This window comes from Salvia miltiorrhiza, chromosome 6 (assembly GCF_028751815.1).
Source record: "Salvia miltiorrhiza cultivar Shanhuang (shh) chromosome 6, IMPLAD_Smil_shh, whole genome shotgun sequence".
Lineage (NCBI taxonomy): Eukaryota > Viridiplantae > Streptophyta > Magnoliopsida > Lamiales > Lamiaceae > Salvia > Salvia miltiorrhiza.
The window spans coordinates 6,658,250-6,789,910 of record NC_080392.1 but is presented as its reverse complement, the minus strand read 5'-3'; the positions used below and the strand labels follow the sequence as shown (position 1 = coordinate 6,789,910).

General features: G+C 35.9%; 10 protein-coding genes and 3 long non-coding RNA genes across 19 annotated transcripts in view; 5 read left to right on the top strand and 8 right to left on the bottom strand.

Moving 5' to 3' along the window:
* LOC130988288 (CBL-interacting serine/threonine-protein kinase 24) overlaps positions 1 to 4,385 on the bottom strand; it is a 7,239-nt gene extending 2,854 nt beyond the window's left edge. The window contains exons 1-9 of one of the 7 annotated variants that reach the window (XM_057912092.1): positions 4,209 to 4,385; positions 3,565 to 3,736; positions 3,049 to 3,111; positions 2,873 to 2,944; positions 2,375 to 2,482; positions 2,221 to 2,295; positions 2,042 to 2,095; positions 722 to 847; positions 68 to 157 (exon numbers count right to left, since the gene is read on the bottom strand). In XM_057912092.1, coding sequence (XP_057768075.1) covers positions 68 to 157; positions 722 to 847; positions 2,042 to 2,095; positions 2,221 to 2,295; positions 2,375 to 2,482; positions 2,873 to 2,944; positions 3,049 to 3,111; positions 3,565 to 3,729 — 753 coding nt within the window. In that variant the 5' untranslated portion in view covers positions 3,730 to 3,736; positions 4,209 to 4,385. Of the gene's footprint in view, positions 1 to 67; positions 158 to 721; positions 848 to 2,041; positions 2,096 to 2,220; positions 2,296 to 2,374; positions 2,483 to 2,872; positions 2,945 to 3,048; positions 3,112 to 3,564 lie in introns of all 7 variants that reach the window. The other 6 variants (XM_057912091.1, XM_057912094.1, XM_057912095.1 and 3 more) reach the window with 6 other exon arrangements.
* Positions 4,386 to 6,911: 2,526 nt separating this feature from the next.
* Positions 6,912 to 10,086, bottom strand: LOC130988286 (uncharacterized). Its single transcript, XR_009090040.1, has 2 exons — positions 9,825 to 10,086; positions 6,912 to 9,465 (listed from the first exon to the last, which is right to left on the bottom strand). It is a non-coding gene; the product is annotated as an uncharacterized LOC130988286 (long non-coding RNA).
* Positions 9,116 to 10,829, top strand: LOC130988287 (uncharacterized). Its single transcript, XR_009090041.1, has 2 exons — positions 9,116 to 9,529; positions 10,515 to 10,829. It is a non-coding gene; the product is annotated as an uncharacterized LOC130988287 (long non-coding RNA).
* Positions 10,830 to 29,192: 18,363 nt separating this feature from the next.
* LOC130988285 (uncharacterized) lies at positions 29,193 to 31,387 on the top strand. Its single transcript, XM_057912088.1, has 3 exons — positions 29,193 to 30,503; positions 30,713 to 30,885; positions 30,981 to 31,387. Exons 1-3 carry the CDS (start codon positions 30,081 to 30,083, stop codon positions 31,045 to 31,047), a joined length of 663 nt encoding a protein of 220 aa, XP_057768071.1. The 5' UTR covers positions 29,193 to 30,080; the 3' UTR covers positions 31,048 to 31,387.
* A 3,047-nt stretch (positions 31,388 to 34,434) lies between these two features.
* Positions 34,435 to 36,515, bottom strand: LOC130988284 (equilibrative nucleotide transporter 8). Its single transcript, XM_057912087.1, has 2 exons — positions 35,657 to 36,515; positions 34,435 to 35,305 (listed from the first exon to the last, which is right to left on the bottom strand). Exons 1-2 carry the CDS (start codon positions 36,117 to 36,119, stop codon positions 34,602 to 34,604), a joined length of 1,167 nt encoding a protein of 388 aa, XP_057768070.1. The 5' UTR covers positions 36,120 to 36,515; the 3' UTR covers positions 34,435 to 34,601.
* Positions 36,516 to 60,085: 23,570 nt separating this feature from the next.
* On the top strand, positions 60,086 to 64,435 carry LOC130988282 (uncharacterized). Its single transcript, XM_057912086.1, has 7 exons — positions 60,086 to 60,293; positions 60,423 to 60,520; positions 61,655 to 61,847; positions 62,058 to 62,366; positions 62,440 to 62,511; positions 62,708 to 63,403; positions 63,728 to 64,435. Exons 1-7 carry the CDS (start codon positions 60,255 to 60,257, stop codon positions 64,208 to 64,210), a joined length of 1,890 nt encoding a protein of 629 aa, XP_057768069.1. The 5' UTR covers positions 60,086 to 60,254; the 3' UTR covers positions 64,211 to 64,435.
* Positions 64,436 to 77,591: 13,156 nt separating this feature from the next.
* LOC130988281 (uncharacterized) lies at positions 77,592 to 80,522 on the bottom strand. The gene is made up of 3 exons (XR_009090039.1): positions 80,392 to 80,522; positions 78,472 to 78,538; positions 77,592 to 77,868 (listed from the first exon to the last, which is right to left on the bottom strand). It is a non-coding gene; the product is annotated as an uncharacterized LOC130988281 (long non-coding RNA).
* Positions 80,523 to 83,982: 3,460 nt separating this feature from the next.
* LOC130988279 (axial regulator YABBY 5-like) lies at positions 83,983 to 107,373 on the bottom strand. Its single transcript, XM_057912084.1, has 7 exons — positions 107,066 to 107,373; positions 106,244 to 106,369; positions 85,457 to 85,586; positions 85,264 to 85,312; positions 85,081 to 85,156; positions 84,911 to 84,982; positions 83,983 to 84,216 (listed from the first exon to the last, which is right to left on the bottom strand). Exons 1-7 carry the CDS (start codon positions 107,126 to 107,128, stop codon positions 84,169 to 84,171), a joined length of 564 nt encoding a protein of 187 aa, XP_057768067.1. The 5' UTR covers positions 107,129 to 107,373; the 3' UTR covers positions 83,983 to 84,168.
* On the top strand, positions 86,404 to 90,028 carry LOC130988276 (protein FAR1-RELATED SEQUENCE 5-like). Its single transcript, XM_057912080.1, has 3 exons — positions 86,404 to 86,966; positions 87,277 to 89,721; positions 89,797 to 90,028. Exons 2-3 carry the CDS (start codon positions 87,303 to 87,305, stop codon positions 89,892 to 89,894), a joined length of 2,517 nt encoding a protein of 838 aa, XP_057768063.1. The 5' UTR covers positions 86,404 to 86,966; positions 87,277 to 87,302; the 3' UTR covers positions 89,895 to 90,028.
* Positions 91,436 to 92,937, bottom strand: LOC130988278 (uncharacterized). The gene is made up of 6 exons (XM_057912083.1): positions 92,521 to 92,937; positions 92,320 to 92,392; positions 92,168 to 92,242; positions 91,976 to 92,077; positions 91,760 to 91,861; positions 91,436 to 91,659 (listed from the first exon to the last, which is right to left on the bottom strand). The coding sequence occupies exons 1-5, from the start codon at positions 92,898 to 92,900 to the stop codon at positions 91,781 to 91,783; spliced, it is 711 nt and encodes a 236-aa protein (XP_057768066.1). The 5' UTR covers positions 92,901 to 92,937; the 3' UTR covers positions 91,436 to 91,659; positions 91,760 to 91,780.
* LOC130988280 (uncharacterized) lies at positions 97,151 to 97,908 on the top strand. Its single transcript, XM_057912085.1, has 3 exons — positions 97,151 to 97,436; positions 97,547 to 97,613; positions 97,714 to 97,908. The coding sequence occupies exons 1-3, from the start codon at positions 97,174 to 97,176 to the stop codon at positions 97,792 to 97,794; spliced, it is 411 nt and encodes a 136-aa protein (XP_057768068.1). The 5' UTR covers positions 97,151 to 97,173; the 3' UTR covers positions 97,795 to 97,908.
* Positions 98,141 to 100,575, bottom strand: LOC130988277 (uncharacterized). The gene is made up of 6 exons (XM_057912082.1): positions 100,282 to 100,575; positions 99,754 to 100,167; positions 99,315 to 99,664; positions 99,105 to 99,201; positions 98,921 to 99,019; positions 98,141 to 98,823 (listed from the first exon to the last, which is right to left on the bottom strand). The coding sequence occupies exons 1-6, from the start codon at positions 100,480 to 100,482 to the stop codon at positions 98,296 to 98,298; spliced, it is 1,689 nt and encodes a 562-aa protein (XP_057768065.1). The 5' UTR covers positions 100,483 to 100,575; the 3' UTR covers positions 98,141 to 98,295.
* A 17,258-nt stretch (positions 107,374 to 124,631) lies between the features above and the next one.
* On the bottom strand, positions 124,632 to 125,663 carry LOC130990412 (uncharacterized). The gene has a single exon (XM_057914648.1). The coding sequence runs from the start codon at positions 125,661 to 125,663 to the stop codon at positions 124,632 to 124,634; it is 1,032 nt and encodes a 343-aa protein (XP_057770631.1).
* Positions 125,664 to 131,661: the final 5,998 nt, after the last annotated feature.

Below are 131,661 nucleotides of genomic sequence, written 5' to 3'. Positions count from 1 at the left end.
CAAACAAAGAGTTAAAAGATGCCAGGAACATTGAACAATTGGATATAAACATGGTTTCTGTAGTTACCGTTTCAGGATTTGGGTCAAGGATCTTATGTATCAATGATGTTGCACCGACAGAAAACCAAAATGGACATGAGAACTGTGCAGCATTAATCTGTACAACAAGAAAATGACGAAACACAGTTCAAATGTTATTCCTGACAACTTACAACAGAATTTCTACAGAAAGGTTAAAATAACGCTGATGAAATTTTAGGAAACTAATAGATAATCAAGGTATACTGAAACAAAATACATGAAATCTATAGTTAGTTTTTGGTTAGAGATTCTTAACTAGTTCTGTTTGAATTCAATTTAATGCTGTCTTTATTGCAGATATCACCTTTTTTCTTTTTGTAGTCAAAACCTGCCACTCTTGTTTATGGGAATGAATAACACAATCCACTGTATAAGATTAATAAATGTCCAACGAAGCAACTGAAAAGGTTATGTTATGTGTCTACTATAATTATTAACAAAAAATTTAACATCTCGTGAATCAGCTAGCATAATCATTTTGATACAAAACTTAAACCAATTGGATAAGAAATTCATGAAGCTTTGAAAAATATAAAACTTTCACATGTTAATATATTATTGTCCAAACCACAATACAGATCCATGCCAAGAATTCGATATAGTATTTGTAACATTACAGAAATAGAATGAATATATTAACCTTGTTATATAAGGAGGGAAGGTCAGTCTCCTCAAATGGTAAATATCCTGCCATTAAAACATAAAGGATCACGCCGCATGACCAAATATCAGCAGCTGCACCATCATAACCTCGGTTGCTTAGTACCTAAAGCATTAAAGATAATAACAAAGATCCATAAATGGAAAACATGGTCAAGGATGGCAGATAAGAACCATGATTTTTCAGGTAGTAAATTATGGAAACTTACAGCATAATCCAAAATCCAAAATGATTAAGAAGACAGGAGATCAACTAAAAAGATTGCTTCTAGATATTAATGGATGTTCAATGTATATGAAAGAAAAACTTGCATCAAGTTGGAGCGTGTAGCTATGCAGATAAATTAGTGACCATGATGGCTCAGCAGTCTAAGAAATCAAAATTCCCATCACCACATCAGGAGAGAGAGAGAGAGAGAGAGAGATCAGTTCTTGCACAACTAGACAGGTTCAGATCTATTAAATTGACATATACCTAAAATTCAATCTTAAATTGACATTGTTTACTTCCATAGCCTCACAAAGAGTAGCAACATGGAGATGTAAATTGATATCAGATATTAGGGTGGCAGTTCATCAGATTAGAAGTCCCTATCTTTTGCATAGTTTTAGGATGGCTTCTTGTCACCAATATACATTATCCATAGCTTATTGCCTTTTTAAAACAACTTCATGATATTTTCATCTAGATAAAAGTTAGAAGCTGCTGTACAATCATACACTTGAAATAGAATGTTAGGCAATACACTTTTTCTAATATCAACTAAGTCTGCCTATAACCACACACTTGTGGTATATTTGCCTCAGTCACAGAGGCTTGAAGCCAATCAAGCTGTCCTGTAGTTCAAAAGGTTTCTTTAAGACTTTAAATAGGTCTTTCGCAGATGGTTACAAATGATGCTGCAAATGTGCCAGGTTAGTGATACAGAGTGGTACTAATCTCTCTTCCCTTTCTCTTTCTCTTTTCTCTCTCACACATGACACAACACACAGATTGGTTTTTCAGACTAGTAAACGTGACAATAGTACAGAGACAAAAAGTAGAAGTGGTGTTGAAACAAGAAGAAAGACAGATTAAAGTGTAGTACTCTAATGATCAATCTGCATTACAAGCACAAGAAAAGGTGAGCATTAAAATGGTAAACAGCGACTTTTTCAAAAGTATGTAATTCTAAAGAGTAAGGAATCCAACTAACCAGCGTCGCAAGAAAGTAACTCATGAAACTACATCAGGAAATACTTAGACTATATGTGTTGCTTGATCTATCCAACAAAGTATAGCATCCTATGAAAATCATACCTCAGGTGCAACGTAATTTGGAGTCCCACAAGTTGTATGAAGAAGATCAACACCCTGGAGTGGACATGGTTACAGAAAAGAGGAAAAAACAGTGAATCACAATTTATCACCCCAACGTTAACACAATTAGCAGTAACACACTGTAGAAACATCTAATTTAAAATGGTTAATGTGCTTACTTTTTTAGGTAATGCACTCAGTCCAAAATCGGAAACCTTCAACTTTCCTTGGGAATCAAGGAGCAGATTTTCAGGCTATACATATAAATTTAACATTAGAAATCCAATAGAAGTAATGATATCAATTCAATCATCATTTACGACTTCCTCTCACCTTTAAATCACGGTGATACACACCCTTACTATGGCAATGTGAAACTACGTCAATGAGTTGTTGAAAGTATCTTCTTGATTCATTCTCAGAAAGCCTACCATGGTGAACCTGATAATCAAGAAAAACATGTAGGCCAGTCAATCATGCATATAACTGGAAAAGAAGATACGTTCCAAATCATAAGGTTTGTAAGAGGTATGACCCCGATAGAATTACTTTAATCATTGCTTCTACATGATCAGAAGGCTCTGAAAATAGATATATACACTTGCATAGAAATGTGAACCCAAATGTATCCACTCTACACCTTCCCCAATCTTTTATGACATGAATAAAGATACAAGTCCAGATATGCATATTTTTTTTCAATGTAATAATATCCAGAAAAACAATAATTTCATTTTGCATGTATTATGGATGGCTTCAGTGCTCATGTAACCATAACTCAGTCAAAAAAGTAATATAACATCGTTTTCCAAAAATTATAGAAGTACTTACAATTTTATCAAAAAGTTCTCCGCCAGTCACAAACTCCAGAACTATGTATATCTTTGACTGACTGGCTAAAACCTGGTAGGCAGATAAATAAAAGAGAAAGTCAGCAAGAAAATCAATAACTCCTGACGTTCTATTGGGGTTCTAATCAAATCCAAATGCATAATTATTTAGCATACCTCATGCAGCCTAACTATACAAGGATGCCTGACAATCTTCATTATTGAGATCTCCCGTTTTATCTGTGAACCAACAAATGCATCACTTATATGATTTGATAAAGAAGAAGAAGAAGTAAAAAAACCATTTAGCTCCAGATTCTAAAGCAAAATAGGAATAACATAATGCACTTCCAGTTCATTAAAAAAAATACCCCAGCTAAAATTTCCAGAAATATTAGATTCTTCCACTTGCTTGAAAAAATCTCTCTGTACCTTTCTGGAAGAGTGGAGATTCTTCACAAAAGGAATAGACTAAAGAAGCTTTGCCATTATATATCAAATTGCACCATAGTTTTGTTTCCTTTTCATGGAAAGAAAAGGGGATTACTGAATGTCTATGTACAGATAACTCCTTTACTGCGGCATTGAAACTCACCGATAGATAATATCAGACAGTAACTTAACATGAAATCACAAAAAACATAAACAGTAAAAATTGGTAACAGTAGCAACATCTAGAAATAAAGAGTATACCTGATCGACCATTTTGTGCTTGAGAATAGTACTCTTGGCCAAGATTTTGATGGCCACATTGTCACCCGTCTCCGTGTTCTGCGCAAACTTAACTTTTGCAAAAGTTCCCTCTCCAATGGTTCTTCCAAGTTCATATTTTCCAACTTTTCTCTTCACCGCCTTCATTTTCTGTCTGGCAATGCTCATTTCACACAAAAGTTCTTAAAAACAGCCTATTCTAACAAACACGAACCAGTTCTATTGCACAGAGAAGTCAACTTTATGTGGCAGCGGTGAAAAGATAAAATTACATAAAATTAATGATCACAAGTCATTAATTCTCACAAAGTTGAGCTAATTTACAGCTCATCAACTGATGAAAAAATAAAATCAGATAGGCTTCTTCTTTCAACCAATCTCAGAAGTCACAAGAATCCAATTGATCGCAACGCAGGGAAAAGAAATTAAATTGAGAGATCAAAATGACACCAAACGAGCGCAAAATCATGTGTATATATACATACGTATAAAATGCACTGGGCGCAAACTTCCTAATCCTCCCCACTAAGATCAGCAAAAAAGCAACAGAATTTGGAGAGACGAGACTGAATGAGAACGGTACAATAGCATTTACGCCGTGTCCATCACAAGAGATGAGCTTATACCGTGTATCGGCGAGTAGAGCCGCCGGATACAGATCCGGTCGCCGGAGCTGAAGCTGGATTATCGAATAGTTCTCGTGGTTTTAACTAAAGTTAACCAGCGTTCGACACGCACAGAGGAGAGAGAGAGAGAGAGAGAGAGAGATTAATTTGACCGCTGAAATGCAAGGTGGTTATATTTAGTGACAATAGGCCAAATATATAAGTGAGTTTCAAAATACTCCATATACTTCATCCGTCTCACGCATTAATATTTTGTTATTTTTGATCGTCTCATAAAACCATGAATAATTTTATTTTTATACATTATTTCACCATAATTTATCTACTTTTCATCTCTATTTTTTTAAAATGAAATCTATTTTCACTCACAATACACTTTTATTTAACATTTATTAAAATCTGTGTCACATCCAAATTTTCATGTTTTTTTAAAATTGAAAGAATATATAAGTATATACTTTCTCGGACCTAGCTATTTTGAAACTTTTTTTTTGCACAGAAATTAAGAAAATAATATTTTGTATGTAAACGAAAAAGTAGAAAGGTGAATAAAAGGTAAAACATTTATAAAATAAAATAATATTTTAAGATAAATGGATGTTCAGAAAGAAAAGTATCTCAAGATAATTGAGACGGAGCGAGTATATATATTGGCCAATGAATGACGATGTTTAGTCAGTTACTATTAGGAAGCGTGTCGGCTTAAATATGTCTATATGTGGTTTGTGGTTAAATAATCTTCAACATAATGGGGGCTAAAAGTTAAAAAAAATAGAAAGAATTAAAATATGCCTAAAGAATAGTGATGGATAGAAATTTACTATCTTTATTTTGTGACGTAACTCTCATAATATAGTTACATTAAAAGGATCATTGCAAACTGTTCGTAAGGTTCTGCCTAATTACTATAAATAATAAATCATTTTTTGAGGAAGATAAATCATTTTTAAAAGCTTATAATTGGGCCATATACCAGTTGTTTTATAAATTCTCACCTAATTTGCTTTGGGCCTATCAAAATGTTTGGGTTTTTTTTTGCTTAAATGCATGTAATATCATGAACTTAAGTCGAATTTCAAATTTAACACGGACTTCAAAAGTTCCAATTTATATGACTAACTATTATACCCCGTGTTCAATTTTAACACAGATATGGTGCAATGACGTACGTGTCTTCCAAATGACACGTCATAATTTGTAACTTAAAAACGTCCAATTTAAATGTGTAACTTTACTCCATGTTCAATTTTAGCACCGAATAGAGAGTGAGAGAAAGACGAGCATGGTCGAAGAAGGTGGATTTTTCTGGAAAGGGAAGATAATCGAAGAAGAAGAAGAAGAAGATTTATTGCTATACAAATCGAACTTGAGTGTTTGCTATCGATGGGAGTCGAGTCCAGGGAGCGGCATGAGCTGCTGCTGTCCAGCCGAGAGCAGGGGAGGCGGCGGTGGTTCAGAGCTGTTGCTCGTCTGGCAAGAGAGAGCGTCGGTGAGGGTGGCGACCTGTGGCTGAGTTAGGGCTCTGATTGGCTGTGGCCCCTTTGCCGTTCGAAATTGGAGTCAGAGAGGGAAGGGTTTTCAGTGAGGAAGAAGGGAGGTCGAAGGGCAGAGGCACGGCTTGAGCCGTGTCATCGTTGGAGGTCGCGAAGGGGGAGTCGGCGACGCGAGCTGTGCATCATGCTTGGAGGAGGAGAGGCGCTCGTCGGCGGGAAGAGAAAGGGGTGTTGGAGGAGGAGATGAGCTCGCCAATGGAAAGAGGAATCGGTGTTGGAGAAGAGGAGCAGAATCCGGTGAGAGAAACTTGTGCCGACAAGCCACGTCATTGACACGTAGGATTCAATTTCAGGGGAAAAAAAAAACGAGATTAAAATTGAACACGGGGTATAGTTAATCATATAAATTGGAACTTTTGAAGTCCGTGCTAAATTTGAAATTTGACTTAAGTTCATGATATTACATGTATTTAACCCTTTTTTTTATGAGGCGTGTTAGGGTTTATTTATTGTTAATGATAGCTCCCCCGTAACAATGTAGTTTTTATTTTAGGATAGTTATTATTATTATCTCAAATAAAAAGTACAGCTGTAATTATTATCTAAAAAAAGTATAGTTATTATTTCATAAATTTTTGTAGCTGTTAGTCCGTACAAAACATTGATCTTGTGTCACTCACCATCAATGGTAGATAGGTTTTGGAGCAGCTGACAAGTGTTAGTTTTGGGCAAATCCATATTAGAAATAAATTTTTCTTATTTATTTGTTTTCTGAAGAAGTCTTCCGGAGGCCCAGTATACTAACATGGCCCATGTAACTAGCCTACTCTAGAGTCTAGACCCCTTTTTTTTCAGTTTATGGAACCAGCAACCATTATTTTCAATAAACACCAGCCAAATTTACGTTTACCTACGCAGTCGGGGGTGGGGGATGGGGGGCTCCCCCCTCCCATTTTTTGAATTTTTTTTAATATATATATGTATATGTGTATATAAATAAGAAATAGAAGAAAAATTATAATACTCCCTCCATCCCAGGTCAATAGGCCTAATTCTTTTGGGCACAGAGATTAAGAAAGTCACTATTTGGTAGTTAAATAGTGTGGTCCACCAATAATTAATGTTCAAATCAAGAATTCAGCAACAAGAATACAACTCAACAACCACCATTCAACAAAAATACTGCAAATCAAGAATTCAGCAACAAGAATACAACTCAACAACCAACATTCAACAAAAATACTGCAAATCAAGAATTCAGCAACAATTCACATGTTTCTACACTCTAATTCTGCAAATCAAGAATACAACTCAACAGCAACTCTAACGAAATCAGAAACTTTCAGCAACAAAATCAAGAAAATTCTGATCTGCAAATCAAGAACTGAGAGAGAGGGGGCGGGGGCACCGTGGCGTTGAACGAAGGAGTCAGCGGCGGCGCTCGTCGTTGAGAGAATGGGGAGGTGGAGCTTTGATTTTCGCCTCTTCCTCCGCACCGGTCACCGCCGCTTCGTCTTCTTCCGCGACCACCGGCTCCGGTAACGAAGGTCTCCGACACGTCTACAGCTCAGGGGCTCGAGGGGTGAAGATACGACGGTACGACGGGCTGGGGCGGAGATTAAAACCCTAGGTTGATTTTGATTTTGATTTTAGATTTAGGGGAAGAGGTTGAGAAGAAAGGAGGGAGAAGAAGATACGCCGGCCTCGCCGGAGAGCAACAGAGAGTGAGAGACGCAGAGAGAGGGAATGAAAGAAGGGAGAGAGCAGAGACCGTGTGAAGAAGAAAAGAAAAGTGGAGAGAGAAAATGTTTTTTTAGAATGAGTCTTTAGGATTTTAATTTGGGTGTATATCCTCTTTAATTAAGTAGCTAATTATTTTAATTATAACCCTAATTATTTTCATTTTAAGACTGAGCCTATTGGGCTGGGACGTCCCGAAAAGGAAAACGAGCCTATTGGGCTGAGACGGAGGGAGTACATTATTTATAGTATATCCAACTATCCATATTAATTATTTGACATTGTACATTGATTTGTTACATTTATGTTATTTTTATCCAATTTTTTTTCTTATTTAATTTTTAATGTTGAATTTGAGTCTATTCTAAAGTTAAAAGTAAAATTACTTATTATTAACAATGAAAGTTAGTTTATTTGTTTAGAAAATGAAGTATATTTTTTAAAGGAATGCATAAAAGTATGTTTTTGTATGCTTTCAATCTACTTGATGTTGAATTTATTGAATTGCAAATAATTATCTATTATATTAAGTGATTGTTAAAAAAAATGCATGAAAATGAAGTCCGTGTAAATGTCTTCAAACGTCGTAGATCAATAAATTCAGCCCCCTCCCCCCTAACTTCAAATCCTGGATCCCCCCTGCGTTTATGTGTAATTGCTTGCAAATTATATTTGAAAAATTACGTAAGACAAACTGAGATATATAAAGATACTAGTACCTTCATTCGTGCGATGCACGACGAACATCGAAATTAATTAATATATAATTATTAAATATAATCAAAATGTAAATCAATTCAAAATATATTTTAATAAATAAATATTTCATAAACAAACATAGATAAAAAAAAAGTTGTAAAAAGTAATGGAGAGAGAAAATGACATATTTTTAAAAAAATCATAATTTATTTATTTTAAATTTATTTTTAATGATTTTTACATCATATTAAAGATCTTTTCACAAATTTAAATTTAAGATGAATATTGAATATTTTTTTCATTAATCAAATATGACGATATTTAGAAAAAAAAATTAAAAAAAGAGAAGAGAAAAAAATTATGAAAAATTTGGTGGAATAAGAGAGAAAAATGAAGAGGGAAAAATGGAGGGAAAAACTCCTCTTTTTATATATTATATAGATTAGTGAGATTCGAACTTGAGATATTTAGCCTTAAAAATATCCTATTTACCACTAGGTTGTTCCTATGAGACTCAAATTCTAATATTTGTTGTTGAAACTAAATTATGATTCAAGTGACTTTATATGTATAGTTCACAAAATTTTGTTCAAATGTCTGAGAGCATCAGTAATGGGGCTCGGGAGCAGCGCGCATCGGGCTCATAATTAGGATCCGCTAGATACGTTAACTATTTGGAGCTAAGCTCATGATTAATTATATATTCAGTATCTGTTTGGTAAGGCTTCATAAGGTTCAGATATCAAATTTACCTAGGCCTTATCAGTTTTTTTTTAAATCTAGATAAGAAGAAGCAGTAGGGTTTGAACCCTAAATCTCACTGTTCACAGGCACAAGTTCGCACTGTTTGGATGTCCTCTCGAGGACTATCAAGTTGTTTGATATCCATGATAAATAGTGAGGAGATCCCGTTTTAAATTAAAGTCCACTGTAAAATTACTATTTATCTTCACAAAAGTTATCCTACCAACACCCATGGATACAATTCATCATCTCAATAGTACCCTAGATTAGCTTTTCAGAGATAAAATTGCCCTTCGCCTTTCTAACCTTCATCGCATCACCCTCCTTCACACGCTCTGTCTTCTCATAAATCGCGGTATCTGGATTTTGATTGGAGGTGGAGGGATTTGGTTTGTGATTAAGCTTTTGTCCATAATTGGATGAGAGGGCGGCTGGGGGCGACTCATTTGTTGCGGTTGAATTGAATGGGTGGGCAATGCATTTGTTACAGCGGATGAGGAGTATTTCTTGTGGGCATCGGCAGGGTAGAGGATTTCGGCAGCTGCGACGACGTGGAGTGGACGGCGGCGAGGGCGGCTCTTCTGGATTAAGACATAGTTTGGGGCGGATGAGATCATCTATCCATAATTTAGTTGTCCCACCCGTGTACTATTCTTAATCTCTCTATTTTATAATTATTGTTTATAAAAATAAAAGTATTACTTCATACTGTGAACTCTAATTAATATTTATCACTAAAAAATGAAACTAAAAAAAAATGAATTAATTAACCCAAATAATCCATTATTGATTCAAATAAATATAAAAATAATTATAAACCCTAATTGGATGAGAGAATCCTTGTTAATTATTTTTTTATTATATTAAAACATAATAAATTAAAATTGAAGAAAAAATAATTAAAGATTGAAGAGTGGTATATAATAATACAAGAGAATACCATTTGAATTTGCGGTGGAAGGGGGCCGTCGGGTGCATGAAGGGCGTTCTGGAGGAAGATTAACCTTTTATTTATTTTTTTGTGAAGGGAACGGAGGGGTTTAGTGAGGGGTGGTGGTGGTGTGGTGTGGGGTGAGGTGAGGTGGAGGGAGGAAGATGAACTTTTTGGGTGGGGGGAGGGGGAGGGAGGAAGATGAACTCTCTTTTCTTTTCTTTTTTTTGGGGGGGGAGGGGAGGCGTTGGGTGGGTGGTTGGGATTAGATATTTTCTTTCTTTCTATTTTTAGTTTATTTATCTAAATTTGTATAAAGTTGACATTGTAATATGCTCATTTAATCCATAGTTATATCTTTTCTATCAAATAAGAGTATTAATTATCTTTGTATTATGTCTTACCTACCAATTACCTATAAATAATAATAATTTCATTTAATTCGTACTATTTATCTAAGTTTTAATTATCACTGTTTATTTCAACTTATATACTAAATACATCTTTATAGTATTATTATCATTTAATAATATTTGGATTCGAATTGTAATCTATTTAGAAGGCGTTTACTTTGAAGAATTAGTCTTGATAGATAAAAATAATATTACTAATTGATGTGTGTGATTTAGTTGTCTATTTTCGTGTCGTTTACCGTTGATTTTGCTATGATATTATCCAAGTTGTTGGCATTTGGCGCAGAAATTATATGGATTGGAGATGGACCTCATGAATGGAAGAAGTTGGTGGAAATCGAGCTCTTGATAAAGAATTGCATGGATTTTGAAGATGTTTGGAGATTGGGCTTGGAATTAATTGTTTAGAATTTATTTAGCCCAAAAACTCTTGTTTTTATTTAATATTTTGCCTTAATATTTTGTTAGGGGCCGTAGCCCATTTGTTGGGATGATTGGCGTCACTTTAAGGGATTAATTCCCTAAGTCCTAGTTATTTCCACTAGCCGCCATGTACTCCTTATATATATATATATGTTTAGTTTAGTTTTCCGAGACACATTATTATTGCTTTAAGTTAGGTTATTAGTTGATTAGTACTACACGTGTTTGATTATTCAAGGTTTTGAGTTTTAGACTTTTTTTTTGTCACACTCCAATTCTCGAAACAATAACTATAACTGGGGTACGACTCATCATTGGTGGACGTCGTTTTCCACCAAGTAATTCCTGCAATCTCACCAAGAATTAAATGAGTATAGTAACAAGTAGGGTCGAACCACAGAGAACGGGTAATTGCAATCAAATTCCTAAAGATCTAATTTTTGGTGTAGCCACCACGCCTTAAAGTGATAGAAAAATTAATTTACTAAGAAAATAAATAAATCAACGAAAATCACACTAGAAATAAATCAAGGAAAAGGGTAACTCGGCTCGAATAAATCCATATTAATTTAATGACTCTGATCATCGACGCAAAGATTAATTAATCCCTATCAACCAATCAGTTATAGGATACCGTGAAACGCAACGGACGTATCCCAATTCCTACTTACTGTGTCGATAAACAGCTGGAGACGCCAGACCTGCTTATTTCCCTTATTAAAATATAACATAGCTGGAGACGCCAGACCTAGATTTAATATTCTAGTAGCATTAAGAGGAAGGAACCCAATTTAGACCAATTATCCTAGATACGCTAGTAATAATTAATCCACCAATTTATTCCTACTACGAACACAGTAGCTTTATCACTAATCAGCCCTATTCCAACAATTACGGATTGGATGTGCTAATTGACTGTAATCCAATTTAACCTAAGTTGATCAGGCTTAAATAAAATCAGAACTAACTTTAAACACAATGAACAAATCGAAATCAACAGGAATCAATTATAGGCTCAATTAGGTCTCACAGATTATTAAATCAATACTTCATTATTCTCGCCGAATTAGAAATTTAGTTACTCATAATTAAAACTAGAACAATCAAATAAATAAAAGTAAACATAAAATAAATGAAATTGGAATTAAAATATAAAAGTCACCACTTGAGGAATTAAGGGAAGAAACGTCCACTGCACTTGATCTCCCCAAAACCCAACGCTAGTTCCAAGAGAGAAATTTTATTGCTTAACTAATCTACTAATCTAATGAAATAAAACGTGTAGTGCTCCTACTCAACTAATTCCTAATATATATTACTCCTAATATGGCGGCTTGAACTTAAAGAAAAACTAGGGATTAAAAATCCCTCAATGCCGTCCCTTGGCCACAAAAGATGGGTTAATCGGTCCCTTCCAAAAATTAAGCTCTCAAAATAATTAAAATAAGAGTTTTGGGCTTAATTAAATATAAAATAATTAACTCCAAGCCCAATCTCTAACGATCTTCTCCAAAATTAACGGCTAATCTTCATCAAATTCACACCATTCTTGAGCTTTCTTCATCCATGAGCTTCCAACCATAATTCATGCAATTCCTGCGCCAAAACACCAACGAACTTGTGTAATATCATATAAAATCACACGATAAATAACTTGAATCTAGACAACTAAATCACACACATCAATCATTTAAAATGAACAAGGGAAAAACCTTGTTAAATCCGAATAAAATGGATAACAATCGGGCTTAGCCCATTTGGATGAAGAAAGACAGGTATTCAAGTGATACAAATCAATCAACAAGCATAATAACTTCAGGATCACAAGTTTAGTGTCATGCTTCAGATAACCAACATTTATAGAATGAAATAATTGCGAATTAATAGTCTCGGCTCAACAAAAGATATTGTTTAGAGTCACAACATAAAGGTCTTAAGTTAAGGAAAACAAAAGACATATACTAGCTAGTTCTACAGCGGAAGTCAAAATAAGAAGTTGAACTCTAGCCTCAGCTCATCCCGTCAGCACCAGTCGTTAACCTGAAAAACATTTGAAGATTTTTGGGCTAAGTACTAATGTACTTAGTGGGCTGCAACTTTTGAAACATTTCATAATCTGAAGAACAGTTTATCCAATCATACTGACATGACTTAGAAGGTTTTGAAGTGAAATAACTTCTAAGCATGCTAAAACATTTCATATACTCCCTCCGTCCCTGAAATGACTTCCTCTTTGGGGACGGCACGGGTTTTAATAAAAAGTTGTAAAGTGTATTGATAGTGGAGAAAAAATGATATAATTATTATTGGAAATTGTGAAAAGTGTTATAATTAGTATTGGGAGTGGTGAAAAGTGAAAAGTAAGAATAAATAAAGTATTATTAGTGGTGGGGTAGGTTTCCAAAAATGGAAAGAAAGAAAGAGGAAGTTATTTGGGGGACGTCCCAAAATGGAAAAAGAGGAAGTTATTTTAGGGACGGAGGGAGTAATACTTAATTATTTTGCGCGCGTTTGCACACTCCATTCTGTTACTCGCTGTGATCCCGGACCTTTTAGCCACCGACAGATCTCTGTCTCCCGCTGACTTGAATTGAGGGTGTAACCCAACCAAGTATAATAAACCTCGGAAATTAATCCAGACAGGCCTATCATAACTATGCTCCGGAACACATCCCGTCGAGCACCCTTATAACGCCTCTGGCTAGTGCCCGATGGAGATCAAACCACCGAGTCAGCTAACAAGTGTACACAATTCTCAAATAACGTGTTAGGCTATAAGAGAACCTCAATTGATTCGTTGTGGCGAGCCTTAAACATGGTAGAGTGCACAAAAATATTTTATTGGATAAACAGTTTATATTTCACGAACATTTAAGCTCATTAGCTCAATCATACATTTGGAAAATAAGCCCACCTGTTTAGGCAAAGCGTGTCGTTTAACTTATCTCTGAATCGGAATAGCGGTGCTAATCCTCCTGATGTTCAAGGCCTACAAGAAATCTATTTTCAATAGGTCTCTTAAATCTAAACTCAAGTCACGATAAAGTGCTTAACATTCTATGATTCACTTAGCCGGGTTTTCAAAAATTTAATGAATAAATAATTGAAAACAATTCTCTTGAGTTAAGAACACCAACAATATTCTTAATCATCTTTCTTTTGTAATTGGAATTATAAATAACCAATTAAATCATGATGCAATGCATGACTCATTTCATACTTAAGCATATAAGTGTTTACTTAAAATGCACAAGCCCAAAATAACAACAAAGGCAGCCCATGGCTTCGCCGCCTCTCCCCCCTTTCTCTGCTCTGTTTTACTACTCTCTACTCTGCTCAACTATACTCTGCTCTGCTCAACCAGCTCTGGTCTCCCAGCTCTGGTCTCTCAGCTCGGGTATCCCAGCTCTGCGCTTCAGCTCTGGTATCCCAGCTCTGATCTTTCTCAGATCTGGCATCCAAGCTCTGCTCTCTCAGCTCTGCTCTTTAGCTTTGCTCTTTAGCTCTGCTAGTCAGCTCTGCTCTTCGCCTCTGCTAGTCAGCTCTGCAGTCAGCTAAGCTCTTCAGCTCTGCTAGTCAGCTATGCTCTTCAGCTCTGCTAGTCAGCTCTACTCTCTAGCTCTGCAAATCTAGCTCTGCTCTGCTCTCTCGCTCTGCTCTGCCCCTCCAGCTCTGCTATGCCCCTCTCGCTCTGCTCTGCACCTCTCTACTCATCTCTGCTCTGCTCTCATCTCCCTACTCTGCTCTCATCTCTCGCTCTTCTCCCAACGTCAGTACACCTCACGACTCTCTCTTTCTCAGCCCACTAGTACAGCTCACGCCGATCACCTCCTTGGCAACGGCGAAGCGCCGTCACCTCCCTCTATTTTCGGCGACCGTAGCAAGCCACGGCCGCTACCCTCACTCTCCTCTCTTCCAAATCTGACGGAAACGCGACCCACAGGCCACGCCTCCGCCGAGCCTTAGATCCCCAAATTCAACCACCACCGCCCTTACTCTACCTCTGATTCTCTCTTACTTCGGCGACAGACGACGAGGTCGCCGCCGACAGCAACAATCCCCTCCGACTCAGCACCTCAGACCCAACGCAGCCAAAACCAACTCAAAAAATCTACCTTTCATCTTATTCTTTTAACACAGACAAGTTTCTATTGCAAGCATATAAACATGAACAGAGTATATATATGAACATGTGTTTTTGAAATATCATTTTGTTCGATCATGATATGAACTGGTCTCCGAATGAAATGGGGGAATCTCAAAGTTGAGAAGAACTTACTAACGTTGCTGCGTTTCTCTTTAGGGGCGAAGGAGTTGAGAAGAAGAAATTCCAAGATGAAAATCGGCTGAATTGTTGAGAATGAACTTGCTGCTCTTGCCTAGAAGGGTGAAAAATCAAGAGGAATGAGGCTACTTTAAGAAGAAGTGATGTGCACATGGAAGGCTGCGTGGATGACCCTCTCCACAATTCCTTAAACATGCATTGTGATATTTTGCTAATTGTAATTAGCAAAATATCTAGGGAATAGTCATGTTTGGGCTCAATGAACTTGGGCTTAAGGATTAGTGGGCTTAATGGGCTTCATCTTGTTACTCAAAGGTAATTAAAACATAAGGACCAAAATGAAATTAAAACCCAATTCATATAAATGTTTGAATGCTTAATTAAATAAATATACAATGCATATAAATTTAATAATTAAATTTACAAATACTTTTGTAAATCATTTTTGTTGGAATTAAAATAAATCATTTTTCTCAATCCGGCGTGAATCATCTTAATTCTAAGTTCAAAATTATTCTAAACTTAGTTCGAGGAAACGGGGTATTACATTTTTATTCTCTCTTGCTTTTGTTTGGTGATTAGCGGCTGGAATGGGAGCAGACCTTTGGCGAGATTAATTTTTTTTAGAGATTGATTCCTTTGTTTTATTTCTTTTCATAGTTAGATTATGTTTGAATTTTGAAGGTTACGTGTTCTAGTAATATAGTTTGTTTATTAGTTCATTAGATTATTGTTTCATGTTTTCTTTATTTTATTTCATTGTTTCTAGTTTAATTATGTGTAGCTAATTTCTTTAATTCGGCGAGAATAATGAAACGCTAATTTATTAATCTATTAGACCTAATTGATCATAAAATTGATTCCTATTGATTCCGATTTATTCATAGGGTTTAAAGATAATTCTGATTTTATTTAAATCTGGCCAACTTAAGTTTAATTAGATTACAGTCAATTAGCACCTCCAATTCGTAATTGTCTTTGTTGTATGTGACTACATATCTCATACATATATATACAGGGGTTTAAGTGAAAATACTGGAAGATGGAGGAGTCATTTGCAATAAGCTGAAGCAGCCAACAGAAATCTGTTTTAACAGAATCGGTTGCAGGAAGCCAACTTGCGGGGTCCTTGGAGATCAAGCCTTTAGTTAGTTTTACCTAAATTTCTGTATATATACTCTTTGTAGATTAGAGTGTTAGGATTGATGAGATTCAGCTGAAAAGAAAGAGAAAAACGAGAGTTACAGTAGCTAGAAGATAGCTTGTGAGCTGTGAGGTTTTTCTGCTTTTGTTGCTGTTTGTAATCTGTAATCTTGCTTGATTCATAGTGAAACTCATCTGTAGCTGTGCTACCGTGGATGTAGATCTCTGTTGAGATCGAACCACGTAAAATTCCTGGTGTCTTGATTCTTGTTTTTCGATTTAGAGCATTCAAACTTCTACTTCAATTCTTGTTTGTGAATTCTGTTTTGCAAACTTAAGAGAGTGTTGAGAGTTGTGGTTTCTTGAAGTTGTGGATTGGTGATCGTAGCTCAACTTTTGCAACAAAGTGGCGCCGTCTGTGGGAAACGAATTCCCACGGTGAAGAAGAGTGCTCGCGAAGAAGAGAATCATCCTGAAAGCAAGCTGTTTGGTGACCAGAAGGATCTGTGTTAGTTCTTGGTAAAAGGCATGGCGATGACAAAATTTGAATCTGAAAAGTTTACTGGAAAGAACGATTTCTCCCTTTGGCGGTTGAAGATGAAGGCAGTGCTCACGCAGCAAGGGCTGCTGAGTGCTTTAGAGCCAAGCAAGATATCCAAGAAGGAGGAAGACAGTGACAAGATTCAAGATATGTTGCAACGAGCACACAGTGCCATTATACTTAGTCTTGGAGACAAAGTATTGAGAGAAGTTGCTCGAGAAGATACTGCTGCTGGTGTTTGGGCCAAGCTAGAGGCCCTTTACATGACTAAATCTCTAGCTAACAGGCTCTATATGAAGAGGAAATTATATTCCTACAAGATCAGTGATGATAAAAGCATCTTGGATCAACTAGATGAGTTTAACAAGGATCTTGATGATCTTGCAGACATTGAGGTCCAGCTGGAAGATGAAGATAAGGCAATATTGCTTCTAAATGCCTTACCTAAGTCCTTTGACAACCTAAAGGATGCCATGCTGTATGGCAGAGAAACATCCATTACTCTTGATGAGGTGGTGAATGCAATAAAGTCAAAAGAACTCCAGAAAGCTGCTGATACCAAATCTGAGACTCCAAATGAAAGCTTGAATGTAAAGGGAAAGTTTCAGAAAGGGAAATCAAAGAAGCCATGGAAGGATAAGAAGAAGTCAGACCCTCAATCGAAGTCAAAGGAAGAGGACTCAAAAGAGACAAGAAAATGTCACTACTGTCAAAAGCCTGGCCATATTAGAAAGGATTGCTACAGTTGGAAGAAGAAGCAAGCCCAGAAAGCAAACACCACTGATACTGCTGATATTGCAGAGCAATATCAAGAAGCAGAAGCTCTAAACATTATCTCTAACTCAACTGAAAATGCTTGGATACTTGATTCTGGTTGCTCATTCCATATGTGCCCTACTAAATCATGGTTTGTTGATTTGCAGATGGAGGATCTTGGCTCTGTAATTCTGGGAAATGATGAAGTTTGCCCAGTCAGAGGAAAGGGCTCTGTCAAGTTAAAGCTTCATGATGGCTCTACAAGAATACTGAAAGAAGTCAGGTATATCCCTAGCCTAAAGAGAAACTTAATTTCTTTAGGACTATTGCAGGCAAAAGGATATGAATTTAAATCTGAAAAAGACTGCTTGCATGTTGTTAAGGGAGGTAAAACCATCTTGAAGGGAATAAGGAAATACAGCTTGTATCACCTGTTAGCTTCTACTGTCATTGGAGAATCTGAACTTGTTGTTAATGATGAAGCTATTATGTGGCATAATAGGCTAGGTCATGTTAGTAAACAAGGACTTGCTGAACTTAATAAACAAGATCTTATTAAGATTAAAACTGATGCTAGCTTAAGTGACTGTGAAGCATGTTTATTAAGTAAAAGCAAGAAGCTAGTGTATCCAGTAGGTAAACACACTTCTATTGCACCTTTACAATATATACACTGTGATCTGTGGGGGCCTTCTAAGACCACTACTATAGGTGGAGGAAATTACTTTATATCACTTATAGATGATTATTCCAGGAAAGTGTGGGTGTATGTTTTAAAGAACAAATCTGATGCTTTTGATAAATTTGTTCAATGGTGCATAGAAGTTGAAAATGAAAAGGATTGTAAGGTCAAGTGCTTAAGAACTGATAATGGGCTCGAATTCATTTCTGAGAAATTCAGTGAGTTTTGCAAGTCAAAGGGTATTAAGAGACACTTGACTGTTCCTGGTAATCCTCAACAAAATGGTGTTGTAGAGAGGATGAATAGGACTTTACTTGAAAGAGTAAGGTGTATGCTTGAGAGTTCAGGGCTTCCAGCCAGATTTTGGGGTGAAGCTGTTACTACAGCAGCATACTTGATAAATAGATGTCCTTCTACTGCTTTGGATCTGAAAACCCCTGAAGAGAAATGGAATGGAAAGCCTGCTGATTACTCAAACTTGAGGAGTTTTGGTTGTCTTACTTATGCTCACATAAGACAAGATAAATTAGAACCTAGAGCCCTGAAATGTGTCATGATAGGATACCCTACAGGTATTAAAGGTTATAAACTATGGTGCATTGAGGCAGGAAAGGGTAAAGCTCTAATCAGCAGAGATGTTGTCTTTAAAGAGGAAGTAATGCCTTATAAAGATAAGATCCCTGGTACTAAGGTGGAGGTGGAGCAGTCTAAGAAACCTCCTGATCCTAATGAGAAAAGAGAATCAGAAGAAAGCACAGAGATGCATGAAGTAAAAGAGGAAACTGACAACTATTCTGAGGATACAGAAAATACTCTCAGTGAATATCAGCTAGCAAGAGATAGAGTAAGGAGAGAAATTAGGCCTCCAGCTAGATTTGCTCAAGCTGATCAAACATATTTTGCCTTGAATGTTGCTGAGGAAATAACCTATCAGGAACCAAGAAATTACAGAGAAGCTATTACTTGCAAAGATAGCCAACATTGGATTAAGGCTATGCAGGAAGAGATTGATTCACTGTTAAAGAATAACACCTGGAAACTGGTAAAAAAGGTTAAGTCTCAGAAATGTGTCAGTTGTAAGTGGTTATACAAGAGGAAAGTGGAAGTGATAGGAAACACTGAAACTATCAGATATAAAGCTAGACTAGTAGCTAGAGGTTTTACACAAAAGGAAGGTGTAGACTTTAATGAGATCTTTTCTCCTGTAGTCAAGCATAGTTCAATTAGAATTCTCTTGTCTTTAGTTACTCAGTTGGGATTGGAATTACATCAGATGGATGTAAAGACTGCTTTCCTAAATGGAGAGCTTGAAGAAACCATATACATGTGTCAGCCAGAAGGTTTTGTTGTGAAAGGGAAGGAGTCACAAGTTTGCTTGCTGAAGAAATCTTTATATGGTTTAAAACAGAGTCCAAGGCAATGGAACAAGAGATTCGATGAGTTCATGATGAGCATTGGATTTAAAAGATCACTACATGACAGTTGTGTGTATCTTAAGAGAACTAAGGGTGGAAATCTGGTATATTTGCTGCTGTATGTTGATGATATGTTGATAGCAAGTAAGTGCATGTCAGATGTGAATGATATTAAGAGAGCCCTTAGTAATGAGTTTGACATGAAAGACTTGGGTGAAGCAAGAAGAATTCTGGGAATAGATATAAAAAGATGTAAAGAAAAGGGTGAGCTTATGCTGTTACAGTCTGATTATATTTTAAAGGTTCTCAGAAAGTTCAACATAGATGAAGCCAAGGCAGCCAGTGTTCCATTAGCTCAAGATGTTAAACTTGAAGAGAAGCAGAAACCTAGTACTAAGAGAGAAGAACAGGAGATGAGCAAAGTTCCTTATGCAAATGTTGTTGGGAGTATTATGTACTCTATGATTTGTACAAGGCCAGATTTGGCTCATTCTATAAGTGTAGCTAGCAGATTCATGGGAAATCCAGGAAGAGCTCATTGGGAAGCTTTGAAAGCTATTCTCAGATATCTAAAAGGTACTTCAGATGTAGGAATTCTGTTTAAGAAAGGAAGTAATACAAGAGATGATGTATTACTTGGTTATGTTGATTCTGACTATGCAATGAGCATAGATACAAGAAAATCTCAAACAGGTTATGTCTTTACTATGTTTGGTGCTGCTGTCAGCTGGAAATCAATGCTTCAGTCAGTAGTGACTTTATCTACTACTGAGGCAGAATATATGGCTCTTACTGAGGCCATTAAAGAAAGTATATGGTTAAGAGGTATGTTACAAGAGCTTGGTTTGAAACTTGAAGTTGTTCCCATTCTGTGTGATAGCCAAAGTGCTATACATTTAGCCAAACACCAGGTATTCCATGAACGCTCAAAACATATAGATGTTCGATTACACTTTGTGAGAGATATTGTGGAAAAAGGTGAGGTAAAGTTGATAAAGGTGGGAACTGAAGATAATGCAGCAGACATGCTGACTAAGTCTTTACCAGTTTCTAAATTCAAGTATTGTCTTACATTGATTAAAGTCTGCTTTCTTACAGAGAGCACTTTGGTTTACTAATGTTTGATGTTGGTTGAGTAGTACAGGTATAGATAAGATATGAGCTATGAAGTCAAGGTGGAGATTGTTGTATGTGACTACATATCTCATACATATATATACAGGGGTTTAAGTGAAAATACTGGAAGATGGAGGAGTCATTTGCAATAAGCTGAAGCAGCCAACAGAAATCTGTTTTAACAGAATCGGTTGCAGGAAGCCAACTTGCGGGGTCCTTGGAGATCAAGCCTTTAGTTAGTTTTACCTAAATTTCTGTATATATACTCTTTGTAGATTAGAGTGTTAGGATTGATGAGATTCAGCTGAAAAGAAAGAGAAAAACGAGAGTTACAGTAGCTAGAAGATAGCTTGTGAGCTGTGAGGTTTTTCTGCTTTTGTTGCTGTTTGTAATCTGTAATCTTGCTTGATTCATAGTGAAACTCATCTGTAGCTGTGCTACCGTGGATGTAGATCTCTGTTGAGATCGAACCACGTAAAATTCCTGGTGTCTTGATTCTTGTTTTTCGATTTAGAGCATTCAAACTTCTACTTCAATTCTTGTTTGTGAATTCTGTTTTGCAAACTTAAGAGAGTGTTGAGAGTTGTGGTTTCTTGAAGTTGTGGATTGGTGATCGTAGCTCAACTTTTGCAACAGTCTTAATAGGGCTAATTAGTGATAAAACTACCGTGTTCGTAGTAGGAATAAATTGGTGGATTGGTTATTACTAGCAGATCTAGGATAATTAGTCTAAACTGAGTTCCTTCTTCTTAGTGCTATTAGAATATTAAATCTAGTCTGGCGTATCCAGCTATGTTATATTTTAATAAAGAAAATAGGCAGGACTGGCGTATCCAGCCATCTATCGACACAGTAAGTAGGAATTGGGGTATGTCAGTGCGTATCACGGTATCATATAACTAGTTGGTTGATAGGGATTAATTAATTTTTGCTCGATGATCAGAGCTTTGAATTAATGTGGATTTATTTGAGCCGAGTTGCCTTTTATTGATTAATTTCTAAATTGTTATTTGAGTTATTTGATTTCTTAGTTATAATTAATTTTCTCAAAATTAAGGCATGGTGGCATCACAAAAAATATAGCTTTTAGGGAATTGAATGATTTTACCTGCTCTCTGTGGTATCGACCCTGCTTGTCATTATACTCATTAGTTCTTGATAATTCTGCAGTAATTATTTGGTGGAATACGACGGCCGCCAAATTGGCGCCGTTGCCGGGGAGCGGTGTTAATTAAATTCTTTTCCCTTTTGATCTATTTTTCTTTTTATTTTCTTTTTGTTTATATGCAAATCTTTTAAGCCTAATTTCCTTTACGATTGTGAGATCGAGAAAACTGCAAAGAAACTGAGAAAGGAGGCTAAGGCAAGAAAGCTGTTAGGATTGCAATCATGTATCTTATCAATCATGTAAAATAAATGTTCCGTTAGCAAATTTTGACCCTTCAGATCATACACGCAAGACTCCCTTTTTAATTAATTTGAATTTCAGATAATGTGTTTCTCAATATTGTGTATGTCGAAACTTTAATTTCCATCATATGGAATATATAAATGATATAATTTTGTACTAAAAGTATTGAATAGTGAACCCTAAGACACTGACAAATTACAAGCATATGCCAAAAAGAGGGGCCTAATAATGGACTTTCCTCACTGCTATTGGAGGTTTGAATGGATATGAAAAACTTTAATTAGCCTATGTTCTTATGGCCAATATTGCACTAGGGTAATGATAAAGCTTCTTGAGGTTCATATTTGAGAGTGAAGCATACAAAATTATTCTAATCGTTTCCTCTCTTAGTCTTAGTGTGGTCCAATCAAATACCAAAAAGTTTAGTTCAACATTGCTATCAAATTTTATCTTCCTTTTTTTTTAAAACTTCTAGGGGTGGCTGGGGGGGGGGGGGGATGACGTTTTATTTAGTGAATGTGGTAGTTTTTTGGCACACGTATAGTGGGAAAGTTGATGCTATTTCTAATTTGAGGGTTGAGCCTAGGTTCTAATTTTTTTGTCAAATATGTGAAAGTCCATTTCCATGGGTAGAGACTATTAAACAAAATTATGATACAAGAAAATTGCAAAAGTTGGTTACTTTAAATGCACTTCACTTATACTACTAGTTCATTTGAATATGCTACATGCATATGAATGCTAATTAAGTCAATATATTGATATATTATTTGATGCATCAGGGTTTTTAGGGAAGTTTTTCTTTGCTTTTCATATTAACACTTTTTAGTTTTATTTTTGAAAAAAAAAAAAACGTAACAACATTGAAACATTAGGATCATGAAAGGAATACCTCAAAAAAAAAAAAGGATCATGAAAGGTTAAAACTATATATACTCCCTCCCTCCGTCCCACTGTAAGTGAGACCTTTTTTTGGGCACGAGAATTAAGAAAAGTGTATTTTGTGTGTAGGTGAAAAAGTGAAAATGTATTTAAAGGGAAAAACTTTTACCAAAAAAGAAAGAGTCTCACTTACAGTGGGACACCAAAATAGAAAGAGTCTTCGATACAGTGGGACGGACTGAGTATATTGAAGCCACACAAGTCAAAAAGAAAAAAACTTTTTAAGTCAAGTTGTATGGAGTTGAGCCCTTTGAACGGTTGATAAAATATTATTTGGGCCTACAAATTATTAACAATTAAAAATACACAAAACAAATTGTGGGCCCCATGTAGATGGACAGAGGACACCGATATGGTTGTTTGTCATCATTTTTAGGTCTAAAGGGAACTGATTCTATAAATCAATTCCCGAAAGGAAAAAAAATTGAAACACATTTAGCCAACTTATCAGCAACAAATTCTCAAAAAAAAAATAAAAATAAATAAATAAATAAATAAACAACCTGCACGCAGGCGGGACCTCTACACTATACAAAGATGAAAAAATAACCGCACGCAGGACCACTACCCACACAATTGAACCTAATACCTCTCACAAATGAGAGTCTTTGGATGCCTCAGCTTAGCTCAACCAAACGCCCTCTAAGAGGATTTTTTTTTAAAAAGAAAGAACAAGACCGATCAAAATCATACACAGAAATAGCCCAAAAGTGACTACATCCAGAGGACAAAGGAAAAATCATCAAAAAGGAGAAAAACCATAACAGACTAACTATCAACATGAAACTGTTATCTAAAGTTAGGATAGTCAAGCTGATCTATCCTAACCATAGCAAGAAAATAACACAGAGCAGAAAGACAGCCAAAAGTAGTCAAAGTATGGACCTGATGTCTTCTCCTCGCCATAAAGTCGGCAGGCCGATTTCCCTCCCGATGGATGTGAGTGAAACGAACCCGTCGATGACGAATAAGCTGTCGGATCTAGGCAACCGTATGGCGGATACTAGCCTGACCATGATGCTCAGCAGACATGAGCAATACGATCGCTGCAGCATACAGCTCAACGCAGATATGAGCGGAGAATGTAACAGCCAGCCTAAGACCCTTGAGCATAGCAGCTAACTCAGCCTCAAAACTAGAAGTAGCAACACAAGGGGTGCAAAACGCAATAAAAAGGGCTCCAGTGTGATCACGAACCACTCATCCACCCGCACCACACTGCATCTGTGAGTCGTAAGATCCATCAGTGTTCAGCTTCACCCAAGAGAACTCCAGAGAGTACAACGCACCATAGTGGAGCGAAGAGTCATCCTCATGGGTGGAGCTGGAGGCATGAAATCAACAAGAGGGATGCATCCTTGCCGGTGAGTGTCAGCGATCATCCCTGCCGCAACAAGAAGACGCAGATGATGAGTCACCAGCCAAATCACGTGAGAAACACGAAAAGGAATAGCTTTATGCTTACGGCTATTCCTCAAAGAGGATGTTTGCCTAAATTTATTTTAAAGCTTATAAGCGTTAATAGTTTATAAGATGTTTTAAAAGCTTATAAAATGTAGTTTCTCAATATTTTATAAGTTATTAAAGTGTTTGGATAATCCAACTAATTATAAGTTAGAGAGAGAAATTTTTTGATCGAACATGGATGAACTTTTAAGGGTATGATGAAAATAACAACTAGCTAAATGATTGTTGCATACAAGATTATGAAAAACAAATTGGATCGTTTAGACATTTATACAAATAATTCAGGCGTGTGTTCTACATAGAATTCTTACATTTTAGCTAGTTCGTATTTTATATTTTAAAAATTGTTTATAGCCCCAAGGATGAAAACAACTCTTAGAGTATAAAATAGAAATAGATTTATACCATCGATCCACCCATAATCTAACGGTTGAGATTTAATCTTAGAAAAATCGTATGTAAGTATATAAATTTTATGTAAAACACGTATGAATTCATTGTGTAAATGTCTGAATTGCGAAAATTAATTATTTTGTTACCTATGAGATTCGAACTCAAGATCATGAATTCATCCAACAAATGTATGAATCGCTGAAAATGGTATCTATTTTATAATTTAAGAAATGCTTTTATTTTAGCCTCCATATATATGATGTGGAACCATTCTCATAATAGTAAAGTTAGTTCTTTGATTACTTAAATGGATTGAAATTTGAGGATATCCTCAAGACAAATAAATTTTAGCTAGTTTTACTTGATTTATATCTCACTAAAAAAATATAATTAAAGAAATTATACTCTTGAAGATAAAAATACTTAAGCATACATCTTATGAATCATAGAAATTAACTAACCCTCTAATAAATTATAAGGTTTGGCAAATTTCATATATTGCAGCCTTACGGACTTTGTTTAATTTAATTTAGGTATGCAACCCGCAACTAAATTGAAGAAGTGAAGTTAATTAAAGCAAGGCAAATTCTTCTATAAGACTAAATGTATACATGAGACGGGTTGAATCGGAGTTGGGACGAGGGTCTGGGCGAGTCTAGCGCAGGTAGGGGCGGAGAAGAGTGCGGGTCAGATCAGGCTGGGCGCGGGTCACAGCTTCAAAGTAATTATTGTTTTGATGAAAAGTAATAATCAATATGTTGAAAAGTAATGTTTGTCAAATGTTACTTTACTTCATGACAATTGTCATTTTTTACACGAAGAATTTGTATTTTTCGTTTATCTGGTTAAGTAATTATTGTCGTAAAAAAAATCATTGATATAAAAAAAGTAATGAAAAATCAAATAAAAAAGCGTTGTTCCTGAGTATTCAACTTGCCCATTACGAATGATAAGTGAAGGAGATTATTACTAGGCTAACGTGAGTGGTTTATAGAATAACGCATATATATTGTATTTATACGTTCATACAAGAATTGGTCTCATGGATGAGATCAGTACCACAAGAGATTGATTCTTAAAACAAATATCAAGTGACCGTGAATTATGTGGACATGATAATTGTGTTAAAATGATGTCTTACTTAAATTGCGAAATTTGTTCATATAGTAAATTTTATTTGACATGTTTCGATGAATGCAAGTCGAGCATAAGTAGATTTGTGGTTATAATTAAATCAATGCTTGACATATTCGATCTTTGCAAGTCGAATATTAGTGTAAATGCATCAATGCTCGATTATTATGAATCGAGCAGTCGAGCATCAATAGTTAAGTATTAGTGTAAAATGCACTGATACTCGAAGGGTAGAAAAGTCCTAAACGAGTATTTATATATTTTGTAAAATATACTCCCTCCGTCCTTGAAATAACTTCTTCTTTTTCCTTTTTGGGATGTCCATCAAATACCTTTCTCTTTCTTTTCCTTTTTTTTTTTTTTCCATTTTTGGACAACTACCCCACCACTAATACTTTATTTATTTTTACTTTTCACTTTTCATCACTTCCAATACTAATTATAACACATTTTCACAATTTCCAATAATATTATAACATTTTTTTTCCACTATCAATACACTTTACAATTTTTTCTTAAAATCCGTACCGTCCCCAAATAGGAAGCTATTTCAGGGACGGAGGGAGTAGGAATTTTTAAAATTTTGTCTTTTAAAATGGATAGATACCATTTTCACCCAAATTAAAATTATCCATTTTATTAGATAATTTAGATTATGTATGGAAAATACTCATTTTTATGAAAATATAAAAACAAAATATCAAGAAGGGACAAAAAAAATCTTTAGATATGATAAAATTTGCGGTGAAAACCAATAACTCTCTTAATGGTGACAGTTCAAAATGAAATTATGGGCAATTTTTATTGATGTTCAAACAAAGTCTCATTAACAAATAAAATATTTTAAAGTCTTATTTGCTTTAATTAAAAATCTTATTTAATTTTATGAAAAGTATCACAATTTTTTGTAAAAATATAAAAATATAAATAAAAACATCTCAACAATTGAACCTAGTATCTATAGATTCATAAATCAACACTTTATCTATTGAACCATGAAGTTTTTATTGATTATTATAATAAATTTTATTTATAAAATGAAGAGATAAATGGTGAAAAAAGAATAAATAAAACATTTAAAAAGTGCTTTCCGTGAGTTTGAACTTAGAACAACTGGGAAGTGAATATCTCACTGTATCTATTGCGCTGTAACATGAACTTTGTATTTCCTCCGTCCACGAAATGATTACCCATATTTCATTTTTCGTCCATCCACGAAATGAGTACTTATTTCCCTTTTTGGCAAGTGTAGCTCACACATCTCTTTAATTAATACATTAAAAAAATGAAACCTTTAAACTATTCACATTACACTCCATATATTTTTTAAAATCCGTGCCGTCCACAAATGAGTACTCATTTCGTGGACGGAAGTAGTATTATTTTATAAAAAAAGTGTAGACACATTATTATTTCGCTTAATTATGTGATTTATCATATGCAAGATTTTTTTTTCACGGTGGGGATTGGGCAGCCGGAATCACGTGAACTGGATGATTTGTAGCCGTCAAATTTTAGGAAGGCGCACAGCCGTGGGTCCTACTTCACGTGACTAAATGTCACGGCCACCACCTGCCTGAAACAGACATCTTAATTTAATTGTTTTTTGGCTGAGTATGTGTTTATGGAGTATATAATAGGGCCAACTAAAGGCTTAATTACAGTAAATAATGCAATTTTTTTGGATCTTGCATTATTATTTTTAATTCCACAACCGCGAACCTTTATTCTTGTGTTCTTTTTAACGATAACTATAAGTCTATAATATCTGTACCTTTCCACGATACACGACACTTTACATTTATGACAATATTCTATATATATAAGGCAACTTGATAAATCGACTATCTATATAATAAATTAAAGAAGAGTTTTTTATCTTAAATTTTTTTCTTTCCTCTATCTTTTTCACTAAATTTTCTCCTTTTTTTTTTCTTATTTTTGTTTTAGTTCTTTTCAAAAAATTGTTAACTTCGATTCATAAAAAAAATGTTTACATGGATGTTAAATGAAATATTACAAGAAAATATTTAATTAGATGTAATAATTATAAAAAATAAATTTGAAATGAATAAGTTATATTTGTTCACTATTATTATCTCTAATTCGATGAATATATTTGTTCACTATCATTATCTCTAATGTTGAACATCTTACTCTTTTTCATTTTGTTTCCGTTTGTTGGTGGAAAAAAATACGTAAATGCCATTTTTCCCTTTCAAAAAAAGTTTACATGATTGTTTAATTATAATTATTTTAAATTTAAATATTTTTAAAATTATACTCCGCTTATAATGAAATTAAGGAGAAGGAAAATTGTATTAATTTTAATATGAATTTATAAATAAAAAATTAATTGTATATCTTAAGATTAGAATCTAAAATATTATATAGATTTATTTAATTATGTGTACAAATTTTTTATTTATATAAACATATTTGTTGTTATATATTTTTTATATTATTTGTTTTTTTTTTAATTTTTTAATTAGTTTTAGGCTATTTAAATATGAACTTTTAATAATAAAGAGACCAAAATTGTTATATTAAATGAGAGCTATTATTTATTATAATATAATACTCATTAAACTTAATATTACACTCATTAAGTTTATAGTATTGCTATTATACACTATTTTAATTGAAATACTAATATTTAAATTAACATAATTTTTTTGTTACCAATTAATCTAACTCATAAATAATGATATTTTGACATTTTTAAATAATTTAAAATTTTAAAATAAATAAATATATTGTGATCCGTACATTGCACGAGAGAGCGTACTAGTTTGCTACTATAAAAATTGAAGAATAGTAGTCACCTTTATAAAAAAAAATAGGGACACAATAATTATTGTTATTAAAATACATTAATTTTTATATGATTAACACGAATTCACAAAGTTTATGTTAGAGTATTTTTATACTCATTATTATTGTCATTATGTAGACAACACAAGTGTTTTCCAATGTTCTACTTTGTTGTTTAGAATAGTTGCTTCACGAGTTGCTTTCTATATTCTAAGTTCGCTGAAGACTCCTATTAGCTCTGTACTTGCGGATTTTTGAGATAAACTTGGAGTTATCCATTACATATTTGTGGATAAACATGGATCGGATTCTGCATATTGAGGAGAGTTATTTCGTTCCAATTTATCAGATAGACTCCAACTAGTTCAGAGAGTCCTATTCAAAGCATGCTTCCTGCTAGGGTTTGACTATATATATGCGATGATAAGGACCAGAGTGGGTTGTTGTTTTTTGGTATTACTCTACTGTATTTTGAGAGTATTTTTGTGGGCTTTGTTCAGAGCATACAGTACGTGTGAGTGTGTTCTTATATTTTGCTTTTTCATCTTGTAAGCGTTGGGTGTTGATTGGTTTATTCTTTCGTTCCCTTACACCATCTTGTTGGTGTAAGTTTGTTTATATTGTTGGGTTTAGGTGGTGAATGTGTAGCATTCACACTTAGAGAGTGAGTCGGTGTCTTACTCTCAGTTATTCACTTTGGTGGAGGTTTGGGAAGATATAGAGGCTAGGAAGAACGAGTCTTCGCGTGTAAGTACTTTGTATATCTTATCGTCATTAGTGGATAATTTAACCTGGCCGTGCCCCCCCCCCCCACCCCAACCCACCCCCCAGACGTAGGTGTGTTTTATCACCAAATTGGGTAACCAATTTTGGTGGTTTTGTTCTTTATGTTTTGATGCACAATTGTTGCGTCAGTATCTCTGTGTGTTATAACTTATGGATAACTGCGAGATTTAGTGTGTTTGGATAGGTGAAAATTTCAGTTTATATTATGAAGGATTTGTTAAATCTATTTTTTTGTTCTTAATGAAATTGTTAAATTATTAGTTTTTTATTTGAACTTTCGTCCAAAATTTCTATCATGAAATCGAATAATAGAATAATTATCTTATGAAAATCTCGAATTTAAAATTTAATAAATGCAGCCTCTAATCAGGGAGCTTTTTTTTTTCTAGCAATTAATTAAGTTTTCTTTTTTGATTTTTAATTTATTAAATCAATACAAAATATGGTACCACTATATATATAAAGGCCTGCCTGCTCTCCAAGGTTGAGGAACAAAAAGATCAGTTGCGACATATTCAGAGTTCTCTCTCTCTCTCTCTCTAAAATGCTTTTGAGAAGCTCTTCAACACCTATGCTGAAGTCATGGGTTCCCCAGTCCACTCCCGAAACAGAATTCTGTGTGCAAATGGCTACCAAATCACTACCAACATCCTGTTCCATTTCATTCGACCACCATCCTATCAACAAAATCGCCACAAATCTAACCCAATCTCATCTCATGCATCATAGATTTCTTGTTCCGCTTGAGGATGGAGAAGAAGACGTAGAAGAAATGGGCTGCACGCCGGCGGTGGTTGGCGGCAGCGGCGGAGGCGTAAGTGGCGGCGGAGATGGAGATGGAGACGGAGATGAGGGCGGCTGTTGGGACTCAAATGACACTAGTATGGATGTGTATTATAAGTGCATGATTGAGGCCGACCCCATAAATTCCATGCTTTTAACCAACTATGCTAGATTTTTGAAAGAGGTATATATGTCCATCACTTTTTCTTCATTCTTTTATTTGATCATATGTTTCACAATCCTCACTGCTTTTATTAATTCCATTTTAACACCCTTTCATTTTTTAAAACTCATCCCCCCCAAATGATACTATAGTTTATTAGGGACGAAGAAAGTATTATTTAATATTAAAACCAAGTAATTGTTTGTTAATGGAGTATAAAATATAAACAGATTCGTGGAGACTTTGTGAAGGCAGAAGTGTATTGTGGAAGGGCAATATTGGCAAATCCAAGTAGTGGAAATGCTTTGTCACTATATGGTGATCTAATATGGCACAAATATGAAGATGCAAACCGCGCTCACGTCTATTTTGATCGTGCCGTCAAAGCCGAACCGGACAACGGGTAAAGATTCTATGCTATTTATTTTTAAATTTTAATTTGGACATTAGGTGTAATATTTAATTGATTATTAATTATGGGATTTCATTTTATGGCAGCTATGTCATGGCTTCATATGCTCGATTTCTTTGGGACGCTGAGGATGAAATTGAAGACCAACAATAAACCATTTTTTAGTAATTAATACTGAATATCTGAAGTCAAAGATTTCAAGTTTGATTTTACAATTATACAATCTTTTAAAATATTTATTTTTCATACACAAACAAAACATTAATTTCTAACTCTACTCCTTGCTCTTGTTTCTTTTTTATTTTTGTTTTTGTTTTTGTGTTTTTATCTAAAAATAAATTTCGTTTATGTAGAATTGTAAACTATGCTAGTGTTTTGTACTTCAATTTTTTTCAATCGCGTAACCGCTTTTATAAAAGATGCTAACACATGTAATATATGTGAATGAGATTGTCATTGTAATCTAAATTATTTATTAGAATGATTGATCCTACATGAAGTGTATATATGTAATAATCAATACAAGAAAAGCTACCAGACACCGATGGAATTAACGACGGAACGTGTTTCGTTACAGAATACCGACGAATTAACGACGGAATAACGATGAATTCATAGTCTAAAGAAAAACGTCAGATATACCGACGGATGTAGAAAAAACGATGCCGGGAAAAATTCCCGCGAACGTACCGACGGATTCACCGACGGTCTTGCGATGGAAACATAACGATGGATTCTAAGACCGTCATTACTTTATTATTATTTTTTTAATATTTTTAAGATTTAAAATTGGAATCAGCGACGGAATATGATCCGTCGGCAGTAGTACCGATGGATCATATTCCATCGTAAAGTTATTTATGTTTTAGTAATTTAAATTTTAAAATTAAAATCTGTGATGGAATCGCGTTTTCGTCGGTGGTGGCGATGGAATCGCGTTTCCGTCGGGGGTTTTAATAATTTAAATTTTAGGCCCAAATTATTAATCTATTAATAGTTTGGGTCTAAAATTTAACACACACTATGGGATAGCTTGCGATACTTAATCCCATGAAATCAATGACGGGGAATAGTTATACACTCCAATAAAGATTAAGAGAATCCAATAATGAAAGTAATTCGTATATGTGGTTTTGTTAAAATATCACAAATTTAACGTTTATGTTTATGGGGATACCATAATAACACTCAATCCTCTCACCAAACTATAAACACAAAATTTTCTGTACATTCGGGTTGACCCGTACTCAGATCCTGATCCACATGCTAATCTAAACCAGCATACTGATCCAAATTGTGTAAATGATACTATTCAGTTATACAAATAACACTACTTATAATTGACACTATTCAATTATATAAATAACGCTGTAACATTTTAAAATGTTATAGTGTCATTTTCAATCTTATAGTGTTATTTAAAATAGGGTTAAGGTGCGAATCCACCCCTGAACTAGACACCCTAGAGCTTTGACCCCCTCATACTCGACCTTGTTGCAAAAACCTTCTCCATAGTCCAAAATAAGGATGCATTTAAACCCATGAAGAAAACGACTATTTAACGTCGTTTCCTTTGATTTTTTTTTTTATATATATAATTTTGAAGTGGGTCCCACCATTTCTTGTCCATCCTCTGCCTGAAGAACCACGCCGCCGCATTCGGCAGCCACACTCCTCTTGAAAATCGCGCTCCTCACACTGTTCTAGACCTTCCGGGACCTAACACTAAGGTTCTAAGAGAATTTATGTAATCAGTAGTAGACTGATTTCTGCTTTTGGATTCTCTTCTTCGATTCAAACTTTGAAAGGCTTTGATTGGCTGAGTGGCAATTTCGGCAGCGTTTCAGCTTGTGTATTTGAATCGGTGAAAATTGAAGTGTTCCTCGAGCTCTATTTATAGGCGAGGTCTTAAATAGATCCGTTGGCGGAGATGGTCTTTAAGAATTCATCCGTTGGAGAGAAATTCGAACTTGGTTGAGGCTTCAATCTTCGAGGTTTCTTGTTTGGTGAGAAACGGCTACTCAGGTACAGGAGATAAGATGTCTCTGAAAAGGTAATCACCAAAAAGGAATGCTCTGCAGAGAAAAGACGATCCTCTGAATCTCTGCATTTAATGCGACTGTACTTGGAGTGCGTGGCTTCCTTTTAACTTCTATAGTATCAGTCCGAGGAAGAATGCATGTTAACTAATAGTTAACTTTAGTATCAGTTCGCCGAATCCACGTGGCCTGCATTAATGAATCAGTCATAACTGATTCTTCAGTTGAGAAACTCGTTTAGTCAAATATCAGTATTTGACTCTGCCTTTAATCGCGAACAACAGTCGAGTTCTTCAGGCTTCAGCCTTTAGTCCTTCGTTCTTCATTCTTCATTCATCTGGTCTTCAGTCTTCAGAACACTAGCTAAACTAGAAGGTGAACTTCAACACTTGAGTTCGAAAGGTTCTAGTCTATTACAAGAAAAGCCTAAGCATTTTGGTATCATCAAAACAAGGGCTATGATATTTCATTAAGTTCCCAAATAAAGATAACACTCTCCAACAAAACGGTGCTAATATATCCACCAATCACCAATTAGCAATTAGCAATTTCTGCGTGAAAATCATAAGACTAATTAGAAGTGAATTTTCACAATTATATATCAAGAGTCAGGAGACCCAGTGCCGGCAGTAGTGAGACTGGAAAGCCTGAACAACAGTGCTAATAAGAGGTGCGACCTCGCCGGAGAAGACAGCTGTGACGGATTTTCAAGGGGAAAGGAGAAGCTGATTTGTATCAGCTTGATGTGATGTGAACTTGTGAGAAGGTAAGATGAAGTAAAGATGGGGGAATCAGAGGCGATTCTGTCAAGCCATTTACGAGCCACCGCCATGGTCAGCGTCTCCGACGCCGTCTTCCCCACTCCATCTCTCGCTGAAGCCTGGGACCGCGAGTCGCCGTCAGCTCCGACGTCGCCACCGGCGCCGCGCATGCAGCTACTGGCGAGAGAGAGAGAGAGAACAGAGCGACCAAGAGATAGAGACGGAGAGGAGAGAGTGAAATGTGGGTATTTTTTTAATTTCAATCTTAGGGGCAATTTAGTCATTTAACACAAAAAGTGAGTATTTTTTAAAAAATTTATTTGAGTGGGTAAATTTTAAGTTTACTAAAAAAAGTGGCTACTTTCTATATTGACTCTATATATTATCCTTCAAACCAAATAAGATATAACAAATGTGGTCCCACTTTAAGTAAGTTTATATCTCATTATATTATTCCTCCATTTAGAGGGATAAAAAGCAAACACACCCACCCTTAATATTTATAAAATGTACCGATCATTTAACAAGTCAATTTTGGTAAATTCTTTCTCCATTTTATACACATCTTCCAACCATTTATTAAAAACTCATGCCCTCCCAACCACACTATAATTTTCGTAGATGGAGAAAGTAATATATTATCTTTATAATTTATAATTTTACCTTTTAAATTGATTTTATTTATAAGCTTTTATATATAAAAAGATAAAAGATTGGTACTTACGTGAATAGCTTGCAAGTTACAAACGTTATCGGTAGATTTGTCATTTCATCAATTGGTCATTTATATTTAAATTATACATTGAAAATTATCCCAAATTGGAACAAATATCCCAACACAAAATCAACAGGAACAACTACCTAAACATACACACAATTCCAAATCACGACATAATTTCATTAATTTTCAAATGACCCAAAACCACCCTATGACTGAGCCGGCCACCAGCCCCACCGCCAGCATCACCGCCATAACAATGGCGGCGACCTCCGCCTCCGCCTCCGGCACCGCCTTGGGCGCCAGGATCATCAGAACGCTAGTAAGGTAGCCATTACTAAACCCCAGCATCAACGTCAGCACCACCACGGGCGCCTCCGTCCTCAGCCACTCCGGCCCCCGGAAACACCCAACAAACAGCGGGTACAGCGCCAACCTCGCCACGCACCACCACGTCGCCGCCTCGATCCCCTCCATCACGTACACCGCCGTCGCCGCCTTCCCCACGAAATCCGACAAATTGTACGTCGCGATCAGCGCGATCGGGTACCAATCCTTGAGCACTTGGGATTTGATGTTCTCCGCTAAAAAACCCGGGAAAATCGACAGCGTCACCGTGTAGATCATCAGCACCCCGAATGCCGGAAACCTAATTTTCTTGAAAGTTTGCCGCAATCTGAGCTTCGAGCAGCTGTTCACCGGTAACATTTGTCGGAAATTCGTGTAGTGATGCTGCATTACCGGCAGCTTGTAGAGCAGATTGCAGATGATGATGCATAAAATTAGGGCTGCAGAGCCCACGACGAAGTAGAATTCAGCACTCGTTTTTAGGCCTTGTGGTGTTGGAGGGAGTGATGCTTTTGTTATCACCCTCAATATGCTAATCAATACACCTAAAACCAAAATTAATTATTACAATATCATAAAATACACTCCAACTAGATAATTGCGTTTTAAATCTCGAATTTTGGACTTTGTTGCAAATTAGACTGACCTTTAAATATATATTTAAATATATATTGAAAATCCGGCCCCTTCTATTTTTTTATACGAGTTTGGAGCTTAAACTTAGCTATTCATCGAAGATGGAATAATTTATATTTTTTGAAGCCCATCATTGTGGATTGTCAAGGGCTAAATAATTGAGTCAAAAGTTGGCGCGACGAGTGAGTTCAAAAGCGATTGAGACATTATTAAAATAAAATCCAAAATTTGGGATTGAGATTTGGAATGGAAAAACATACCAGAGGAGGCGGTGCCGGCGAAAACAGCCTGCATGTAGTGTTTGGGGAGCTTCCCAGCGGCTCCAATAAGGGTACCTCCAATCAATCCATCAGCAAACCCACATATCATAACTGTGAGAACCACCACATAGTAAGAGGTTGTTGTACTCATTTGGGGGCATGTCCAATTCATTAGAGGAGTAGCCATTAATGACACAAGAAACATAGAAAACCCCAAGTTCAATCTCAACCTCACACTCAAACTCAAACTCTTGGGGCAGTTCAAGAGGAGGACAAGAAGTAGCAACGACGAGCCCATGTACACGACGGAGAAGACCCTCTCCACGTGGCGGCCCGGGTAGATGGAGCCGAAGTAGTCCACCGCGGTGATCAACGCGTTCCACGGCAGCAAATTCCCAGCTCCCAGAAAGAAATGGAGAATATATGCTACCTTGAATTTGTCATGGCTCATCTTGCCCTCCATTTTTGTCACATGCAAGAATTTTGAATTTTTCACATTCAAGAATATTGGTGGGATTGCATTATTTATCGTGGAATGCGACAAATTATATACTTATGTAAATTGAAAGTGTGACAGAATATATATCTATCTAAGAAACTGATGGTAAGTGATGATGCTTGCAGCAGAATTCTTGATCAAAATTTGATGGTTGGCAGCTTACTTCTTGTCCGTGTCAATCATGTGAGTCGTTAGCTATAGCTAGGGTTGATAATTAATCAATGCTAGCCTCGAAAATGCCTTTGTTCCTCCTGTCACACTTTTATTAGCTATATATGTTTTGAGAAATGATATTGCATAGTATTCTCTCTCTATATTCATATATATGCTACTTCATTTTCTCTCTCATCATTACAAATGATATTGCATAGTATTCTCTCTAAAGTGATATATATGCTACTTCATTTTCTCTCTCATCATTACAAATGACATTGCATAGTATTCTCTCTCTAAATTGATATATATGCCTTTGTTCCTCTTGTCACCGGATTTTTTTTATTGAGTTCTCATTTCTAAATAATCCTTCTAGATTGATAAAACTTGTAAATCTAGTCACTTTTACTTTCCATGCACAAAGAAATATTGCCTATAAAATTAAATTATTAACAACGATCATTAATTGTCATTATTTTTGGCGTGCTAGCTTACCATTTTGTCATGTCTATGGTGATTGCATTAGAAATGTGAGATGACCCTCGTGCATGTTAAATTTCACTTCCCAAACTTGAATGCTTTGTTTTCTTATATTCTACCTCAACCACGTCTAACTTTTTACCTCATCCTTTTCACTTCAAAAAAGGGGGCATTAACAACAGAAATATAGCGATGGAATTTAGTCTGTTGGAACGGTAGAATTTAATTAAACAGATTAATAACAGAGTTTTGGTTGAATTTTTTTTTTCACCGACAGACTGTGATGCGAAACATATGCCACTGTTAATATGATAGATGTAGCGTGAAATTCTAATTGTTAAACTTACCTCTTATAAAATCGATATTTAGAAAAAAAACATCGATATTTGTCCGAATCCATTTACAAAAGCCTCCGCTACTATTAAATGCAATAGCATGAAAATTGATTTTTCGAAATCTCAAACTCGAAAATTAAATAACATACTACTCCTTAAATAGTAGGAAAATAATATGGGTTTAAAGCAAACTTTACATCAAGAGTGCTAGTGTTCTTTTTCCTTTGTTTCTTTTGTGTAGAAATTTGTGGTAAAGCATGATTTATCAAGGAACCTAACATCGGAGTTGACAGGGCAGTTGACAAATTTAGGTAAAAATTTACATAGGATTTGATATATAAGTTTGAAAATCCATGGAATCAAATTGGGGCTGCATATATATATGCTCATTATTTTATTCTCACAATGTAGGGTCAAAAATTGGATGGGTCGCACCCTTATTTTATTTGCACATGCTATACATATCAAATAAAATAGTCCATATATCTGGAACAACTCGGGTACCGAACAGATCATATGGAATAATACATCAATAAAGTGAGTACTACCTAAGAGAATATGGTAGACCACTACATCCGATATTCACATGGTGATTCTCTCTCTCAATTTTGATGTCTTGTTCTTTCTCACTACTTTTTTAAATAATAGCATATGTTACTTTCTATAATAATATATCGTCTATATTTCATTAACTCAACTAAAATTTATACTCCCGTCCCACCTATCTTGAAACATTTTCTTAGGGGCCATTTGATTTGCAGTTTAGGATTGATTAGAATTAAAATTATCTTGAGAAATTAGTGTGGATTAGTGTGGATTTATATTATTTCATGGGTGTTTGATATCATGGCTACTTAATCCTATATTGTGTTTGATATCCATAGGATTATGTTGGATTATATTATCTAATACCAAAACTATCCTCATAAAAAGTACTCATAGACATATTATGGAAGTGGGTATTTTAATATATTAAGTCTTTTTAAAAATATCATGTGTGTCCACCATTACTTGGGCATTTGCATCGATATGCGTGAGGAAAGGTAGCAGAATTTTTATCCAACTTCGCAGTATTAAAGTTATCCGATGGAGGGGGGGGATTATTAGTATGGGTTATTCCCACAAAATAACATGTAGAAGTAGGATTAAGTAGGAGTTGACCACATTAATAGAACATGATATCAAACATCACACTAACCTGTATTAATTTAATTTATCCTACTTATAAACCCATATCAAACAGACCCTTATTTGACAAAAAAATTATCCTTTATTCACCTTTTTCACTATTTCACCTATGCACAAAACACTATTTTCGTAATTCCCGTGCCCAGAAAAAAGGTCTCAAGATAATCGAAACAGAGGGAGTAATTATTTTTCATATTTAATATGTACTCCTTCAATTCACCAATTCATGATCCGTTTTTACATTTAGGTCAATCCATAAGAAATAGACTTGATTATTTCATTTTTTGGTAAATTTGTCACGCACAATCCTCTATTTTTAACTCTTAAGAGTTTTCTTTTGCCAAAGAGGCCTGTGTAGTAGATCTAGTTCCGTCATGTTAGAAGAGTTTCTTAAAATCAGTATCATTATGAAAGGGTCATGAATTGATGAGCGAAGGAAGTATTCTTTTAGTTAAAAATAATTATTTGGGTGGTCTAATTTTACAAAATTAGAATATATAATTATTTAATTAATATCAAGTACTCCGTATTGTATGATAATAATTTTGTATTTTAAAACATAAATATAATAAAAATTAATTGTGGCACATTGAGTAGAGATAGAAGATCCCAAATATTACCCGAATTGTGGACCATAAATCCTGAACTGCAAAGCCCAATCTATATATTATATAAAAGAGCAGTTTAACGGCTATTTTTTGCCGCCAACTGCTCTCTCCAATTTTAAAATTTTCAAAATTTCAAATTTGTTAACTAATGTAATTCTAGACGTTGTTCTTTCATAGCTGTCATTTTGCAGATTTTAGAACCCACGATTTTATCAAATTAAAAAAAAAATCAACACCCGCAATTTGCATTGACATCCTCAAAAAAAATTGAATAAAGATTATTTTTTAACACCCACGATTGGATTTTCACAACTGCATCAATTAAACAGGTTTAACAATTATTTTAATTTTAATTATGTATTTTAGCACCTAGACATTCATTTAATTACACCACTACATCAATTTAAAAAATTAACTCCCATGATTGAATCAATTACTCCACGATTTTATAAACAAAATTCATAATTTACACCATCTATAAACATCACTTCTCTAACCCTCATTGTCTGAATTCCATAGCAAAAAAAATAAAATCATTCTCATTATTTTTACTTTTCATTTAAATGGCCCCTATGTTCGGCGTTTACATGGCATGTATGCATTTATGACTCACTGATGAAATCATTTTTCACATAAATATTTTCTTATTAAAATCGAAACCCCAACTAAAATAATGCAACATCATTATTCAATATTATAAAATTAAACTTAATAAATTTACCATTTTTATTATGAAAATGAAACCTGTTTTTTCAATTCTTAGCATGTTGTATAGGAACTTTATTTTAGAATTTGTATTTAAACAAAATGACCACATAAATATGATAAATATATATGCAATCCAAAAATATACTATTAAATTATATGAAAACAAATAGTTTTGAACATCTTAAAATATTATATGATGTATAATGATACTCATTTTCATTTATACTTACTTTTGATGGTGAATTTATATATTTATACACATTATCAATGAAAATCAATTAATTGGTAATTGAAAATACAAAATTGAAAATTTATATATTTTCGAATTCATGTTTTTTATTGAAATTATATAGTAGATAATTTTAATATTTTATTTAGATTTATATTTACATTTATTTATATCTAAATTATATATATTTAATATGTATATTTATTTATTTAAAACATCGTTCAGTTTCGATACTGATCGTGCATCGCACGAGTGGGCGTGTGCTAGTTGTTGTAATATTACGGTTCTTATCTTAGGTGCACGTGATCTGAGATAAGATAGTTTAATAAAATAGATATCAGATAATATGATCCACTTCCATGCATATATAAATAGTAATGAGATGTAATTATATTGATAACTAACTAAGCAGGTTCTCAAATATACGCTTTAAATGGGAAAATGGTCTATTCAGCTAACATAAAAGACGCATTTTATATCTCATTTGAACTGAAAAAAGGGGGAAAATTAAAAAGAATTAGTGTTAATATCATGTGATGCAAATTATTGATTCCCAATTTGTATGGTTATAACTTATAAGGCTTCCACCAAATTATTTCACCTTAAACCTAAACTTCAATTCGATCACACATAACTCAAAAACATCACGGCCTTTTTTCTCCACTTAATTATCACTATTAATTTTATGAGTACATGGAATAGATACAATACTGTGACATCTGTATCACTCCTAAACTTATGTGATGTATAATGTAGTAATAATGTATACGTGAATATATAGTAGAAACATGACACAAAATAATAATAGTTCAATTTTATTAGGCATACATCGGAAAAACACTATATATACTGACACAAAATTTATTTTTATTTACACATAAATTAGTTAACATATTATTGAAAGTTGTAGGGTACGTCGTACGTAGAAGAATCTAAGAGGAAAAGAAAATATTATAGCTAATATTTGTAAAAGTACCGAGTAACATAGTCTAGTAACTTTTAATTGTAAAACAGTGTTTTTTATTATTATTATTATTATTATGGTAGGATTTGTGCCTTTTAAGTAGCCGAAGCCCATTTTAATTTATTACATATTAGAAATATTAGGATCCTTGAAATTGTATTATGCGAATAATTTGATGGATTTAATATTTTTTTTGAAGGGAATCATCGGTAGTCAACACATGGTGATAGAAGATTCACATATGATTGTTGAAAAATGGCGAAGCTTTAGGGGAAGATTGAGCCCCAAATCTCCTTCCACCGGGGCTCAATCTCCTTCCACCATTTATTTATTCCTTGAGGTTGATTGATGGAATTCTGTGACGCACATCTAAATAGAGGAGTCATTGGTTATAAAATGGAGCATCCTCCAATTAGACCCCACCCTGGTATCCAAATGTCTTTCAATTTGAGAAGAGAGTCCACATGCTTAGCCTGCCTTAAAATTCACCAATTTTTCAAATCCAATTCCGCCTTTAGATTTTGGGTTACGGACAGACTTACCATTAGAGCATCTACAACGCTTACACGACATCCTTGCCCAACGACCTCCTCTCGAATTCGGCGGCCGTCGACTGCTGTCGGCACCACATCCTTGCCCAATGACCTCTCCGAATACCCACGCTCAACGGCTCAAGGCAGAGGGGTAAGCCCTAATTCTTCCAATTTAAGGGGTCGCCGACGTCACCGTGGCTTCTTCTCCGATGAATGTTGGCGCCACATCCTTGCCCAACGACCTCTCTGAATACCCACGCTCAAGACAGAGGGGCAAGCCCTAATTCTTCCAATTTAGGGGTCGCCGCCGCCGCCACCGTTGTGGCTTCTTCTCCCTCTCTCTCAAGTCGCCTCTCTCTCACAATCAATTGGAGAAGAGGGAAAGGGAGTCTTCCTCTCATTTATGAAATCAAACCCGTCGTTGCCTTCCTCTCAAATCCGGCGATGCTTGATGTTTCTGAGGTCCGTCGGACGCACGCCGACGTCCTCCTCTTCCTTTGAGAAAGCTCCGGCGATGGTGAGGTTCAATCCAACGGAACCCTAGTTATAAGATTAGGGATGTAAATTCTGAAAAGACCAAAAATGACGACGTTTTGATAGTAATAAAATCAAATAAACGTGAGGCAAAACGACGCCGCGTTGCCTATCGGAATTCTATGCCACGTAGATTAGTCCGATTGCCAAGTCAGCTTCAATTTTGCCGGAAAACTTCGCATGATGCAAATCGCGACAAGAGAATTAATTGTGATATACTGAGGCAGATTTTCTGAAAACGATGCAAAACACGAAAACCAAAATAGTTATAGGATTTAGCGGCTATTAGCCCTTTATATTCTTTTTTTTAAATGACATGGAAAAAACAACTTCGTTTCGTATCATGTTCTATTGTGTTTATCCCTAATTCTTGATTATTATCGTGAATTTCAAACACGATAGAAGTGAATTTTAAATTTCAGAGTGATTTTTTTAAAATGATATGATACGAAACGTCATTTTTGCCATTGCATTTTTAAAAAATAGAATATAAATTACATTGTGGCATCGGCGAGCCACATCACGTTTTTGGTGATCAGCAAATAGATGCAGGATGTATTTGATAAAACCTTATAGTTTAAGGGTTTAGAGAATATTTTGAAAATTTCAGGATATTTTTGATAAAATGGATATACTTCAGGGATTTTCATAATATTTATCCATTAATTATGGGAAAATTGCATGTAAATACACAAACTGTAACAACCCGCTCTTTTATTATATTTTTAAATCCAGTAATATGATATTATTATTTCATCTTTCAGTAAATCAAGCCCAGTAATTATTTATGATTTAAATTCAGCTTATGACCTTGGATTATATTCAATTAAGTAGGATTATTATTTTATTACCAAGTCAGTAGCTTCGCGTAAATAAAACCGCGATGAGAATTATTGAGTAAGCCAATAATTATTTATTTCAGATTCATAACTGACTTAGTTAAGTCACGTTATTTATTAATCACAATAGAATTATTTTTCTATTTTTATTATTATTTCTTGAGTCGTGAATTTATTCCGGTTTATGAAGAATTAAATCTACGGATTTAATTTAGAATTTATTCTAGCTAAGAAAGGAAGCAGATATCGAGTAGTTTTATAAACACGCGATATTAACAAAACCCGGTAGTTGGATTTTATTTAAAAAAAAAAGATGCAATACAATATTACAGATATAGAAATTCCAAGACAAGAATTATTGCTTCGGTTTATACTTCACTTTACAAACCCCTATTTTTCTATCTATCTACTAACATTAAAAAAAAAAAAAAATGGAATAGTGTATGTGTGTGAAGAAAATCTGCAGATATCCTTTAAGCATGCTCAAGCATGCTCAGCCACCTATTGACATTTTTTTGACTCCAGCTCCAGCAGCATATCTGCAAAATTTTCACACCCGAACACCTTCATTTGGTTTCAGTTTTCAACAAACAAATCTAATCTCATTAATTCTTCAACCAAAATCTCAAGTATTCAACAGACAAATCTAATTTGTCAGCAGCAAATATAATCTCATTGAATTCTTCAATCACGCCTAAACTTAGCCGCACTATTCACCATATTTTTCACACTAGCAGCTTCAGTATTTACTCCCTATAAAAGGCATCCTCACTTACCTAAAATCCTTAGCAGCTGCAAAGAATTTTAGACGAAACAAGATCACCATATATAACTCAGCAACAACAACCAACAAACAAAACTTTCAAGGTATTCACTATCTCATTTGCACGCTTCGGTTTAATTAGGAATACAGAATGGTAGAGAACCTACATATGCATCAATGGACATAGCAAATATAGCAAACCATTCGTTTCTGTGATACATAATGAGCTATTATATGTTGTAAATAAGAATACAGAAAACCAAGTTTTCATTCCAAAATCAAGTCTTTATACAAAGTTGAATTTTCTGAAAATTATTCAAATTTACGAACCTATCGTGAGTGATAAAACGAGAGAGAAAGGATGGTGGATTGTCGGAGCTCTGCGACTCACGGCGACGGCGGCTCCGGGAGAGGCGGCTGCCGGGCTCTTGCTGCCAACAACAGCGGTCGGCGGCGGCGCTCCTCCAGCGAGCCACTGACCACCGGACGAGCCTGCAGCAACTCCAGGCCGCGACTCCGGCGAAGCAGCAGCGGACTCCAGCGGCTCACTCCAGCGGCTCCCAGTCGACGGTTTCAGGCGAGAAGCTCGCCTCGGTGCTCCACGAGCAGTCAGCGGCAGCAGCTCCACGCGGCGGCCTCGCTGGCGACCGAAACGGCCAGGACGCAGGGAGGAGATGGCCGGATTTCGGAGCTCTGCAACTCCAGGCCGCGACTCCGGGAACAGCAGCAGACGGCGGCTTATCGCCGCTGCTTCCCGGCGAAGTTTCCGCAGCGGCGGAGCTTTGTGAGAGAGAGAGAGAGGCGGCTGGATCGAGCGAGAGAGAGAGATGTTGGGTAGTGTCCGATTCTTGAGAATTTAGAGAGATGATGAATAGTGTGTGAGTGTGTTGTGAGAAAGAGAAAGAGAGAGATGCAGCGTTTTTTTTTGTTGTTTTAGGAGATAGGTTCTGTTTTAATAATTGAGAGAGAGAGAAGGTTAAGCTTTAAAAAAAAAGGGGGAGAACCGAATTATTATGAGAGAAAAACATTTCACTTTAATAAAGATAGAGAGATTTGATGATTAAAAGAGATAGTGGGTGTGAGTGTTTGGTGGTGACTGATAAGAGAGAGAGAGATAAATAATAAAGTGTGTGTGTGCGTGTATGATTCTAAAAGAAAGGGGAAAAAGGAAGTTTGGAGTTTGGGCCGGGTTTGGGCCGACAAATTGGGCCTGGTTCAGTTTATTTGTTGGGCCGGATATTAATTCATTTGGGCTTTGCTTATTTTATTTCCATTGGGCTAATATATATATTGTTTGGACTCTATTATTTTTATAAATGGGCTCTTATTATTTATTTTGATTGGGCTTCTATTAATTGTTAATAATGGATTTATTATTTTTATTAATTGAACTCCTACTATTTTAAATTGATTAAGTTCAATGAAATTTATTAGTTAAGCCCAATGAGATTTATTAATTTAGGCCCCATTATTTAATCCTAATTATTTTAATTAGTGATTAAAATTAAAATTTACTATCTATTTTAAGAGTGATGATGGGCTCACTTATTGGGCTTCATGATTTTATTATCTTGGGCCTCATATGTTGGGCTCTAGAATTTAATTGATGTTGGGCCTAATATTATTAATGCATTGGGCTTTGAATTTATTTGGGCTCAAATTAAATTCCTTTTGGGCCTTGATTATTTTTATTTTAATTGGGCCTTCATAATTATTCTATTAAGTTTAATTAGAGAAGACTTTAAGACTTACTAATTATTAATTAGTAAGTGAATTAGATTATTTTAAGATGAGTAGATTATTAAAGATTAATAATCCGACCTCATAAGACGAGCTTTAATTCCTTAAATAGGATTAACATCTCATAATTTAATTAAAGGAATATGAGTCATGCATAATCATTTCACGCATCCTCATTTATTGAGATTTTTCGAGAATTAGAATCTTATTTTATTTTCTCGGATTAAAGGTCAAGCACCAGAGTTAGAGCTAAATCGTGAGTCTGCTATCCAGGTAGGCTTTCTACGTATAAATTAAAACCATATATATTAGAATTGCTAAGACTTTATGCTTATGAATTTAAATGATATTGTCAATGCCTAAATGCTTTATGTTTTATTATTAATTGCCTATCTGATGTTAATCGAATTCGGATTCTGGATGGGACCGCAAATCCCTTCGGAATTAGTGTACACCTTGTGATCGTGAGTCATCTAGCGGGTTGGCCGATCATAGTGTCCGTAGAGGGAGGCCTCCCTCTCGGCACGAGTTACTGATATGGTAATTAATGATATAAAATACCTGCGCGGGTTATTGATGAAAGAAATGATATTATGTTTGGTAAATACGAGTCTTTAAAGGAAAACCCTCGTATATTACTACTATTGAAAGGCTTGACAATAAAATATTATGCATGTATGTAAATTTCGGCAAGTGTCCACTAAGTACTTTTGTACTTAGCCCTGCATGTATTTTTAAATGTGCAGGTTGAGCGGTGATCGAGGATGTAGTGTGCAAGCGGAGCTTTGTCAAACTAGGATGATTACCTCAGAGTAGAGTATATGTCTTCATACATATACTCAAGTTATTGTTATTCCGCTGCGAACACTGATTATGTTAAGATATTATGTCAAACAATATGTATTATTTAATAATGTACTAAAACTATTGAGTACCCCGTTTTGGGATATTATTATGTACGGTCCCTTCCTTCGTTGATATCTTGATATTCGATTGATTTCTTTATACAAGTTGAGTCATCAAGAAAACGATTATGCCCTTTCTAAATCCCGCTCCTAAATTCCCTCCCTTAGTCGCGGTTTTCCCGAATTTGCTATCCTTAGCAAGTGCGGTCGTGACAGAATGGTATCAGAGCATTTCTTTTGCTCTGAGTACTACTCATTCCTTCTAAGTTGAGTCTAGATTAAGTAAGTAAATACACTTTGAACTAGTTGACAAAAGCTTAGCACTACATCTCGTCACGCTCAACGGAGGTTATGGTAAGTACTTTCAAGTTTTAATTAAGTTAATTTCTTGAAATGTATGAAGCATGAATAAGTATGACTATGGTATGAATCACAAGAACTTAGAACTGTTAAGTTATATATGCTCACTCTCACGACGGAACATAGAAGAGAACTTAGGGAGATGCCTTAACTTTTTCTTCATGTTACGATGACATCGACAATGACGGTCGAAATAGAGAAAGAAGAATCACACGAAGGGTCGCATGATGAAACCACGAGCATGAAGATTGAGCAGCATAACGAACGCCAATAGTACGTTGATGGCATGGGCATAGCTTAAATATTCGAGTGTTTTTCTACGATGAGATCTCGAATTAGCTTGGCCTTTTGAACTTATTTTGTTGAAACTTTTAGTGCTCGTTGCTAGATTTAAGAAAATATCATCATCACATAACAAGCCCTAAGTTCGGTAAACAACGACACTAGAACTATATGATAGTCGAATTAGGTAATCTGTAATTAAGTATTAAGAACCTGTATGACTTGTGTAAATGCTAGATTTAGATGATGAGGTGTTTTTGCACGTTATGGTTATTGAACCGAACTTGTTTTCCGATTTTAGATATTTAGAACCTTATCGCCTTAAGTTACTTGTCGTGTGCTACTTTTGACGATAGAATTTCCTTTGTTAGATGGCGAGAACTGTTTTCACCCGACGACGACCACTGCCCCCATGGGCTAGTCCAGAGGAAGTCGAGCGGTCCTACCGCACCTATGCTCCATGTCACGGGGATAACCTCGGACAGTTCCTCGCAGGTTTTCACAGACACTGGGTCGAGGCGAGTGCACATGGAGTATCAGGGTATGACGGTATCCAGAGGTTGATCTTACTGTTACCTTCCGAGTGGCAGGGATGGGCTAGACAGATTTCTGCCCACTACATCTTTCGCCGAGAAGATTACCACGACCTCATGGGAGACTTCCCTAGCTTTATTGCGGAGCTTCAGATCTGTTTCACTTTGTGGGGCCGCGCCCCTCTAGGGCCCTACATCCTTCCGGGAGACTACGTACAAGTGGGGACGCCTTTGCCAGCGGAGACACCCGCTACTGCCCCTGAGTCTCCGATGGCCTTGCCACGAGATTCTCCACCACGTGCCTCAGTTCTAGGGCGCCGTGGTAGGCACGATGACGAGGCAGGCCCTTCTCGTCCACGGGCTCGTAGGGATTTCCCATCGCCTCCTGACTCAGCGATCCGAGCTACTACTCCTTCACCACCACTGATACCTACGATAGACGCAAGGTTTGAGGCTGCCATGGCAGATGTCGACAGGGTCATGGCCAACATGAGGGAGTTTCTAGATAGGGGCAAATACCCTATGCAGGAGGATGACGATACAGCACAGTGTGGTACGATGAGAATTACTCGTCCCGAGCCCGTGCCACCTCCAGCTCCGATCAAGCCTCGTGCCACGGCCAGGATCAGCACCAGAGACGATCCGATCCGTGAGATTGTGGACGATATCTTCCGCTCAGCCCAGATCATGCAGGAGACAGGCGAGGGCCAGGGAGAGACTCCGTTGCCCAGCTGGGAGCCGGGCGAGGATGAGGAGGAGGACCCCGAGGAGGATGAGGAGGAGGACCCCGAGGAGGATCCAGAAGAGGACCCCCTGGCGTCACCGAGGAACAGTCGTACCGCGACTCAGAGTTCACAAATTTGATAGTTTTAGCTTGTGGATGTACTCCGGAAACGATAATTCGTTCCAATGACTATGTTTTTATTTTTTTTCTAGCTAGCATTAGTACGGAAATGTTGGTCTCTAGGACGTTCCGTGAATAAAAACCCTTTTGTGATTGCTTAACTAGTAAGCCGGTACATCATAGGGAGTACTGGATAGACTTTACTTACATTTTGGGTTGACAATGTAAAAGCCCTCGATGAGACAATTTTCCATGAGATATAAATGACCCTAGCATGGGTTTTCTACGACGATCTCGTGTATGTTTTATGTTTCTCTACGGGTTTTATTCTTCACGAGTCAGTTAAGAATGTAGTAGCTTTGAATAATGTGACTTGTGTATACAACGGTTCCTGTTAATATCTTAGTTTTGGAGTTATGATAAGTTAAATTTAACAAACAGTTCTTTATTAATTGCCTTAGAGATTCCTGTATAGAATGTATTAAAAAGGGTGTTTGTAATTTGCAGAATGCCGCCTAAACGAGGTCGCCCCCCTAGGAGAAACGTTAACAATGATGGAAATCGCGATGAAATACCTGAAGGGCGGCGAAACGATAGGGAACCTACCCCACCCCCTCCACCCCCTGCTAGAAGGACTGAAGAACTGTTTCTTCGACAGAATCCGCCCACATTCACTGGGACAGGCGACCCAGCCGAGGCCGAAGCTTGGATACGCGCCTTGGAGCGTATCTTCACTTTCCTACACTGCACAGAAGAGGAGCGACTCTCGTGTATGTCTTTCCAACTAGTCGGATCGGCTGATTTTTGGTGGGAAGCCCGCCGAAAGACTCTGACTCCCGAACAATGGACAGCATACACTTGGGAAGACTTTAAGACGGGATTATATGATAAGTATATTCCCAAAAGCTACAGAAAGAAGAAGGAGGCTGAGTTCTATAGCCTGAAACAAGGGAAGAAGACGGTGACAGAGTATGACAGAGAGTTCTGCGATCTATCGCGTTATGCTCCACAACAGGTGGATACTGATGAGAAAATGGCGGAGAAATTTTGTGCCGGTCTGAGGCACGAGATTCGGATGACTCTAGCTAGTCATGGTGGACTCTCATACACTGAGTCTTTGAACAGGGCACTGGACATCGAAGCTGCGATGCCAGTAGAAAGGTTGGCTCCGCCACAGACCTCAGCGCCAGCCAACCCACCTGCACGCCCTCAGAACTTTAAAGGGAAGCGCAACTGGAACGACCATAGAGGAAATGAAAACCAGACTAACAAGAGGCCATGGCAAGGAAATGCGCCGTTTGGACAATATCAGCAACAAGGACAAGGGAAGCAACAGGGTCCTGCCCCGGCTGGAGGCAGCCAAAGACAAAATGAAGTTCCCCTTTGTCCAAAATGCCATAAACCACATCGTGGTGTCTGTAAGGCTGGAACTGACAGTTGCTACACGTGTGGCCAGAAGGGCCACTACTCCTCACAATGCCCCAACAAACAGCAGGGCGCGGCAATCAGGGCCACTTATGCCCAGCCCCTGCAAGCAGTTCAAGGGCAACACCAGCCCCGCCAACAACAGCCATACCAGCAGCAATACCAATACCAGCCCCGCCAACAACAGCCATACCAGCAGCAATACCAACACAAGCACCAACAGCGCCAACAGCAACAGAGGCGGCAGCAACCATTGCCGCAGCAGGCAAGAGCCTTTGCTCTCACCCAAAACCAGCCCGAGAAAAACCAGGGAAACCTGGCAGGTATGGGCAAGCTTAAAGGTTTTTCCATAATGATTCTGTTCGATACTGGTGCCTCGCATTCTTTTATATCTGCCCCTTGCGTAGATACCGTAAAAATCGAATCAGAACGAGCTAAGTGTGCCTTAAGAATCACTACACCCTCAGGAGAAAGATCTACCACCACACATGTTTGCTCGAACGTAGAATTTGAAATAGGAGAACTTAAGATGGTAGCGAACAATCTTAATATTCTGCTCATGTGGGACGTAGATATGATCTTAGGAATGGACTGGCTAGCTGAGAATCACGCCACCATCCTTTGTAGTGAACGAAAAATTTCTATTCGACCACCTGGAAAGGAACCGACGGAATTTCACGGCATAGGTATGAAGAAAAGAGTACCAGTGATATCCGCATTACAAGCCAGAAAAGAGATGATGAAGGAAGGAAGCACAGCTTATCTCGTCTACCTAAACGGGGAAGCTAGTGAAGACAAGAAGGTGGAAGATGTGGCAATAGTACGAGACTTTCCAGAAGTTTTTCCTGAAATATTGCCAGGACTACCTCCAAACAGGCAACTAGATTTCACCATTGATCTAGAACCTGGATCTGCCCCAGTATCAAAGGCACCGTACAGGATGGCCCCAAAGGAACTACAAGAATTGAAGGTGCAACTACAGGAACTCTTGGACTTGGGTTTCATCAGACCCAGTGTCTCGCCTTGGGGAGCGCCTGTACTCTTCGTCAAGAAGAAAGATGGAACCATGAGGATGTGTATTGATTATCGAGAGTTGAACAAACTGACGCTTAAAAACAAATATCCTCTTCCAAGGATAGATGATTTGTTCGATCAACTCAAAGGAGCTAGTGTATTCTCAAAAATAGATTTAAGGTCTGGTTATCATCAACTGAAGATCAGACCAGATGATATATCTAAGACCGCTTTCCGCACAAGATATGGTCACTATGAATTCATTGTCATGCCATTTGGTCTAACCAATGCACCGGCAGTATTCATGGACCTCATGAATCGAGTTTTCCATCCATACTTAGACAAATTTGTCTTAGTGTTTATAGATGATATCCTCATCTATTCTAAGAATGACCAAGAGCATGAAAATCATTTGAGAATCATCCTGGAGACATTAAAGACGGAGAAGTTGTTCGCCAAATTCAGCAAGTGCGAATTTTGGTTGAAAGAAGTAATGTTTCTAGGGCACATCGTATCAGCAGATGGAATCAAGGTGGACCCCGCCAAGGTGCAGGCAGTGCGCGAGTGGAAATCACCAACCACACCTAATGAAATCCGGAGTTTCTTAGGTTTGGCGGGATACTACCGGAGATTCATCGAAGGATTCTCTAAAATAGCGAGACCAATGACGCAATTACTTCGCAAAGGAATCAAGTATAAGTGGAACGAAGAGTGTGAAGCCAGCTTCCAAGAGCTGAAGAAGAAATTGACAACTGCACCAGTGCTAGCAGTTCCAGCAGCCGATAAAGAATACGTGATCTTCACGGACGCGTCCAAAAATGGGCTAGGTTGTGTGTTGATGCAAGAAGGAAAGGTCATTGCCTACGCCTCGCGACAACTAAGGCCACATGAATTGAACTACCCCACTCATGATCTGGAACTGGCAGCAATTGTGCATGCTTTGAAAATTTGGAGACACCATCTATACGGAGTTAGATGTGAAATCTTCACTGATCACAAAAGCCTTAAGTATTTCTTCGAGCAGAAAGACTTGAATATGAGACAGAGGAGATGGCTCGAACTCGTGAAGGATTACGACTGCGGTATCAACTACCACCCGGGAAAAGCTAATGTAGTAGCTGATGCTTTAAGTCGTAAAACTCAATCCGAGTTAGGACTTCTTCTCACTCAAGAAGACACGCTTGTAAGGGATTTTGACAAATTGAAGATAGAAGTGGTTCAGCCACCGGCAACGACAAGAGCAATTATTGCAACTCTAGTAGCCGTCCCAGACCTCAGAGAAAGGATCGTCAGTGCCCAGAGAGCGGATGAGAGCTTGGAAAAAGTTCGTCTCAAGATCCGAACAGGCACGCCAGGAGGCTACCAAGAGGCAAAGGATAACGCAGTTCTTTTTGAAGGAAGATTGTGTGTTCCCCATAACGAGGAACTGAGAAACGAGATCATGAGTGAAGCTCATGACACGCCCTATACCGCTCATCCCGGAAGTACCAAAATGTACCAAGATCTAAAACAGAAATTTTGGTGGGACGGGATGAAACGAGATATAGCCTCGTTTGTAGAGCGTTGCCTTGCATGCCAGCAAGTGAAAGCTTTACATCAACGACCATATGGGAAATTACAGCCATTGGAAATCCCAGAATGGAAATGGGAGCACATAGCGATGGATTTCGTGACGGGTCTACCCAAGACAAATAGGGGCAACACAGCTATTTGGGTAATAGTAGACCGTCTCACGAAGAGCGCTCATTTTATACCGATTCCAATTACCCATGGATCGGAGAAACTAGCCCAACTGTACATTCGTGAGATTGTACGGCTACATGGAATACCAATATCCATTACTTCAGATAGAGATTCAAAATTTACTTCTAGATTTTGGATCAGTTTACAGAAAGAGTTGGGAACGAGATTAAACTTTAGCACCGCCTTTCACCCTCAAACAGATGGACAATCAGAAAGGACAATTCAGACCCTTGAAGATATGTTGAGGACAGTGGTGCTAGACCGAGGAGGAAGTTGGGAATCAGTGCTGCCGTTAATCGAATTCGCCTACAACAATAGTTACCAGGCAACCATTGATATGGCACCTTATGAGGCGCTGTATGGAAGGAAGTGTAGATCACCACTTTACTGGGATGAAGTGGGTGAAAGAAAAATCCTTGGGCCAGATGCAGTAAGCGAGATGATTGAGACCATCCGCCAGATTAGAGCAAGAATTAAAGAGGCCCAGGACAGACAGAAGTCTTATGCTGATACCCGACGAACTGAACTACAATTTCAGATTGGAGACAAGGTTTTCCTTAAAATATCACCCTCGAAAGGGATCGTTAGATTCGGTGTTAAGGGTAAGTTGAGACCCCGTTTTGTAGGACCTTATGAGATCCTTGAAAGAATAGGTCCCGTAGCGTATAGGTTGGCACTGCCACCTAGCTTTGGAAACGTCCACAATGTGTTCCACGTGTCACAGCTGAGACGGTACGTGTTTGACCCCAAACACGTGATTCACCAAGATGAAATGATTCTTAACCCAGACTTGACGTACGAGGAAAAACCTGAAGCCATTTTGGACCGAAAGGTGCAGGAGTTAAGGAATAAATCGATCGCGTCAGTCAAAATACTGTGGAGACACCATGGACCGGAAGAAGCAACGTGGGAACTTGAGGACCAGATGAAAGAAAAATACCCAGAACTTTTCACATAGGTATGCAAATTTCGGGACGAAATTTTTGTTAAGAGGGGTAGTATGTAACAACCCGCTCTTTTATTATATTTTTAAATCCAGTAATATGATATTATTATTTCATCTTTCAGTAAATCAAGCCCAGTAATTATTTATGATTTAAATTCAGCTTATGACCTTGGATTATATTCAATTAAGTAGGATTATTATTTTATTACCAAGTCAGTAGCTTCGCGTAAATAAAACCGCGATGAGAATTATTGAGTAAGCCAATAATTATTTATTTCAGATTCATAACTGACTTAGTTAAGTCACGTTATTTATTAATCACAATAGAATTATTTTTCTATTTTTATTATTATTTCTTGAGTCGTGAATTTATTCCGGTTTATGAAGAATTAAATCTACGGATTTAATTTAGAATTTATTCTAGCTAAGAAAGGAAGCAGATATCGAGTAGTTTTATAAACACGCGATATTAACAAAACCCGGTAGTTGGATTTTATTTAAAAAAAAAGATGCAATACAATATTACAGATATAGAAATTCCAAGACAAGAATTATTGCTTCGGTTTATACTTCACTTTACAAACCCCTATTTTTCTATCTATCTACTAACATTAAAAAAAAAAAAAATGGAATAGTGTATGTGTGTGAAGAAAATCTGCAGATATCCTTTAAGCATGCTCAAGCATGCTCAGCCACCTATTGACATTTTTTTGACTCCAGCTCCAGCAGCATATCTGCAAAATTTTCACACCCGAACACCTTCATTTGGTTTCAGTTTTCAACAAACAAATCTAATCTCATTAATTCTTCAACCAAAATCTCAAGTATTCAACAGACAAATCTAATTTGTCAGCAGCAAATATAATCTCATTGAATTCTTCAATCACGCCTAAACTTAGCCGCACTATTCACCATATTTTTCACACTAGCAGCTTCAGTATTTACTCCCTATAAAAGGCATCCTCACTTACCTAAAATCCTTAGCAGCTGCAAAGAATTTTAGACGAAACAAGATCACCATATATAACTCAGCAACAACAACCAACAAACAAAACTTTCAAGGTATTCACTATCTCATTTGCACGCTTCGGTTTAATTAGGAATACAGAATGGTAGAGAACCTACATATGCATCAATGGACATAGCAAATATAGCAAACCATTCGTTTCTGTGATACATAATGAGCTATTATATGTTGTAAATAAGAATACAGAAAACCAAGTTTTCATTCCAAAATCAAGTCTTTATACAAAGTTGAATTTTCTGAAAATTATTCAAATTTACGAACCTATCGTGAGTGATAAAACGAGAGAGAAAGGATGGTGGATTGTCGGAGCTCTGCGACTCACGGCGACGGCGGCTCCGGGAGAGGCGGCTGCCGGGCTCTTGCTGCCAACAACAGCGGTCGGCGGCGGCGCTCCTCCAGCGAGCCACTGACCACCGGACGAGCCTGCAGCAACTCCAGGCCGCGACTCCGGCGAAGCAGCAGCGGACTCCAGCGGCTCACTCCAGCGGCTCCCAGTCGACGGTTTCAGGCGAGAAGCTCGCCTCGGTGCTCCACGAGCAGTCAGCGGCAGCAGCTCCACGCGGCGGCCTCGCTGGCGACCGGAACGGCCAGGACGCAGGGAGGAGATGGCCGGATTTCGGAGCTCTGCAACTCCAGGCCGCGACTCCGGGAACAGCAGCAGACGGCGGCTTATCGCCGCTGCTTCCCGGCGAAGTTTCCGCAGCGGCGGAGCTTTGTGAGAGAGAGAGAGAGGCGGCTGGATCGAGCGAGAGAGAGAGATGTTGGGTAGTGTCCGATTCTTGAGAATTTAGAGAGATGATGAATAGTGTGTGAGTGTGTTGTGAGAAAGAGAAAGAGAGAGATGCAGCGTTTTTTTTTGTTGTTTTAGGAGATAGGTTCTGTTTTAATAATTGAGAGAGAGAGAAGGTTAAGCTTTAAAAAAAAAGGGGGAGAACCGAATTATTATGAGAGAAAAACATTTCACTTTAATAAAGATAGAGAGATTTGATGATTAAAAGAGATAGTGGGTGTGAGTGTTTGGTGGTGACTGATAAGAGAGAGAGAGATAAATAATAAAGTGTGTGTGTGCGTGTATGATTCTAAAAGAAAGGGGAAAAAGGAAGTTTGGAGTTTGGGCCGGGTTTGGGCCGACAAATTGGGCCTGGTTCAGTTTATTTGTTGGGCCGGATATTAATTCATTTGGGCTTTGCTTATTTTATTTCCATTGGGCTAATATATATATTGTTTGGACTCTATTATTTTTATAAATGGGCTCTTATTATTTATTTTGATTGGGCTTCTATTAATTGTTAATAATGGATTTATTATTTTTATTAATTGAACTCCTACTATTTTAAATTGATTAAGTTCAATGAAATTTATTAGTTAAGCCCAATGAGATTTATTAATTTAGGCCCCATTATTTAATCCTAATTATTTTAATTAGTGATTAAAATTAAAATTTACTATCTATTTTAAGAGTGATGATGGGCTCACTTATTGGGCTTCATGATTTTATTATCTTGGGCCTCATATGTTGGGCTCTAGAATTTAATTGATGTTGGGCCTAATATTATTAATGCATTGGGCTTTGAATTTATTTGGGCTCAAATTAAATTCCTTTTGGGCCTTGATTATTTTTATTTTAATTGGGCCTTCATAATTATTCTATTAAGTTTAATTAGAGAAGACTTTAAGACTTACTAATTATTAATTAGTAAGTGAATTAGATTATTTTAAGATGAGTAGATTATTAAAGATTAATAATCCGACCTCATAAGACGAGCTTTAATTCCTTAAATAGGATTAACATCTCATAATTTAATTAAAGGAATATGAGTCATGCATAATCATTTCACGCATCCTCATTTATTGAGATTTTTCGAGAATTAGAATCTTATTTTATTTTCTCGGATTAAAGGTCAAGCACCAGAGTTAGAGCTAAATCGTGAGTCTGCTATCCAGGTAGGCTTTCTACGTATAAATTAAAACCATATATATTAGAATTGCTAAGACTTTATGCTTATGAATTTAAATGATATTGTCAATGCCTAAATGCTTTATGTTTTATTATTAATTGCCTATCTGATGTTAATCGAATTCGGATTCTGGATGGGACCGCAAATCCCTTCGGAATTAGTGTACACCTTGTGATCGTGAGTCATCTAGCGGGTTGGCCGATCATAGTGTCCGTAGAGGGAGGCCTCCCTCTCGGCACGAGTTACTGATATGGTAATTAATGATATAAAATACCTGCGCGGGTTATTGATGAAAGAAATGATATTATGTTTGGTAAATACGAGTCTTTAAAGGAAAACCCTCGTATATTACTACTATTGAAAGGCTTGACAATAAAATATTATGCATGTATGTAAATTTCGGCAAGTGTCCACTAAGTACTTTTGTACTTAGCCCTGCATGTATTTTTAAATGTGCAGGTTGAGCGGTGATCGAGGATGTAGTGTGCAAGCGGAGCTTTGTCAAACTAGGATGATTACCTCAGAGTAGAGTATATGTCTTCATACATATACTCAAGTTATTGTTATTCCGCTGCGAACACTGATTATGTTAAGATATTATGTCAAACAATATGTATTATTTAATAATGTACTAAAACTATTGAGTACCCCGTTTTGGGATATTATTATGTACGGTCCCTTCCTTCGTTGATATCTTGATATTCGATTGATTTCTTTATACAAGTTGAGTCATCAAGAAAACGATTATGCCCTTTCTAAATCCCGCTCCTAAATTCCCTCCCTTAGTCGCGGTTTTCCCGAATTTGCTATCCTTAGCAAGTGCGGTCGTGACACAAACTTTGCTCAAAATTCATATTTGATGTGAAGTTAGAATTTTACAATTAAATACATCAACTTTGTAAGTTGTTCAATTTTGACGCCGATTTTATTTCCGATGATTGGAAAAAATGACGGGAAGTTAGGATTTCATTTCATTTCATTTAGTTATTTGTCCGACGAACTAAAAGGCGTGTGCCAGCGAGCCAAGTAGGAGCTACGTCATTTTAAAATTTGGGGAAAATAAAATCAGCGTCAAAATTGAACAATTTACAAAGTTGGTGTATTTAATTGTAAAATCCTAACTTCGCGTCAAATATGGATTTTGAGCAAAGTTTGTGTATTTACATGCAATTTTCCCATTAATTATTGATATGATTTGAGAAATTTTCTCCCTCTCGAATCTATTTCAAGTTACTATAATCCGCACCCGGCATGAGATGACTACTAATTACTAGTACTTAATTTAGGGATTTACCCATAATTATTAGCAAAACAGAAAATTAAGAGAGGTCAAATCTATACTATATTAAAACAGCAGTTTTCAATTAGAAATTGATTTCAAATCAATTTGAAATTGATTTGAATGACAATTTTGATAATACTTTTAATATGAAGATTAAAAAAAATTATTAACACCACTAACTCATTTCACACGTTCACACTAATTCAACAAAATATATTAATTACTTAGAAAACACTATTCAAATATATTTATTCAATTTGATTTTCTTTTAAATTCATCAACTTTAATTTATAAAAAAATATTCAATATGGATGTTAAATTAAAGATAATGACGATATCTTTAATTTGATGTAAAAATTATAAAAAATAAATTTAAAACCAATAAGTTATTATAGTTTAAAGTCACCAAATTATTTTTTTCTCTCTCCTCTCTCTTCTCTCCTCTATCATCTCCTCTCTCATTTCTCATTTTTTAAAATTCACGGTTCTTTCATTCCTTTTTCCATATTTTTTTATGAAACAATGGTGTCAAATGGCCACATTGAACATGCAAACACAATATTTGGCCACTAATTGAAAAAACACAAATTATGGCCATTAATTAGGCAATATGCCTAATATACCCCTAATTGGGCGGACTAGGTAGGGTCAGGAGCGCGGGTCGCGTGCCGGGTAGGATCAGGCACGCGGGTCGGGTTAGGCACTTATGGCACTATTAGTGCCATAAGTGCCAACGAAAATGTTTTTTTTACTCCCCCTGCCCTGTCTACCCCCCAGACCCCCGACCCCACCCACCCCCAAGCCAAAAGGAACTTTTTAAACACTTCCTCTAGGGTTTAGATATTCCATTTAGGGTTTAGATTATCCATTTAGGGTTTAAATGTTCCATTTAGGGTTTAGATGATGCTGTTTTTTCTATATTTGTTCTGCATGTTTGGCACTTATGGCACTAATAGTGCCATAAGTGCTAAAAAGACCATTTTACTTGATTTTATTTTGGATTTTCGTTGGCACTTATGGCACTATTAATGCCATAAAATAAAATAACAAAAGTAAAATTTGATTTATTTTTATCTAGGGGGAGTAATTTTTTTTTTGTTTTTGGCTTGGGGGTGGGTGGGGTCGGGGGTCTGGGGGGTTAGACAGGGCAGAGGGAGTAAAAAAAAATTTCGTTGGCACTTATGGCACTAATAGTGCCATAAGTGCCTAACCCGACCAGCGTGCGGCACGCGACCCGCGCTCCTGACCCTACCCAGTCCGCCCAATTAAGGGCAAAAACGTCCCAAAGCTATAAAAATGACCAAAATTTATGTTTTTTCAATGAGTGGCCATAATTTGTGTTTTATGATCCATTTTGGCTATTCCAAAATTTTACTCTTTTTTTATTTTATTTTTTATGTTTTTACTATAGATCAGTATTTTTTATATTTTACTATTTATATTTTTATTATATCAGTTTAATGCAATTACAATGATGAAACTTATATTTGTTCATTTTAGAAATCTTTAGCTTAAAAATATTTTTTTAAAGGTCAACTTTATATTAATATAAATTTGTAGATAAATTAATATATATAGTATATCTTAAAAATCGAATTTTTAAGCTTCAAAATTACTCATTGGAAAATCAGTAATTAGAGAACCATTATCGATTTTCTTTAAAAATAAAAAATAAAAGTAAATTGAAGAGTTTAATTTTTTAGTAGCACATTTATTTAAATTTACTGAAATTGTATACATTTTATTTTGGAAAATGAACGACACATATCTCATGTTAAACCCTTTATTTTTTCACTTTCCAATTGAAAAAAAAAATGTATACATTGTAACTTTATTTTAAAATTTGAGCATAAACAAAATAACCTCATAAATATGCATTCGAAAACTATATTAAACTACAGTTATACTATATGTAAATAAATAGTTTTGTACATCTTAGAATATTATATGATCCATAATGATACTCATTATCATTTATACTTGCTTTTGATATTTCATAATTTATTTATTTATAAATTTATACACATTATCAATTAAATCAATTAATTGCTATTTCAATAATTGAAAATTCGAATGTTTTCAGATTGATATTTTTATTGAGATTATATTGTGAATAATTTATTTTTTATTGAGATCATTTATGTTTATATTTACTTATATATATATATATATATATATATAGGGTGTGGTTATAATGAGAACCACACTTATCATGAGAACATAAGAACCATTAAAATTAATGCATCTGCTATATAAATTAATGCATTCGCTATTAAATTTAATGCATCCGAAAATAATAAAAATTTTGCTCCCTTCAGGATTCGAACCCAGAATCTGCATTCATCCACCAAGATGATGCATCCACCGTAGATCTTGATGATCGAATGGCTTAAAATGGTTCTCCGTTCTAATTTTATTTAGTGGTTCTTATTTGAACCTCTCCCTATATATATATATATATTATGTTTAACATTTTTATTTATTTATTTAAATTATCGCTCAATTTCGATGATGGTCGTGCATCGCAAGAGCGGACACATACTAGTCTAAACCAAATAGTAGTAACAATTTGAGGGGGCTTAGAGTGCATTTCTCAATTCTCAATAAACAAAAGTGCCATCGTCGATTATGAATGTGTCGAGCTTCGGCCGCCATCAACATCAAAGAATTCTCTGTGTTCTCATTTGAATTTTGAGTTGCAAAATCATGAATATTTCCGGCGCTAATTTGCGCGAAACCACTCAGGTTCCGATTCTGAATGTTGCATTCACCCTATCATTCTCATTTTTTTTCCGGATTTTTTGTAGTCTGCAAGTGCTTGTTTATATCAATATGTATTTCTTTTGTTTGTGACTTTTTATGATTTTTGTGCAGTCTATAGTGCTCAGATCTACTGAAGAAAAGGATGGAATTCGGGCTGATTCCGATTTTGCCAGAATCGAGGAGTTGATTAAAGGCAACACTTTTACTAGGTACTTTTTCGTATCTCGGAGGGTTGCCCTAATTTTAGTGTTGAAAGTTCAATCTTGGGGGATTAATTTAGCCCTTAGAGTAGTAAGCGAACATGCCGTATTTCTGGACTCTGAATGCTTGAATACAACTGTTTTTATGAGGAATTGTCTGAACTATACGTTTACTCCGAACTGCAAGATGTAGAGGGCCTACCGAGATAGAGATTAGTGAAGACGTTTATAACGTTTCCGGTGGCTTTTTGATCTTTGTTATTTTAAAGTTTCCTTTTGATTTCTAAGCTTGATGTCGAGATAGGTACGGCGATGATGAATTTTATCTGGATTTAAGAATGAAGGATTGCCAGCATTCTAATGTGCATTGAACTATTGATTAACTAAATTTAGATTAATCAAAGCAATCCTTCAGATAAATTCTGTATTACGATGAAGAAAGAAGTGTGCTTTCCCACTTTCAACATGATTTACTTTATGAGGGTCCAGGGAAAATGGAAGTAGTAATAAAAGATGAAGTGCTCATTTCAGTTTTTGCACAGTACATGCAGTGTTTGCACATTTGAATCTTCAACATGGTGCACTTTTTGTCTCATTTTCAGACTCCAATATAGAAACATGGGGAACAACCGGGAGAACAGGTTTCTCCACTATGTTTTTCCCAGTTTAAACAACAAATGTCTCTCTATTACTCTAGTTTCATATAGTTGAACTTGTTTGTCCAGCATTGAAGCAGAATCACCAATCTAAAATTTTCTGAAATATGCTTGTCTGATCACGTAACTCGTTGGGGGCTAGAATTCATCAAAAGCAGAACATATAAGTATAGGAAATGCTAGTGATGTTGCCGCCATGGCTGTGAAGCTTATTTTCGAGTCTTGCTGATCTTGATAAATTCTGAGTTTCTTGTGCCATGTCTGTGAGTTTACTTATGATTGCAATTGGTGGGTGGTGGAACTTAGATGCCTGACATGGCTGTCTTTTCATAAACAAATTCCCCTCAGTGTCTGTTTAAGTTTCTTGAAATGCACTATTAGTGCATATAGACTATATTCACTACAAGTTATATTTGGAAATATATGGTTTTGTGAGTTTCTTCTCACTAACTCAAAAATTGCAATTGATTTGTCCGGTACACTGCAGGGAGGAAATCACTCATTTGATGGAGATATTAAATTCAAGGGTGAACAAGGAGGAGGAGCAAAAATCAAGCAGTAATTCTCAAGGAGATGCTCAACTGATTCCATGGAGGCCTGAGATACTTAAAACACCTTCTGAAGGGAGACAGGAATATAAGGAGAGAACTGTGATTGGTTATTCTTGTGAAAAGTCAGATGTGAGTCCATATTCTGTATCTGCATTTTGTTCAGAATTTTCTTGTTCAGTACAATTTACGAACCTCCCTGGCCTGAATATATAAGTCTTTTCATAGCTTTTATTTGAAAATAATGCAGTAGAGTCTGAACACACTAGCTACAGCTTCTTGTATCTATTCATGTAATTAATCTTTTGAGTAGAAATAACACTCTGTCAAAATTTGGTGCAGGTTCCTGGTGTTAGTGCTTCCCCAATTGATATTGCTCGTGCATACATGGCTCGTCGTACCACTGAAGAAGGCCAAGATCTTCATAATTCCATTTCTAAAGGTGAAAGAGCTCAACCAACCAATGAGTTTGCAAGAAAGCCGCTACTTTTTCCATCACCTTCACCTAAACCATCCATATGTTGGCCTGGGTCTGTGGTGCACACTCGTCATGGTTATACTACACCCCAGAGTCAGAGGGGGAGGAGTAGGCTTCAAGATTTTCCTAGAACCCCCTATTCTAGAACCATATTTTCAAAGCCCAAAACCAAGGTATACGCCATTACATTGCCAGAATATGTTACTAGAGTTACGTATTCTTAATGCACATTTTTTGGTGATTCAGATGCAAGTTGATAGTCAGTATGCAAACACATCAACTCCCTTTCGACAACCTCAGGCATCCCCCTATGAGCAGGTAGTATTTGCTTTTCCCATAATTCCATTATGCACTTCCCATTGGTGATGTTATAGTTCCAATGAATTTTTCATTGTATACTCAAGACTTACTATTGTTTCCTATGTTCAGTGTGCATGGTAGGATTAATCAAGGTGGCCTACAAAATATTTTGGACTTGTGGGTTTAGCATATAACGGATTTAAATGACTTTCAGGTGAAATCGAGGGGTGTGACGGTTGATGCCTATGGTTCTGTGGGCCCTATTCGGCATATCAGGAATAAATTTGCTTCTGAAGTCCGTCCACGAGGATCTATTTTCCTGAGTTCGCCTAAAGAAATTCCTCCTAAAGCGCCACCAACCCAAGAACTTGGAGGTTTCTTACCTAGTGCAGAAATGGATATTGTACCAGCTGAAACTGGTGGTGTATCTAAATACTTGTCAGGGGATAATGTGTCACGTCCCTCTGATAGAGGTACATCAAGCACAAATTTATCTGCTAGTCAGGCAGCTAGGAAAGCACTAGAATTCCTCGATAGAAACAATCCCACCCCTAAACAGAAAGAAGCCGAATTGAAGTTGGTGACTGCATGGGGATCTTCTCCTGACGCCACTGATGTCAGTAACGTAGAAAATAGAAGCTCAGCGCATGAAGACCCTGCTTCTCACAAGAACACTGATATATTGGGCCCAAACTTCCCTGTGGAAGTTAACAAAAGTAGCAACAAGTTCAAATTTTTAGGAAATTCTCATGCCAAAGGAGTGAATGAAGCAAGAGACGAAGCCACAGGAATCGCTAAAGCTTCTAGCTCAATTTTTACTGGCTCTTCGAACAGCACACCTGGTGCTGATGCAATGCCTGTTTTCGGTCTTAAAAGAACTTCTGGTCCTCAGGCCCAAAATTGGAATAAGGTATTTAATCTCTTTCTATGTTGCTTCTCAATGCACTATAAGTCCTTGCTTCATATTTCCTGGTATTTATATCTGTTTCTCCTATTACGGTTGACTACCTAAGATGCTGCTGTGACTTGGGTAGTAAATGTGATTATATAAGTAACCCAAATGTAATGGAGCTCCAATATAACGGCCTATTTTCCGCCCAGTAAATGAAAGATGCCAACAAACGGAAAGTTGACGAAAAGCATATTTGCCTTATAAGCAACCAAGTCCTTCGTTTAGTACCCTAGAATTTAATCTGGATTCACCCAGTAAATGATGGATAACTCCTTTTTGCAGAATGCTCTTGCCACAACTAATCATAGACAGACTGAGACAGGTTCACAGTTTTCTCTTCCTCCTCTAAGTAATGGACAGGATGCAAAGACAACAACTGAAGCAGAGCCTTTAAAGAATCACGGGACAAAACCTTCATTGGCGTCAATTTTTACCAACAGGGCTCCATTACGTGCAGCTTCCTTGGACAATGGACTGGGGTTCACTTTCCCTGTTTCTGCCTCTGCAGGTGTGCTCTCAGAACCGCCAACACCTTCTATCGTCCCATCTTCTTCAGCAAGTGTGACGACCCAACCAAGCGGTATGCCTAGTATTCCTTCCTACAGTTTTGGCACTAATAAGTCAGCACCAAGCGTTGTTTTCTCCTTTCCGTCGACAAGCAGTGCTTCAAACCATGATGATTCTGATCTTAAATTTAGTTTTGGATCAGATAACAAGACTAGGTTGTGTTTTAGCTCTTTTGGAGAAGATTCCATTTGCTATTAACCTGCAGGCATTTACATTTAGATATATGATTGACCTTTCTATATTTTGGATTGGTATAACTCATCTAGTTTTCTTTCCTTCACACATCATGGAAATATGAGATGAGTAATGCTAGTTATCCCCCCTTTTTTTGTTTAAATATCTGTTCCATTCCGGGTGCGAAAATGTGCAATTGACAAAATTCTGTAATAACCAGATGAGCACTGCAAATGACATTACATTACAATTTACATCATGTGTATTTTTCTTTTTCTTTTTTGATTTTTTTTTTATGTCTGGTACATTTGTTTATATACTAGTACTGCTATCCGTGCAATGCACGAAAATTGTTATAATTACGTAAAATAAAAGTAAAAAACTAATTAAAACTAAGTTATATACCATACATACTTAATCAATCATGAATGATTCACTTGTAAGTTGTAAATCACAAAATTTAAGTAGTTAAATCATTTACTTGTCCTTAATCAAATAACACAATATATTTAATGCATTGTAAGAAGAAAATATATTGTTTATAACATATAATAAAAATAAAAATAAAGAAAATAGAGTAATCAAAAAAGATAATAAAATGTGAAAAGAATCAGAGAGAAAAAATAACAAGAGGGAGAAAAAAATAATTTTGTTTAAAATTTTTAACTTCTATAATTTTTAATTTTTAAATTTATTTTTCATATAATATATACTATTAAATTAAAGCTTTTGTTATTAACTTTATTTTGATGTGTATATTAAACGTTTTACCAATATTATATTTAAAAAGGGAAAATAGAAGAAACATAAAGAGAAAGAAGTAAGAAAAAAAACGGTAGGATTGAGTGTGAATTGCGGAAGAAAAATTGGCATATTAGAGTACCAAAAAATCAAATTTATAAAAAATAACATTAAAAAATTCCTTAAAACTGTGCTTTTCTATACTCTATTTATCCCTAAAAAAGAGTTCATTTTTGTTATTTTGGTACATCCACAAAAAATAATCTTTTCATTTATATGTATTACCCCACAACATATTATCTTCAATATATAAACTTATTTACTTATTCTACCATATGGTGGACCTGTTTCTCCATTCATAATATAATTAATTATTATTATTATTATTATTAACATTACAATGTGATACCTTTTTCACCCACAATATTACTCCCTCCGTCCCATGAAGCAAGACCTAGTTCTTTTCGGCACGGGAATTAAGAAATTGGAATTTTGTTAAGTGTGGTAGGTGAAAAAGTGAATAAAAGGTATATTTTTTTTTTGCTATTTTTAAAAACTGATCTTGCTTCGTGTGACAGATCAAAAAGGAAACTTGATCTTGCTTCATGGGACGGAGGGAGTATTTTATTGAGACAAATTAAGCGAGTATTATATAGGTGTACCCGAATACCCGACTCGAATATTAGGATAGGATTTGAGGTTGGGTACTGGGTTTAGGGTAGTTTTCGGTTCGGCTACCCGATTTTTTTGGTAAGGGATTGAGCCGAATCCTACCCCTAGGTGCAGCAAAAGGAAAAAAAGTTCGTATTCATTGAGTTCTTTGTGGACAAAGTGAAGATAAAGAAACAGAGGTGAAGTCAGGAGGTGAAGTCACTGAGGTGGACATCGTGAATAAAACATAATCCTGGTCGAAGGTTTTATGCTTGTAAAATTGAGAGGTAGGTATTTTTCTTGTTGAAATCTTGTCTTTTCCTATCTGCATTCGTGAAATATTTCTTTTAAAATAGTATTTGATTGTTATTGAAATTGCAACTGTGAATATCTTAAGTGACATGATTAACTAACAAGGCCAATGGCTGAAGATGTGATCATTTAGTTGTTGAATGAGAATAACAAACTTTTTTCTCAGACAGTTCTATACTTGAAGGATCTTCTCTCAATCCATGTGAAAAAAATTGGTCGGAGATAAAATTTTCCGAGAGGGTATTTTGGTTGCAATATGAAGTTGCAAGGTCGTGTGTAACTTTCAACTCTTTTTTTTTTTTTTTGTGATGGGACCTACATAATAATTCTTTTAGACAACAATATTGTGTTGTTAGACAAGACGACAGCTTAGTTGATCCATTTTTGAGAGTTTAGGGTGATAATCGATCCTAAACATAGGTCAAAATTAGAGCAGCGACATCGGCTTATTCGATCGGCCTTACGCGAGTAAGGCGGCCGATGAGTAAGCTGATGTGGGTCTTACTAATATGAGTAAGGCTCATCCGGCGATTTTAATTGATTTTTTTCTTCTTCTCCAACGGCTATTAACGACTATTTTTTTTCTTTTTTTTATTATTTTATTTTATTTTCTTTTTCTTCCTATATAAATCCCCCATTTATCCCCATTTCATTCATCCCTTTCGCTCTTTCTCTATAATTTCTTCTTCATTTCTTTCATCTCCACCAAAAAATGGCTAAGTGGTTCGATGATTCTTCGTCTTCGTACGAGGGGGGAGACGTAAGAAATCATGGATATCATCGTCCAATTGCAAACGGTTGCTCAATTTTTCGCCCAGTCGCAACCACAACGACGTGTTATTACCAATAGAGGGTTCGTTTATCGTGATCGTGAGGCAGCCTATCTATGAAGGTGAATGAGCTGCCCACTGGAGAGATGACGATTCGGGACACGTACAAGGCGTCTAGTAGTGACTCGTCGGAGAGTATTCGATCAACCCCGCCTAACTTCGAGGAATACGTGCAAAGAGATGCAATTCTACTACAAGAATTTGGATTTTCAGCCACACACGTAAATGTGGGTAAAAAATAAGGTTATGTGTGGGTATAGATATTTACCCACACATAATGCAAATGTCAACATGTGTCACAATAAAAGTGTAGAGAAAAGTTTTTACCCACATATATATTAATGTGTGGATAAACCCTTGAAAGCACAAGAAAAACAGACTAAGGGCCGAGCCCCATTAAAATATTTGTACGGAAAACCCAAAGAGAAAAATCGTAAAAAGGAAAAAGAGTACTCGTCTACAAGACGAAAAAAGAACGGAGGAAAGAGCGAAAGAGAAAGTTTCCGAAACTCCGACCTAACCATCGTCCCCAAACAATCTCGGCTCTAACCTCACGAAAACCAAAACCCAAACAGATCGGAAGGCAAAAGGCCGGTGAGACGCCGTCGCCAATGCCAACCTCAAACGAACCTAAACCAAAAGAAGGGAAGGTACACGGCCGGTTATACGCCGTCGCCGTAAGCACCCCCACAACCAACAACCCAACCAAACCCCACAAAAAACAGAAAGGGTAGCTACCCGGCCGGTTATACGCCGTCGCTGTAAGCACCCCACTGCCGTTAACCCTAAACCCTAAAAACTATGGAGGAAAAAAGTTTTGGCCGGTGAGACTCCGTCGCCAAAAACTAACCATCCTCAAACGCACAAACCAAAGAGACGTAAACCACCGGTAAGCAGCAAGGGTAGCTACACGGCCGGTTATATGCCGTCGCCGCAAACACCCCCCTACCTACCAAAAGCTTTGATCTCTGCAATGACCTCTGAGCTCTGATCTGATCTTTGAGCTGCAAGCTCTAGACTCTTCTCAGGCCTTGGGGCTGCTATATCAATGCTCTGGCATTTGAGCAGCTCTGCTCTGAACTCTTCCATTAACTATGTGTTTTCAGCTTTGGCATCAGCTCTGATCGTGGAGATGCGCTGCTCTGGTCTCTGCTCTGACATCTGAGCTACTCTGCACTGTCATCTATGCTGCTCTGCCGTAGTCTCTGCTCTGACCTCTTGGTGTGGTCTCTGCTCTGCCGTAGCTTTGGTGATCTTATTATACATATAACACGAGTCAGAGGACTTTTTAGGACAGTAACTTAGGTTGATTTGAAAATTAGGACAAATTTTTTTGAATTTGTAAAAATAGGACACTAATTTTTTTTAGAGTAAAATAGGACACTAATTAATAAGCGTCGTAAAAATAGGACATTTCTCGGCTGATAATTGGCTGAGAAATGTCTTGCGGGTGCAACACTTATTAATTAGTGTCCTATTTTACTCTAAAAAAAATTAGTGTCCTATTTTTACAAGTCCAAAAATTTTTGTCCTAATTTTCAAATCAACCTAAGTTAGTGTCCTAGAAAACCCTCGAACTCCATATAACACCTATAAAATATTTAACAGATAAAAAATTAACTAATACAAGAAATATTATTGTGCTATATATGATTATGTTATAATCAATTTAATGAGATTGTAATTGATACACAATGATAGTGCTTTGATTAATCTTAAATGTTCAAAATTTCTCTTATATTTTCTCATTAAATGTTCATGAAAGAATAAATAAATAAATACGTCAAAAGTCTATATATAATCATAAATCTTATCAATATTAATAATATTTTAATAATTTTATTTATGTTTATTGAGTTTTTTTATATATATTCATTGTTGTTATCATTTTTATATATTTATAAACTAACACTTATAATATATTTAAGAGAAAAAACTCAATACTTTAGTTGAACAATAGAAAAAATTACAAGAAAAAATATATGCATGATTTGGAATTGATAAAATAAAAAATAAACAAAAATATTGAAAAAAATATTTTCATAAATAATAGGGTAATATTAACTGAAAAAACATAATTTACTATTTTCTGAAAATAAACCTCTTTATATATATATATATATATATATATATATAAGAAGTACGAACCAGCAAAAATGCATGAATTTTATGTATAACACGCATGAATAAACTGTATAAAGGCATGAATTGCGAAAAATAATTTTTTGCTACCTTTGGGATTCGAACTCAGGACCATGAATTTATCCAACAAGGTGATGAATCAACCGTAGATCTTGATGATCTAAGGGCTGAAAATGGTTCCTAATTTATATTTTAAGAAGCGTTCTTATTTTAGCCTTCCCCTATATATATATATATATATATATATATATATATATATATATATGTGTGTGGTGTGATTCTAGAGAGAACTACATTATTTGTGAGAACGTGAGAACCATCAAATCTAATGCATTCACTGTAAAACTTAATGCATTCGCTGTTAAGATTAATGCACTCAAAAAAATAAAAAAAATTGCTCCCTTCAGGATTCGTACCCAGGATCTGCATTCATCCAACAAGATGATACATCCACCGTAGATCTTGATGATCGAATGGCTGAAAATGGTTCTCCGTTCTTCTTTTATTTATGGTTCTTTCTTGAACCTCTCCCTATATATATACAAAAATAAACAAAAATATTGAAAAAAATATTTTCATAAATAATAGGGTAATATTAACTGAAAAAACATAATTTACTATTTACTATTTACTATATGGAGAGGTTTAAGAAAGAACCATAAATAAAAGAAGAACGAAGAACCATTTTCAGCCATTCGATCATCAAGATCTACGGTGGATGTATCATCTTGTTGGATGAATGCAGATCATGGGTTCGAATCCTGAAGGGAGCAATTTTTTTTTATTTTTTTGAGTGCATTAATTTTAATAGCGAATGCAGTAGTTTTTACAGCGGATGCATTAGATTTGATGGTTCTCACGTTTTCACAAATAATGTAGTTCTCTCTAGCTAGTACCACACCCTCTATATATATGAATTTTAATGCGGTTATTCAATAAACCACCCTTATTTTAAGAATTACGAACCAGTAAAAATGCATGAATTTTATGTATAACACGCATGAATAAACTGTATAAAGGTACGAATTGCGAAAAATAATTTTTTGTTACCTTTGGGATTCGAACTCAGGAACATGAATTTATCCAACAAGGTGATGAATCAACCGTAGATCTTGATGATCTAAGGGCTGAAAATGGTTCCTAATTTATATTTTAAGAAGCGTTCTTATTTTAGCCTTCCCCTATATATATATATATATATATATATATATAGATTTTGGGTTATGATATGATCTCATACCTGTCAAACACTAACAAATAAACAGATATATTTATGCTCTCCATCAATTTGTAGTTGTACTTTTCGTCTCGAACGTTCTTCCGATATAAATACTTTTTTAACATATAAAATAAGAACTAGCCAAAATATATGAATTCTATGTAAAACACGTATGAATTCGCTATGTAAATGTATGAATTGCGAAAGATAATTTTTTTGTTGTTTATGAGATTTGAACTCGGGATCATGAATTCATCCAATAAAGTGATAAATTAACTGTAAATCTTGATGATTTAAGAATTAAAAATAATTATTATTTTATATTTCAAAAAGTGTTTTTTTTTTTTCTCTTCAAAAAAAGTGTTTATTTTAGATCACCCTTATATACGTGGGTGTGTGTGAGATGAAACTGAATCAAAAAGAAAAAAATAGAAAAAGTTGTAGCTCTTCAGAATTGAGCAATTCAATTTCCGCTTTCCATTTTCCTTGGTACAGTAGACAGGCTGTCATGCTTGGGTGGGTCGGTTCGTTGTTTTGTTTTTTATACGCAAAAACTTATACTCTTCGTGCCAAAAAAAGTACTCCTACTATGATACATTTAACATTTTTATCATTTTTGTTGTCAATCAAAAATATATTTTTCATTTTAGAATATGGTAATGGCATCTATATCTTTTCCTATCTTATATCTTATTCTTAACTTATATCCACAAAAAGTGTCACATTTTTTATAAACGAAGGAAATAATGACACTGTCTGGTGTATTTGGAAAATAAGGAATGAGGTTCGTTTTAACCAAGGAAAATGGAATAGAGAAAGAGTGGTTACAGAGATTAAGTCGAGAATTTGGAGTTGGAAGCAGGTGTTTAATCAGGATGGGAGCACATCGGCCATTAATTTTAGATTCTGATTCATGGCGGCAAAGTTGGAGGATTGACTTTTGTTCTTCGGCTAAGAATGGCCCTTTTCCTTGGTTCTCTGCTCGGCCTTCTTGTTGGCCTTGTTTCTGAACTTTCACTCTCTTCTGTTGGTTAATAATATTTTCCTTTTCTGATAAAAATAAATAAATGAAGGAAATAATATTTTTATATGATTATTTAAAAGAGTAAGATTATAATATAAATACGTGTAAAGGAGTGTGAATTTATATTTATAATAGTGAAAATTAGTTATAAAAAAATTCAACCAAATCAAACGGAACAATTTAAAAAGGAGACCAAATGGGAACGAGTGAGTATTTATTTTCAGTGTACTTAACGGAAAATAAATTTGTTGAGTCAAACTGGATTAGTAAAGGGCGTGCTAATCAATATCAAGACTCGAGCGATGCAATTTGAGGGTTCAAATTTATAATAAATAACTATAAATGAAAAATCATGAAGAAACCATCGGCATTCGAGGCTCGAGCTTGTGACATTTCGTTAAGTAGACACTCAAAAGTGATTCGATTTTATTGACGGCAAGCGAGTTGTTATAAATTTGTGATATTTAAAATTTAGTTACTCGATCTACAATATCATTTTCATTTTTATTATTTTGATCGGTGCAGCCTATTATTTTCATTTCCCTAATTTTAACCCCCTAACCCAATTTAACAAGTACGCTAGAAATAATGGAAGGGGTGAAGTACAAGTTATTAGATCTTACAATTTTATAATATACTGATATTCTCTAGTGTCAGAAGTCATAAATCATGTCCCCTTTTTAAAAAAATTTGATGAGGTATGTACAACGCAATTTTACACAAATACATGTATACACACAATTTTCTTAATGATAACGATGTTTAACACTTAACTCCTATGCTACATAGTTTTGAACTATAAACATGGACTCCCAATAGCCACGTTGCCACATCGAATTTGATTTGACAATATATATATGGTTAAATTAGAAGAAAATTGCAATAAATAAAAAGTTCATGTATTTTAAGAATTAACCATAAAATTTAAGGGAAAGAAACACTATTTAGTATTTACAACAAGTTCATCCTGCAAATTTGAAAACACATCTAGTTAAATGAGCATGCAATCAATGAATGCACCAATATTATTTCCTTCCTCCATCTCATTCATATGGGCTTATTATTTTGTTATGGATCTTTCATATATAGGTTTATTTTTATAAAAATAATAATATTTTTTTACTCATTTAATATTATATCACCATTTAATTCTTTAATTTACTCCAACTTTAATTCATTTCTAAATGAAAATATGAATATATTAAAAAGTTTACTTGTATATTTTTATTTTTAATTAATATTTTTTTAATCCTTGTATAAATTCTACTATGCTTATATATATGAGACGGAGGATGTAATGAAGATCGTATTTATGATTATTATAAGTTCTTATATATATTATCAATCGTAGTAATCAAGGTAGGTTATGGTTTTAATAGCTTAAAATATCTCAATTTTTTATATTATTAAACTTATACAAGTGAAAATGTCATGTGTAAAATTTGACTATTAATTAAACTTCCTACACATACCCCTAGTTGATTTCATGCCTCCAGTTTCTCCTGTGAAGAGGACTCTGCATCCACTTTGGTTTGATGGATCCCCCAGAGTTTCCATGGGTGAAGCTGAACACTGATGGCTCTTATGATTCTCAGACGCAGCGCGGTGCTGGTGGATGAGTGGTTCGTGATCACACTGGCGCTCTTCTTTCTGCCTTCTATACCCCTTGCGCTGCCACTTCCAATTTTGAGGCTGAGTTATTTGCTCTGCTCGAGGATCTCAAGCTAGCTGTTCTTTTCTCTGATCATATGTGGGTCGAGTTGGATGCTACAGCGATCGTTTTGCTCTTGTCTGCAGGGCATCATGGTCATGCTAGTATCCAACATACAATTGCCTGGATCCAGTGGCAGATCCAGGATTTTTAAATTGGGGGTACGGAAAAATAGTCTTGTCAATATAAATATAAAAGATATAATTTAATGTAAAACATAGTGCGTTCCAAAATATTGTTAAAACAAAAAAAATTACATAATTATCACCCTCTCTCTAATTCTTTTGTCTGATTCTTTAGCAGCTACCGTTTTTTAATTTTAGTTGGGCCCAAAGCCCAAACTAAAAAAATTCACTTAAGTGACTTGGCCGGTGGGAACTTTTGGGTGTGCAAATACAAGTCAAATATATATTAAACCCCTTAATGCATAATACCACTACTAGAAATTTTCTTTTTTTGGGGGTATAGCTGTACCCCCACCGCCCTTCACTAGATCCGCCACTGCCTGGATCCGACAGCTTATTCGGCATCGGCAGGTTCGTTTCACTCATATCTAGGGCTGTAAAATCAGGTACCCGCGTGTACCCTACCCGCAAAATGCGGGTACCCGCGGGACAAAATCCACCGAAATCCCCACCCTAACCCGCCCCGCGTACATCCTACGGGTACCCTCATACCCGCAGCGGATACTCGCTGAAGGTGTGAGGGTACCCGCATAGTCTCGCGATTTTTTGTTGATTTTAATTTTGGGGATATTTTGTCCCGCTGCAGGGTATTTTGTCCCGCGAGAGGGTATTTTTGTCCCGCAATTTGCGGGTATCCTCTTTATCCGCAGGTATTTTTATCCCGTTGGAGGGTATTTTGGCCCTCATTTCACAAAAAAATTGAAAATATCCTTTCTATTTCATCGATTATCCATAAAACCTGTGACGAATAAATAATAAATAAACAGCTGACAAACAAGCACAACGATTAAAATTCAAGTTCAAACGCTTAAATCAAAGGTCAATCCAACAATCTAATAAAGACAAAGTCAATAATAAAGTAATAGTAGAGGACCTAGAGGTAGTTTCAAAATAAAATTAATAGTGTCTAAATGGCAAAATTCATTCCACTGGCACTTGCTAGTTGGTCATTTCCAATCCCACTCCACCAACTCTGACTCGACACCATCCCACTCTCACTCTGAGCTATTTGTGTGGGTCCCGTCGCTGCAGCTCGAAGGACTAACACTACACACAAAATAAATAAATATTACAAAATAAATCAACAATTAAAGCATATGCATATTAAATAGAATAATGAAATTTACTTACCCATTTCAAATTCTCTTTGTAATTCTTCATGTGGTACTCCTTCTTCATCTTTCTTGTCAATAGAACTAGACCTCAACCAATCTTCGGCGCAAATCAAAACCTCAACCATACTGGATGTCAATGAGCTCCTATATGGGGAGAGAACTTGGCCTCATGTGCTAAATGCAGCCTCTGAAGCAACACTCGAGATGGGGATAGCCAATATATCCTTTGCCATCTCAGACAAAACGGGATAACGTGGACTATTCTTGAACCACCACTGTAGAATATCAAACTGATCGACCTCTTGCTTTGGCAGTTTGTATTGCTTCTATGTGAGATAGAGTATCAGCTCGTTGGTATCAGCAACATCAGCCTCTTCATCACTATCTAAAGCCAGACTAAGAGCACCTCGATGAATCATCTTCTGACTCGGTACTAAAGTAGATGAAGTAACTGTTCGAGCTGGAGTTGGATTCATCCCATGAACACTAATGTAAAACTTAAATAAGTCATTCATTGACTTTGTAATCTCACTCGTCAAAGCGGCTGCTCGTTCAGGTCCATACACCGATTTCAAGCATTTCTCCACATGCTTCATTTTTTACCTTGGATCCAACACGGCTGCAATGTGAAGAATCCTATTCATATTTGGATTCAACTCGTCTTTCTCAAGCCAGTACTTGCCGATCTTAAGCTTCATCTTGGATGCCATTGAACTTATTTCAAAATCATCATTAAGTTCAAACTCACTTATGAGGTCAAAGATATCACACATCTCCATGAAAAACAAATGTGATGTGGTGTACGTAGTACCTGAGACGAGAAGAGTGAACTCATAAAACTTCTTCAAATATCGAATAATCTTCCGTACTTTCACACAATCTTCTGTTTCAGGCGGTCCAATAGGTTCATTATCATGCTTCTTATGGATCAAGTCCTCTGTGTATGTGTCAAACATGCCCCCACACGTCTTGAATACCTCTTCATATGGCTCGGCGGACTCTAACATCAAATATGTAAAGTTCCAACGTGTTGGGACATCCAAGGATAAGGCCTTTGTACAATTTACTTTATCTTTAATGGCATTAGCAAAGTTGAAAAACTTTATTTCCCTTGCTGGAGAGGCCTTAATCCATTTGACTGCCTCTCTAACTCTTCTCACCGACATTCCAATTTCATTTAGGCCGTCTTTGACTATCAAGTTGAGGATGTGTGTAGCACAACGCATGTGGATGTACATCCCACCTAAAACATTGGAATCTATCGTCTGAAGAAATGCTCGAACATGTCTGATTGCCCCATCATTTGAAGTTGCATTATCAACAGTGGAACATAACACTTTCTTCAACCCCCATTTCTTAAGTGACTGGACGACCGCTGCACCAATATCAATCCCCTTATGACTTATGATGGGTTAAAATGAGATGGTCTTCTTCTGTAAGACCCAATATTTGCTGATACAATGTGCTGTGACACAAATGAAGTTTGTGTTATTGACTGATGTCCAACAATCGGTGGTGATGGACACTCTACCTAAGCCTTTTTTTCTTTTGAAAAAATGACTTTATGATATCCTTGCACTCGAGGAAGAGCTTCACATAATATGTACGGATTGTTTGCCTGGAATAAATCTGAAACATCGGGCAACATCGATCCATAAATCTTCGAAAGCTTTGTCGTTCAACAAATATGAATGGCAGCTCATCGAGGATGATCATTTCACATAATGCCAATCGAACTTCCTTTTGATCAAATATCCAAGTCGTCAAAGCACCAGTTGCAGCCCCAGACCCACCACTTGTGTAGTTCAAGATTGTTTGACCTTGTCCCGCTGGATTTTTCTTCATGCACGTTGTTGTATGGTTATTTAAAACCATTAGTTCCATGGGAGTGTGAGTCTGTTGCAATTAATGCACCACAACGTTTGCATATTCCCTTGCGCCTCTTAACAGGAGGATCACCTTCTTCGACCCATTCAATGGTAAATCCTTGTCAATGTACTGATTTCAACTGCCCCCCCTGTTTCTGTTTCTGTCTATTTCGATTTCTCATTCAGTTTCCGTTTCTTTGATGTTCTTGTTTTCCTTTCTGATTGTGCTTCTCCTGCTGTCTGTAATAACTCTTCCTGAATCTGGACTTGTTCTAGCATGTCCACATCAATATCTTTGTTACTATCTTGTACAGTTGATTGAGAATGAGCCTCCATCTATAAACAATTATCACAAGTGACAACAAGATCAATACAATATTAAGAAAATGTGAACACTAAAGCTCATAATCTGCATTTTAACTTCTAACTACCAAGTGCCAATACAAAATTTGCATTTCATCTAACTTGTAACTTCTAACACTAAAGAGTAAAGATCAATACACAATCTGCCAATACTACAAGTCACAGTAGGGCTATAAATTCTTCTAACTTCTTCCCCAATACTACATTAAAACTTCTTATCAAATCCAATACATTATCAAAGATTCAAAATCAAATCATATCCCAATAGGCCAATACTATTAAAACTTTGAACTGCATTATCAAAAATCAAATCATAATCTTCTAACTGCATTATCAAATCATAATCAAAAGATTCAAAACATATGACTATCAAAACTTCTAACTGCATTTTAATCAAATCATATCCCAACAACACAATAAATTTTCCTAATCGCAGATTCGCAGCAGAAGCACAACAAATTCAACTCTCAAAGTATGAATTAAAACTCTAAATGCAGCAGAAACACAACAAATCCAGTTGCTCAATGAATTAATCGGCTAATCCTAAATTCCTAAGTGAGAACTTAATTACCTTAATTCTGCCGGAGACGGGAAGATGCGGGCAGCGCCAGTGGGTGGTGGCGACGGGCGAGGCAAACCGCAGTGGCGACGGACGTGGCGACTGGCGACCGGTGGGCTGTGGCAACGGTGCGATGGAAGAAAGCGCAGAGCTTCGCATTGTCGCGTCAATTTCTTATGGAGGCGGGCGGCGACTGGCAAGGCGAACCGCGGATGGCCGGAGTTCGGAGAGGCGGCGGTCGGACAAAGTGAGAAGACAGCGGCGGCGGACGACTCAGTGACAGTGAAGGTGGGTGGGGGTAGAGTCGAGAGCGAGAGAGGCAGTTCAGACGAACTAGGGCGGGTGGGGGGGGGGTTAATTCAATTTCATTTCCTAATTCGTAATTTTCTAATTCCTATATTTCCTAATTCCTTAAAATTACTTAATTTTAAATTATTATTGCGGGTATGCGGAGTCAAATGACTTTTTAGGACAGTAACTTAGGTTGATTTGAAAATTAGGACAAATTTTTTTGAATTTGTAAAAATAGGACACTAATTATTTTTTAGAGTAAAATAGGACACTAATTATGTCACAGCCCGCCCTAACTAGGGATAGTTAGGCCGAGTGATCCACGACTAGGGATGGGGTTAAAGAAGAAGGGGAAGAAAAGGGGCGTCATTTATAGCCGTAAAACTTACTCATCTTAATAAAACTCGTCATTTTTATTCATTAATACTCAATTGAAAACAGTCTATGAAAGACTGCGTAAAAGTTAATTAATATCATTAATCAAGTTATACATCATATGCAACCATTCTCTTAAGACTCAAAGTATGACATAACATACTATAACATCAACAACATCTTGCAGCGGAAAGTAGCTAGACATATGTATGAAGACATATTCTAGACAGGTTAACTATTTATTAACAACCCTGGAGACTCCGCTCATTGCAGCACCGTCATCACATCAGCTCAACCTGCACATTTAGAAAACATATGCAGGGCTGAGTACAAAAGCACTCAGTGGGCACGTATGCCTAGGTATAAAAATACATGCTTCAAAACTATAAATTGTCATGCCATCATAATCAGTACAGCAAGGGAGTTTTTCGCTAAAAAGGCCCAAGCTTACTAAGTTCATTTGTGATTCTTAAAGTTCGTCTGATCAGACTAAGTTCTTTTGTAATCTATCATATCTGAAACTGTGTGCCGGAGAGGTGGCCACCTCTCACGGTCACTTGACCGGCCAACCCGCTAGATGACTCACGGTCACTGGTGTACACTAGTCCTGGCAGGATAGCTATCAACTGCTCAGGACCCGAATTCGATGGCATCATTGGCAAAGCCAAAGCAGATAGATATCATACTAAAATTTAAACATTTTATGGCAAGACAATACTTGAAATAACTTTAACTCAAAGATTTTGTCATGAAATAACTTGCTCAAAGGTAGCATTAAACTCGTTTGATAGATATATAAAACTGAAATTAACAGTTAAATCGTCTCATGCATTCATTCGTATAAGAGGCCTACGACAAGCAGGGGATCTCTATATACGTATAGTAAAAGTAATGCCCACCTCGTTGTGTCTCTGTATCAATGAGTAACGTCACTCTCTCCCTCAAGTCGTTACTTCCCAAAAGGACCTTCATCGTTATGAAGAATTGGTGAGAAGTTATAAAAGAAATCTCGATTAATAATCTAATTTCTTTTATGAAACATTAGTATCTCTAATGTTCATCTCTCTTGATTGTTAATCAATATAACAATTATTATCTCTCGTCATTACTCATTAATTATAACATCCTTATGTTATAATTAGCAGCGCTTCAATTAAAAGAAATATTTAACACATCGAAAAGTCCACTTTCTTAGCAGATCTATTCGCTCTCATCTCGTCTAATTAACCAATTAGAAAGTTAAACTTTCCATTAGGCATGTATTTGAGTCACGGGTCAACAAGAATCGACTATGCTCAAATTCTAATTTCACTAAAAATTTCGGCATGACCTATTCATATATAATGTCAGCCACGAGATTTCAACGCGTGAATCTCACTACGTGAACTCGTCTCTCGACTCAAAACTTAACATCTTGACATCTTTTCAACGCAACCCAAACAATTCAAAATCATCAAAACTCTTTATCAGTAAACTATCATTTATACTCGACACCAATTGTTCGAGTGTCAGATACCAACATTTATGTGCGTTAATCATAACTCTCACAACTCACACCATTTAGTCATATCGTATCATCCATCAAAACAAATATAATCAAGTTATTTTCTAGAAAGTTTTGCTGTTTTTGTGTCATCTTTAAAACTTCATAACAACCAACTCAATCATCATAAACTCTCATACCAATTGATCTCAAAAACTTCATGAAGTGTAGTTCACTCTAAAAATGGTAGTTAACCAAAAAGGTTAAAGATTTTTGGAGATATTGCTCTTTTAGTGCAGGCTGTCAATGATTGACAGTTTCTGCCAATTTTGTTTAGGCCATTAGAAAACAAGGCGAACCTTAATAAAATTCCATCAAATTTAATCAGCCAAAACTAAAGGTATCCTTGAAGATTTGGTTAAAATTTCACAAGAGAAAACGTTCATATGATCTGCCAAATAAACAATGAAACTCATACACTTTTACTGTTGGACAAATATGACAACAGAACAGGGCATTTTTGAAATAATAAACTGCTCTGTTTCAGAGATCATAAAAATCGAAATCTTATGTTTTTAGAAAAGTATTGAAGTCTAGTTTCGTTTAAAAAAAACGGTGATGCAAAATCCTTCATGGATTAATAGATATAAACGTTTTTGTGAAGTCTACCAACAGTTAACAGATTCTGTCAAGGATTTTTCAAAATATCTTTAAAATAGCAAACATCATCCAAAAGACATGAAATTTTGCAGCGACGAAATACACATATCATAGATAAACATACTAAAATTTCAGAGCCATCGAGCAATGAAAACTCATCGAAACATAAGCTTGAAACTGCTGTAAAATTTTGACAGAATTCCAGTTTTAATTTCGTTCAACAATTATCATCCATAAATTGTAAATCAATTAGCATGCTCATGTGATATCGTAGAACACATATACGCAATAATATTCATTATGCAACGTCCCAAACTTCACGAATTTAAATAATCATACTCTAAAAACTTATACAATTTTCGTGCTTGGAAAAATACGAATTTAATATATATCGATTCTAGCATACCCCTAAGCACAAATATCAAGTCAAAACGATCAAACAAAAATCGAAAGACAAGCTAATATGTGAAAAACGGGGCTGCCCTCATGGGTTTCATAGCTACGGTCCGTTCCGTTCTTACTCCCTTCATTAAACATGCTCAACATCTACCCAAGAACAACATACTAAAATTTCACGACGATCCGACGTCGTTTCAAAATAAAGTCGAGAATCAACGTTTTTCGACGTCGACGAAAATCGAAAAGAAAACCATCAAAACGTAGGTAGAGATCTTACCTACTTAGATACGTGATCGAAAAGATGATCGGCGCTCGTCTCGGTGCTCAAATCGGAAGTCAAAAGCTCCGTCCAAGCTTAAATGGAAAATGGTGTGTGTAGTGTGTGTTTTAGGTGCCAGTGTGTGTGTTGTGTGTGATTAGTGAGTGAGTGCAGTGTTTGGCTGATCTCAGTCAACACTTGGTGAGGGAAAAGGGGTTTGGGCGGTTGGGGGGTGGTTAGGGGTAGGGTAGGTTTAAATATTATAGGATATTAACCCGTTAGTCGTTAAATATCTCGTTTCGTCTCGTTTTAACGACTAACTACCCATACTCTTCGTTACTCGCCCTCTCAACCTCTACTCACTTTCATTGCACTCGTAATTCTATATAAATAAAGAAAACGCAAGCTCGTTCTCGAAATTCTGATAAACGAGCTCATTTCGTTTATCGAGAAATCCTGATTTACTATTCACTCATCGTCCAAAAATATAAACTTTCATTATTGGACTCGTATCGAAAAACTAAGAATATTTCTCGACGACGTGCACATAAGATTTTGAAAGTCGACAAAAAGACGAAATAGCAGTATTTTACTATTCATCGTCAAAAAGTCAAAAATTTCAAAAATGTCTTAACGGACTCAGATCTCACTTCCGAGTTCACCGTTCTCATTCAAATAATTATCACGAATTATTCGAATACTCAAACTCAATTTCGGATATAAAATCTCACATCATCCAAACATCATCAAAAGAACATCTCAACATCTTAAAAATAACAAGGGAACTTCATATAACTCCTCATCTCTTTACAAAGTAAATCAAACAAGGGATCTATACCCTAATTACTCAAACTTAAGCAATTAAACACGTCATCAAAAGCCCGGGTGTTACAAATTAATAAGCGTCGTAAAAATAGGACATTTCTCGGCTGATAATTGGCTGAGAAATGTCTTGCGGGTGCAACACTTATTAATTAGTGTCCTATTTTACTCTAAAAAAAATTAGTGTCCTATTTTTACAAGTCCAAAAGTTTTTGTCCTAATTTTCAAATCAACCTAAGTTACTGTCCTAAAAAACCCTCGAACTCCGGGTATGCGGGTACCCTCTACCCGACATTTTTGAGGATATGATACCCGCACCCGACCCTCCTCTTTAAATTTGCGGGTATCGGGTACCCGATACCCGCACGGGTATCGGAGCGGGTGAGAGTATACCCGATACCCGCTACCCGATTTTACAGATCGTGAGGGAAATCGGCTTGCTGACTTTATGGCGAGGAAAGGGCATCAGACTCAAGAGTTGACTACTTTTGATTGTGTTTCTGCTCCTCGCTATTTTCTTGCTCTGGTTAGGATGGATCAACTTGGTTATCATAGCTTTAGATTCAGATCTCATGTTGATTGTTAGTTTGTTTTGGTTTGGTTTTTGGTTCGTCTTTTTTCTGATGTTGTCTCTTTTGACCTCCGGTTGTAGTCACTTTTGGGCCACAATTTTGTATGGTTTTGTTCTGTTTGATTTATTTTTTCCCCTGTGATTTCTGTTAGGCATTATCACTTTTGGACAGTATCATGTATGGGATACTGGTTGAGTCTAACCCCTCACCCCTTAGGTGTTTGTTTCTTTTTTTTCTTTTTCTTTTTACAAAAAAGCTTGACATGCTAAAATTGAATAGGAAATGAAATGGTGATTCTTATCTCCATTCCATTCTTTTAATTAGTAGTATAATATCTTCTTAAAAATTGGAATTCCCACTGCCATCAGACATGAACTTTCAAACCATGGGAATAATCATACATTAATTCATCCCTTCATTTGTTCCTCCCTCATTTCATTTCACCTTATCAAAGCATTTTCCAATAGCTAAAATTGCCATTACAATAATTCATAAACTTTGAATAATGAGTTCACAAAAGTCAATTTATTTCCCCATATGCAAAGCTGTATATATGCACATGTAGGTGATATATAGGTAATGCCATTTTTGTTTTTACGATAACTGAAAAAACACTTTTCCTATATATACTCACTTATAATTGATTACAATTTGTAAACAAATGGGGACGATATCCTCAAATGTAGCATGTACATATATTTCAACTCCACATTCTAAATTTAAGATTTCGAGAAAGCCCCTCTCTCTATCTCCCAAAATTGATGGATTTTTGTAAGTTATCAATGATTGGCATTTAGCGGCGTTGCATTACTTTGGTCTATATATGTCTTTGTGGAACATGTTTTCCTTAGATCATCTTTAGCCCTAGTGCCCTCACTTCCACTCCCCAGTGGATGGACTTTAATTGGAGCTCTAAAATTTTTATTTCAATTATCCTCATTTCTGTAATTTAAATGCATTTCAAAATTAAAATAAAAATTAAATTTTAAAATATTTTTTTATTAAATTTAAAACTTGAGAATTATAATAATTAAAATTAAAAAGTATATTGAAAAGAATTGAAAACGTTTAGAATTTTAAAATAAAATCAAAAATTGAAATTAAAAATCAGGTAAAAAATTAAAAGAATTGAAAAAATTGATTTTGTATTGTATTTCACATCGAAAAGTGTATGTTTCTCTATAATGTGCAGTGCACCATAAAAAGAGAAGCTATATTAAATTGATTTTGTATCAAATCTCACATCGAAGAGTGTAAATTTCTCTATATATTAATGTGTAATACACATAAAAAGGAAGCTAAATTAAAATTAAAAACACAAATTTGTTTTTAATGAACGAGTTCATAACACGCACCTGCCTCCAAAATTGGAGCTCGAATCGAACTTCATCGGTGCGCCACCGAGAAGGCGACTCAAGGGCAGGGCTCCAGCCCAGTGCTAGAGTCGCGCTGGAGTTGCTCTTAGAAATTTAAAGTTAGTTTAACAAAAGGTTACAAATTTCTCCATTCGTTTCTTTAAATGTTTTCGATGACTAAATTACACATACAAAAAAGATAGAAAAATTTATATTTACAATCTTATTAATTCTTTTTTGAAGGGGCCTTATTATGGTTCTAATAAAAAAAATGATAAAACACGAAGAATGACATATTTTTTTCTCTCAATTTTTGAATTGAGACACACTTATTAGGATATAATAAAAAAATTCCAAATGGGGAGTATGTCAAAAATACTATTCCCCCGTCCTTATAAATTGAATACATTTTATAAGCACGGAGAGAGTACTAATTAATTATATATATATAGTACACTTACACTAAATATTTATTACTTTTTCCGTCACTCTTTATCAAATTCCTCTGTTTCACCTCCATAAGAAGTGCATATTTTTCATTATCCACTCGCAATATTATAAATAATATGGACTCATTTCTCCATTTATAACACTTATCAACTAACATTCTTAAAATTAACTAGGGGAAAAAGTGTCCACACTATTGAGGAAAAGAAGAGTAATATTTATGAAGTTCCATAATTTCTACCAACCAATCCGCTTCGCATCTCTGCGCAGTAACATTATTTAAATCGTATCTATAACAATCACATCATCATCAATATCTAGTAGTACTACACAACTATATATATATATTAGTATAAAGAAGGATTTGAGAGACACAAGTACTCGAATATTAAATTATTAAGTGGTGGAAGCACTTAAATCCAATAAACATTTTATATATATTGGAAATATATATATCTAATAAGCCACAAATTAAAAGTTGATTGAAAAACAATGAAGAGAAGTAGCCACAAACATAAATCAAAGTAGATAATGCAAGCTAGAAATACAAGTAGGGTTGAATGGTGTTGAGGCCAGCTAGGTAGCTAAGATCGCAGCGATCATTTGTTCAGAACGGCAGACCTTCTCATTTGATGCTTGTCAGAGTTCTGTCCAACATGAAACATCCAAAACTTTTACACATTTATGTATTTATATATCTACATTTATGAATATCCATCTCCACACTTCATAAAGCCCTTCATTAATATACACATATATATTTGTAGGTGAACTCATAAATTTGACTATGTGAGACAAGAATGTAAAATTTGCAGTTTACTCTATCGACAACATCCAACCAAATCATCATTCATGTAGGTCTAAAAATATACGCTAGCTTTTATTTCAATCGAAATACTACTCCTATTAAACTTAATTCTTTTAATTAGATATTATGAAGAGGTGGTCTCCTATACACCCGAGTGTATCGTACCCGACTCAGATCCTGACTGTTGGACAATCCTGACCCATTTTTTCTTGAAATGACACTAACACTATTTTGTTTTACAAATGACACTAACACTATATTGAAATGATACTAACACTACATGCAAATGATACTAACACTATATCGAAATGACACTGATACTATATGCAAATGATATTAACACTATATCGAAATGACACTAACACTTGACATTTGGGTAGAATAGTCCAGTTGGGTTAGATCTGGGTCAGGATTCGGGTTGGGTACGACCCGGGTGTATAGGAAAATTTGTGTATTATCAATCATTAAGGCGTGAAAAGAATGTTTCTTTAACATAATATTAAGGGTTAATTAATTAATATATATTGGCTCACCTGATCATCATGTTTGGCTTCGTTATTGCTCTCCAACATGAGTCCGAAATGGATATGAGGAAAGTGTGCCCACTATAACAAAAAAATAAAACACTAGTATTTATTACCCATGACACTATAATTATTATTTATTAATTGCTATATATGAAACACGGTTTAAAATAGGTTACATTTTTGGCAGCAGTGCTGAATGCTTCCCTGTGGGTGATATCTGGATTGTTCACCTTGATTCTTTGAATCTCCTCTCTGAAAATTTATGACATTCATAATAAAATCTCACTGAATTAATCTTCTACCAATAATTCATAAGAGATAATTGACTGAAATAATGGAAGAGTAAAGTATTTCATTACTTAATGAACTGATTGTATGCAGATGGAACGCGCTGCCGCTTCTCGGGGGCTGCCATATATGTACATAATTATTATTGAACCATGAATATTGGTGACATTAAATGAAATGCAATCTGCTGAATATCTTTGTTATATCTAAAATTATGGAATTGCAATTATTAGTAAATGAGAAAGAAAGAAAAAAAAGACTTACGACGATTAACGATCTTCTGATTTGGTTTAGTGATGAAGCTTGGAGGCTGGATTGGAATCCTATGGCTATGGTTCCATTTGGAAGAGGAGCCTCCATCCACTCTGTACTCAGATGACGCGTAATTACCAACCTGATCATATAGTTAAATTAAATATATCTCGATTAATATAAAATTAATTTGTCAATAATAACCAAATTAAAATAAATACTAGTAAAACTAAACAGTAAATTAAACCATGTTTTAATATGATTGCATGCAAAGCATATGAATTAAAATATCACCTGACCTGATGAGTGGATAAATCTTGGAAGATTTTTGAAAATTTAAAAATGAAAATTGAAGAGATATAAATGTAGTTAGTATTAGTATTTGCAACAAATTAAATAACTACTGTATTAATCAATTTTGTAAAAGGAATAAAGCAAGGGGGAGATTTTCGAACCAATATAACGAAAAGATGTTTTTCTCAGAAATTAAATTTAAAAAAAAGGAAAAAGAATAAACGAACGATATTGAAGTGACTGAATCAGTTAGGAAAGATAAAGTGTTATAGCAGCCGTATTTGACAGTTGCAAGATCTATCAAAGTAGCAAATTAAATAAAAATAAATAAATACAAAATACTGTGTTTCCATTGTAGCAGACAGTTTCCCTGATCACCACAAAATTCCTCAAGGTCTCCCCCCTTTGTTTGTTTCACACACACACACCCACACACACATACATACATATATATATATATATATATATATATATATATATATATATACATAATGTGAAAAATACATCAAAAGAAAGAAAAAAAAGCAGAATTGGTACTTGGATTGTGGCGGCTGTTAAGAAACTAGGGTTTGATTCCCTCAAAAGAAGCAAAATCTGAAAACCCTAGTTTTCAGAAGCCTATGAATTTGTATGATCGCCCACAAATTGAGGTGAGAATGGGAAATGTCTAACCTCCACAATGTGCACTACACATCGCCGTTCGGATGGTGACACGTGGAAGCGCAGAATATTTATTTGTTTTGCTTTATGCGGGGCCGGGCCGGGTTTGTAAATGAATAATCCGCCTCTTCACTGTTCTGGGTTTGTGTTGGTCAAAGGCCACTACATTCATAGGATGTTGACACGTGTGCCTAACTATTGCCTAGTCCCTACTTCAGAAAATTAAAATTTTGCTAGGACACGTTTCGGTCCTTCCTTTTTTTTAATTTTCATGTTCCTTTTTTACAAGCCGTTGGATTAGCTTTCTAATTGGCTTCGAACAGAAGCTTCTCCAATTTCATGAACACAAGTTTGAAAATTTTGAGAGTTTCGTCACTTGCGTCGGATTTCATGCTCTTCTTCCACGACTTCGACCAAGAGGAATAAATTGTGTTTTAAAACGCGAACACGACGCATTATTCGAGCCTGCAAATTTTTTCTTGGTTTGTTATTTTTTTTACGGTGTTGTTCGCTGGAAAGGCCTTCGTGAAGTGATTAACGAAGAGAGCTGTGGTTGGCCTTGGTAAAGGTAAGCATTTCCCCTTCTGAGAAGTTACCCATTTGCGTCGTTTGAAAAGTTTTGAATTTGTTTTTTTTTTGGTGTTATGAATGGTAACCCTAGTTTTTGTTGTGTCAACATTACTTCTATTTAGTTGAACACGTCACTAATATATCCCACTACTTTGTTGGTTTTTATTCTTGTGAATGTGGCTAGCGTTCGCTATAATCCGTCATTGTTTGAATTTTAGAGATACTATGTGGAAGTGAAGTAATTTATATTTCTATATCGGTAATTTTATCCGCGAAAGCACCTTGCTTACAAAATGAATGTTTATCAGGTCCTGGTTCCTTGGATTTGGAGCAAATGAATATAGATTTGAATGCTAGTCCTCGGAATGATGGTCTTGAAGACAGTTTCACCGACAATCTGTGTATGGATGCATTTCCCAATAATGATGATACAAGTGAGGATGAAGAGGAACAAGTGTTTGAGTTGAGCAGTTCTCCTCAAGAAAATTATTCGAGTGATGATGGTGAAGCAACTGGAGTCGGGGAAGATGCTGAAGCAACTGGAGATGGGGAAGATGATGAAGAAACTGGAGATGGGGATGATGATGATGAAGCTACTGGAGATGGTGAAGATTGTCGTCAATCCAAGAATTCTGCTGATGCGGAAGTCGCTGACACAGAAGTTGGTGAACGTTCAGTGCAGGTTTCGAAACAATTAGTGGAAAGTTTGTTGAACGTTGGTTGTTATGTTGATACCTTGGACGAGGTCCATGTGTTGTATCGTGAGTATGGACGGCTGTCTGGATTTTCAGTTAGAAAAGGAAGTCAATCGTATTTCCTCAATTCGATGACAGTTCGATCAAAGATGTATAATTGTTCATGCGAGGGCTTGCCTGATAATAAGTGCTCCATCGGGAGAGTTCCGGTATGCAAAAGACAGTCGTATAGGTGCAATTGCAAGGTGAAGCTCCGTGTTGCTCGAGATGAAGGTGACTCACCATGGAAGGTGACCATTTTCGATAACGACCACAACCACAAATTGCTTGACCCTAGCGAGAGTTACATGCTCCGTTCAGCCCGCAATATGTCTCAATCAAAGAAGACTTTGCTCATTGCATTGACGTCTAGCGGCATTGGTGTTAGTCGGGCTTACCGTTTTTTGGAGAATGAAGCAGGTTGTCGTGCTAATGTAGGCTTTCTACGCAAGGATGTGTATAACGCCCTCAATATTGAGCGTAGAGAAATGTCGAAAGTTGAAAATGCAGATGTGAATCGGCTTATTGAGTATTTCACCGATAAAGGTTTGCGTGACCCATCATTCTATTGGAAGGTGAAGGTTGGGGATGACGGACGACTTAAGAACCTCCTTTTCCGCGATACAAGGTGCCTCATTGATTACCAACATTTCGGTGATGTTCTTTCTGTTGATGCCACTTATAAAACTAACAAGTACGACTTGGTTTGTGTTCCTATTATTGGAATCAACCATCATCGCACAAATGTGATGTTTGCAATGGCCTTCTTGTCAAATGAGAAAACAGAATCATATGAATGGTTGTTTTCAACGTTTCTCGAGTCGATGTATCGTAAGGAGCCGACCATTATTTTCTCAGACCAAGATCAAGCTCTAATGAATGGGCTCGATAACACATTTCGCGAGGCATCACATAGGCTATGTCAGTGGCACATAAACAAAAATGCCGGGAAGCAATTTGGCAAGTTGAACTACAACAAAGAATTCAAGACTTTATGGTATCGTTGTATGAATGGCTGTGAAAACGCCATTGAGTTTGATGCAACGTGGAGTAGTATGATTGGGCAGTTCAATTTATCGGGGAATAGATGGTTTAAAAGCATGTATAACCTTAGGAAGCGATGGTCCTCTGCTTTCACTGTACACAAATTTTCCGGTGGGTTGCATGCTACTTCTAGAAGTGAAGTAACGAACAAGGTGATTAAAGAATTGTGCAGTTGTACCTCTAGTGTGTACGAGTTCGTCATTGGTTTTGAGAAGATGCAAAAAAATTGGCGTACTCGTGAGTTTGAGGAGGACGTGTTATGTCGGGGCATGCCCGGCATGTTTATACAAAGGTCCGGTATTTTGGTGCAGCTAGGTGAGTTGTGCACTCGGAATATTTTCAAATTGTTTGAGGCTGAAGTATTGTATTCCATAACTGTGAAGATGACCGAAGAAACAATTGATCTAAATGTGGAAGTGTGGGTCTTCAAGGTAGTTTCGTCGACTGCGATCAAAGGTTACCGCGTTGTGATGGTGAATCAAGAAACGAAAAAAGGTACTTGTTCCTGTCATAAGTGGGAAACGGAAGGAATTATTTGTCGGCATCTATTTAAAGTCTATTTTCATTTGAATTTGGATCGGATTCCGGACGAAATGGTGTTGAATCGGTGGCGTCGTGACTCGAAGGACCGGATACCAATTTCTGAGCGGGCTATCGAAAGTTGCGGACCAAACAACTTTTCCAACATGGTGTTCGTCACTCACAACACCAAGCGTGTGTATGATTTGATGAGTGAATGCAAGGACAATAAGACTTGTCGGGATGCAATAGATGAATATATTGGGAAGATGATGGATGGTGTCCGTAAGTTGTTGAAGGGTTCCAAGAGTGAGAAGAAAGAAGCCTTGCATCGGCCCATAAGAAATCCGATTTCGAAAAAGAAACGTGCTTCTCGGCGGAAGATGTGTAGTAAAATGTGGGAACGTGGAAGCCAACGCAATAGCCATGCAACAAACAATGCTGGCGAAAGTGATGGTGAGATATAATCTGCGTTTTCAATCTCCATTCATTGACTATCAGTAATTTATTTACGTTTTTTATGTTCGACAGACGAGGAAGAGGATCGTGTTCGGAGTTCCTTTGGTCGTCCAGAGTCCATAATGCGTGATCGTGATGATGCCTCTCCTGATCGCTTTTCAATGGAATAGTTGTTGTGGTGTGAGGTCTTGAATTTTTTGAATGAGCACTCATGTTTCTTAGCAGACTTAAGGTTTTCTCTTCATTGTGGCTGCTCCAGTTGTTACGTGTTTGTGCTATGAATACTACTACAAATCAATTTTCTATGTTTGTATGGTGAAATTGCATATTTTAAAATTCGTAGCTGTTTTTAATGATTTAAAGTTAGTTTATGATATATCTATTTGTTTCCCTTGAAAGTTTAGAGTTTTCGCTTTATATTTCCTTGAAACAGTTGATGACATAATTTCATTATTATGTTTCTTGAAAAAGGAATCGAATAGTATCTTCGGTGCACTGTAAAAAATCAGTAAATTTAAATATGAGTGTTTGTTTATTTTAATGTTTCTTCAAATAGGAACAACATATTATAGTATCGAGTATGATTAGTGGGAAGCATTTATAATTTTAGAGAAATTTAATTTTGAGTAAAATAATGTGGAAAATTGAAAATATAATTTTAGGAAGCATAAGTTGGGCAATCTTTAATTGGGCGATTTGAACTTTGCATGAATCAACCAAGCAAATAAGGCCACAAGCTCCAGCAAGTTTTTTTGAATTTGGCTCCAGCAAGTTTTCGTCCTTTTGTGTTTTGATTAGGGCTTTTGTTTAGTTATTATCTTTTGTGTGTTTATTTTAATCGATGACCACATAAATTGAAAAGGTGCTTTGTTTTGTTTAAGTTAATCTGTGACATCATAAAGAATTCTCAATTTTTTACTCAATTAATTAAATCTCATATAAATTAAATGCCAAGTCTGTGCCACATTAGCCACGTAAATGACACATTAGTTTTGATTTCGCCGGAGTTACTCATCGTGGGATATTTAAGAATCAATACTAAATTCATATATTTTTTGGCAAAAAAAAAAAATCATGATATAAACTAGAAAATTTGCAAACTTGATGAATTTTATGGCAATAACCCCTTATTAAAATTAAAGAAAGAGAGAAACGGTTGCTATGTTTTTATGAATAAATAGGATTTGGTTATTTTCCCATTTTCTTTGTTCTATCGGTAAATAGATTTTAGCTTAATCAAAAAGGAAAGTGAGGTTCAAAATTAGAGTATTATTGCACCTATATCTCCACTTAGCCACTCTAAAAAGTATTCCGCTTGCAAAAATGCAGGTTGCCATTGAGTTTGAATGTCAATGTCCTTTTAAATTCTTACAAATTTTTTTATATACATACTTTATTATTTATAAAATAATGTTATTCGACACAAAATATCCGAACGAAATATGGTAGAATACATTAAAAAAATAAATTTAATTAAAAATTTTAGTTTAACAAAAAATGAAGCATTATAATATGTTGTAAAATAATTTTAGAGAAATTAAATTTTAGTTTAAAATTTGTTTCCCCTTCGTCCTTCGTCCTTTTAGCAATTTCTAACTAGATCGTTGTTTGATAAAATGAAGCATTATAGGTTGAACTATGTTCAGTTGTCAACGGTTTCTTATTGTGTAGAAAATAATCATACAAACACACAACGAAGTAACATTTCAGATAGTCACCAAATAGTCCCTTCAAAATACCATAAAACGATTTAGTCGTGTTTGCGTCTTATAATATTACAAAAACAAGAGTTGCTTGATCATGCTTGTCAATAGCTACTTCGAAATAAACAGATTTCCATGAAATCTAAAAAAGTATCCAAAAAGATTTTCGGGAAATCTGAGTGCAAATAATAAGTAGGCAAGAGCAACGTCAGATGCGCAACACGATCATCTTCTGCATTCCCACACAAACAGAAAATATGTTAGGTACGGTAGTATAAAATGTTTACTTGAAGACGGTGAGTGAATGTAATTAACCACAGTACTTGACGTACCAAAAAACGAAGCCTTGTTCACTAAGGCTTGGGAAGCAGTCCGCAGCCCATTGAAAGTGCGTCGACATAGTTCTTCATACAGTTGTACAGCATGGTGTTCAACTGTGGCCCAACAAACATTGGAAAAAAGATTGGAAAAGTGTAATCTAAACAAAGCACTATGGAATCCAAAAAACATAGATTAAAATTCGTCGATATAGATTAGCGGTTAAATACCCCGATGAGAGTCGTTTTTTCAGCATGGTGTTTCTCCTTCTCAGCACGGTTTTGCGCTTTCAAAGTGGTTATCTCATCTGCTTTCTCCAAAGCCTCCTCTAGCTAGAATACCAATTACAATGAAATATTTCGTTAAAGTCCTTCATAATTGGAGTTCTGAAAATATAATGTCAAAGCAGCTAGAATACTCACCATGTCATCCCTTGAAGACGATACGAAGAGGTGGATTAACAGTGAATCTTCCAAGACTTGTTTGCAGATGGGACACTAATGAAATAAAAATAAAGATTTCATGTCAATCACGCGAAACTAAACAAGTTTTACTAAACAACAAATTGGCTTACAGTCGACGGCATCTGCGCATTAATCCACGTATCAATGCAATTCTTCCCAAAAATATGACCACAGCTGAGCGCACTGCACAACAAATAACCATTGTCAGCCTTCAACTGTATGTCTATCAAATAACGAAACGAAGTAAACATTTTATATAAATTTCTTGTAAACACGCATTGTACAGTTCAGAAATGTGCTATATAACGTACTGAGGGTGATTCTTGCCACCATCGGTCGTCGCGGCGAAGCATATGCCGCACTTAAGCTGTGTCTCCTTTGCGGGTTGGGAACTACCCTCGCCTTCAGTCTTTGCTCTTTTATGTTGCCTGGCGCATACCTTGCAAGTGAAAGGACGAGGAGGAGGGTCTCCGTAACCCTCCCCCTCGCTGGAGTCTTGGACTTCCACAACTTGGTGTGCTTGAGTGTTTTGGAGTTGCTGCGTCTCCATAGGCGCTGGCTGCAGACGGACATCGTCATCCTCGTATTCATCAATCAACGCGAAAATACTTCTCCCGTTGTTAAGCGAAGTCCTTTGCTCGTTCGTGATGACGGTTTCCACCCGGCGTCTTAAAGGTCGAAGGACAGACATCTTTGTTTATCTTACAGAAACCCTAATTTGATTTGAGTAGTGGAAGCACCACAGCATATATAGCGCTAGGCGTATGATTATTTTATTATAAAGGACAACAAGTATATTTCTATGAGAAGGTTCTGGCGATTTTTTTTAATTTAAAGTGGTTTTAGATTTTAGCGGGGAAGCGTGTGAATTTTTTGGCGCAATGTGTATACAATTTTTTCCGCCGACGTGTAGCGGAGTATTAGATAGTGAGTCAGTCCAAAGCGAAAGGATATTTGAAGAACCTATAAGTATTGTGTAATAATTTTTTTTCTCTGTTAATAAATTTCAAGTGCGGCAAGATGAAACGCAATTTATTGAATTTGACGTAGTCGCCAATTATTTAATTTGACTTAATCCCACGTTACATATTTTAGTGCCATCATTTTTCAATTTTCTTAAAACAAAACACAATAAATTACTACAGGGTGATTTGCCATTGAAAGTGAGAATTTAAAAATAAACCACTCCACAACTAGTTCAATGCTATTAAGATGACATCTAATACATTAATAGAAAAATTATATATAACGTCAACATTAAAATTAAATGGAATCTCAATTGGAGAATCTCAATTTCAAGTGTGATGATAATTGGAATCTCAATTGGAGAATCTCAAATTCAATTATGATTAGTGGAATCTCAAATTTCAATTATGATTATTGGAATCTCAATTTCAAGTGTGATTAGTTGGAATCTCAATTGGAGAATCTCAAATTCAATTATGATTAGTGGAATCTCAATTTCAAGTGTGAGTAGTGGAATCTCAATTTCAAGTGTGATTAGTGGAATCTCAATTTCAAGTGTGATGATAATTGGAATCTCAATTGGAGAATCTCAAATTCAATTATGATTAGTGGAATCTCAAATTTCAATTATGATTATTGGAATCTCAATTTCAAGTGTGATTAGTGGAATCTCAATTTCAAGTGTGATTAGTGGAATCTCAAATTCAAGTGTGATGATAATTGGAATCTCAATTGGAGAATCTCAAATTCAATTATGATTAGTGGAATCTCAAATTTCAATTACAATTATTGGAATCTCCATTTCAAGTGTGATTAGTGGAATCTCAATTTCAAGTGTGATAATTGGAATCTCAAATTCAAGTGTGATGATAATTGGAATCTCAATTGGAGAATCTCAAATTCAATTATGATTAGTGGAATCTCAAATTTCAATTATGATTATTGGAATCTCCATTTCAAGTGTGATTAGTGGAATCTCAATTTCAAGTGTGATAATTGGAATCTCAATTGGAGAATCTCAAATTCAATTATGATTAGTGGAATCTCAAATTTCAATTATGATTAGTGGAATCTCAATTTCAAGTGTGATTAGTGGAATCTCAATTTCAAGTGTGATTAGTGGAATCTCAAATTCAAGTGTGATGATAATTGGAATCTCAATTGGAGAATCTCAAATTCAATTATGATTAGTGGAATCTCAAATTTCAATTATGATTATTGGAATCTCAATTTCAAGTGTGATTAGTGGAATCTCAAATTTCAATTATGATTATTGGAATCTCCATTTCAAGTGTGATTAGTGGAATCTCAATTTCAAGTGTGATAATTGGAATCTCAATTGGAGAATCTCAAATTTCAATTATGATTAGTGGAATCTCAATTTCAAGTGTGAGTAGTGGAATCTCAATTTCAAGTGTGATTAGTGGAATCTCAATTTCAAGTGTGATGATAATTGGAATCTCAATTGGAGAATCTCAAATTCAATTATGATTAGTGGAATCTCAAATTTCAATTATGATTATTGGAATCTCAATTTCAAGTGTGATTAGTGGAATCTCAATTTCAAGTGTGATTAGTGGAATCTCAATTTCAAGTGTGATGATAATTGGAATCTCAATTGGAGAATCTCAAATTCAATTATGATTAGTGGAATCTCAAATTTCAATTACAATTATTGGAATCTCAAATTTCAATTACAATTATTGGAATCTCAAATTCAAGTGTGAGTAGTGGAATCTCAATTTCAAGTGTGATTAGTGGAATCTCAATTTCAAGTGTGATGATAATTGGAATCTCAATTGGAGAATCTCAAATTCAATTATGATTAGTGGAATCTCAAATTTCAATTATGATTATTGGAATCTCAATTTCAAGTGTGATTAGTGGAATCTCAATTTCAAGTGTGATTAGTGGAATCTCAATTTCAAGTGTGATGATAATTGGAATCTCAATTGGAGAATCTCAAATTCAATTATGATTAGTGGAATCTCAAATTTCAATTATGATTATTGGAATCTCCATTTCAAGTGTGATTAGTGGAATCTCAATTTCAAGTGTGATAATTGGAATCTCAATTGGAGAATCTCAAATTTCAATTATGATTAGTGGAATCTCAATTTCAAGTGTGAGTAGTGGAATCTCAATTTCAAGTGTGATTAGTGGAATCTCAATTTCAAGTGTGATGATAATTGGAATCTCAATTGGAGAATCTCAAATTCAATTATGATTAGTGGAATCTCAAATTTCAATTATGATTATTGGAATCTCAATTTCAAGTGTGATTAGTGGAATCTCAATTTCAAGTGTGATTAGTGGAATCTCAATTTCAAGTGTGATGATAATTGGAATCTCAATTGGAGAATCTCAAATTCAATTATGATTAGTGGAATCTCAAATTTCAATTATGATTATTGGAATCTCCATTTCAAGTGTGATTAGTGGAATCTCAATTTCAAGTGTGATAATTGGAATCTCAATTGGAGAATCTCAAATTTCAATTATGATTAGTGGAATCTCAAATTTCAATTATGATTATTGGAATCTCAATTTCAAGTGTGATTAGTGGAATCTCAATTTCAAGTGTGATTAGTGGAATCTCAAATTCAAGTGTGATGATAATTGGAATCTCAATTGGAGAATCTCAAATTCAATTATGATTAGTGGAATCTCAAATTTCAATTACAATTATTGGAATCTCAAATTTCAATTACAATTATTGGAATCTCAAATTTCAATTATGATTATTGGAATCTCAATTTCAAGTGTGATTAGTGGAATCTCAATTCTTAGTAATTTTAATAAGGGTCGGGGCCATACTTCAGTCAATGAAAATTCTTAGTTTCTTCGGATCCATGGCCAAAAGAAATGAGACTATTGCACTCCAAAGTGAGATTATTATTTTTTTGTTAATACGAAACAAAAGGAGAAATCAACTCTTAGATTACGGAATAATTCAATCGCAAAACTCTATGTGTGTAATTCATTTGTTGGCGTCATATGGGCTCTGGATACTCAAAATCAGGTCTTTTAATCAATATCTTTCAATTACAATTTTTTTTATAAAAATAAATTTTATTTTAAGTTGATAAACTTTAATTAGTATTTATCAGTGAATAATCTCAAATTCAAAAATTATATACCCTATATTTGAATTAATGAACCCAAATAATCTATTATTAGTTAAAATAAATATAAACAAGTAATTATAAACCCTAAAAGGATGAGTGATCCCTTGTTAGTTATCTTTATATAATATAAATGCATACTAAATTAAACTACCAAATAAATATAACATAGTTAAAGTTAAAATACTCATCAATTGCAAGGCAAAACAAAACAAACCATAACAACACATCAACTGACCTGCTCAATCGATGATGTTTTATCTGGACTAATTGACGTTGCCATGCTCTACTGCTTTGAAACAGCACCATAGCCATGGAAAGACTCCTCTCGTCGACCAAGTATATCAGCAAATGCGTAACATTTTTTACGCAGCTTCTAAATCATGCCATGCAATAATATCAACTTTTGGAACAGGAGGGTTGACGTGAAAGTCTCAAACACTTGGATTATATGCATGCAATAATAAGTTCTTCAAATACCAACCGCAACAAATAAAAAAATGAATTCAACTAAACTTGATATTCAAATATCCACGACAAATAATAAAAAAGAATTCAACAAATATACCATGACAATATTTTTCCCCCAAACAAAAACCATGACAAAATATATTTTTTCTTCCTCAATATTTTTCCCGAAAAAGTTCTTGTCCAAAACAAAATTCTTGTACATTCAAATTTCTCAAAAAAAATATATATACATATTTTGTATAGAAATAAATATATATACGTATTTTTTAAATTAATACCAAAACAATGAATGCTCAACCACTCGTATTCAATATGCATTAACTTGATGCTTTTTAAAGGTCACAACACATTCCACCGCATCTTCAAAGATAAGAAAAACCAAGCTATAGCAATCGCCGGTTGATGGAGAAACCAGAGCATTTCGATGATTACGGTGATTTAGAGGAATACCTATACATTAAAAGCTTGAATCTTAGTTGCCCTTATATCCATTTTAATGGACCATCAACCAAGAAGCCAGCCGATATTGTCGCCGACGATGACGGTACGACCGACGACGGGAAACCACCACCGCATGTACTAAGACAGCAACACGTTGCAGACACAAACATAAAGTGTTTTCTTTGTCAAAGCCTCACTCAAACCGCCGGGGAGCACCAAATAAGGTATTCATTTGTTGTCTTTCTCACGTATAAGCTTCCTACAAAACTATTTCTACGTCCAAACATTTACTTTCAAACACAATGAATTATGACACCCCTCAATAAATTTTCAGTGTATACCCATGTGGCCTCGTCTTTGGTTATTCATGCATCAATGGCGCACTCACGACGGGGAACGAGGTAGGTCAATATAGATGAAATGTGTAAACACTTACGAAACTTTCTCAATTATGAATCTGTAAATTATTTCAATGTTCTCACTTGACAAACTTTCTTACAGACCTGCCCGGGTTGTGGGCAACAACACGTGGGGTGGGAGGTAACTAAACTTGACATTTCCCCTGATCAGATTATAAAATAAGTACGTCCGAATCCATGTACATGCATACCGTACACAATAAAACGAAGAATCTCAAATTTCGAATGCAACATGCCTGAACGTCTATATTATTATTTGTGGCACAGGAACAACAAATCAAGCGGTGAAGCGAGTTACCCGTAGTCTTGTTTAGTAAATTACTATTAGTTATTTTATCTTTAATTTATCTTCTACGACTATGTTCTAAAGACATTTCAACTGCTGATTGCTCCTTCTCGTGCTATTCCTGTCATTTATTTTAATCATATGTCCGGTTTATGGGTTTGCCACCAAAATTTCAATAGTAATGCTAAATAAATTGTACGTCTCTAAATAATGAAACATTATATTCACGTAAGAATGCATGACATAAATAAATATTATGCCCAATGATAAAGTTTCGTAGCAATTAACACATCACATAATCAAATATATATATCTCGGTCCTAGTACAAAAGTCGAGCATGTAGGTCATATAAAATTAGCTCATTTAGAGATACCAAACTACGAATCCAACAACGTAGCAGTCAATTCCTTTGACAGCTCAAATAACTTAGCGCAATATCCCTTGCGGGAATCTTCACAACGAATCGGATTAATTTCCAACACCGATACGTTATAGGCACGACACTCCATGAATTTCACGGCCATAATACCACAATCACTTAGATTTACCTGCTTTGGTGCTCCGGAGTAATTCACCACATTCCAAGACATCTTCAACGGTTTACGTTCACAAGTTGACGAATCCCATAATCCACCAAGCCTGCATAGTATAGGAATGTTCTTTCGTATGTTTGCAAAATGAGCCAAAATATCCTCCCAATCTTGTTCCAAAGAATTGTATACAGTGATGAGTTGTTCATCCAACGACACATCAAAGAAGATCCAATGAGAATTGTGGACGTTGGCAATGCCGAAGATGTGATCAACTTCACACCATCTCAAACCCCCACTAACCGGACGTTCACCCTGGACATAGGGCATCATAATCGGCAAAAAATCTTCCACATTTGGACTTCCCAGTGTTTGCTAAAAATAAAAAACATAACAACACATAATCAAAGAGTGAACAATTATTTATATGTTAACAAGAATCAATAATTAAAAAAAAAATATGCCTCCTCACCCAACAACAAATCTCCAAACATGCCCATCTGCGGTGGTTTGTTATTCCAGAATGCTTATCAAAATTTATGATAAGCAAGTTAATGAGTGCATCTATATGCTGCAATAAGAAGTATATCACAACGACTTAACACATAGGTGAACGGGAAATATGATTCAATTTGGGAAAGAATCTCGATAATTACCATGTTGTCAAGCCAACCATCGGGACTCAACAAAGTATTGAACCAACCTAAGTCGGCGTATTGCAAAATCTCTGTAGGCAACAACACTAAATTTTCCCTACAAATATTTAACAATATCCAAAATTAAGGCAATCAACAAAAATTTCAAAAATCAAAATCCGATGCCAAGAATATTAACCAAACTACATAACAGGAAAAATTACATATTACCTAGGATTATTCGTTGTGTGGAGGACCCATTCAGCAAAGGGCACCAACTGAGCAGATGACATATTGTACTCGTTGGGATCGTACATGCACAATCCAAAGGCTTTTTCAGCAAACACGGCACTTGGATTCGGCTTCATGCAAAATAGATCGGCTGCCACGTCGTTACGATCTGAAATCTTCTTTCTATCGACGTCATCCATGACATTTTTAAAAACTTTTTGCTCACATGAGCAGCAAATTCCTCCCCCACACTTTTTAATCATAACTTCAAAGTTTTTTAACTTCAACTCTATGTATTCCTCCAAACACTTTATTTGTCCCTTCAGGCTTAAGAACATATTAGTAATATCCTGCATATATATATATATATACACAATTACTTGGACATCCAAAGTTTCGACTACCGAATAACAAATGTTAAATTAATTACGCAACTCACATTCAATTTCGCATCCACGATCAAACTCGAACCTTCCGGAGTAACCAAATGAGTGTTCGAATGCCTATCGCTCCGAGGTGTATTTTCACTTACATGAATTTGACCTCCGCGACTTTTCTTCAATTTTGGAACTAACCGTTTCAACTCATGAGGTTCAATTATCTCACAATCCTCAAGATCAACTGATTTGGCAGAAGTATTCCTACATGGTGAACTACCCAAGCGTAAACTCTTCCTCTTTGAATTTTGCTTCTTCGAACTTGATTTAGTTCTCTCGCCACTGTCAAAAACTAGTTTCCGCCCAACGTTCTTAGTCTTCTCGACGAATGGAGAAGGGGATGCGACCGCCATCGAAGGGGTGATGCCGAGCTGCACCAAATTCTTAATTTCACTAGAGGATAAAGACATGCGTACCTAAATAGCATTCCAAAAACTATATGTTATTTTTCAATTTCACAAATCGACGTACCATTCAAAAAACACCACACAGAAGCAGTCAAAATATATAAATATAAATATTGTGCTTACAGGTTCACATCCATGCTCAGCCAAAAAAAATTTCCTTAGCCCATCATCTTCCAAAATCAAGCTTCGAGTAACAATCCATTTCATTATTCGAGGAAAACTCGTGAGACGTGCTGCATTCAACGAGGCACAATATGTTCCAAGAGCCGGCATAACTTCATATGCCCAACACTGTAGCGCGTAAACAAATCCATAGGCGACCATTGAGTTAGTGTGCAAATCTTTCACAACGGATGCCAACTCACGCTTCAACCGATGCGTCGAACTAACAAGATACTGATATGAAGCTAGACCCCAAGGATATGCATTAAACATCACTACTACAAAAATGCACATACATAACGCTTCATACATAACGGTTTTTTTAAAAAACCGTTATGTATGAGCGCATTTTTGGAAAAGATAACGGTTTTCACAAAAAACCGTTATCTATGTACTGTTGTCCATGGAAATAGATAACGGTTTAAGTTAATCCGTTATGTTTATGCGTTATCTATTAGTTTCATACATAACGGTACTACAAAACCGTTAACCCGACCGTTATCTATGAGCATATTTTAAAACGGTTTATTAAACCGTTATGCATCATTGCTTTAAAAACTGTTATGTGTAAAAAAAATTTAAATTTTTTTAAAACTTATATTGTATTATCTGAAACTCATGTTTCTCTCAAATCCCTCCCAATCAAGCTCTCTTAAAAGTTTACACAGAAAATTCTCTCCCCTTCTCTTTCAAGCTGAGCGGAGCAGCTAGGGCTCCGCCGCCGCGGTTGCCGAAGTTCCGGGGAGGAGCGCCGGCCTCGCCCGCTTTAATTCCTCCGCCTGAAACCCTAGGGCCCAGATCTAAACTCCACCCTCTTCGACCTAAAATTCTAACTTCCTTCCAAATCGTCTGCTCTCCACCCCGTCAAATTGTCTCTCTCAAACCAGTGAAGAAAACGCAAGAGAAAATCCTAACTTTCTTCCAAATCGGAATCCTCACTGCAGCGGTTGATGCCGCCGCCGACGAGCAGTTGTTGCTTCCGATTCTGGCGCCGCATCTACTTTCTCGGACCCTCTCTCTCGATTCACCTCTCTCAATCAAAGAAATCAACTGAAATAGGAAAGGGAAGGAAGCCCTAATTTCGCCACCCCTGTCATCTGCTATCCCTAGGCGCCGCTACTGCACCGCCTGCCACGTCGCGCCACCCTTCTTGTCTGCTAACCCTAGCCACGGCGAGCAGCGCCACCTGCTCGTCGCCGCCCCTCTCGTCTGCTTACCCTAGCCACCGCGACCAGCGCCGCCTACTCGTCGCGCCCCTCTCATTGTATGTACAGTTTTCTATTTTTGCACATTAGTTTGTTCGATTTTGTGTTTGATTGCATTGACAAAGTAAATCTCTCGTTGTTGTAGGACATGGAATGTGGGTTGAGGTTAATTGTTGCCTCTAATTCATGTATTTTGCATTGAGTTTATTTTGTTTTATTTTAGATTTGCTATCTGTTTAGAAGAGATTTAGTGTTTCTAAGTTTAGTTTTGCTTCTCGCTCCATTGCTATCATTAGAGGTTGTCAATTCTAGCTCTTTTGCAGGTTGGACTTGTACATTTACGATTATTTGGTGAGAAAAAACATGCATACAACAACTGGAATCTTAGTCGAAGAGGCTGATCTTCAGCCCAAGTCTGTTGGTATATCACTTCTTTCTGGCCGCTGCTTTTGAGATTCTTTAATTTCTTTAGAACTCTGTGTTTTCTTAAATTTAATGTGTCTATTAATGGAAGAAGTAAATCTGTGTTTCATTCAACGAATTAATTTTTTACCTTTCCCATGAAAAGGAAAATGAGAATGAACTCGTTTATGTTTCTCTAATTAATGAATGTGCGTTTATGACTTATCTGAAGTGTGTATACTACCTCACTCGCTTAATTAATTTTGTAGAATCTTTTTTAGTGGAAAAGGTAAACAAAATTGATTTGTAATTGCATGTACTTTTCATCTTTTAAAAAATCTTAGTCATGATGAATTGGCAACTATTACTGTTTCAGCTCGCATGTTGATTTCTCCACCGATTCGGATTGTTTTTAGCCAGTTATGACAGCACAATCTGATTATAGAATGATTTTGTCATATATGTTGATCCAATCTGGCTAAAGAATCTTATCAAAGTGCTATCAAGTTGTAACATTAATTTTTGTTTACTAGACTCCACATTAATTGAAAGTTGTTGAGACAAATCACCTAAAGTAATCTGAGTACTCATTTTGATGTTTCACATTTTCTTCTACAGTTATCAATCCTCCTGAAGGATTTCTGTCTGAGTGGTGGTCCTTATTTTGGGATGTATACTCTTCTAAACTTCCGAAGAATCCTCAGGGAGAACAAGCCAGCACATCAAAGGTTTTTTGATTTTTTCTTCTTCTAATTTTTATAAGAACTTGTTTGATTGCATTCTTGTATAACAAAGGTCATGCATTGAAGTTGATTCTCGTCTAATTTTCAGCTACCTATGAATGGTGGACCTGTGCTGCAAAATCCTCGGACCTGTTATGTTACATAACTGTTTTGATATGCTTATGATTATCTGTTGGATGTTATAATTTGTATCTCTATTTGCAATGATTTGTTCTGGGGGAATTGAAGCACAAAGTTCTTTATAACCAGGTTTTTCACTTCAGAAGTGATAAGTGGTAAATGGTCTTTGATTCAAGATGCTAATATGTTCTTTGATGTGTGATCTGGTCTTGCAGCCGTCGTCAGAAGAAAGTTAGTAGCAAGCGGCAGTGTCCTGTTATCAATGTATGCCTATTTTCACAAACAATAATTGGTGTATTATTACAGAGAAGCAAATTTGAGATATACTATCTGTTTTTGCAGGATGTCAACTATAGTACTGGTTCAATGAGATCTATCCCTTTGGAGCTAACTCCTTATCCACCAAAGCTGATACAGGATGACATCGGACATGCAGATGCTGGTTTGTACACTTGACCTTTTAAAATTACTATTATCTTTCCTATGCTTGGATCATATATTTTACATGTTTAATATTTGCATTATTCTTGTTGGCTTGCATGAAAGATGCATGAAACATGCATACCATATGCCTGGACAGTTCATTTCCAGTTGTTGAAAATCGAGGTATAGTCTTGAAGGAATGCTAATTCTATTCATGTGTAGTTGGTTAGTGATAGGAGGACTTGCATGCTTGATGTCGGAAATTGGTCAAGCTGTGGGTATCTTTTTACACTTTATGTATTGTTTACTATACATGAAGGAGCAGGTTAACTCATTCATTCTCTTTTACTATTTTTTTAATTAACAGAAAGAAAAGCAGATATCTCTCTTTTTTCATTATCTAAAATTAATATTCATTTTCTACTGCAGTTTGTTTGGATGGAAGTCCACCTTCATATGCCTATCACCAGGGATTCGAAAGTGGATCTAAAAGTCGGGTTGTTTTTATGGAGGTAAACATATTTCAATTATTTTTTTCCATATTTATATTTATTTTATACACATGCATGCTTTATATATATATAATATATATATATATATTGATTATTTTTATTTGCAGGTTACTTTTCACAGGAAGGCCAAGCAAGTTACTTTTCACAGGAAGAACTTGCAGGTTACTTATTAAGTTAATACTAATCCATCTTTCTCTGGTTGCACTGATCCTAACTTGCACTTTGTCGAGTCACATGTTCTACCCTTAGAAGCTTGAGAGAGGTTGTTGAGCTGCTGAAACTCATCAAAGTTGGAGCATGAAGGTGCTTCTGTGAAGTTTTTTTTTTTTTTTTTTTTTGAGTTAGGCTCAAAACATTATGTATGAAGGTTTTGGATGATAATGTATGAAGGTTTTGTGTTATATATAATATATGTTATTGATGATTTTATCATTTTATTGTTTATAAATTATTTATTTATTTCTTGAGATAAATAACAGAAAATTGGAAAAAAATATTAAATATTAAATAATAAAGATAACGGTTAAAACCGTTATAAAAAGTACAAAAAACTGTTAACTATGATGAAAAAAAATAAATATATCTCTAATACATAACGGTAAAAATATTAAAACATAACGGTTCCTACCGTTATGTATTTCTTACAAAGATAACGGTTTAAATCGTTATAAAAAGTACAAAAAACTGTTAACTATGATGATAAAAAACAAAAAAAAATTCTAATACATAACGGTAAAATCTTAATACATAACGGTGAAAAACCGTTATGTATAACTATTATAGATAACGGTTATGTACCGTTACGTATGAGCATCGTACCGTTATCTATACTATTATACATAACGGTAAAAAAACCGTTATGTATGACTGTATCATAGATATCACCACTATACTTATCGGTTTTTTGGGGTCATAGATAACGGATTTTATCCGTTATCTATGAGCGTTTTTGTAGTAGTGCATCTTCATATCGTCCATCAAATGCAAATACCCCAAATCCAATTTGCCACTATCTTGATCATTGAACACCAAGACTCCGTAAATTAGGATTAAATACGCTAGCTTAAGACTTCTCACCGACTTTCCTTCGCTTGTTTGACACTCCTTGCGGAATTCTTTCTCAATATCCGCGAATATCAAATTAGTTCGTGACCCAAACACATTACCATGAAATTTCGAATGTTTTGGGAGACAAATATCACCACTGAACTTTAACCCAGTCATTGCACAATAATCGGCTCCTCCGAACTCCATTACCTGACCACCAAGGTTAAACTCTAGTGTTTTTTTCTCTAAACTACTAGAATGCAGCCTTCTACACAAGAGTTTCAATAATTCTCCTTGAAACTGTATCTCACCAAAGTCCATTAGATGGCCTAGGCATGATTGCCGCAAAACAGACATTTGGGACACAGACAGAAGTTCGCGTATATCTTCCATATACCAAAGTTGACATCTCGGTCTCAATGAAATACCTGCAAATATCAAATTAATTGACTACTAAATTATGCGTTGCACCACTTACCAAAATAATACTAATAATAATATTAATACAAAAATCCGATTCGTATTACAACGACAAAGGTAGTCCAGTATTATATATATTGAATCTCCATAATTTCTACAGCGAAAAACATACTTACATTATATTAAAAATAGAATAGTGCGCAATTATTACAAACCTAACATACATTTATTGTGTTTCGTTCTAAAACCCTGGTTCAGATTTTTTCCCTCCCTTATTTTCCAACTCCATCGCATTTATGATATCCACAAACCCTAGACCATTTTAATAAGAAGCAGACCACATATACTGACATACATTCACAATACTTACACAATATAGATGCAAATAACATGAACTACTTCCCATTGTAGAATACGGCTCGGCCATCAAACTTTTTAAACTTATCACTACACGACTTATAGATGCAAAATACTTACCCGATTCGGTTTTGCTGTTCGATTCCATCATAACCCAGAAAAGTCCCTGCCGATAAAAATTTGCAGGCTCGAATAATGCGTCGTGTTCACGTTTTAAAACATTTCAATTTATTCCTCTTGGTCGAAGTCGTGGAAGAAGAGCATGAAATCCGACGCAAGTGACGAAACTCTCAAAATTTTCAAACTTGTGTTCATGAAATTGGAGAAGCTTCTGTTCGAAGCCAATTAGAAAGCTAATCCAACGGCTTGTAAAAAAGGAACATGAAAATTAAAAAAAAGGAAGGACCGAAACGTGTCCTAGCAAAATTTTAATTTTCTGAAGTAGGGACTAGGCAATAGTTAGGCACACGTGTCAACATCCTATGAATGTAGTGGCCTTTGACCAACACAAACCCAGAACAGTGAAGAGGCGGATTATTCATTTACAAACCCGGCCCGGCCCCGCATAAAGCAAAACAAATAAATATTCTGCGCTTCCACGTGTCACCATCCGAACGGCGATGTGTAGTGCACATTGTGGAGGTTAGACATTTCCGTGAGAATGTTTTGTAGAGAGAGAGAGAGAGAGAGAAACCTGAGCATCTAGGGAGGAAGGGTGCAGAGAGTGGAAGGCAGCAGCCATATTCACAGACCAAAGATTGGCGCAGTGGCCGCAGCGAACCGTCACAACATCAAGCAGGTTCTTGCATGGAACACTCACCTGCACATTTAATTTCATCCCAATTTCAGATCCCTAATTAAGCACACACATGAGAAAGCAAATTAAAGTGTGTTTTAAAGGAAAACCTAAAATCTTTTTAATCATGAGAAAGTAGCAAGGCTTAGAAAAAGATGTGGATACGAAATCCATGATAAGGAGATGTCTTCATCACCTTAGAACAAGCAAATTTACATTACCTTTTTATTTTAAATAATAAAATAAGAAAAATCTGCAGGGTTTTTTTTTTTTTTTTTTGTTGAATTCGTGTATGAAGAGAGGGTGATCCTAAGCCGATGAGATCGCGGAGTTATGACTTTAATTTTTTGTTTGTATATATGGAGTGTAGAAAAGATGAATACAGAAAAGCTTTAGACGATGTAGACATGACTAGCTCTAGCTGCATCTAAAACACACACAGAAAGAGAGAGAAATTGATTGTATTGCACCACCAAGAAAAAACCCTGATTTCTGAATCGAGGGGGTCAGCTTTAATCATCACGAACATCGCTCTTTCTTTAAAGAAAAAACCAAGTCAAAAATGATTAAAAAGAAACAAGAAAAACTCGGATATCGATGAACAGCTCCATGCACACACAACACAACACAAGCAATCATATAGGGGAAATTGACAGCATATATGAAAAGCAGATCTTAAAAGAGAGAATGTTGTTTTAAAATAGATAGATAGATATATACCGCAAGAATAATACTGCAGAAGTTGCAAGGGATGTAGCACATCTGCTCAGCCACAATCTCCATTTTTGTTAGTAATATATTATCTCACTTTCTCTCTCTAGAGGATGGTAGTATGTATATATTTGAGCTAGTAATTATGCATAGCAGGTAGCAGCAGCTATATATAAAGAAATTGTAGGGAATTAGGTTATAGAAGAGAGAGGAGGGGTAGCTAGGGCATTGGGGAATGAATGTTGATCATGTAGAAGAAGAAGGGGGTTTTGGAAGCATCAGAGAAATAAAAACAGTACATGTGCGGAGGTGGGGCGTTATTGTTGCAATTATTTTGTGACAAAAAAATACTTATTTTTTGACCACTCTCTTTCACAATCATACATTTACGCGGACGAGGGGGGCGAAATTTTCCAAATCCACACTTACTCTTATGTATTTCTACCTATCTCTCAATCTTTTACTTGCTCTCTTCTTTATATACAAGCTTCTAATAGGCTGTTTGGCTGAGCTTATAAGCTCCTCAAAACAGCTCATAACAAGTGTTTGACAAAATAAGTTTATAAACAGCTTATAAGCTTCAAAAATAAGTTCCCCAAAAAATAAGTTCCTCTATCTCAACTTATTTTTTTATAATCTCATATGCAACAATCATTTTACAAATATTTTTTTCAACTATAATTTATTATTTTCATCATATCATCCAAGTTCATCTTTCTTCGATTTTCTCTCTCCAAAAAAATATTTTATCTTTCTAGCAAAAAAATTCTCTCTTTCGATTATAAGCTCAATTATCTAAATACTTTGACAACTTATAAGCTCTTAAAAATTACATCTTATAAGCGTTCTTAAAACATCTTATAAGCTCCAAGAGCTTATAAGCTCTTTCAAATAAGTTTAGCCAAAGACCCTCTAAATTTTTAACAACTATTTGTTGACACAAGCTTCTAAATACTCCCTCCGTCCCAATATTCAAGTCCCGTATTCCTTTTTGAGCCGTCCCAAGTAACAAGTCCCCTTTCCTTTTTTGGCAATAATTAGGACTCAATTAAGCATTTAATTAAGTCTTTATACCCACTTGCTTTTCTCTCTCTCTCTCGTCTCAACCCCACTGCCTCTCTCTATTTTCTCTCTCAATCTCCTCCACCGCCATCCTCTTCCACCGCCATCCTCTTCCACCGCTTCCCACCTCTCCACCTTCACCGCCTCTACCACCACTGCGCCGGACTCCAACACCTCCTGCTCCGCCTCGCGTCTCCGCCGCCAACGCAACTCGCGCCGCCTCCAACACCTCCTGCTCCGCCTCGCGTCTCCGCCGCCAACGCAACTCGCGCCGCCTCCAACACCTCCTGCTCCGCATCGGGTCTCCGCCGCCTCGCGCTTCCGTCTTCACCGACTCCAACGCCACCGCCGCTTCGCGCCTCCTCCTACGCCGCCTTCCACCGCGGGCAGATCTGCTCAAATAATTTAGGGATTTGCAGGTATTTAGGGAAAATTGTCTGGTTTTGGTTGTTGGGGTGGGGTTGCATATTTACAGAGGGTGGTGCAGTTGTCGCCGGAGACAGGGAGAGAATAGGGAAGGAAGAGGGCGCTGGTGGTGGCGGCGGACAGATCTCTGGCCATGGTGGTTCTCTGCCCAGCGCCGGACTCAATTTTGCTAGATCTGGGAGAGAGACCGCCGGAGATCGCCGGAGAGAGACCACCGGAGAGAGAAGGGTCTCAATGAGAGATAAAATTTCCAGAAGGTGGCCGGAGAAACCACCGGAAGTGATTTTGATTAATTTCCAGTTTTTTAATTTTGCTATATTCCTTGTTGTATTAGTTAATTGAATTAGTAAATAAAATAACATTAAATAATGTGGTCCTGTCACAGCCCACTATCCCAATGACGGGTTAACCGGGGTTATGACTTGGGTGAACAATAAGAAATGGAATTTAAAAAGGGATTTACTAAATAACCAACATTTATAACAACAAACTAGTGGTATATATATATATATATAACCACTTGGGTAATTAACAAACGAGCCAGCCATAACGACTAAACCCCAAATGAAAGTTAAACAAAATGAAGGAGTAATAAGTTCCACAATACAATAACAAATTCAGAGTGTTTGCAGCGGAAAAACGTGTGAGTTATGCATATGGAGATGCATACTCAAGGTTTCATTACATAAACATCAAAAGGAAAATCCGCTCAACACCGATCCATTCCATCGCCTGCTCAACCTGCACATTTAGAAATACATGCAGGGCTGAGTATAAAAATACTCAGTGACATAAGCCGAAAATACAACATGCATACATATATAAATTGAACTGCCATAACAGTAACACACAGGGGTTTTCATAAATGACCTGCGCTTACTAAAACATTTCGTTCATTTTCATAAAGGTGGATGCATCCCATTTTCAGTCTATATGATCCATATCTGCCCTTTCTATCACGCGCCGGGAAGGAGGCCTCCTTACCACGGACGCCAAGACCGGTCGCAAGCGACTCGCGGTCTCCATGAGTGTACACGTTAACCCTAGCTAGCGACCTTTGTCTAGCATAGGATCCCAATTGGATTTCCTTTAAAGTTGGCGAACCAACACAGATAGGATACATATAAAAAAAAACATAAATATTTTGGCAGTCAATCATTTCATAAACATTTCATTTTCATAACATTTTCATTTTCATAAAGGGCATTAAACATATAAGCATTTCATAAGAACTGAATAAATAGTCAAAACATATCATGCATATATATTCGCATATGAGGCCTACGTCACGCAGGGGATCTCTATATACGTAATAATAAAATAATGCCCACCTCAATTGTTCTTAAAGCTGGCGTGGAGTCGTTTCTTCTTCTGCTTCACTTTCTGTCGCACGGACCTTCATTGATGAAGAGTCGATAAGTTCGTGAAGAAATTGTCATAAGACAAAGTCTAATTCTACGTGCCTAAGGTATCTTTTAATGTTTTAGGGTTCTAGCATCCATATTAATCTCGTTTCATTCAATCAATAAAATGTAACCAATTATCATGTAACTATCATATAGGTTCGAACCCATTTGTTCGAACATCAACATGTACATAATCCATAACCTCCCTCTATACCCGTCATTTAGTCAAGTACTCCATCAATTAAGAACAAGCCATATATTATCACCCTGAAAATTATAAATCATGCTTTCCAATACTTCGCACATTGTCATCACTTAAATAAATAAATCATTTATAAACACATGCTTAGCAATTTAATATCTCAATTAAATCCCAAGCTCATTTGATAAAGTAAATCATATACTTAATCATTCTATAACACAATTCCACATTTTTTTTATCATGTAAATAAATAAGAAATTCCATTATTCATTTATAAATAATAAAACATTTTAAAATCCATTGATATGAAATAAAACATTTTAACCATAAAAAAAAAATCCATACTCGTAAGCTTTGAAAATAATTTTATCATATAATAAATGGGGCTTAATCCCAAAATATTTGCTTTAAAGTCCATTAATAATTTAAATAATAGAATGTACTTCATTTAGAATAAATAATCCCAACTTCCAATATTAAAATTTAAATCAAGAGATTTAAATTCACTAAGTAATTTAGTGAAAATTTAAACATTTTTTTTTTTAAGAAATAAGGCCAAAATTCGTAGGCCTATATTTAAAACAATAGCCCAAGCATTTAAATAAAATTAGCCTTCACAACTAAAATAAAAACCCATCAATTTTAAAACAAAAAGAGCCCAGCAGAAGTAAAATAAAATCGGCCCAAACAAATTAAAACATGAGCCCAAATTAATAAAAATCGGCCCACTCACTCTTTTTTTTAAAAAATTTCGGCCCACTCTAAACCTAACCCTAATACATACTCCAACATATACCACACACACAAAACACATAACACACGCACACCTTTCTCACTCTCTCCCTCTCGGTCTGCCTCTCTCGTCTCTCTCACTCTCACTCGGCTGAGGTCGGCGCCGCCTCCGGCGCGCCGCCTCGCCGTCGCCTCGTCCCCTCTCTTTTCATTTCCTCGGTCTCCTCTTCCCTCTCTCTCGCTGGTACAGTCGCCTCCGTCTCCTTCGCGTGCCACTGCCGCCTCCGCCGTGGCCAAGCACGGCGCCACCTGGTCGTCCCTAGCCTTGGAACAGGGTGGCAGAGGCCTCTTCGTCGCTGCATGTGCCTTCTCCGGCCGTTGTCCGTCGCCTCCTCCGTCGTTCGTCTGGCTGGAATCGCGGTGGAGGCCGAGCCTTGCCTCGCCGGGAAGGTAGGCTCCAGATCTGAGCTCCCCCTCTTTTCCTCTTTTCCGGCCGACCAGGAACAGCTCGGTGCTCCCGCCGCCGTGTCGCCGCTGCCGATGCCGCCTCCGGAAAGATAAGTTCTCTCTCCTTTATCTCTCTTTCCCTCCCCTGTTCTCCCTTCTCTTCTCTTTTCTTTTTTTACAGAATCCCTAACCATCTCTCTCTCTACCCTCTTCTCTCTCGTTTTGGCAGGACAACCGCCTAGCCGTCGCCGGCCATGAGCAGCCGCTGGCTGCTCTCACCCCCATCACTCCGTTCCCGGACACACACAAGAAAGAGACTCAAGAAATCCTAAAATTTCAGTTTACACTAAGGAGCACTTAGGGTTTTCAAAATCTGTTCTTTTTCGTTTCTTCTTCTACAACAATTGATGTGTACTTGTAATAGATAGAAAACATATAGTAAATACATGTGTGCGTGTGTATTATTCAGTTTTTTTTTTTTTTTTATCAAAATCAATTCCTTGAAATCTTGTAACTGTAATAGTTAGGAAAATAATGATTATGAGTGCGTGTGTTGATGTTCTTGATGGTTCGAATTTTACAGTAAGTGTATGGAGGAAATAGGAGGTAACCTTGATATGAGTAGGAAATGAGGAAAATCTTCTTTCTGAATTCACCAAAATTGGATCTGCGAATTTATTCAGCCAAGCTTAACAATGAAATTTTGGATCTGAAAACTATGAAAGAATTGGAAGAATTAATGGACGTTTATTACCTCTTTCTTGTTTTGGGAAATCTTGGAAACTGATTTGGAAAGCTGGAATCAGTGAATTATAATTCAAGCATAAGAACGTAGAGCTTGGATCAGAATGTTAGGAGGAATGGGAGGAGTGTTGGCTGCTGATTTTGATTAAATAAAAGCTAATTGCATGTTGAGATGTTAAAGGTGTAGAAGATGGCTGGCAAAAGAAGGTGTAAAGAGTGTTTAGTGGAATGATGAGTGTGTGTAATAATGAGTGTTTAGTGGAATGATGAGTGTTTAGTGGGATGGTTGGCATATGATGAGTGTTTAGTGGGATGGTTGGCATATGATGAGTGTTTCCAACACCATCAATTTATTTAAGAGTAAGATGGATGTGGAAATGTGTAGGTGCTAGATGAATGTGATGAATAAAATCCTTATTCTGTATTTGTAATACTAATTTCGGGTTCTCATATAACGAAGCTTCGTTATAACTCTCTATAAATTACATATTTTATAACTCGTTTTATAAGTCGAAAATTAATTACGACTTCAAGTAAATAATAGAAATACTATTTCTATTGTATATAAATTAATTAACATGACTTTGCTAAGTCAGTTATAATCCGAAATAATAATTATTGACTACTCAATAATCCTTTAAATCTCAAACGGATTCAAATAATAATAATAAGAATTTAGCACATCAAAACTCATATATAACAATTAAATCACATCAGATTAATCAAATCAGTTTTATTATTAATGGATGCCGAACCCTAATTATTAAGTCTTTAATCAGTGATTAAAAACTGGGATATGACAGGTCCCTACTACTTTTACATCCATTTTAACTCTCCTAAATACCCGTGCCCAAAAGAAAGGGGACTTCATTAACGGGACGGAGGGAGTAGTTTGTAAGCGCAGAAATTAAGTTCAATAACTTATAAGCTCGTGCAAAAAGTTCTTTAATCCCATCTAACTTTTTCATGATCTAAGCCAAACATCCCCTAAGCATCCCGATGCCATCAAAACACATATATCAAGGAAGTATGCGGATTTACATTTTTTTTAATTACTATAGTACGGAAAATCGAAAAAGTGAAAAAATTGGCATTAAAAATATGAAACGCAACGAAAATATTTATCTCTATGTTTATTTAGAGACGGGTAAATTACATTGGAAATTGGGTGGAATTTGATTTTCCTATTTTTGAAAAAAGAAAAGGGATGAAACCATCTAGAGAGGCTCCATTGTTCCGTCCCTAAATTTTACTTGTTTACATATATACGTCGCATCCATTCTTCAATTATAGTTTATTGATTACTAGTTAGGAGTGATTAATTATAATTTCAATTTAATTCGAACATATACATTCGAATATATGCTTATTGTGTGGAATGTGTATGGTTGTTCGTAGCGTGCTTCGAAACTCACCCTCACTATTGAACTATAGGGTAGAAAGATAACTTATTCTCTAAAATGTACTTATATTAATAGATTATAATTTCATGGCTTCTCTAATTTTATGCTTTTTAGCTATTATGGTCAATGAGGCCTAGCTCAAGTGGAAAAGTTGCACCCACAGACTCTCCTTGTGAGGTCTTGATTTCATTCCCGCCTGCGTACGGTGTAGTTTTCCCACTTTTATGTGGGTTGTGTTCCCACTTTTGTGTGGTACGTAGAGGTCCCGCTTGCGTACATATACATTTCGTCGCAAAATATATGAAGGTCATATTTATAAGGTAACACATGTATACTAGTACAAATTTTAATGTAATTTGTTATATAGTTATTCAGCGTAACATTAAGTTTGATTTATCTCATTAATATTTTCTTAAGATATTTACAGATTCCGTTTCATTTATTTTCATTTGAATAGAAAGAAATTGATGCATCGACGAATATAATTTAGCTTCGAATTTGACAACTCAAAACAGAAGTTGTTTACTAATACTTTTCTATTCATTTTCCCTTCGATTTTCATCATTAACCATGTCTTGATTCTGAAGATATACATATATGTGCCCTGATGGCCATCGCACAAATTCGACGTATCAGCAGTAACAAAACCTTTTTGGCGAAATTCAATACCAATTTTTACAGATGAGATTCTCTGTCCCCAAATATAGTGTGTATCACCGTGTACCACTCTTAATTTCTTTATTTTATAATTATTTTTTATAAAAATAAAAATTATTATTATATTATGAACTCTAATAAATATTTATCATTAAAAAATTGGAATTTAAAAAATTATATACCCTAACTTTGAATTAATGAACCAAATAATTTATTATTAATTCAAATAAATATAAAAAAATAATTATAAACCTTAATTGGATGAGTGAACCCTTGTTAATTATCTTTATATTATTTTAATGCATAATAAATTAAAATTGAACAAAAAACAATTTAAAATTATAACATAATGAGAGTGGTACATGGTGGTAAACACTATATTTGGGAACAGAAGATCTCATGTGCGTTCCAACCCTAAATTTGGGAAATTAAAGGTTGGGTTTTGACGGATTTAAGAAGTAAAGTAATTTACCATATGCATTATATGGGTATGAATAGAGTCATAGGGTTTGTGAATTGTGGAATTACTTGTAAACAAGTATTATAAAATATTCATTTTATCGACATCACAAATTCTAGCTAGGAATTTAAAAGTTTAGATTGTCGGAAAATTTTGACGAGTATTAAATATTGTGACAAATTAAAATTTTAATTTGTGTAAATATAATTCTAGGAGTTAATTCATGATTTGTTTAGCAACTACGTACTATCTCATAAAAGAAAAGGTTAATAATAATAAAAATATACATATATATACAAAAATAGATACCGCCGCATTTGCCAATTATCCCAATTTGATACAGATACTGTTGCCAAAAAAATGGTATATATCCGACAGATTTATGATACAATAATGTTATTTGGACAAAATTTGTCCGAACAAAATATAGTTAAATACTTCATAAAATAAATTTATTTAAAAATTTTGGTTCAAAATAAAATAGGATTTAGCTAGTTTTATTGTTTTCTTTATATTGTAATTTTTTTGTAATTTTTTAATAACCTTTTTAATTATTATTATTTTTAAAGTACACAAACTACAAATAAAATAACAAAAAATAAAAAAAATTTGTTAAAAAATTACGAAAAAACTACAATATGGAGAAAACAATAAAACTAACTAAATCCTTTTAAACTTGAATCAAATTTATAAATAAATTGATTTTTAAAAAAATTTAACCTTGTTTGTATCCGAACAAATTTTGTTCAAACCTTGTTATTTTATTTGTAGTTTGTGTACTTTATGATATAAGTTTTAGGTATAAATGCAGTTGATAAAAATAAATGCAAGCCATTACTTTTAACCTGAGTTAAAATTGTGTGATCCGTAAATGCTGAAATCGAAGTCCTTTTAACCTGTTGACGATGCCTAATTAAAGCAAAGTTGAGATATTAAATATTACTATTTCTTTAAGATGTCTTTGATTCTAATTTTTTTTATTTGAAAAGTCAAAAAATATAATAAAAGCGAGTACAAGGGTACTCGAACCCTTACATCAAAGTCTTTATAAAGGTTCAGTCAATTAAGACGGTAAAAAGCAAAAGGGTTAGAGCACCAATCGTGAACCGAATAAACAAACGAAGAGAAGAAAAAAGATCGAAGTCCCACATCTAGTGAACTTTCCTTGAAGATAGCATCATTTCTAGCTCTCCAAATGCTCTAACAAGCACATTGCCAAATAATGTTCAAAAATTTCTTTGAACCCTTTCGCTTTCGAAGACAAACAAATTGTTCGAAATGATTCCTAAGAATGTTGCAGCCCACCGCTTCAATCTCAAGCCAACTGAAATACTTTCGTCAAATATCATACGATAGGCTACAAGAGAGCACATAAGATGGTCAATATCTTCCACATGGCGAGAGCACAAAGCACACAATAATTTGTCTTTGATTCAAGTTCTCGATAACGTGCAAGTTGTATTTTATTTAAATATTGAATTGTCTTTAATTCTCTTTTTCATAATAGCATAATTTTTATTTGATTAATTCAAATATACTCCATATATGTAGCTTGTATTTCTTCAATTTTGGTTTTTAAATACAATTAGAATATTTACCCTCATTGTGCATGGAAAAAATATTTTATATTTTAATTTAAAATTTTAAATTATATAGATGATACACGTAAGAAACCTAAATATGAATGGTGTAGTCATGTAAAGAACCTAAAATTTGAAATATCTGTTGAAAATTTACCTTCTTTTAGTTCATGAAATTTTGTCTTATTATACTACATATATTTAAATGGAAGAATGTAAATGGAATATTAAAAAAAATATAATGGTAGTTAATAAACAGCTTTTTGGCATAATTAAACATTATATTAACGGTTAAATTTATAATTGTAATAATTTGAGTTTTGCAAAAATTATGACTTTAATTTAATTTCTCTATAATTTACAAAATTATTATCTAATCAATTTGAAAAACATTACTTTCTTCATGTCTATTATTACTTTTCATCACAATAATAATTATTTTGAATAATTCATGATTTTCTACCACTCCTCACTGGCAGAGCAGCGGAGGGCATGGCGGCGGTGTAATTATTTTGGTCAAATAATTATTATTGTAATAAAAAGCAATTATTGATATAAAGAAAGGTATTGTTTCAAAAATATTACGTTTCTTCATGTCGATTATTACTTTTCATCACAACAATAACTAGTTTTTAAATTATCCGGCCCAGATCCGTGTGCAAGCCCGCTCAAATCTGCTCTGATACGCGCGCAGACTCATACTTAGACCGCTCTCCAGCTTCGATCTAACCCGTCTCATTTACACATGCGATCTGGCATAAGAATTTGCGATACTAATATTAATTAAACTAACCAGAAATGTGGTGTACAAATTGATCGCGATAATAAGTTTGCTGCAGGCGTCTCATGTCCGGTTGTTTAGAATTTGAATTTTCCTAGCTAATTGAATTACGGACATCGTGTCTTGGATTTGGTGAATTCATAATTGGTAAGTACTTTTATCTTTTAAAAAGTAAATTATTTCAGTTATTCACAATTTATAAATGAACTTAAGAAAGATAGAGAAAAAAATATTAAATTTTATCTGACAATGCATTGTTTGAAGAATATGAAAAGCAAGAAACTAACTTATTTTTAAAGAAATTAATCAGGATATCAATAAAATTGTAAAACGTGTGAAGATTAACTTTTAGAGATACCCTGTTCGTTTTATTATTCATTAACGGACCAATTAATGCCTATATCCAAAAGTTAATTTGTATCACTTTTAGTATGTAATATATTCTTTTGTTCTTTGTAAGGATTGGGTTATACACATCATTTATATAATCTTCTATATATTTTGATCTTTCAAATAAATAAATAAATAAAATGAACTTCGGGTGGTATATATAGCTAACAGCCTCCAGCTTTTAAAAATAAAAATGAATGCAAAGGTACATGCATGTTTGTTTGCGACAACTTATATAATGCCTACAAATTTCGTTTAATGTCTTTTTATATCTGCAAGAAAAGTAAAAGTCATAAATTTTGCCACTTATCGTAAAGGCAATATCCCACTTAACTCTACCTCCTTATAATTGACATGTTACCTCTCTACTTCCTTCTTTTCTACCCTCTCACAATTGACATCTTACCTCTCTCTCTCTCTCTCTCTCTCTCTCTCTCTCTCTCTCTCTCTTATTTATGTGATTCGAACTTGAATTGCAACTTTTTTCTTTTTTCGGTATTACAACAAATGCTATTTATATACTAGTGGTAGTGGAGTGAGTTGCTGTATCCACCAACATTAAATCCTTTGAGTTGGCGGTGCAATTTATTTCCAGTTTATATTCATATTAACGGACACCTCATACGAAGTTTATTGATTTACAAAAATCATACATGATACATTCAGTCCTTTTGTTTGGTACTCATATATAGTAAACCAAAAAAATTGTTAATTCAAATCTAATTGTAATTAATAAATTTTAATTGAGATTATAAGTAAATCTTAGTTAGATACCAATGAACCTGACGTCGTAACGTACGTCCAAATGTAAACAAGTTTTTAATTTGAGGAAAGACACACACAATTATCCCACAATTTTGCACTTTTTCCATCCTTCTTGAGATGAACTCTAAAGCTGGGAATTTCTGCCTATAATGGCCGCCATGTAATTTTTTATTTTATTTTTTTTCATTAAAATCTTCATAAAAAATGATTTTTAAGTTCGCTTTGAATATTTTGATAAAGTTTAAGTTTATTTTTTTCAATGACTGTGATTTGCTTGAAAAGTACGTGCATTGTGCAAGTAATTATTCATTTTTTTTAAATGATCAATATAAGAGTATCCGCAATGATAGAGCATCTTTAGGGGACTCTAATGGGGTGGTCTCCACTTAATTAGAACCTTTACTCCACAGCAAGGAGCTCTAAATATTTCTTTTTTATTTCATTCCAATCAACTTATTCAATTTTAAAATTCAATATTTCATTCAAATTAAATTTCAAAATTACATTAATTAAAATAAAATGCAATAATTAAAATAAAATTAAAATAATTAAAATAAAATAACAATAATTTAATTATGGCTGAAACAGACCAAATCGAGCCAAAATGTGCTCGATTAAAATTTGAGCTGAGACGATTATGCATTCATCAGTTGCGAAGAGAGGCTTGCCGAGCTAAATACTGTCGAAATTCCAGCGGAGCTCCGGTGCGAGGACGAGATCTAGAGCCAAGCTACTCGACGCCTCGTTGTTTCCCACCTCTTATCATTTTGATACGTAGTCACATTCATATTCGATTATTATGTTGTGCAAAATGATACACACAAACATGATGTCGTTCAACTACTCCTTCTTCCATAAAGAACAGGTCATTTGATAATAACCCAACGAGCTTGAAGGACGCTAAAAGTTCGTTCTATGTCCTTCTGAGCCGCTTCTTGCATCAACTTAAATCTCATATTCTTCTCGTCCGACGGGAATGAAGGACTCTTCACGAAAGTGGACCAATAGAGGTAGATGTCGTTGGTTAAGCAGTATCCCATCGTGTAGTAGGAGCCGTTGACCTCGAATGTCACCGGTGCAGCCCTTCCCTCAAGAATTTCATTAAACAATACAGATGCATTGAGCATATTGATGTCGTTGTTTGAGTCGGGTACCCCAAAAATGCATGCCACATCCACAGATCTTGGGATGCGACGACTTCGAGGATGATCGTCGACTCGCCATGATCACCTCGGGTGTGTGCTCCTTGCCACGCCGTTTGACAATTCTTCCACGTTCATTACTAGGGAACCTGTACTTTGCCTCATGCATTGCAAGTAGCCTTTGACAGTCGGTGGAAGTCGGCCTCCTCAAGTATTCCAGGCCGAATACTTGGACGATTGCTCGATGAAATTTTCTCAAGCAATCCAGTGATGTAGACTTCGCGATCTGTAGATACTCGTCGTACAAATCAACAAAACCTTCATTTGCCAGTTGCCGAATTTAAATTGTGCATTTATGCAACAGTGTAAAATCTTGTCTCCTAATGAAGTCCTCACGCTGTTGGAAGTAAGGATCAGACAGAACGTCATTAACGATGCACAAGAACAAGTCGCGGCATATACGAAAACGGCGCCGAAAGATGGAATTGAGGTAGACAAGATTGGAAGCGAAATAATTTCGATAAAGTCGTTCAGGGCTTCACGATTCTAATGAGTGTAAGCTTTCTTCTTCAGAGTTCGCCTAAAAAGGACTATCGGGCGGACCAATTGCGTGGAGAATTTCTAAAAATTGATTTACAAGTTGCATGAATTGAACAACGAGATCAACGTTGAAAACGAGAACAGCCAGAACCTTTGAAAGAAGAGTGGGAAGAAGAATACAATATTTTTGGAGGAGGAAAATGAGAAATGGGAGATTTTATAGTATAAATTGGTGTGAGAAATGGAGTGTGAAGAAGTAGTATTTATAGATTAAAAATTGAATAAAAAAATTGAAAACAATCGTTACCCTCAGCAAATTTAAAAAAAATCGACTGACCGTTACTTTCAATTTTTTGTTTTACTAATGGTGCGTGCTATTAATTGAAAACCTTCAAGCTTAGCTTCAATTTTACAACCAGATACAATCTAGGCGAGTGCGGTAGCGGTGAGGGGGCGCTAGCGGCGGGGCTCGAGCCGGGTGCAAGAGCCTCACTATAGATGCTCTAATATACTAGAATTTATATTTTTTTTCAATTTTTTTTTTTTTTGAGATATTGATTATCTCTACCACCTAGATATTTTTATAATACACCTAGAATTAGCTTTTGTGCGGTACGGTAATAGTTAGAGTTAAACTAAGATATAGTATCTAACTAAAATTTAAAAATTAAATAAAATCTAAATATGTTAAATGACTATTATATATTGATTTATTGTTTCTTAAAACAAACTATAATATATACTATGGTATGATTCTATAATAATTACATAATGTCATAATAATAATTTTTTATATAAATAAGTAGAAATATATAATAAAAAAAATTAAAATTAAGAAAAAAAGGAAAATTCAAAATATGTAAAATGAGGTTTCTAGTTCCAAGAAAAATGTTATTACTTAAAAATATAAATTTCAAATTATCATAACTGGTTCATTTTAATTTCAGTTTTTATATATCATATATCAAATCCTTTTATGATATTTCATTTAATATGTGTATTACATATTTTATTTAAAATATAATTAAATGAAAATGAAAAAATGTGAGGCTAATTAATGGTTAATTTGATTGAGTAAATTTTTGAAGTAGCCAAAATAAAGCATAAAACACAATTTATGGCCACACATTGAAAAATATAAAATTTGGTCATTTTTATTGATTTGGACGTTTTTACCCTTAATGAGGCGGACCGGGTAGGATCAGACACGTGGATCGCGTGCCGGGTCGGGTTAGGCACTTATGGCACTATTAGTGCCATAAGTGCCAAGATTTTACTTTGGTTTTATTTTGAATTTCCGTTGGCACTAACCAAAGTGCCTGTAACAGCCCGACTCCCGGGAGAATAAGAAACGGCTACTTAATGGGATTTATTAGACTTTGTTAGAATAAAAAGGGTGATATGTTCTTAGATTTGGGTAATACATTGTTAATAAAGGAGTGCCGCAATTGAAGGATAATAAATACAACAGTTAAGATAGAAATTTTCCCAACCAGAATCAAAAGTTCGGAGGTCTGAGACAACAAGATAAGACTTCATACTAGACATACATATATGCGGGGTTCAATTGCTAGAAATGCGATTGCCAAAAGAGTTCATAATAATTAGGCTAGGAATATTTAAAGAGTCATTCTCAAAAGTTATCCACCTAAGTGAATATTATGGCAGCGGAAATTATTATACGAAACTACAGCAACATCATCCCTCAGCCTCGCACGACACCACCTGCCGCTCAACCTGCAAAAGGTTTTAAAAACAATTGCAGGGCTGAGTACTAATATACTCAGTGGATTTAGCCATTTGAAAACATTTGAAAAATCCATTTAAAAGAATAATCCATGCTATGAACAGTATAACATAGAAATATTTGAAAGCATTCCATGCATACTTAAAAAATAAATTTGGGGATCCATTTCCAGTCTTTTCTCTATTGGTGCTTCACCTATAACGTGAACATGTGGGAGCAGCCCACAGAGGTCCACTACCATGCATGTTTCAGAAATGGGAGCAACCCAAGTCTGACAGTCTGAGGCAAGTGGGAGCAGCCCACAATACCCCCTTTGTGTGTACACAATCCTAACCAGGGCGATCCAATCGCTACGCCGGCTAGGACCCGATCGTTAGATAACATAGGAGCACTTTAAACAATAGAGATATAAGAAACATTTTAACATGGACATTCATTTGCATTTGCATAATACAAGTAGAGCTCAATAACTCAAAGCATACTTTGGAAAATAAAACCCACCTTGATAGGACAAGCCTGTAGATAAAAGATGTACAATTCTCTTCTTGTAAAAGCAAAGCTAATTCCTTCTCTCAAGTGGACCTACAAGACAAATCTAATCTTAATAGGTCTCAAAGTATCGCATGAGCTAACGATTCTACAAAGCTGCTAAATCTTAATATTCTGCGCCCGGATTTTCAAAACTCAATTGAAAATCTTAAAAATCGAAATTATCAAAATATTTTTATTGCATTATTCACTATGCAAATTCATATCATTTCTCAAATCACACAAGGTAAATAATTACACTTAATAAAATAAATAGTCATATTAATATATCAATTGATTAAGATCTTAACTAAACAATTTTAAGTAAAGCATGATTTAACAAAAATTAAATCAGCCCAACATCTAAAATAAAAATGCAGTCCAATACTTTAATTAAATCAGTCCATCCTGAATCATAATATAGGCCCAAATTAAATAAAATCATAGTCCTAACTTAACTAATAAGTAAGCCCAAAAGAATAGATAGGAAAATAAAAGATCTGGCCCAGCTTAAAATCTAAAAGTCGGCCCAATGCTCAAGCCCAAACAAGTAAATGAAGTAGTCCACTTGATTAAATAATAAAGCCCAAGTTTTATGTACAATCTGAGCCCAATTGAAAATCCAAATTAATTAGGGCAAGGCCAAAACTCTTTCTTCTTCTTTTTAAAACACACAAACACACAAACACACACACACACACGCACGCAGCTGCGCAGCAGCAGCCTCCCTCCCCTTCCTTCGCCTCCGGCCGCGGTGGCCGCCGCCGGCCACGCCGCCGTCCCCTGACTCCCCTCTCTCCCGTCTCTCGCCTCTCACACACAGACGCACGCACACACACACACACCCAACGCACAGCCTAACTCTCTCTCCCTCTTCATGCTACTGCCGCCGCCGCCTGACGGCGGCGCCGCCCGACGGAGGCCGGCAGCCGCCCCCCTCTTTCTCTCCTCCGACTCCTCTCTCTTCTCTTTTCCGACTTCTCTCTCTTCTTCTCTCTCTCTCTCTTTTCCCCCAGCCCTCTCTCTTCTCCTCTCATCTCTCCCTCTTCTCCGTCGACGGCGAAGCCACCGCCAGCGCCGCATCGATCGCAGCACAGCAGCCGCCGCCGCCTCCCTTCACCCGTCTCCGTCTTGACCGGCAGCAGCAGCTGCCTCCGCCATCCCTGCACGGAGCAGCGCGGCTACCTCTCCTTTCCTCCAGATCTGGCGCCGCCGGCGCCGTGTCGACAACAGCGCAGCAGCAGCAGCGCCGTCACAACGCCGGCGCCGTGGCCGACGCCTCCTCCTCTTGCCACGCCGAGCAGCCGATGCTGCTCTGCTTCTCCGGCTAAAACCGCCGGCCAAACCCCTCCCCAAATCATCTCAAATCCTCTATCACATTCTAATCTTCTATTTTCTTTGAAAGGTGAAGGAAAAATTGTAATCTTTTCTTATGCAAAAATTCAGTCTTTTTCTTATGCAAAAATTCAATCTTTTCTTATATAATGGGCAAAATGATTGAGAAATATGTACTTACAAGCTGTGTTCTTTGATTTGTTGGTGTATGGCTGAATTTGATTTGAGGTAGATATTGTTAAAGAGATTTCTTGTGTTTCGATCGAAATTCTGGAAGTAAGAAAGATAGGAGGAAGAATTGTGTCTGCTGTGAAGTGGTATGAATGAGCTTGAGATGTCAATTTTATTTCAGAAAAGTAAAATGCATGTAAGGTGATTGGCTTAGGATGTGGTGAATGGTGGAGTGATACGTGGATGAATTTTTGATGAATGAGGACAAATGGCTGCTACCAAAATAACACAAATCTCCCTACAAAAATAAAAGTCAAAAAAATCTACAAAATTTAATAAGGCATGTGGGCTGACATGAATTAAAAATTATGGATCAAAATGGGCTTACAAAATACACATAATCTTAACTCAAAAAAAATAAGTAAGACCCAAACTAGATAAGTTAGTATAATAATTTTATTTAGGCCCAAATCAAATTAAAAAGTAAATAAAAATAAAATAAAATGTAAGATCATTTCCTTTGAACTCGTCTGATGTTAATATAAAATAAATCCGCATAGTCATGTAACTGCACTTAATCTCTGTTGGTAAAATTTAATAAAAACTTTCATTAAAAGAAATACCCCTTTTTTTTTAACAATAAAAATTTTATCCGGGCGAGAATTCACCTAAATAATACTCTAAGTTCAAGTATTCTCAGGAAATCCTATTAGGAAAAATCGGGGTGTTACATCCTTCCCCTCTAAAAAAATAATTTCGTCCTCGAAATTGGAATACCCTGGCTAGTAAACTCGACTTCTAGACTACACATACTTTCTCGTTCGTAGTGATTCTATAAAGGCAAAATAATCCGCTTGCCCTATAAGGTTTTGATCTTTCGATCGAATATGTCCATCAATCTCTTCTCTTTTTTTTTTTGAATCCCAATATGACTAACGTGTCATGCTTCCTTATCATTCTCTATATATCATCTCGAAAGCTTCCACCACCATAGACTTTAAGCTTAACATGCATGTAGAGATAAAAGTGTGAAGCTCTTGATGTTAAAGCAGATACGTCAATTTATGACGATTGTACCTTCTAAATCTTCAGGTGCTTGGGCTGCTTGTTGCTGGTTAAGAGCATAAGCCCTAGCACGTCCAGGTTGTCTCTGATTTGGTCGTTCATTACCAATTGGTACCTGATTCTGTCCTTGAGGGGCAAAGTTATGAGGTTGTGGAATTCTCATGTTCTCATTATTGTTTGGACAGTCTCTGGCGAAATGCCCTGGTTGCTTGCACCTAAAGCAGTCGTTGGAACCTCTCTTACATTCACCATAGTGATTTTTCTGACATGTTGGACATAACGGCTTCCCTTCCGCATGTCCTTGTTGTTGTTGCCGATTTCCTCTCCATGGTTGCTTTCTTTTTCCTGGGTTTCCTTCATTTCCGTCTTCCCATTTACGTTTCATTTTTCCATAGTCTTGGGTCGGTGCTTGTTCTAACACATTCTCTTTTTCTTTTGGTAGTATTGCTTCGATGTTTAGGGCCCTGCTCAAAGATTGAGCATATGTTAACGTTCCCTGACTTGCTATTGGAACGGCTATCTCAAGCCGCAGACCTTGTCGAAACTTTTCTGCACATTTCTCATCCGTGTCAACTAGATGTGGAGCATATCGCGAAAGCTGGTTAAACATTCGGTCGTACTCAGTGACTGTCATACTTCCTTGTCGTAAATTCCAAAACTCATCCTGTTTCTTCTTCCTATAGCATCCAGGGATATACTTTTCATACAATCTTTCTTTAAATTCATTCCACGTGTACACCTCCCATTGCTCAGGGGTCAAGGTTCGACGCACCGATTCCCACCAGAATTCAGCCTCATCAACGAGTTGAAAAATCGCGCATGTGAGTTTCTCCCTATCCCCACAGCCAACGTGGTTGAGTATCCTTTCAGTAGCTCTTACCCATCTCTCGGCATCCAGAGGATCACCGAGGCCATCAAAAGTTGGTGGATTATGCTTGCGAAACCTTTCTTCCACACTACGCTCTGGTATAATTCGTGGCGCATGTCCTTCAGGGTTAGGTCCTCTTTCTCCTTCTCCAGCCATTCTGCATTCAATTAATAGTGTTGGACTCCTTCTTCATTCTTTCTAATAAAAATTTGTGATACTGGTGACATAAGGATCCTTCTATTGTCTGAATCGATCGTTGGTTGTCTGCAAGTCATCATTTCATGTATCGTGCTTTGATATTCTAACTTTCGTATTCTGGTTTTCTATGGTTTACCCTTCCTTGATCATCTTTCTATGTTCTTGTCATTCTATACTTTCTATGTTCTCTCTGTCTATGTTCAGTGCTTTCAATGTATAATCCTGTCTATTTTTAGTCTGTCCATGTCCTCTAAAATCCTTTGATCATAAAATCTAAAGACATCCTTCATCAGTTCACTAAGCGATTATAGTCTGTCATCATATCCTTTCTAGGTTCATAACCTAACTAAAATTGTAATAACACATAGTGGTTGAATCATCTCATGGTAATAAATTACATATCATGCAGTTATGCAATATTTCCATATTCAAATCAAGTTAGCACATAGTCTTGCATGATAAAAAAATGTTTTCAGTCTCAAATTCATATTTAGTCTCAATATATAGGTTAAGGTTCCATACATGTTGCGTTTCAGTGTACGGACGTCTCCATACATGATTCGCTTCAGTGTATGTTCAATCACAATTCATATCAATGCATTCAATCTTAAAACACATTTACTCTTATTGCATGTTCAGTCTCAATACGTATATTCTGTCTCAATGCATGTTGAGTCTCAATGTGTTTGTAGTTTCCATACATGCTCTGTTTCAATGCATGTTCAGTCTCAGTGCATGTTCAGTCTCAATGCGTGTCCCGTCTCTATGCATGTTCAGTCTCAATACATGTTCATCTCAATGCATGTTCAATCATAATGCATGTTCCATCTCGGTGCATATTCAATCTTAACATGTTCTATAACATATTCATGTGGTGCATGTAGTTCAGTAAAAAAATTTTGAAAACAAGTTTAACATACCTTGGTTGAGAGCAGTGTGACGACGAGCTGAGGGTTGCTGTATAAACTTTAGAAGCCTAGAGATGATATCCTAGACTCAACATCAATGAACTTGTGGTCTCAGAGCCAAGAACTTTTGCTCTGATACCATCTGTAACAGCCCAACTCCCGGGAGAATAAGAAACGGCTACTTAATGGGATTTATTAGACTTTGTTAGAATAAAAAGGGTGATATGTTCTTAGATTTGGGTAATACATTGTTAATAAAGGAGTGCCGCAATTGAAGGATAATAAATACAACAGTTAAGATAGAAATTTTCCCAACCAGAATCAAAAGTTCGGAGGTCTGAGACAACAAGATAAGACTTCATACTAGACATACATATATGCGGGGTTCAATTGCTAGAAATGCGATTGCCAAAAGAGTTCATAATAATTAGGCTAGGAATATTTAAAGAGTCATTCTCAAAAGTTATCCACCTAAGTGAATATTATGGCAGCGGAAATTATTATACGAAACTACAGCAACATCATCCCTCAGCCTCGCACGACACCACCTGCCGCTCAACCTGCAAAAGGTTTTAAAAACAATTGCAGGGCTGAGTACTAATATACTCAGTGGATTTAGCCATTTGAAAACATTTGAAAAATCCATTTAAAAGAATAATCCATGCTATGAACAGTATAACATAGAAATATTTGAAAGCATTCCATGCATACTAAAAAAATAAATTTGGGGATCCATTTCCAGTCTTTTCTCTATTGGTGCTTCACCTATAACGTGAACATGTGGGAGCAGCCCACAGAGGTCCACTACCATGCATGTTTCAGAAATGGGAGCAACCCAAGTCTGACAGTCTGAGGCAAGTGGGAGCAGCCCACAATACCCCCTTTGTGTGTACACAATCCTAACCAGGGCGATCCAATCGCTACGCCGGCTAGGACCCGATCGTTAGATAACATAGGAGCACTTTAAACAATAGAGATATAAGAAACATTTTAACATGGACATTCATTTGCATTTGCATAATACAAGTAGAGCTCAATAACTCAAAGCATACTTTGGAAAATAAAACCCACCTTGATAGGACAAGCCTGTAGATAAAAGATGTACAATTCTCTTCTTGTAAAAGCAAAGCTAATTCCTTCTCTCAAGTGGACCTACAAGACAAATCTAATCTTAATAGGTCTCAAAGTATCGCATGAGCTAACGATTCTACAAAGCTGCTAAATCTTAATATTCTGCGCCCGGATTTTCAAAACTCAATTGAAAATCTTAAAAATCGAAATTATCAAAATATTTTTATTGCATTATTCACTATGCAAATTCATATCATTTCTCAAATCACACAAGGTAAATAATTACACTTAATAAAATAAATAGTCATATTAATATATCAATTGATTAAGATCTTAACTAAACAATTTTAAGTAAAGCATGATTTAACAAAAATTAAATCAGCCCAACATCTAAAATAAAAATGCAGTCCAATACTTTAATTAAATCAGTCCATCCTGAATCATAATATAGGCCCAAATTAAATAAAATCATAGTCCTAACTTAACTAATAAGTAAGCCCAAAAGAATAGATAGGAAAATAAAAGATCTGGCCCAGCTTAAAATCTAAAAGTCGGCCCAATGCTCAAGCCCAAACAAGTAAATGAAGTAGTCCACTTGATTAAATAATAAAGCCCAAGTTTTATGTACAATCTGAGCCCAATTGAAAATCCAAATTAATTAGGGCAAGGCCCAAACTCTTTCTTCTTCTTTTTAAAACACACAAACACACAAACACACACACACACACACGCACGCAGCTGCGCAGCAGCAGCCTCCCTCCCCTTCCTTCGCCTCCGGCCGCGGTGGCCGCCGCCGGCCACGCCGCCGTCCCCTGACTCCCCTCTCTCCCGTCTCTCGCCTCTCACACACAGACGCACGCACACACACACACACCCAACGCACAGCCTAACTCTCTCTCCCTCTTCATGCTACTGCCGCCGCCGCCTGACGGCGGCGCCGCCCGACGGAGGCCGGCAGCCGCCCCCCTCTTTCTCTCCTCCGACTCCTCTCTCTTCTCTTTTCCGACTTCTCTCTCTTCTTCTCTCTCTCTCTCTTTTCCCCAGCCCTCTCTCTTCTCCTCTCATCTCTCCCTCTTCTCCGTCGACGGCGAAGCCACCGCCAGCGCCGCATCGATCGCAGCACAGCAGCCGCCGCCGCCTCCCTTCACCCGTCTCCGTCTTGACCGGCAGCAGCAGCTGCCTCCGCCATCCCTGCACGGAGCAGCGCGGCTGCCTCTCCTTTCCTCCAGATCTGGCGCCGCCGGCGCCGTGTCGACAACAGCGCAGCAGCAGCAGCGCCGTCACAACGCCGGCGCCGTGGCCGACGCCTCCTCCTCTTGCCACGCCGAGCAGCCGATGCTGCTCTGCTTCTCCGGCTAAAACCGCCGGCCAAACCCCTCCCCAAATCATCTCAAATCCTCTATCACATTCTAATCTTCTATTTTCTTTGAAAGGTGAAGGAAAAATTGTAATCTTTTCTTATGCAAAAATTCAGTCTTTTTCTTATGCAAAAATTCAATCTTTTCTTATATAATGGGCAAAATGATTGAGAAATATGTACTTACAAGCTGTGTTCTTTGATTTGTTGGTGTATGGCTGAATTTGATTTGAGGTAGATATTGTTAAAGAGATTTCTTGTGTTTCGATCGAAATTCTGGAAGTAAGAAAGATAGGAGGAAGAATTGTGTCTGCTGTGAAGTGGTATGAATGAGCTTGAGATGTCAATTTTATTTCAGAAAAGTAAAATGCATGTAAGGTGATTGGCTTAGGATGTGGTGAATGGTGGAGTGATACGTGGATGAATTTTTGATGAATGAGGACAAATGGCTGCTACCAAAATAACACAAATCTCCCTACAAAAATAAAAGTCAAAAAAATCTACAAAATTTAATAAGGCATGTGGGCTGACATGAATTAAAAATTATGGATCAAAATGGGCTTACAAAATACACATAATCTTAACTCAAAAAAAATAAGTAAGACCCAAACTAGATAAGTTAGTATAATAATTTTATTTAGGCCCAAATCAAATTAAAAAGTAAATAAAAATAAAATAAAATGTAAGATCATTTCCTTTGAACTCGTCTGATGTTAATATAAAATAAATCCGCATAGTCATGTAACTGCACTTAATCTCTGTTGGTAAAATTTAATAAAAACTTTCATTAAAAGAAATACCCCTTTTTTTTAACAATAAAAATTTTATCCGGGCGAGAATTCACCTAAATAATACTCTAAGTTCAAGTATTCTCAGGAAATCCTATTAGGAAAAATCGGGGTGTTACAGTGCCAACGGAAATCCAAAATAAAACTAAGTAAAATGGTCATTTTGGTACTTATGGCACTAATAGTGTCATACGTGCAACAGAAACAATAGTAATAGAATCAAGAAATCATAAATGGATCATTTAAACCCTAAATGGATAATCTAAACCATAAATGGAACATCTAAACCCTACGGAAAAGTGTTTAAAATGGTTCTTTTGGCACTTATGGCGCTATTAGTGCCATAAGTGCCAACGGAAATTCAAAATAAAACCAAGTAATAAAATGATGCTTATGGCACTTATGATACGCGCAGCGGGCGCTGGCTTTTCCCCGCGAGCGCGCAACTCACCCATAAGCTTCCAGCGGCCGCGCAATCATCCAGCGGTCGCGCAATCACCCCAACGGCTGAGTAAAAAGGGCAAATTAGGCATATCACCTAATTAATGGTCATATTTTGATGTTTTAAGATTAGGAGCCAAAAATTGATTTTCAATTTTCATTATGGCCATTTGACTACATTAATTGTTTCAATTTGATTTATATATATTGCATATATATATATATATATATATATATATATATATAACAACATTAACAACAGAGCTCACACGAACAAAAATTAAAAGCACATGAAAGGCAATAGTCACACGAACAAGTTGCATGAAATACATTATTCACACGAATATCTGACATGAACAGCAGGGTTCACATGAACAAATATTATAATACACACACAATAATCACACGAAAGACAATATTCAAAAGAACAAGTGACATGAACAACACTATTTACATGAACAATCAGAACAATACAATTCAAGCATAAACACATTAACATCGAAATTTTGACGAATCAAATATAAAATCACAAAGATATGACCTTCTCCAAAATCGTGAGTTAGTGGAGTAATGAAAGATATGTTTGTTTGACCCAAATCTAAAATACCATAATTAAGGGATATTATTTGCATGGAACAAGGATACTAACAGCTGGGGTGAATTGATGAAATACATAACTACCCTTTAACTCAATCTTTATAGGTTGAATTTATAAAGCTTCTCCAGCCGTTAGATTCACAGATTGGATGGCTAGGATTAGTTCTTAGGTGTCACAAAAAAATGACATTCTCACAAGATCCTCTTTCTATATATATATATATATATATATATATATATATATATATATATATATATGGGAGGGCTAAAATAAAAACACTTCTTAAAATATAAAATATAAACAATTTTTAGCTCTTAGATCGTCAAGATCTACGGTTGATTCGTAACTTTGTTGGATGAATTCGTGGTCCTGGGTTCGAATCTCAAAGATAGCAAAAATTTATTTTTCACAATTCGTAACCATGTTGGATAAAATTCGTACATTAAAAAACGTTTATATTTATATTTTAAGAAGTGTTTTCACTGTAGCCCTCCCCTATATATATATATATATATATGGGAGGGCTACAGTGAAAACACTTCTTAAAATATAAATATAAACGTTTTTTAATGTACGAATTTTATCCAACAGGGTTACGAATTCATCCAACATGGTTACGAATTGTGAAAAATAAATTTTTGCTACCTTTGGGATTCGAACCCAGGACCACGAATTCATCCAAAAGGGTTACGAATCAACCGTAGATCTTGATGATCTAAGGGCTAAAAATCATTTATATTTTATACACTTAAGAGTGTTTTTATTCTAGCCCTCCCATATATATATATATATA

What these genes read in the sequence shown, in the direction of transcription:
- LOC130988277 (XM_057912082.1), bottom strand. Translation starts at nt 100,482, where the DNA reads ATGGTCGCCTATGGATTTGTTTACGCGCTACAGTGTTGGGCATATGAA. An exon ending in TCGTGGATGCGAAATTGAAT is followed by an intron (nt 99,665 to 99,753) that starts GTGAGTTGCGTA and finishes ATATATATGCAG; the next exon opens with GATATTACTAATATGTTCTT. An exon ending in ATGGTTGGCTTGACAACATG is followed by an intron (nt 99,020 to 99,104) that starts GTAATTATCGAG and finishes TTCTTATTGCAG; the next exon opens with CATATAGATGCACTCATTAA.
- LOC130988285 (XM_057912088.1), top strand. Translation starts at nt 30,081, where the DNA reads ATGCTTTTGAGAAGCTCTTCAACACCTATGCTGAAGTCATGGGTTCCC. An exon ending in ATGCTAGATTTTTGAAAGAG is followed by an intron (nt 30,504 to 30,712) that starts GTATATATGTCC and finishes AAATATAAACAG; the next exon opens with ATTCGTGGAGACTTTGTGAA. An exon ending in AAAGCCGAACCGGACAACGG is followed by an intron (nt 30,886 to 30,980) that starts GTAAAGATTCTA and finishes ATTTTATGGCAG; the next exon opens with CTATGTCATGGCTTCATATG.
- LOC130988280 (XM_057912085.1), top strand. Translation starts at nt 97,174, where the DNA reads ATGGAGAAACCAGAGCATTTCGATGATTACGGTGATTTAGAGGAATAC. An exon ending in GCCGGGGAGCACCAAATAAG is followed by an intron (nt 97,437 to 97,546) that starts GTATTCATTTGT and finishes ATAAATTTTCAG; the next exon opens with TGTATACCCATGTGGCCTCG. An exon ending in CACTCACGACGGGGAACGAG is followed by an intron (nt 97,614 to 97,713) that starts GTAGGTCAATAT and finishes ACTTTCTTACAG; the next exon opens with ACCTGCCCGGGTTGTGGGCA.
- LOC130988278 (XM_057912083.1), bottom strand. Translation starts at nt 92,900, where the DNA reads ATGTCTGTCCTTCGACCTTTAAGACGCCGGGTGGAAACCGTCATCACG. An exon ending in GGTGGCAAGAATCACCCTCA is followed by an intron (nt 92,393 to 92,520) that starts GTACGTTATATA and finishes TTTGTTGTGCAG; the next exon opens with TGCGCTCAGCTGTGGTCATA. An exon ending in ATGCGCAGATGCCGTCGACT is followed by an intron (nt 92,243 to 92,319) that starts GTAAGCCAATTT and finishes TTATTTCATTAG; the next exon opens with TGTCCCATCTGCAAACAAGT.
- LOC130990412 (XM_057914648.1), bottom strand. Translation starts at nt 125,663, where the DNA reads ATGGCTGGAGAAGGAGAAAGAGGACCTAACCCTGAAGGACATGCGCCA.
- LOC130988284 (XM_057912087.1), bottom strand. Translation starts at nt 36,119, where the DNA reads ATGGAGGGCAAGATGAGCCATGACAAATTCAAGGTAGCATATATTCTC. An exon ending in CGCCGGCACCGCCTCCTCTG is followed by an intron (nt 35,306 to 35,656) that starts GTATGTTTTTCC and finishes TTTTGGTTTTAG; the next exon opens with GTGTATTGATTAGCATATTG.
- LOC130988282 (XM_057912086.1), top strand. Translation starts at nt 60,255, where the DNA reads ATGAATATTTCCGGCGCTAATTTGCGCGAAACCACTCAG. An exon ending in ATTCTTGTGAAAAGTCAGAT is followed by an intron (nt 61,848 to 62,057) that starts GTGAGTCCATAT and finishes AATTTGGTGCAG; the next exon opens with GTTCCTGGTGTTAGTGCTTC. An exon ending in AGGCCCAAAATTGGAATAAG is followed by an intron (nt 63,404 to 63,727) that starts GTATTTAATCTC and finishes TCCTTTTTGCAG; the next exon opens with AATGCTCTTGCCACAACTAA.
- LOC130988276 (XM_057912080.1), top strand. Translation starts at nt 87,303, where the DNA reads ATGAATATAGATTTGAATGCTAGTCCTCGGAATGATGGTCTTGAAGAC. An exon ending in CAATGCTGGCGAAAGTGATG is followed by an intron (nt 89,722 to 89,796) that starts GTGAGATATAAT and finishes TATGTTCGACAG; the next exon opens with ACGAGGAAGAGGATCGTGTT.
- LOC130988279 (XM_057912084.1), bottom strand. Translation starts at nt 107,128, where the DNA reads ATGGAGATTGTGGCTGAGCAGATGTGCTACATCCCTTGCAACTTCTGC. An exon ending in TCAGAAGATCGTTAATCGTC is followed by an intron (nt 85,313 to 85,456) that starts GTAAGTCTTTTT and finishes CATATATGGCAG; the next exon opens with CCCCCGAGAAGCGGCAGCGC. An exon ending in GCATACAATCAGTTCATTAA is followed by an intron (nt 85,157 to 85,263) that starts GTAATGAAATAC and finishes ATAAATTTTCAG; the next exon opens with AGAGGAGATTCAAAGAATCA.